The sequence below is a fragment of the Rana temporaria genome, chromosome 5, assembly GCF_905171775.1.
Source record: "Rana temporaria chromosome 5, aRanTem1.1, whole genome shotgun sequence".
Classification (NCBI taxonomy): domain Eukaryota; kingdom Metazoa; phylum Chordata; class Amphibia; order Anura; family Ranidae; genus Rana; species Rana temporaria.
Genome location: NC_053493.1, coordinates 383,929,205 through 384,073,383, shown reverse-complemented (window position 1 = coordinate 384,073,383; position 144,179 = coordinate 383,929,205). Strand labels below are relative to the sequence as shown.

At 44.7% G+C, this 144,179-nt stretch overlaps 1 protein-coding gene across 1 annotated transcript; it reads right to left on the bottom strand.

Moving 5' to 3' along the window:
- Nucleotides 1–34,148: 34,148 nt before the first annotated feature.
- Nucleotides 34,149–102,302, bottom strand: SLC30A8 (solute carrier family 30 member 8). The gene is made up of 8 exons (XM_040354878.1): nucleotides 101,944–102,302; nucleotides 67,478–67,668; nucleotides 63,059–63,205; nucleotides 54,090–54,243; nucleotides 48,773–49,010; nucleotides 45,383–45,488; nucleotides 42,581–42,715; nucleotides 34,149–34,639 (listed from the first exon to the last, which is right to left on the bottom strand). The coding sequence occupies exons 1-8, from the start codon at nucleotides 102,012–102,014 to the stop codon at nucleotides 34,494–34,496; spliced, it is 1,188 nt and encodes a 395-aa protein (XP_040210812.1). The 5' UTR covers nucleotides 102,015–102,302; the 3' UTR covers nucleotides 34,149–34,493.
- Nucleotides 102,303–144,179: the final 41,877 nt, after the last annotated feature.

Below are 144,179 nucleotides of genomic sequence, written 5' to 3'. Positions count from 1 at the left end.
GGAGGAGCTAAACTTTGCTGAAGTTTTTTTACAATTTCTCTTATGTTCAAAATCATCAAGTGGTTAAAAATGCTGCAGGTGCAGAAAAATGCTTGATTCTACCGGAAATCCAAAGAAGAGCTCCTAACTTCCTGTAGTGGGCTGATAAATCTGACACTGCTGCTCTGAAATCCCAAGCTGCGTTGTGAGTTTTCTTCTCCTCGACTACAGAACACATTCCCTCTCCTCATCTCTATAATATAAGAGATGTTTTGTAGACCAGAAGGCAGACAACACTTTTTGGGATTTTAGTGCAGCAGAGGCAGAGTTGTCAGCCCACTATATGTATTTATGAGCTCACTGAATTTCTATTAGAATCAACTTTTTCTGTATCAGCTTTTATTTATCAACCTTTATACCAAAAGGAACAGAAAACAGTTTGCTGTTACACATTATAAAGGGTAAGCTGGAGTGTGGCTTCAATTTGTTAGTGTATCTAAATTTCCTAATACATTTAACACCCCCCACCCCCCCGACTGACAATGCTGTTGACTGCTGGCCACCCTGTTCTCATTCCTCCAGAGTTGTGTCTCACTAATACTGAAGGTGTGTTGCTGGTCAGATCACCAGGTAAAAAGGGGAAAAAAAGAAAACGAATGCAGCCTCCCCATCTAATGGTTGGTAAGCTAAAATATATTACATTTTTGGTTTTGTGTTTAAAGTGGTTGTAAAGTCGCACTCTATGCAACCACCGCTGTCTCTCTCCTCATTGGACAGATTGATAGCAGCAGGAGCCATTGGCTCCTGCTGCTGTCAATCAAATCCAGTGACACTGAACCGGGGGCGGGGCTGAGTTTTGCTGTCTGTGTCAATGGACACAGCAGCAGGACTCAGGAGTGAGCCTGCATGAGTGCCCCCCATGAAAAAAGGCTGTGGAGAGGGATGGGTGGTGCTGGGCAAAGGTGGGGATATATTGTGGAGAGGGATGGATGGTGATGGGCGGAGGTGGGGATATATTGTGGAGAGGGATGGATGGTACTGGGTGGAGGTGGGGATATATTGTGGAGAGGGATGGATGATGCTGCGTGAATGTAGATAAGGAGAAGAAGAATCCTCCGCCTCCTATCATTTTCACTGAGAGGGATGGATGGTGCTGGGCAGAGGTGGTGATATATTATGGAGAGGGATGGATGGTGCTGGGCGGAGGTGGGGATATATTGTGGAGAGGGATGGATGATGCTGGGCGGAGGTGGGAATATATTGTGGAGAGGGATGAGGATGATGTTGGGAGCGGAGGTGGGTATATATTGTGGAGAGGGATGGATGATGCTGGGCGGAGGTGGGAATATATTGTGGAGAGGGATGAGGATGATGTTGGGAGCGGAGGTGGGGATATATTGTGGAGAGGGATGGATGATGCTGGGCGGAGGTGGGAATATATTGTGGAGAGGGATGAGGATGATGTTGGGAGCGGAGGTGGGGATATATTGTGAAGAGGTGGAAACTTCAAAAGGGATAGATAGCCGCACTCCAAAGGAACTTCAAAAGTTTGCGGTGACTCCCTTCCCCATATTGTGAAGAGGGATGGATGGTGCTGGGCGGAGGTGGGGATATGTTGTGGAGAGAGATGGATGGTGCTGGGCGGAGATGTGGATATGGTGTGGAGAGAGATGAGGATGATGCTGGGCGGAGGTGGGGATATACTGTGGAGAGGGATGGATGGTGCTGGGCGGAGGTGGGGATATATTGTGGAGGGCGATGGATGGTGCTGAGCGGAGGTGGGGATATATTTTGGAGAGGGATGGATGGTGCTGGGCAGAGGTGGGGATATATTGTGGAGAGGGATGAATGGTGCTAGGCGGAGGTGGGGATATATTGTGGAGAGCGATGAATGGTGCTGAGCGGAGAGGGGGATATATTTTGGAGAGGGATGGATTGTGCTGGGCAGAGGTGGGGATATGATTTGGAGAGGGATGGATGGTGCTGGGCAGAGGTGGGGATATATTTTGGAGAGGGATGGATGGTTCTGGGTGGAGGTGGGGATATATTGTGGAGAGGGATGAATGGTGCTGGGCAGAGGTCGGGATATATTGTGGAGAGGGATGAATAGTGCTGGGCGGAGGTGGCGATATATTGTGGAGAGGGATGGATGATGCTGGACGGAGGTGGGGATATATTTTGGAGAGGGATGGATGGTGCTGGGCAAAGGTGGGGATATATTGTGGAGAGGGATGGATGGTGCTAGGCGGAGGTAGGGATATATTGTGCAGAGAGATGGAATGTCCCGGGGCGGAGGTATGGATATATTGTGGAGAGCGATGGATGATGCTGGACGGAGGTGGGGATATATTGTGGAGAGGGATGGATGGTGCTGAGCGGAGGTGGGGATATATTTTGGAGAGGGATGGATGGTCCTGAGCGGAGGTGGGAATATATTTTGGAGAGGGATGGATGGTGCTGGGCAGAGGTGGGGATATATTGTGGAGAGGGATGGATAGTGCTGGGTGGAGGTGGGGATATATTGTGGAGAGGGATGGATGATGCTGGACGGAGGTGTGGATATATTTTGGAGATGGATGGATGGTGCTGGGCAGAGGTGGGGATATATTGTGGAGAGGGATGGATGGTGCTAGGCGGAGGTGGGGATATATTGTGGAGAGTGATGAATGGTGCTGAGCGGAGAGGGGGATATATTTTGGAGAGGGATGGATAGTGCTGGGCGGAGGTAGGGATATATTGTGGAGAGGGATGGATAGTGCTGGGCAGAGGTGGGGATATATTGTGGAGAGGGATGGATGGTGCTGGGCAGAGGTGGGGATATATTGTGGAGAGGGTTGGATGGTGCTAGGCGGAGGTAGGGATATATTGTGCAGAGGGATGGAATGTCCCGGGGCGGAGGTGTGGATATATTGTGGAGAGGGATGGATAGTGCTGGGCGGAGGTGGGGATATATTGTGGAGAGGGATGGATGATGCTGGGCGGAGGAGGGGATAGTGTTAAAATAAAAATGGTTTCACCGAAGGACTCAGTGGGGCGGCCAGTCGGCAAGCCTTGGGGAATGTTGGTGATCAGGTCCTGGCGGGGGCCAAGGCCTGAAGCTGTGTAAGGGGCCCCAACATTTCTGATGGCTGCCCTGACTGTGGGCAGCTGAAACTGCTGCCTGTTCACTTCCTGGATTTACACAGACACACAGAGGCACACCTCCAGCTCTCATTGGCCCTCTTATGACTGATCCCCCCTCCCTTCCTGAAAAACTCTCAGGCCTCGTACACACCAGCGGACGTAGACGACACCGACGTTCTCTCTCGCGCAAGTTCAATGCTTCCACGCATGCGTCAAATTAATTCGACGCATGCGCGGGATTTCGGTCCGCTGTTTAGACGTACTAACCAGCGGACATGTCTGCCGGACAGCTTTCCAGCGGACATGTTTCTTAGCATGCTAAGAAACATTTGTCCGCTGGAAATCTGTCCGCTAGCCTGTACACACGATCGGATCTGTCCGCTGAAACTGGTTGGCGGACCAGTTTCAGCGGACATGTCCGGTCGTGTGTATGAGGCCTCACAAGAGTGAGAGAGAGAGCTGTGCATAATGTCATTAGCCTAGACTTTTTTTCAGCCAAAGAAACAGGAAGTGGACTGTATAAGGTATTTACTGGCAGAAAAAAAATGTTTTACTATCCAAAGTTAAAACAACAAGGGCAGAAGATTTTATAGATGGAAAGTTGGAAAATGACTGAAGAGCTGCTTTAAGTCCAAAATCAAACCATTTTCAATCTTCATTGTGTGACATTAGCTGCAAGGGCCAACTGATGCTGAGGGACCCCCTAAGGACCTTTTGATTTTAATGGAAGTTTTTACACCTGGATTAGTCATTATAATCATGCCTAATCTCCCACGGTAATGAAAGATAAAGATTTAATCACTCATTACGCTACAGTAACGACGGCTATACAGTAGGAACTGCTGCTATGAAGCAGCGTAGGTGAATTAACCGTTACTGAACGACAATTGTTGCTCGGGGTCATGGAAGCTCGGCTATCTGTTCCTGTCTCAGTGCTCATTTACACAGAGATAATAACTAGGCACAAGGAAGCTCTCCGTCACACTGGATGGCCCCCTAATCAGTTCCCTTTTAAAGCGGTTGTATAGGGACATTTTTTACTTTTACCTACAGGTAAGCCTATAATAAGGCTTACCTGTAGGTAAAAAAATATATCTCCTAAACCTTTACGGAGATATTCCCCTCGCAATGAGCCGCTGACTGCAGATTGATTTATGTAATTTTTTTCTTTCTTTTTCTCTAGTAATGGCATCGCTAGGGGGTGGCTACTGGGGCTATAGCCCCGAATCTGTGGCGCATAGCCCTGAGTCTCTAGGGAAGGGGTCAGCAACCGTCCCGCGGACATTTTCGCCGCTGTCCTTTTCATTGGACAGTGGTGAGTAGCCAGTGGGAACTTGTGGAGTTAACTTTTTACATTATACAGCAGGTGATTGGTTGCCGGCCGATCCTAGCAACCATCAAGATCGATTGGTGCCTGCGGACATCGCGTCTGCAGTACCCGCTGATTGGCTCCTGCTGTGTATAACCACAGCGGGAGCAAGCCGCTGGAAGCGCACATTCGTACTCGTACCTGTTACCTGGAAGTGCAGGATCACTTATGCATACATGATTCTGCACTCAGTGGCCATTTAAATGCGCATGCGCCGTCCGCGAATTTCCCCTGCGTGCATTGCTCCCACTCACGTCGCTAGGACGTCAGTGATTTTGACGCTTACGTAAATGACGTCCATCCGTATTCGAGAACGACTTACGCAAACGGCGTAAAAAAATTCAACAACGACGGCTATACTTAACATTGGCTGCGCCTCATTGAAGCAGGGGTAAGTATACGCCGGGAAAACTGCTACGGAAACGTCGTAACAACACTGCGTCGGGTCCGCGTACGTTCGTGAATTGCCGTATCTCGCTGATTTACATATTTCTCAATGTAAATCAGCGAGAACGCCCCCCGCGGCCATTTTTAAATTGCAGTTAAGATCCGACGGTGTAACACAGTTACACCTGTCGGATCTTAGGCATATCTATGCGTAACTGATTCTATGAATCAGTCGCATAGATACGACGGGCCTTAGCCCCCGTTCACACCTAGGCGTATATATGCCTGTAGTGTGACGCCGCTGCAGCCCCGAGACTCCAGAGGGATGATTTAACATGCACCTCTATGGAGATGGTTCACATCTCCACGCCGAACGCCTTACGCCTGCAGCCTGAAAAAAAGTCCTGGACCCATTTTTTTCAGGCGGCTTTCGGCGTTCGGCATAGGAGATGTGAACCATCTCCATAGAGGGGGTGAAGGCTGCATTCACAATCGTGGTGTTTTGTCGCCGCAATTCGCGGGACAAAACGCCGCGATTTTGTACGCCGAGGTGTGAATGCAGCCTAAGTCAGAGATACGACGGTGTATCAGGAGATACACCGTCGTATCTCTTTGTGATTCTGGCCCTATTTGTTTGATAAGTGCAAAAAAGGACTGTTAAACTCCAACAAATAATATTTTACTTCTTAGGTTTAGAAAGCCTGTCCCCCCCCCCCCCACACACACACCAAATGACCCTTTTTCAGAAAGTAGACACCCCAAGGTTATTTTTTACCACCTTTTTTTATGGAAATTAATAAACATGCCAGTGCTGAGGGGGTTAAACACGTGGCTTGAGAATGGTGCACTAGATCAGTGTTTCTCAACTCCAGTCCTCAAAGGCGCCCCTACAGGTCATGTTTTCAGGCTTTCCATTATTTTGCACAGGTGATTCGCTGCCTTGGTAATTACCACAGCCGTTTCATCTGAGGGAAATCCTGAAAACATGACCTGTTGGTGCGCCTTGATAACTGGAGTTGAGAAACACTGCACAAGATATATTAATATACAGGTCATACACAGAGGAAGGAGGCAGTGAAGGGGTCAATGTACAGTGGCAGAGTGGAGCTGAAGGGGTTAATGCTCTGATTGGCAGGATTAGAGATTGTGAGGATTTCACCTAACCCATCCCCCGCTCTCAATCTTGAAGGATCCTATTTTGTGCTTGCAGCTGCTGGCAGGAAGGTGAGGAGGGAAGCCAGCAGCACCGCAGGGGTAGGCACAGGGTGGGTGATTAGTGTGATGTGGGGGAGGGGCAATTACTGAATCCGATCCTTTCTATGGCTCTTTCTGCAAGAACTGAAAGCGAATGGGAGGGAGAGTAGAAAAATTCAGCTTTTAGATGCTGCAGAGAGAGCCATACAGGGGATTGGTTCCAGAATTTCCCCCCTGTCACACTGATCACCCTCCCTGTCCACATCCGAATCACTCTGCTGTCCGGTTCCCCCTGCTGGCCCGGGGACCCCATGCAGGAGGACTGGTGCTACCCCCTTATCTACAGCCCTGCATGGAGATAGCATTGGATCTAGCATTGAGTATAGAAGAAAATCTCCCTGTGGCCGCACGTCGAACTGATCCTATCTGTAACGGTCACCACGTTTACGACCTTCCATCACATCCAAGACAGCTTATCGACACTCCAACCAACAGGACCCGATCCATCCCATTTCCCCAGAATCAAGACGAGACACGCAGCTCTGTACTTGTTCCAAATGTAATGACAACTTTTAATGGTAACTTTCAGTCTTATATACAGTACAAGGCATGAAAGGAACAATCAACTCCCCACCCACACATCACACCGTGGGGGGCTTCAATCACATTCTTTGAGCTAATTACTAAACATTCTAGACATGTCGGCGCTGGCCAATAATTATCATGATCTAATCACTGCACATTCCTTCATTAACAGAACTCAAACAAAACACCATCACACAATGATCTCTTCTCAATCCACATCCCTAGACAGACGTTCTGTCTCCGACAAGTGCATTCCACACATGAACAGTATTTAGCATACATAATTAGAGGTCTGGGAGCAGACCTGGATTAACACCTTTACACAATGGACAATGAAATGTCTAGGAGTAGATGCAATTAACACCTTTCAAAAGAATGTGTCCCCACATTGAATAAGCCAACAACTTGTGATATCTCAAGACATCCTGCAAACATGAATTATTATTAATGTCCCATCTCATGTAATACATGAATTATGATTCACTTTCCACCCCATCTCCTGGCTCAATCTGTGCCCAAAAGTCACTCCTGTTACACTATCAATCTGTAATGTGTGGCAACCTCAGCCTGGGCTCCAATAAGGCCACTCCCAATTAGCTCCACCCCTTGAAGCGTATTTATGATTAATTTCTTCTATCTCAGTGACGGTAGGAGCTGGAACGAGCTTCCTCCCAAGTCAGCACTCACAGCAGTGGATACCGAGGACTTGCTCCCCTGCTAAAGCCTTAAGGGCTCACATGCCGGGTATGTTTGGGTCACATTGGATCTAGCATGTGTAGAAGAGGAGCGGGCATGCAGGGGGTGGAAATAAAGATCTTTGAGTCACAGGAACAGAATAAATCGATCAGCAGCTGCATAATTTTGTGCCCATTTAAAAGTACTGAGATCTGGTCTTTTTTCTTCTTCTGTTGTAAGGGGAAGGGGAGGCGTCAATACTGTAAATAGAACAATGGGCCATATTCTCAAACAAGTTACGCCGGTGTATCTACTGATACACCGGCGTAAATCGAATTTCCCGCCGGCGTATCATTGTTTTGTATTCACAAAACAAGATACGCCGGATTTAGGCTAGGATCCGACTAGTGTAAGTCACTTACACTGTCGGACCCTAAATGTAATTCGCCGCCGGCCGCTAGATGGCGTTTACGTTCAGGTCTCATTTGTTTATGCAAATGAGCCTGATACGCCGATTCCCAAACGAAATCGCGTCCCGTAACCTTCGCTTACGTCGTTTGCGTAAGCGTAAGGTTACCCCTGCTATATGAGGGGTAACCTTACGCCAGTCCCACGTATGCCATGTTAAGTATGGCGTCGGGTCCGCGTCGTCTTTTCCCGTCGGGTACGTCGTTTTACTAAGTCGTTCTTGAATACGACTTTACGTCAATGACGGACACATTGACGTTGACGTTTTCCGTCAAGAACTGGAGCATGCGCACTGGGCTATTTTAAGCCCGGGGCATGCGCAGTTCGAACGGCACAGGGGCACGCTTAATTTAAATACAAGCCGCCCCCTTGGAATTACGCGGGGATACACCGGGCCAATTACACTACGCCGCCCCAAACTACGGAGCAAGTTGGGGCGGCGTAGTGTAAATGGCTTACGCGCCGCCGCCGCAGGATCTACGAGAATATGGCCCAATGTGATTACTGTGATGTCCAATCACAGTGATCACATGGTGCCAAGCCCCTTAGATCAGTGGTCATCAACCTGTGATGTATTTCAGTTATCTTGCAAACCTGGCCTGTTAGTGGGCCCTGTAGGGCAGGGTTGATGACCACTGCCTTAGATCATCTAGGTACAGCATGGATGTCAAACTCAATTTCATTGCATGCTGCATCAGCATTATTGTAGCCCTCGAAGGGTTGTAGCTGGGGTGTGCTATATACATATTGCAGGGTTCAGGAGTGTGTTATGTACAGAGTGTAGAGTTCAGGAGCGTGTTATGTATAGAGTACAGAGTTAAGGAGTGTGTTATGTACAGAGTGCAGAGTTCAGAAGTGTGTTATGTACATTGTGTAGAGTTCAGGACTCAGGAGTGTGTTATGTACAGAGTGTAGAGTTCAGGAGTGTGTTATGTACCAAATTGTAGAGTTCAGGAATGTGTTATGTACAACGTGTAGAGTTCAGGAGTGTGTTATGTACAGAGTGCAAAGTTCAGGAGTGTGTTATATACAACGTGTAGAGTTCAGGAGTGTGTTATGTACATTGTGTAGCGTTCAGGACTCAGGAGTGTGTTTTGTACAGAGTGCAGGGTGCAGAGTTCAGGAGTGTATTATGTACATTTTGTAGAGTTCAGGACTCAGGAGTGTGTTATGTACAGAGTGCAGAGTTCAGGAGTGTGTTATGTACATTGTGTAGAGTTCAGGACTCAGAAGTGTGTTTTGTACAGAGTGCAGAGTTCAGGAGTGTGTTATGTACAGAGTGCAGAGTCCCGGATAGGGATACATACAGAGTGCACATGGTAATTGTTTATAATACAAAGTGATTTAGCAAATAATTGTTATCCAGTTATGATTTATATCCTTTTTCAAAGACAAATTCATTTTTAAAGCCCCCCCACCCCCCCTGATAATTATGATTCCAGAATATTATAAGGCCTTAGATGCAGACACCTAGACCTGAGCCATTGATGGACATTCTTTTAAGCTACCAGCATTAATTGCTTTAGCTTTGGCTTAGCAGCCTGTGTTGTTGACAGCATGTCAAGAGGCTTAACTGAATTCTTTAAATTATTAATTTTCTCTTCCTATTAACAAACATTATCACAGGTACTTAAGCTTTTAGAGCAGGTGTTTCATTGCGTTAATGCTGCCATCAGGCATTTGCGTCTGTAATGTCATTTAAAGAACCGACACTGTTCTTATTTCCTTAAAGCTGAATTCCAGGCAAACAGCTCCATACGCAGATAGAATATAGAAAAAGTGGCTGTTTATCCTGCCAAAGGATTTCTATTTCTGTCTATCCAGTCCTAAGATTTACACAGCCTTAGCACAGAGCACAGCCAGGTGGATGATACTACCTAAAGTGACACAAACTCTACCCCAAGCAGCTGCCTGGATAGTGCAGACTGATGAGGTCATCCCTCTGCTCACTGTACTCTCTCTACCTATCAGAAACTTGTTTTGTAAGACATTTAGATGCAGCACACCTGATTTGCTTCCATTTCTGCCCCTCTGTCTTACTCTGAGAACAATTATCATGTTGAATTTGCATTAAACAATACACGTAATAATGTATTAAAGTGGTTGTAAACTCTTAAGCCGCGTACACACGGTCGATTTGTCTGCTGAAAACAGACCGATGGACTGTTTTCATCGGACAAACCGATCGTGTGTGTTTTCCATCGGTGTAAAAAAATAGAACATGTTTTAAATTTTTCCTATGGATAAAAAAAACGATAGAAAATTCCGATCGTCTGTATGGAATTCCATCGGAATGTGGCCCCAAAGCATGCTTTATTATTTTCATAACCACTATGTACTGGGTTCTCTACAGGAATATATTGCATATTGCTAGTAGAAATTGATATGACAATGATGACAGTATCAGCAAGAACCTGCTGTCATTCACTATATTTTATATGGGTTCTGATCTGCGGTGCTCAGTTGGTGCTCTGAAACAGATACATTGTTATGATAGTATGGAATAGCAAAAATTGTAATATGAAATGATAAAAAGGTCACATTAAGCTACATAATAAATTATATTGTGAAAAAGCATAACTCATGTAGAAGAGTAAATAGATCTCCTAGTTAAGGACGTTGAATGGGTTCATCAGATTGTGGGTGGGGCCTCCTCGCCCTGCACATTGAAATAACTTCCATGTCTATGCACTCATCAATATTCGGGACTGCGTTTGTGTAAAGGTCAAATATGGTGGTATACCATCTTAGAGATGAGCCATACACTGTGTGCACTAGTTAATTGTACAGAATTCCTCTGTTAGGCCTCGTACACACGACCGAACATGTCTGCTGAAACTGTTCCGCGGACCAGTTTCCGCAGACATGTTCGGTCGTGTGTAGGGCCGACCGGACAATTTTCCGGCCGACCGGACAGGTTTCCAGCGGACAAATGTTTCTTAGCATGCTAAGAAACATGTCCGCAGGAACCATGTCCGTCGGACATGTCCGATGGTCAGTACGACTCATCGGACATGTCCCCTCGGCCGAAACCCCTCGCATGCGTCAAAGTGATTAGACGCATGCGTGGAAGCATTGAACTTCCGGGGTCGCGTACGTCACCGCGTCATCGTCGCCGTCACGTTTTTTTAGGCTGTACATACCTTATTTTCGCTATTTTCAATCCGGCTTCCGGGTTCTCACTCCCGCGGGAGTAGACGTTTCTATCCTGAGCCGCAATGTAATCTGGGAGTTCGCCCAGAGGAGTGATGTCCTTCAGAAAAAGTTCCCCCCGGCGGATAATGCCCCCCCACCCCTTATTGCGTAGGCGCATCACTAGAGTCACAGAGTTTCCGAAAGTAGCCGAACATGTAGAGCTGTGAGTCAGCTCTATACGGCGCCTGTGCAGTCAGCTCTACGCGGCTCCTAGTCGGTGCGCAGGCGCCGCGTGGAGCTAAAAAAATATGAACCTGCCTACACACGTGTATCACAGATATAATAAAACAATGTCAATGGTATTTTCTAACAGTCCATAAAGTAGCAAAAAAGAGAGTTCACATACATTTTAACTATCAGGTAAATTAAACTGGAATGGCTAAAATTAGCAAAGCAATTGCCCTGATCTTGGATCTCTCCTGTCTACTTTTAATTGCTATTTACTTCTGTTACCGACCTCGGCCTAGACTTTTGACCAAGATTCTCTTTATTGACTTGGTACTTCACTACCTTCACCTTGCCAGTCTGTTTTTTCCTCTTTCTGTCTACAATCTGGTGCTTTGTGATCTGATTTCGCTCATATCTGAACTTGGTGTTTCCTCTGTGCATTACTAGCTGTACTTCTGCACATCGCCCCCGAGTTCCAGTTTCAGCGCCCAGGCACTTGTGCCCTTCCAACGCTCTTGTAGGCCCAGTCTTACCTTCTAGAAGTGTTCAGATGGGAAATGTACAAGAGGCCACCATTTTTCTCATACAGAAATAGAATAAACCCATCAAACATGCTCCTGAAAATGGTTCAAAGCAAATGGTTGCCCTAACAACTATGAGCTGGAAACCAGTGCCAGCACAAGCCAAAACATATCGCCAGCATATCATGGATTGCCCACAAGTTCAGTAAAGTGATCACATCACAGCAACGTTTCAGAGCCACGCAGGAACCCTTCATCAGGCATGTGATGTGATCATTTTAGAATGCGATAATGATGGTGCTGGTGATATTTGTTTAAATGAGGAAGGAAAAGAAGTCCCAGCAGCTGCACATGACACAAAACCCTTATGTAAAGAGTGGAAGCAGCCTCAGCCTAGATTCTGTCCAGGCCATTACCCCAACATGTTTCGCCTCCCCACCTCCCCCCACAGGAGCCTGCAGGGACAACCTTAATTTCTTTGTATAGCGATATATGTTTTGATTTGTCCTCATACAGTTACATGACACTTACTATTTTACCAAGTTGGTATTTATTTATTTTGTGTGCAGTTGACTATAAAGCAAAAAAAAAAATGACTTATGATCATCTCTGGAAATATAGAGTTAAAATAACAATTACCATCAATTTTTTACTAGGGCCAAGTATAGAACTTCAGTCCTCTGCACACTGCTAGTACAGCTATAAATGTTTACTTGCATTAAAATGCCAAGTCTCTGTGCATTAGGCAGTTGTATTGCTTCTGCACCGAAATCCACCAGGGACTCTCAGAATATGGTGAATTTAGGTTTATACAGAGTGTCCTTGCTTGATCTAAACCTGCAATGCCTGCACGGGTCAGATAGTGGAGTTTGACCTTGGAAAGTTTGGATTGCCTTGAAAAATAGTTATTTATATATGCATAGAGAGTGGATTGCATTACTTGCTGGGAACTATGGCTGCCCACAAACTGGAGGAACCCTTATCAAGGATGATTGCCAGTAAGAGATTAGCACTGCTGACAACTAATGTCAATCTTAAGGCTGGTACATACTTTGAGTTGTTTTGTTGAGCAAAAAAAAAACCTGTTAGCGCTGGTCGGAGCCACTGTACTAACTATGTGAGGTAAGTTCAGCGATTTCCCCTGCTCAACTGTTGTGTTCTGACAGGGGAGCGCCCCCCCCCCCCCCCCAGAACACTCCAATCAGCACTCTGTGCCATTGGCTGAGAGCGCTGATTCATTGGCTGAGAGCGCTGATTGGTAATTGGTCGGCTGGTGGTTTTCCAGCATGCTCGTCTGACAGACCGACTTACCAACGGGCGAATGTTGGACTTTTTTTTCTAACAGGCCAATGTCTCCCGACATTCGGCCTGTTTGTACCAGGCTTAAGCCTAGATGCACACATATGAATAGAGTGTTAACTTTTCTGTGGAGAAAAGGGAATGGTCATTGGCTTTTTGTTAGATTTTAGGCATACAAGATCCTTTCTTTCAACTCTTGTAGGTCTTTGTTCTCTCTTTGAGAGTTAAAAAGCGAATACAATTAAAATAGAATTAAAGGCAAAACGTTTTTCATTTTTGAAATAACAAGGGAGGGTGTAACAGGATGACCCGTGACACCCAGAGACTTTGTGAGGATGGGGGATACTCCTGTGTCAGCGTCACTGATAACTCTTGGGTCTGAGTCCACCCTGTGCCTTTTGGGCATGGGGTGGCAAGTGAATCATAATTCATGTATTACATGAGATGGGACATTAATAATAGTTCATATTGCAGGATCTTGAGAGATTGCAAGTTGTTGGTTAATTGTGACCCAACCAGTCAATAGTGACTCATCTCTCTGTGAAGACTGTTAACATGTTAAATAAGGCTGGCTCTTGAAAGGCCTTTAATTGTGTGATAACACTGTCTAAAGCCTATTGATGCTCAGAGGTGTGAATAGTTGTCAAGCTGTATGCGGAGACGGAACATCTGCCTAGGGAACTCAGTGTGTGATGGTGTTTTGTTTGTTATGCTGTTAATGAAGGAATGTGCAGTGATGAGATCATGATAATTATAGGCCGGGCGCCGACGCGTCTAGAATGTTTAGTAATTAGCCTTGGTGTGTGATTAGGGGGGTGGAGATCTCATTGTCCCTTTGAATACTGTCACATGATTGTAACTGCATAAAAAGCTGAGAAGAAACCATTAAAGTTGTCATTACATTTGAAACCAGAAGCACAGAGCTGTGTGTCTCGTGTCTGGGGGGAATTCTTATGGATCGGGTCCTGTTGGTTGGAATGTCGATAAGCTGTCTTGGATGGGATGGAAGGTCGTAAACGGTGGTGACCGTTACAGAGGGTTATGAACCTTGTCAGTTATTTTTTGCCATCTGTTTCCAATTTGGGAGATTTCCTTTCACTTCCTATCCCATAACAGGAAGTAAGAGAAAATCTCTCCAAAGTGAAGGAATTCCCCAGAACTAGAAGAGCCATTGGAAAATTTCCTCATTATTCCTCTTCGGATGACAATAAACATTTTTGATTTTTCTTCACTTCTCTCTTGGTGATAACAGTAACCAGGACAAATAAAGAGGGTGAATCTCCCTAATGGGGGCACAGAAGGGTATGGAAAAGTAAAAGGTGTTCTAATCCCTCTCTACTCTGTCCAAAACCTAAATAAAGTGTCGCCTTTAGTTATACTTAAAGCGGAGTTCCACCTAGGGTTGCCACCTCATCCCTTTAAAACCGAACACATATTATTTACACAGGTTCTGTGGCTAAGTAAGGTGGTAATAAAAACTCACTTGGTGCCTTATCTGCAATAAATTAGCCTCAAATCCTGTGTAATTCATATGTGTTCAGGTTTAAAGGGATGAGGTGGCAACCCTAGTTCCATCCGTTTTTTAGTTTATTAAAAGTCAGCAGCTACAAAATGTATAGCTGCTGACTTTTAATAAACAGACACTCACCTGTCGCATGGTCCAGTGATGTGGCCGCCCAGAGCCTCGCTTCTCTCCGCCGGCACCATCATAGCAACTGTGGGCATCCGGCTGTGACAATGGTGGGCGGAGTGAACCACAACTGCGGTTAGCAAGGATTTTAATGCGATTCTCTATGCGACAACTCAGTAATAGGCCCCAGGTGTCACTCCTCGCAACAGGAGTTTGGGGGATCTATACATCATCTCTGTGTCACATAAAGAAAGGCGTTGAGCTACTAAGCACGGGCGCATTACAACATTTTATAGTTCAAGGACAATATCCCAATACACCACTACATGCAGGTGATTATCAGTAAGGGAACCCAGGTGTCACTCCTAGCAACAGGAGTATGGGGGTTCTCTACATCATATCAACCTTAACATGTAGAGATGTATTTAGGCCACTAGGGGAGATGCTATGAAATTGCATCAACCCCTAGCCTAGAAAAGTTAGAGCGAACATGTTCAACAATTAGGACAAGGCCTATGAATATTTTATACTTCTGTCAAGCACGTAGTAAATTGTATTTGTAGCAACAAATATTAATTGCATATGAAAGGCAATATAGCTCAGTTACTTTGAGAGTACATATAGTATTTGTAGAAACAAGTATTAATTGCATATGAGAGGCAATATAGCACCGGTACTTTGAGAGTACATATAGTATTTGTAGTAATAAGTATTAATTGCATATGAGAGGCAATATAGCTCAGGTACTTTGAGAGTACATATAGTATTTGTAGTAACAAGCATTAATTGCATATGAGAGGCAATATAGTTCAGGTACTTTGAGAGTACATATAGTAACTAAGAGCTGTAGAATAACTATAGTTATATATGAGAGGCAATTGTAGCTCAGGTACTTTGAGAGAACATATGGTAATTAGGAGCTATAGTAATAACTATTATCTATACATGAGAGGTGAATATAGCTCAGGGTATTTGAGTACAGATATGCCTTTAACATATTCCTTAGCAGAGAGTCCTATACACAACAGTATCCTAGGTGTTGAGTAGTAGAAGTTATCATAGAGAACAGCAGTTGTATAGCTGGTATATATGTAGCAGGTATTGCTATAGCACTACAAGTAACAGAAATGTAACTTATCCGTTTTGCAGACTTCAGTATAGGTACTAGGGATCCTGTGGTGAAGGATGTTCATTAGGGCAGTCTGTGAAGTTGTCCCCAGCAATGGCTCCAAGTTGCAGCATCTGTAGATGGTGTTCAAAGTAGTAGTAGAGGCTGGAGCGTTGTTCTGGCATGGGGAGTAAAGGCATCCATGTCTGTAGCATAGGCCGAGCTACGGCTGACAATAATAGAACACCAGCTGTATCTCCATTGAATGCCTTTATAGGCAGGAGATCAGCTGCAGTGCATTGCACTGAATTCAAACAGGGTGCCGTGCGCGGCTCACTTCCGCATTCCATGCTGAAACGCAGAGCTGCGCCGGGCGATGACGTCATCGAAAGTGAAAGTGCCTGTATTAGTAAAGGGAACAGGCGCGCGGAGCGCCTGTTACAGACCCGGGGATGGGGGCCGAGTCCTGCTGTTTGTATCAATGGACACGGAAGTGCACCCACACGAGTGCCCCCATGGAAAGTGTCTCTCAGTGGGGGCTCTCGAGAAGAGGAGGAGCCAGGAGCGTTGCCGGGGGACTCCAGAAAAGGAGGATCGGGTCCACTCTGTGCAAAACCCTAAGTATAAAATGTTTTAAAAAACAAAAAACAAAAACAAAGCTTTATAATCATTTTAAAGTGAAACTTTAGAAAGAAAATTAAGTCCTACTAGATCACTTGAGGCTGGCCCATGTTGCAGATATATAGGGCCAGATCCACAAAAATGGGTGTATATTTAGGCGGGCGTAGCGCATCTCATATGCGCTACGCCACCGTAACTCAGAGTGGCTCGTAGGGTATCCACAAAGCACTTGCTCCCATATGTCAGCCGGCGTAGCGTAAATCGGCCGGCGTAAGCCCGCGTAATTCAAAGTAGGCTTGGAGTGGGCATGTTGTATGGTAATCTGGTATAACCCCACGTAATTGAAGGTTTTTACGAACGGCGCATGCGCCGTCCGTGGACGTATCCCAGTGCGCATGCACGAAATCTCATCGCAAATAGTCAATGCTTTTGACGTGAACGTAACTTACGCAAAGCCCTATTCGCGAACGATTTACGTAAACGACGGAAAATTTGACACTATCCCGACGTCCATACCTAACATTGCGTACACCTCATAGAGGCAGGGGTAACGTTACGCCGAAAAAAGCCTTACGTAAACGACGTAAAAAAATGCGCCGGGCGGACGTACGAGTTGGCGTATCTAGCTAATTTGCATACTCTATGCGGAAATCAACGGAAGCGCCACCTAGCGGCCAGCGTAAATATGTGCCTACGATCCAACGACATACTAAGACATACGTCATTCGGATCTAGCCCACATTCAGTCGTATCTTGTTTTGTGGATACAAAACAAAGATACGACGGGGCATCGTAGAACTTACGCGGCGTATCAATAGATAGCCATAATAGCCATAAGTTCTTTGTGGATCTGGCCCAGACGGTTTAAAATCCAATAAAAAACGGTCTCACCCTGCTCTGCACATGTTCAGTTGCTCTCTATTTTTAGGAATTTTTAGGCACTGTCGAGTTTGTAGAGGCCGATTTGCTGACAGCCTTAAAGCGTAATTAAACCCTCCTATCCTTTACAGCCAAGGAAGCTGCTTCTGTTTGATCTGCAACTGCTATGGTGCTGTAAATGTGAAGCACCGTACCTTTGAACATTAGCCGATATGTAAGTATTGCAGAGATGATTATTTTACTTCTTCTGTTTTATCCTCTCCCTCCAATTTGGGTTAAACTTTAGACTATATTGGTATACATTTCTGACATATATATATATTTTTTGCAGATTTGGTATGCAACCGCTCCTGAGGAAGTGGAGTGAATCCAGGAAATGTGTAGAGCTTATTTGGATGCCGTTTTACCCTAAAAATATGGCTTACTCCATTTATACTATATTGTGTAACATCCAATTTCTGCCATCCAATTTCTGCCATTTTTATTGATCCTTTTATACAGAGTATATATTGGTATATATAAAATATATATAAAAAGCAATCAAACATGTAGGGCCAGATTCTCAAAAGAGATACGACGGTGTATCTCAAGATACACAGTCGTATCTCTGTTTTTGGCCCCGGGTATCTATGCGTCTGATTCCTAGAATCATTTACGCATAGATACGGCGTAGATCCGACAGGTCTAAGTCACTTACACCGTCGGATTTTAGATGTAATTCTATGCTGGCCGCTAGGTGGCGTTTACGTTGATTTCTCATTTGACTATGCAAATGAGCCTGATACGCCGATTCCCGAACGATTTTACGCCGCCTCGTCGTCGTTTACGTAATTTCTGTAAGCGTAAGGTTACCCCTGCTATATGAGGGGTAACCTTACGTCAGTCCGCCGTATGCCATGTTAAGTATGGCGTCGGGTCAGCGTCGTCTTTTTGCGTCGTTTTACTAAGTTGTTCACGAATAGGACTTTACGTCAATGACGCTCACGTCGGCTTCATTGACATTTTCCGTCGTGAGCTGGAGCATGCGCACTGGGCTATTTTTACGGCCGGCGCATGCGCAGTTCAAACGGCGCGGGGGCGCGCTTAATTTAAATACAAGCCGCCCCCTTTGAATTACGCGGCCATAAGCCGGGCCATTTACACTACGCCGCCGCAAATTACGGAGCAAGTGCTTGGAGAATACGGCACTTGCTCCAGTAAGTTGTGGCGGCGTAGTGTATATGGCTTACACTACGCCGCCGCGGATTCTATGTGAATCTGCCCCGTAGTGTGTACACTTTGGTATGTGCTACGTTATTTTAAAATAAATATGAAACTATGGTTTGACCATTTACCTAGTCGTTTGTCACTTTCCTCATATAAAGTCCCAAATCCCCTTTTGCTTTCATCTCCAAATTTAGGGATGGAGGCGTATAGTTACATGCGCTTCATTTAAAGTCCCCCCCCAAAAAAATCTTTCATTCATATGGTGCTGTATATGTGATCATTCATAACATCAGCCTTTTGATGGTTTGACAGTTTAGTTGAAGACACAAGCAAAATTGAAAGTTATCATTCCTGGCATTCCAGGAATGTAACTGTTTTTTGGAACTGTTAAATCAATGAGTTTAGTTCTGCTTTATAATTGGCTGATGTTCAGGGGCCCCAATTTACAGCACACACTAATTTTGGTAGCATAATTATTAATGTGGAATGTACAGTATGTTCCCTGCTAAAGATTTTTTTTTATCAAGTTGTTATGGGTACAGTTCCATTTTAAAGTGGAACTAAACCCATTGATTTAACCGTTTCCCAAAACAGCTTCATTCGAGGCATGCCGTGAAGGATAACTGTCACAGATGCTTTTGCTATCAACCAAACTGTGAAACAATCAAATGGCTGGTATCGTAAACTAATTACATGTACATCACCATGGCAACTGCAGATCAAACATAGGCTAAGATGGCAGCTTCCTTTGCTATAAGAGGAGGGTTTAGTTCCGCTTTAGGAAGCATATTCTGTTAGTGAACTAATGGTTGTCAGGAAGTTTACCTATTTAACTTTGATCTAAACCCAACATAAGTGATGGCGTTTTTCCTTCTTCAAGATCTAGTGATGCTGCACTATGTAACCTCATTTCTTTTAGCATTGGAGAAGCTGCAAACTTCTGCAATGGGCAAGAATGAGAGTATCTAATATACATATTCATCTGGATTAGTAGTTTGTGTTTCCAGAACACCAGATTATGGTGGAATTAGAGCAGAGTCCCAGCTAATGATAAAAAAAAAGAAAAAAAAAAGATGTTTTGAAATACAGTGCCTTGAAAAAGTATTCATACCCCTTGAAATTTTCCACATGTTGTCATGTTACAACCAAAAACCTAAATGTATTTTATTGGGATTTTATGTGATAGACTTTAATGATAATATTTTTTAGAGTTATCGTCTTTAATTTTCACTCATTAGTTTATTTACTCACATATTATGTGGGTATTGACCATTTATAGATGTGGTTTATTTGCTCAATCTTTTTTCTATATATAAGCTTTGAAATTCAGTATTCAATTCTTTCAGAAATCTTTGATTCATTTGTGTATATGTTTTTGTCTGATTATATTTATACACATCATTTTGTATTTTGATCACATTTGTTCACGAGAGCAGAATAACTCAATTATATATATTGAAGGTAAATATTGCAAAAAACATTTTTTTATTTTTTTTATTTAAACTTTTAGGGCCAGATTCACGTAGATCAGCGGATCTTTAGATCCGCTCGATCTACCTGATTTAAGATCCGCTCCCGCAAGTTTGAGAGGCAAGTGGGTAATTCACAAACCACTTAACTCCAAACTTGCGGCGGCGGATCGTAAATCCCCCAACGGAATTCAAATTCCGCGGCTAGGGGGAGTGTATTATTTAAATCAGGTGCGTTCCCGCGCCGATTTAAATGAGCATGCGCCGTCCGCGGAATTTCCCGACGTGCATTGCTCCTACTGACGTCGCTAGGACGTCAGTGGTTTCGACGCTTACGTAAACGACGTCCATCCGTATTCGAGAACGACTTACGCAAACGACGTAAAAAAAATTAAATTCGACGCGGGAACGACGGCTATACATAACATTGGCTGCGCCTCATAGAAGCAGGGGTAAGTATATGCCGGGAAAGCCGCTACGGAAACGTCGTAAGAACACTGCGTCGGGTCCGCGTACGTTCGTGAATTTGCGTATCTCGCTGATTTACATATCATTCAACGTAAATCAGCGGGAACGCCCCCGGCGCCATTTTCAAATTGAAAATAAGATCCGACAGTGTAACACAGTGTAACACTGTCGGATCTTAGCCATATCTATGCGTAACTGATTCTATGAATCAGGCGCATAGATAGGACCAGTGTAAGTCAGAGATACGATGGTGTATCTGTAGATCGTATCTCTTTGTGAATCTGGCCCCTAGTGTGCAATTTTTTTTTTATCTTGTTATTGTTGGATGAAGTTCTGCTTCCGAGTCAAACTGCCGATAAAACTTTTTTATTTTGTTTTGGATAGAAACAAGAAGAGTTAGAGCAGGGGTGCCCAAGCTTTGGAAGAGCGAGGGCCACTTAAGCGAGTTGGTAAACGGTCGCGGGCCACAATGAGCGGAGCGGGTGGATGGCATGTCCGTGTCTGCTCTGCATGCAGAGCGGACACTGACACAGCCCACTCTACTTTTTAGCAGATCATATTGAAGGTAGGACACAAGTTGGTTTATGTCTGCCACTACTTAGAGGTGAATGGAGGGTACAATTGGTCGGACTGAGTGTGTGAAAGGGGCCCATGACTGCTTTCACACTGATGTGCTGCGGTTTACCCTCACCACGGGTGCAACGCAGTGTACCTTTGGCTTTCCTGCACTTTGCAATAGACTTCTATTATATTCTGCATGTTTGGTGCACTTTCAGAAAGCTCAACAAACTCGCAGGTAATGATAGAAGTCTATCAAACTCGCAGGTAACCCGCAGGTGCACTGCTCTGCATCTGCGGATCAGTTTTAAAGCAGCCCAGTAACCACTGCAGAAAATATATGCCATTGCCTATATATACACACTGGGGGCTAGATTCAGATAGATTTGTCTATCTTTATGCCCGGTGTAACTTATCTCAGATAAGTTACGCCGCCGTAATTTAGGGCGCAAGTTCTGTATTCAGAAAGAACTTGCGCCCTTAGTTACGGCGGCGTAACGTATCTGTGTCGGCGTAAGCCCGCTTAATTCAAATGTGGATGATGTGGGCGTGTTTTATGTATTATAACTGTGACCCCGCGCATTTGACGTTTTTTATGAACGGCGCATGCGCCGTTCAGGAAAAAATCCCAGTGCGCATGCTCGAAAATCCGCCGCAAAACATCATTGCTTTCGACGTGAACGTAAATTACGTACATCCCTATTCGCGAACGACTTACGGAAACGACGTAAAATTTTCAAAACTCGACGCGGGAACGACGGCCATACTTAACATAGGATACGCCTCATATAGCAGGGGTAACTATACGCCGAAAAAAGCCTAACGTAAACAACATAAAAAAATGCGCCGGCCGGACGTACGTTTCTGAATGGGCGTATCTAGCTCATTTGCATATTCCTCGCTTAACTATACGGACGCGCCACCTAGTGGCCAGCGTAAATATGCAGCCTAAAATACGAAGGTGTAAAACACTTACGCCGGTCGTATCTTAGGGAAATCTATGCGTAACTGATTCTATGAATCAGGCGCATAGATACGACCGGCTGGACTCAGAGATACGACGGCGTATTTGGAGATACGCCGGCGTATCTTCTCTCTGAATCTAGCCCTGGGATTTTAGTAATAAACAGACCTTTAATAACAGTATTCTATTCTATCCCATCCCAGAGCAGGAGGTCACGGGCCACATGAGAGGGCTCCGCGTGCCACATGTGGCCCCCTGGGCTACTGGTTTGGCACCCCTGGGTTAGAGCCTTGAAAAGACTGAGTAGATCACTAGTACATTGGTATTGATTTACTGAAGCTGGAGAGTGTAAAATCTGGTGCATCTCTGCATAGAAACCAATCAGCTTCCAGTTTATATATCAAAGCTTAATTGAACAAGCAGAAGTTAGAATCTGATTGGCTACCATGCACAACTGCGCCAGATTTTGCACTCTCCAGCTTTAGTAAATCAACCCTATTGTATTCTTCTCTTAAGGTTTTTTATTAGTCACGTGAGTGAAGGTACATTTTGGAGCTCTTTCATCACCCCCTTCATCAAGCATGTCACTATTGCCTGATGAGCTGATGAAAGAGCACTAAAACATTGCTTTACTCATGGGACTCTCGGTAATAAAAGAAACTTAAAGCGGGGTTCCAACCACAATTAGCATTTTTTAAATGTATGTCCTTTCATCATGTGTTTTTATAATATAAATCCGGTCTCTAACTATTTTACAATCCGCCGCCGCTCCACATAGTTATTCAAAAAAGATAGGGCCAGATTCACATACATTTACATCGGCGCAGCGTATCAGAGATACACTACGCTGCCGTACCTTACCTGGCGTATATTCAAATCCTCAGCGAGTTCGCGCTGTAAGTTACGGCGGCGTAGTGTATTTCTGGCGGCGGATTTCATCTCTGGGCGGGTTGGGGGCGGGTTTCATTTAAATGAAGCGCGTCCCTGCGCCGAATGAACCGCGCATGCATCGTCCCGAAATTTCCCGACGTGCATTGCGCTAAATGACGCCGCTAGGACGTCATTTTTTTAACTTAGACGTGAGTTACGTCCATCCCTAATCACGGACGACTTGCGCAAAAAATAAAAAAAAATTAAATTTCGATGCGGGAACGACGGCCATACTTAACATGGCAAGTCTATCTATACGCCGCAAAATACCAGCTTTAGCTATACGCCGGAAAAAGCTGACTACAGACGACGTTAGAAAATGCGACGGCCGCACGTACGTTCGTGGATCTTCGTAAATTGCTAATTTGCATACCCGACGAGGAAAACGTCGCAAACTCCACCCAGCGGGCGCCGAAGTATTGCATCTAAGATCCCAAGGCGTACGAAGCCGCACGCCTGTCGGATCTTACCCAGATGCCGTCGTACCTTGGTTTGAGGATTCAAACTAAAGATAACACGCGGGAAATTTGAAAGTACGCCGGCGTATCAGTAGATACGCCGGCATACTCTCTCTCTGAATCTGGCCCATAGTTTATAAAACTATGTCCACACTATTGTCATTTTGCTTGTGGGCATTGTGAAGCCCACAAGCACTTACTTCCTGGAAGTGATGACACACATTTCCCAGGAGCATTAGAGGGGGATGATGTCAGTATCCTAGGTGATTCCAAAGGCAGATTTTGTGGGACTGCATAGCAACAGGCATTTCCAGGTGAGTATAAAAAAAAAAGTATTTTTTAGGTCTAATGAGCACAATAATGGAAAAAAAAATTGGGATGGAAACTCCACTTTAATAGGAGCCTACGATGTGCTGGTGGTCTACACATTGTAGTGCACCACATTCCTTTATTCATGGGTTACAAAATGACCAAAAAGGTTGGAATTTCTTAAAATGTTTTTAATGTTTTTGCTACCTTCCTGTCCCAGTGACACACATACTTCCTCTTTCTTGTACTGGTGTCCCAGTAAGTTATGGGGATTTTTCCCTTAACTGAGTCACAAACAGAAACAAAACCCAGCCAGAAGTACTGACTTTTACTCACTCTATTAAGAACTAAAAATAAAGTTTGAACTAGAGTTGGGCTACTCATATCTGGTGGTCCTGTCTACGTCTAGCAGGGTTTTGGTCCAGGGTCTTTGTGCTCCTACACACCCTATTCTACAGGGGTATGTACCGATCTGTAAAGACACCAAACTCACCCTACTGCATTGTCCAATTCAGGGCCTATTCTTGTATCAGCAGAAGCTTGCAGCTTACCTGTTCATTGCTGCCACATGTGTTTTTGCTAAAGCCTGGAAGACACCTTCTTTATTAATGAAAAAAAAGTCCGGATGGCTGCACACCAAACTGAGATCCAAATGCCTTTATTCACATAAAACCATTAAGAACACGAGGAGCACTACATGTACAAGCAAGGGAGTCACAGCTTACATGTTTCGCACACAAATTGTGCTTTATCGAAGCCCCGTTAGACACCTTCTTTATTGTTTGCAGATGTGAAGAGCAACCTGACCACCATAATGATAAACAAAAAAATGCCCGGTATTTTACATGATCCCCACGCTAAATTTCTGAAAGTGTGGGCTCCCTGGTGATCATATACTCTCCCCTCCCTGCATCTGACCAGTCTGGGCATCACATAATTGATGATATTACCACCAGGCCTGCAGGAACCCTTCTCCCTACCCTTCCCTCTATTTCCCATCTTCTCATTTTTGGGAATCACTCCCACCTTTCCCCCTCAGTTGTTTGTTTCCTTTTTTTCACTCTCCTTTCCCCCTCCTATTCTTCCAGTTTGCCCCTCTTGTTTCCTCATGGTACTCGACGCCCCTAGGCCTTTGGACTTAGGCAACTTATGTGGACCTACGGCCCCTACCACTAGGTCGTTTCATTGATGTTTTGCTTTATTAAATTGTTTAGTTGTACAGAATATCACCCATGCCTATATGCCTTGTTTCCAGTTCCTTGTTGTATGCCCCCTGTGGGGATGATCTGCTGTGTTGTTATTCAAGTGCAACAATAAAAATGATTGTACCAGAACTAGAGTTGGGCTACCACTTACTATGTGCCAATGTTATTGCATGTCAAACACATTCAGGATGTAGGCAGGTTGAAATGTGTCTGTTCTAGCCCAGGTTGGGGAAAGAATAACTGTTTTATACTCAGTTCCTGGTCTTTTTAGTCCTAGCCATCCCGCCTGTGCTATAAAAAGGGGGGAATGCTGAGGTCGGGGGGGGGGGGGGGTCTAGCTAAACTGGTTGGCTCAGTTCTGCTTGTGGCATCAGAAGTGCTGCACCTTTTAGTCCGCTGCAGACCCTGTGTCTTTTGGAGACACCCAAACCATGGTCAATGCCATAATGGACTCTCGCCTCAAAGAGGTATGCCTGGGCAGCCACACTACTTTAGTTAGGGTTGTGGAAAGGACATTGTTCATAATGAACTATTATGCCACACTTGTTCAGTAAAGGTATATTAACAGTTCTAATCCTGGTCTGAAGCTGAAGGCCTGGTCTGAAGCTGAAGGGGGTGCATGCTGGTTCTGGCGTATCTGAAAAAAAACAGGGTCAGTAAAGCACTAAGGGGTATGAGGTAACACTGCTACAAAAGGGTTAACACCGTACTTTATTACTGCACACAGTAAAAGCTAATTTCTATGTTGGGGGAACTACCTTAATTTCAGATTTTTCACGTGACCACAGTCTTCACCTGGTCCCAGGCATTAATGAGCATACTCCGTGCAAAGATGACCCCACCCACAAGGAGTTTAGAGACAGTGAAGTTTATTTACTAAAGCTGAAGAATGCAAAATCAGACCAATTTCTGCATAGAAATCAATCAGCTTCTAGGTTTTATTGGCAAAGCTTAATTGAACAAGCTGCGGTTAGAAACTGATTGGTTTCTATGCAAAATTGAGTTTGATTTTTCACTCTCCAGCTTTAGTAAATAAATCCCAGTGTGTGTTACCAGCATAAGGTCATGCAGTTGCCGGGGCATAAACCAAGTTGCATAAGTTCAGTTTTGACTGGTTTTCTTTAATATTTAAAGTAGCACTAAACTCTCTCAGTCAACATTAAAGGAGTTGTAAAGGAAAACATATTTTTTTGCTGAAATTACTGTTTACAGGGTATAGAGGGTATAATAGTTAACTGATTCCTTTAAAAATTAATAAAAATAGATAAAAATCAATCATACAATGTACCTGCAGTTTCAGTTTCGTTTTTGCATGCTTTTTCCTGCTTATGTAATGTACAGAGACTCAGAGCCAATACAGGGCAGTGATGGTTTGTAAAACGAAACTGATTGGTGTTGAGGGTTTTTTGACACACAGTAATCACACCTCCTTGATTAGTGACCACAGAGAGAAAGCTCCCATGACTTTTTTTTATCAGGAAACAGACAACCAGGAAGTGTTCAGAACAGAGAAGGATTACAGCAACATCAGAGCAAAAACAAACAATGAGGACATGAAACCAGGACTGCAGTAAGGTAAAAAAAAATCCCTTAGTGACTCTTTAACTATTTTTAATCCTTATGCTGGAATTAGTAAATAGATAGGAAGGACTATTATATTTTTCTTGTTTTAACTTTTTTTTTACATTTGTTCAGTTGCTTCCTGGTTTCTGGCCTTGGCCAAAATGATGTAGTACTTTCAAGCGGTCTAAGGGCCCTCTTCACACGGTTTGTGTCCGTGTGCAGGCAACGCTTTGCTCAGCGGGGATCGCTCCGTCATTTGCTCTTACTCAAGATGGCAGGGGTTAGAAATGCTAGGGGGTGTTTTTCAAAGTGATTTCTCAACAAAATAAAGACATGGAGACATGACTGGATGGGGTAGTTTGCTTTTGATATAAAAAATGTATTCAATAGCATTTTTGGTTTGTAGTGCTCAGATTCAGTTTAGTTCTGCTTTAAGCATTGATGGCCTGTGACACATATGTAGGAATGTGCTGTCACACTGGGTGGTGATACCGTTCAGGTGGATAGGTTTGCTTATTGACCTGCTTGGATGGAGTTCTCTGTTTTCTGATTGGAAAGGAACACTGAACTCAGACAGGCTTTATGTAGCCCCTGTTGGTTCGGTATAGTGTTCCCGCACTGTGGGGAGTACAGATGTAGCACCCTTCTAGAATAATTATAGTTCCTGGTTCTTAGTTCTTTGGCTCCGTTGTAAACATTGAAGCAGTGTGTGATTATTTTTGGCTGTTCTGGGTCTCACTGACTGCAGGCTCAACTACTTCTCCTGCCTTCTAGTAGATTTTAGAATGTAGTGGGTTGAAAGAGGCACCCCTTGTTCTGAATATTTATGTGGTCTCAGCCAATCCCTGGGTGAGTATGTCCAGTAGGTGGCTGATGAGTGCACAAACAATGTATACGCATGCACATTATCACGTGCACATTGGCACGTGCGCATGCACAAATTTGTGTGCTTGGCATGTGCTCATGCGCACATTCGTGTGCTTGGCACAAAGGGGCCCTTGCGAGATCGTGCCTGCGCATTTGCATCCACCCTTGAGCATTAATAGCGCTATGGTCAGCACATCCCTGAAATTGCCCCCTCCTTACGGGCAACCTTTGGATGCCCAATTGGCTCTCTTTTTGTGGATGACTGAGGGAGAAGGCATGGATTAGTTCCTTGGTATTGTTCAGATTCCCAGTAATTTTCTTCTGGACCATAGCCCTTCCATTTAATCCAGTACTGTACTTGGTTTCTTCTTTTCCGACACTCCACATTGACTTCAACCACAAATTCCTTGTCTCCGTTAATGATCACAAGTTCAAGAATTAGGTACTGCAGGTTTCAAAATAATATACAGGATGAATTTTAAATGACTCTGGCAAGGACAATTCATATGCGACTTCATTAAGTCTCTTTGACTCTTCTTGACTGGAAATGGCCACACAAATTTAGGTGCAAGTTTTTTGGAAGCACATGCTAACCTGAGATTCGCTGTAGACAGCCATACCTGATCTCCTGATTGAAGAATCAGTTCTCCCCTTCTCTTCTTGTCGAAGGCCTTCTTGTTAGCTGCCTGTGCCTTAGTAAGTGTTTCCTGCAGTAATTTACTGTGCTTTGGACAGCAGGAACCATGGCCCCAGGAACAAAGTCAGGTAAGAAGTATTGCTAGAAACTGTAATTGGCAAAAAATTAAGACTGACCTGTTGCAGAGTGGCTAGCATTATTGTAGGAGAACCCCGCCAATGGCAGTAACGATACCCAATCATCCTGAATGAAGGTAGTGAAACATTGTATGTATTATTCGAGTGTCTGAGTGGTCCTCTCTATTTGCCCGTTGGTTTGGGGGTGATAGGCAGATGACAAGGATCATTTAATCTTAAAAACTTCACATTTCAGTTTTTCAGAATCATGAAGTAAATTGGACATGGGGACCCCATGAAGTCTTACAATTTCTCTCATAAATACCCGAGCCGTCTCCATGGCCAAGGGGCTTGTTCTTCAGAGGCGGAAAATTAGCCATTTTGGACAGGCAGTCTACTACTACAAATATAGCTGTGCAACCTTCAGATGAAGGGAGTTCTACAATAAAGTCCACAGCTATCATTCTCCATGGCCTGTCAGGAACTGATAGTGGTCGGAGTAGGCCCCAGGCTTGGTTCTTAGTACTCTTACTCTGGGTACAGATTGCACATGAACTCACGTACTTCTTCCAACTTTCTTCAAGGTCTGGCCACCAGAACATTCATTGCAGAAGATTGAGCATCTTGTGGACTCTGAAATGACCTGCTTAAAGATGATCATGACACAGACCCAAAATAGTTACACGTATGCTTTCTGGTACAAATATCTTGTCTTCCTTCCATAGTAACCCTTCCCGAAACATCAATGTGACCCCCTTATACAGAAGCCTGCTTCATTCGGGTAACGATCATTCTGTAAAAGTAAGTTACCTTCAGATAGGATGGTATCTGGCATAGGTGGTTCCTTGGGGTCATCAAACATGCGGGAACGTACATCTGGTTTGACATTCTTCTAGCCCGGTCGATAGGTAATATGGAACATAAATGTTGAAAAGAACAGGGCCCAACGTACTTTATCCAGCTTTATGTGCTTGGCAGTCCTCAGATTTTCAAGATTCTTGTGATCGGTATAGATTAATATGGGATGTACTGCCACTTCCAGAAAATACCTACCTTTCAGAGCTGCCTTTATAGCAAGTAATTCTCGATCCCCAACTTCATAATTTCTCTCTGCTGGAGAAAGTTTATGAAAGAAAAATGCTACAGGATGCATTAAGTCTTTAAGGCTCTGGCGTTGTAAGACGACTGTTCCCACTGCGACTTCGGATGCATACACTTCTAGTACATATGGTACAGATGGGTCTGGATGACATAGGACAGGTGCTGAGATAAAAAGTCTTTCTAAAGCGTCAAATGTGGCCTCAAGAGTCCAGTGGAAACTAATACTCTGTTTGGTCAGCTGTGTGACAAGGGTGATGATTGCGGAAAATCCCATAATAAACCTTCTGTAAAAGTTTGCAAATCCTACGAAGCACTGTACCCCTTTTTTTTATGGTCGGTGCAGGCCAGTTCAGGATGGCAGAAACCTTTTGGGAATCCATTTTAAATCCTTCAGGTGAGATTATTAATCCTATAAATTGAATGCTCTGCTGTTCAAACTCACTTTTTTCACTTTTGGGTATAGTCCATGTTGGCGGAGACGGCACAGCACACTCCTGACATGCCACCCAATGTAGATGAAGTGATATGGAGAAAATTAAAATGTCATCCAGGTAATCGATCATGAAACTGTATAGGAAGTCCCTGAAAACATTGTTGACGAAGTGCTGAAAGGTAGCAGGGGCATTGCACAGATTGAATGGCATTACAAAATACTCAAAGTGACCGCATCTGGTGCGGAAGGCCGTCTTCCATTCATCTCCTTCACACATTCAGACCAAATTGTAGGCCCCTTGTAGATCCAGTTTAGTAAAAATAGTTGTAGATCTCAGCCTCTGGAATAGTTCAGGTACAAGATGAAGAGGATTTTGGTTCTTAACGTAACTTTATTAAGCTCCCGGTAATCCACACATGGCCGTGAAAAATATTCCTGTCATTCTCATTAGAAAAAGTCCTGCAAGCATCTCCTCCATCGCCCCTACCTATTGAAATGAATGGGCAGTGATGACGAAGCACCTCCAAAGCAATTCGGCAGCGACGCTTTTGACTCTTTCTTCGCCCGCTATCGAGGGTTAAAAGCCTCCGAAAATCGCAGCTAAAACGACGGTAAAGCGCCACTAAAACTGGCGGCGCTTTACAGCTAATGTGGCCCACTGTCAGTGTGAAAGGGGTCTAGCAGGAGATGGCTGGGCATGTGCATATATAATGACCTGCTTCTCTGTAGTATATACAGAGGGTGTTTTGCCGGCGATGAAAACGTTCCTCAGGAGACTGTGAAGGATGCATTAGTCCGAGCTGCATAGGTTCTGGTGCATTGGCTGCAGTTTTACCAGGAGGGGAATGGACTGGAAAAGGGCTGGCAAAAGCAGAGTGGGCAGGAACTGGAATCCCGGGCATCATCCAGACCGGACGAGGCTGCTGGGAAGACCTTTCTGACAATCACTCATGGAGCCGTCGGACAATTTGAATGGCCAGTGTGATTAGGGCCTCCAGGGTGTTTTGTACTCCGACCTGTGCCAATTCATCTTTCAAACCTTCTGACAGGCCTTAGTGGAACTGGTGTCTTAGGGCTGCATCATTCCACTATGTATCTGCACTCCATGTCCGTGACATAGTCCTCAGGCTTGCTGGAGTGCATAGAGGGCAGCCTCTGTCATGGTAGTCCGTTGCAGGTCATCATACAACATCATACAACTGATCCATTGCATCAAAGAAGGTAGACATGGTTTATAGCTGTACGTTACTTTCTTCCAGCATCTGTTGGGCCCAAGACTGTGGCTTGCCTTGAAGTAATAGTCAAGGTACAGGCAGAGATTGGCAATGTGAGTTCAGGCAGATGCGCAAGAGACAAGAAGCAAAGCCCAGATACAGGCCGGGATCAAGGTAGGAGAGGTTCAATGTCAGAGGCAAGCCGGGTCAAATATAGGAATAACAGGATCAGGTTCAGGAACACAGGTACAGCTGCAGATCAGACAACAAAGTATTAGTGCAACTACTGCACTTATATATGGTATTTGGCGCCAACGTTTATTGGTGCGTGCGTGTGAATATTCATGTGTGTGCGCACATTCGTGTGCCTGACACTATGGGCACTTGTGGGATCGCACCTGCACATTTGCGTCCGCCCTTGAGCATTAGTAGCGATATGGCCAGCACATCCCTGACACTCGCAGAAGAAGTGTCTGGCCGATACTGGATAGCGGTTTCCAAATATAGGGACATTGTGAGTATAGGCCTGGATAAAGGATTCTAGTGACTGTTGATTTAAACCCTTGGGTATCTGTTCCAGTGCTGTTGGATTGGGACCTTTCCAAGGGTTGTTGTGTCCCCTATTGTTTGCCAGAGAAGGTAGAGAGTGTCCTCTGCTTTCTTTGTGCACTAAATCCAGAGTATCCCAAAGCTCACCCTGCACCCCAACCAAGTTGAACAAGCATTGAAGCATAAAAAGACATTTCTGGTACAGAGCTAGCATGGACTCACATGAAAAGAAATAGTAATTGGGAACCTGCCATTGTGGTACAGCACATTCTGCAAATTCAAAGAAGGAGACAGAATCCACCAGACCAAAAGGCAGAAGCTGTAAAGGTCATGAGATATAGTGGCGGTAGACTGAGGTGAGTAACAGAATTGCGTCCCTTTTGTGTGGCTTTCAGGTGCCCTTGCCAACGGGCTGAGTGGTGGGAGGTTAAATGCCTTGTCAAGCATTCAGTACCCAAATGGCTGGTGTTTTTGCCATGCTTGATGTGCTTGAGACAAAATTTTCCAATTGCAACAGTGTGGTCAGCTGTACATGTGCTAAAAATGGCCCAGACAGCTGAGCTGTGGGAAGTGGGCTGGGAGATAACAGCTCCACAATGTGATGGAATAGGATGGCTGCTCTTTACTCTTGCATGATGGCTGCCTTGTTGGGGTTGTGCCTCACCCTCACTTTCCTCCTTTGCTCTATCTGGCACCAAAGTCACGTCAGTGACCTCATCATCATCATCTCCTCCATCCTCATTATCACTGGCGACAACTTGGCAATACGTTGCAGCTGGGGGAACATGACTGTCAATTTGTGTACCAGTGTTCTCCCCTCTCTGTAGGCTCATGTTCCTACCTTCCTCAACCTCAGAGCCAAGATCTGAATCAAGTAATGGCTGTGCATCGTCAAGGAGCAAGTGGCTGATGTTGTGTTCAAATAACTCAGCAGATCCCTCCATGCCTGATACTGGGGCTATGAGAAGAAGAAATGTGGAGAAGGAGGCAGAATAAGCCACTCTGGCAGCTGCAGTGGACTGTGCCCTGGTCTCTGGTGATGAGGATAGTTTAGTAAGCCAGTCCATCACCACCTCTGCATGCTGTGGCAACATCATTATACAGAGCCCTGCCTGAGGACTGACCACGTCCACCTTTGCCTGTGGACACATACGCTACTAGCCACCTCACAATGCCATGGGAATGTCTGCCTCTCCTTGTTGGACTCCCAGACAAGATAGAGGGTGCTTATTAACAAAATGTAATAAAGATGTGCAAATGTGTACATGGAGATGCACTTTAATCAATGGAAAGTGGTGTTTGGTGCACTTTAACCTGAGTACTCACTACACAAACACTCCACTGACACACCACAATATACTGCAGTAAAACTGCACTGTCGCACTGCAATATACTGCGTTAAACATGCACCAACGTACTGCAATATACTGCATTAAACGTGGACCAACGCAATGAAACATACTGCGTTAAATATGCAGTAAAGAACTGAAATATACTGCATTAGACGTGCACTAATGCACTAAAATATACTGCACTAAACATGCAGTAACGCACAGAAATATACTGCGTTAAACTGCAGTAACGCACTGAAATATACTGCATTAAACGTGCACCAACCACGTGCGTTAAACATGCAGTAATGCGCAGAAATATTTTACGCTAAACACGCAGTAACGCACTGAAATATACTGCATTGAACGTGCACTAATGCACTGAAATATACTGTGGTAAACAGCACATAGTGTACTGAAATATACTGCGTTAAACGTGCAGTAACATACTGAAATATACGCCATTAAATGTGCACTAATGCATTGAAATATACTGTGTTAAATATGCAGTAATGTACAAAAATATACTGTGCTAAGCGTACACTAATGCACTGAAATGTACTGCATTAAACAACACACTAAAATATACTGCCTTAAACGTGCAGTAATGCACAGAAATATACTGCGTTAAACATGCAGTATCGCACTGAAATATACTGCATTAAACATACACTAAAGCACTGAAATATACTGCATTAAACAGCATGTAACCCACTGAAATATACTAGGTTCAACGTGCAGTAACGCACAGAAATATATTGCATTAAACATACACTAAAGCACTGAAATATACTGCGTTAAAGGTGCACTAACGCACTAAAATATATTGCATTAAACGCCATGTAACGCGCTGAAATATACTGTGTTAAACGTGCACGAATGCACTGAAATATACTGCGCTAAACGGCACCTAACACACTGAAATATATGGCGTTAAACGTGCAGTAAGACACTAAACTATACTGCAGTAAACCTACCCTGACAAAATAAACTGACACTAATGTAAAAATAAATCATTACTACACTCACACTGACTGAACTATCACTAGATTTACACTAAAGTGACACTAAATAAAAATTGAATGGTCGCACTACACTAACACTGACTGAACTATCCCTACATTCACATTAATGTAAAGCTAAATGGTCGCACTACACTCACACTGAACTATCACTAGATTTACGCTAAATTAATATTCTACAATGACAATAAAATCAGAATAGCACACTATCTAGTAGCACTGAACAAAGCCCTGTTCTATCTCTCTCCACGCCAACATCACACTGCAAAGGGCCGATATTGAAAGAATACTTTTATAGTGTGGGGTGTGACTAAGAGCAATGAGCCATGATTGGATAGAGTCATCATGACAGTGCGCATATCATGGCTCTGACAGTGCTATGTGCTCTGATTGGGCAAAGCTTTCATTGCTTCAGCCAATCAGGGCACTGAACGGGCGCCCATCCCTATTCACTACAAAAACTAGAGAATTGCCAGAAGATGTGGTCTCGCCTGGTCCTATCACCATCACACGGTTAGACCTGTTCACACATTAAAAATAAAGGAGCTTTACAAATAACCAGAATCTTTAATATGTGTAAATATAACTAAATCTGGAACCATTCCTCATTGTAAATACACCAAATACAATCATCTGAAATGTCCAGAAGTAACCCAAGACCTTATAGGTCATCCATCTGGAGAAGGTAGGTCAATGCACATAATTTCTATATGTCACCAAGGGTGTCCGTTTTATCTTTACCAGGTAATATTCTGTGCTGCCAGATGATATAGATGGACCAGTTAACAAAGGATTACTAGGCATTAGTTGATTGTCTGTATTCTCCTATTGTAGGTAGGATGTAGAGCAGATGCAGGACAGTCCCATTTCTAATGGTAGGAGGACTTTTGTCTCAGTCATTGGGCTCATAGCAGAATATACACTCAGAATTTTGTTCCTCTGCCGGTTCAACTTGTATTGTGACCGAATGGAAGGGGAAATTGTCAAAAACATTTTGTGTGACTTCATTCAAAATTCTTTTGGAGTCATCTGAAGATTCTGTGAAAAAAAAGAATGCCTTGTTACATACTGCATATAAACATAAAAATGTACTAGTTCCTAATAAAAGTCAAAACTTTTGTAGGTTTTTTGTTTTTGTTTTGATCCAATGGGGAATTGGTTTGCTTTTTGTGGCCCGTTGGGAAGATATTCAAGATATAACATGAAGTGAAATAAAATATCTTCTGTAAGGGCGATCTTATGCCGCGTACACACAGTTGGAATTTCCATGGAAAAAGTCCAATGGGAGCTTTTCATCGGATATTCCGACCGTGTGTATGCCCATCTGACTTTTTCAATCGGAATTTCCGACGGACTTAGATAGAGAGCAGGTTCTCAATTTTTTTGAGGGAAAAATTCCTATCAGAAAAAACATTCGTCTTTATGGAATTCCGACTGGAAAAAAAAACATGCATGCTCAGAAACAATTCGACACATGCTCGGAAGCATTGAACTTCATTTTTCTCGGCTCATCATAGTGTTGTCCATCACCACGTTCTTGACGGTCGGAATATGGTGCGACCGTGTGTATGCAAGCCAAGCTTGAGCAGAATTCCATCGGAAAAACCATCCGTTTTTTTTACAACGGAAAATCCATTTGTGTGTATGCGGCATAAGGCTGACCATAGATGGATCAAAATCTAGCCAGTTCAGTATGGACTGGCCAAATTTTGATTCCGCTATGGCAGTTCCTGCTAGACAGAAGTTAAACTAAAGATCAATCCTAATGCCGCGTACACGCGATCATTTTTCGGGTTATAAAAAACGACGTTTTTTTTAAAATTTCATTTAAAATGATCGTGTGTGGGCTTCAGAGCATTTTTCGCTTCACTTCCTGGTTCCCTCACCGAGGATGGCGGTCATTTCAGCGAGAAGAGGCGTCGTGTCAACATCGGAAGAAGGCAGAAGAAGAGAAGAGAAGAAGAAGACGTCACAGAAGAGCGGGCTGGCCACCTGCTAGTAATTGAGCTAACACACGAAGATAGCGGCGGCCAGCCCAGAGGGAGAAGAACCGGGGAGTGGAGAGGATAGAAGAAGACCCCCGGAGAGCGGAGAAGACCCCCCGGAGAGCGGAAGAGAACCAGACGGCGGCGAAGAAGAAGCCCCCCCCAGAGAGCGGAAGAGAACCAGACGGCGGTGAAGAAGAAGCCCCCCCTGCTAAAAGAGCTAAAGGGGACAGGGGGGGACACCGGAGCAGACTAATAAATTATTTTAAAAACCCTGTGTCGTGTGTTTATTTACTTTTACACTTTGCCTCCAGGTGAATGGGTAGGGGTACGATGTACCCCATATTCATTCACTTAGGGTGGGGGGCCGGTATCTGGGGGCCCCCTTATTTAAGGGGGCTCCCAGATTCCGATAAGCCCCCAGCCCGCAGACCCCGACAACCAACGGCCAGGGTTGTCGGGAAGAGGCCCTGTCCTTATCAACATGGGCGCCCCCCTGCCCCAGAGCACCCAACCCCCCCATGTTGAGGGCATGCAGCCTGGTACGGCTCAGGATGGGGGGCTGCTCGCTCGTCCCCACCCCCAATCCTGACCGGCCGGGCAGCGTGCTTTGGATACGGGTCTAGTATAGATTGTGGGGGGACCCCCCCACATTGGTTTTTCGGGTGTAGGGGGGGTCTCCTTACAACCCATACCACACCTAAGGGCCTGGTATGCTCCTGGGGGGGAACCCATGCCGTTTTTTAATTTAAAATTTGGCGTGGAGTTCCTTCTCAGGATGCATACCAAACGCCGCAGCTAGAATTGGCGGGAATCCAAGTCGTCTCTCCCGTCGCTTCTATGACGGCTTTGTCTCCATCGTGGCAAGCCAGCTCGGCGCTGGCTCCCGCGATGGGGCTCGTAGGTGGTCAATCTCGCCGAGAAAGGGAGCGAGATTGACACAATATCGCGGTCACCCACTGTACAAGGTTTGCTGCTTCTTGCATCTAGGCTTCTCGTGTAAGGGAAATTCGACACCTGAGCATGATTTCTTACTGTAACAATGCCCATCCGTCACACTGCTCCCCCCCAGCTGTCACACCACTGCCCCCACCACCATCACCTGTCACACTACCCCCCCACCTGTCACCTCTCGCACTGCCCCCTACCTGTCAATTTGCCCCCCACCTGTCACACTGGCCCCCCACCTGTCCTACTGCCCCCATCTGCCACACTGCCCCTTATCTGTCACCTTTCACACTTCCCCACTTGTCACACTGCCCCCCCCATTTGCCACCTGTCACACTGCCCCCCCCCCACCAGCCACCTGTCACACTGCCCCCCAACTGCCACACTGCTCCCCCACCTGTCAAACTGCCCCCCATATGCCACCAGACCCTCTTTTTTTCACACTGCCCATGTCATACTATATCCCCATCACACTGCCCCCCACCTGTCATACTGCCCCCCACCTGTCATACTGCCCCCCCACCTGGCACACAGTCCCCATCACACTGCCCCCTTGCCACAATACCCCCCTGTAACACTGTCCCTCCATCATTCTGCCCCCTGGTCACACTGACCCCTTCTGTCATATTTACACCCCTACTGTCACACTACTCCATCATACTACCCCCTCTTGTTACACAGCTTCCCTCTTATCACACTTCCCACCTCCCATCATACTTCTCAGATATCCTTTTCCTGTCACACTGCCCCCCTCTTGTCACAATATACCCCTGTCATACTGCCCCTTCTTGTCACACTGCCCCCTCTTCTCACACTCCCTCTTCTGGTCACACTTCCCAGATACCCTTCATCAGTCATACTGCGTCCCCACCTGTCACACTGCCCCCCCCCCCCCACCTATCACACTGCTTCCCTCCTATCAAAATACCCTGTCACACTGCCCCCTTGTCACAATACCCCCCACCATACTACAGGTTAGGAGCCCTTCATAGTTTCTTGCGCCAGGGCCCTGAAAGTTCTAGTTACACCTCTGACAGTGCCATATCACAAAACAGGCTTGGTCATGAAGGGGGGTAAAAAAAAAGCTTAACTTTAGCTTACTAGTACACAGAGAAGAACTAGAAAACTCCACACAGATAAAGTCTATTGTGGGAATTGAGCCTCCAGAGCAAGAGTGATAACTACTGTACTGGGCCCACAGAGTTTACTGGTAAGACACGGCCTTCTTTAAGGAAAACAAACTGAGTACATAAACCCCTTCACAGGCCAAATAAAGAAACAAGAATATTTAGCCTCTAATTTCCATGTGAATTTATGCTGGGGTTTAGTACTCTGGTTGAGGTAATACATACAATTTATATTTACTCTCTTGGGTCTGACATATTTTATCAGAATTTATTTCCACCTGACTGATTAGTATGCGCACAGAAATGAGGAGAAACATAACATGCTGATTATGCACCAAAGTTGTTCCCAGTTGACCAAGGACTGATTTTCCTGCAACAGAGTAAAACTGTCCTAATTTCCAAAAATATGTGCTTTGATTTCTTTTTGCTACCGTTTTATTTTAATAAAGTCTATCACTTTTTTGAACTACCAGTTTCTGCCTGTTAACCACTTGCTTACTGGGCACATATACCCCCTTCCTGCCCAGGTGAAATTTCAGCTTTCAGCACTGACAATTACACGGTCGTGCGACTTGGCTCCCAAACAAAATGGACGTCCTTTTTTCCCCCACAAATAGAGCTTTCTTTTGGTGGTATTTGACCACCTCTGCGGTTTATTTTTTGCGCTATACAGTGGGGATCGAAAGTTTGGGCACCCCAGGTAAAAATTTGTATTAATGTGCATAACAAAGCCAAGGAAAGATGGAAAAATCTCCAAAAGGCATCAAATTACAGATTAGACATTCTTATAATATGTCAAAAAAAGTTTGATTTTATTTCCATCATTTACACTTTCAAAATGGCAGAAAACAAAAAAAATGGCATCTGCAAAAGTTTGGGCACCCTGCAGAATTTATAGCATGCACTGCCCCTTCGCAAAGCTGAGACCTGCCAGTGCAGAGGCGTTGCTAGGGGGGTGCGGTCCGCACTGGGTGACACCCACTAGAGGGGTGACACCATCCCGATTTAAAAAAAAATAAAAACATTTTTTAGCTGACATGTGGGGGGTGCACCGCAGCACCACCCATCCCCTCCTCTCACAGCCACGGGCTGTTAGCGGTGCTCGGCAGTCGGCACACAGGCACAGCCCCCTCCTCTTTGTTTGTGTGTACAGAGGGGGAGGGGCCGAGGGGACCTTCTGTCCATGTGCCGTGGCGCTGCCTGCGATGATCTGAGGTGCTGAATGGGAAGGGGGGGTGTTTGCACCTGGGGGGATTTCACTGAAGGGGGGTGTTTGCACTGAGGGGGGGTTGTACTAAGGGGGTGTTTGCACTGGGGGGTTGTACTAAGGGGGGTGTTTGCACTGGGGGGGTTGCACCGAGAGGGTTTGCACTGAGGGGGGGTTGCACTAAGGGGGGTGTCTGCACTGAGGGGGTGTCTGCACTGAAGGGGGTCTGTGTAACATGCAGGGGTCCAGAGGTGCAGGTGGCTGTGTAATGTAAATGGGGTGCAGTGATGCAAGGTGCTGTGTAATGTAAAAGGGTCCAGAGGTGCAGGGGGCTATGAGATGTAAAGGGGGCCAGTGATGCAGGGTGCTGTGTAATGTAAATGGGTCCAGTGATGCAGGGTGCTGTGTAATGTAAAGGGGTCCAGAGGTGCAGGGTGATGTGTAATGTAAAAGGGTCCAGAGGTGCAGGGTGCTGTGTAATGTAAAGGGGTGCAGAGGGCTGTGTAGTGTAAAAGGGTCCAGAGGTGCAGGGGGCTATGTGATGTAAAGGGGTGCAGAGGTGCAGGCGGATGTGTAATGTAAAAGGGGTGCAGTGATGCAGGGTGCTGTGTAATGTAAAATGGTCCAGAGATGCAGGGTGCTATGAGATGTAAAGGGGTCCAGAGGTGCAGGGTGCTGTGTAATGTAAAGGGGTCCAGTGGTGCTGTGTAATGTAAAGGGGTCCAGAGGTGCAGGGTGCTGTGTAATGTAAAAGGGTCCAGAGGTGAAGGGGGCTGTGAGATGTAAAGGGGGCCAGTGATACAGGGTGCTGTGTAATTTTAAAGGGGTCCAGTGATACAGGGTACTGTGTAATTTTAAAGGGGTCCAGTGATGCAGGGGGCTGTGTAATGTAAAGGGGTCCAGTGATGCAGGGGGCTGTGTAATGTAAAGAGGTCCAGTGATGCAGGGGGCAGTGTAATTTAAAGGGGTCCAGTGATGCAGGGGGCTGTGTAATGTAAAGGGGTCCAGTGATGCAGGGTGCTGTGCAATGTAAAGGGGTCCAGTGGTGCAGTTGTGGAGAGGGGTACACAGTATTAACAAAAAGATATTGAAGGATGCAGAGGTATGCAGGGGGCGCAGTGGGGTGTTTTTACATTTTAACGTGTGGGGGGTGTGCCAGATATTGGATCCGCCCTGGGTGCCAAATGCTCTAGGTACGCCCCTGGCCAGGGATGGACTGGCCATAGGGACTACAGGGAGTTTCCCGGTGGGCCGATGGCTCGGTGGGCCATTTTTTAAAACAGAGACGCTGCTTGGAGGACTTTTTTTAACGCCCTGGCATCGCCCCAGTGTGAAAGCACTCAGGCTTTTACACTGGGACTGCAGCGGAAGCGTTTTTCAGTCGCTTTACAGGCGCCCAAAAAACGCCTCAGTGTAAAAAGGGGTCTCTCTCTCTCTCTCTCTCTCTCTCTCTCTCGATATACAATAATGGATGTAGGGGCCTTTTGGTGGGCGTGATTTTTCGGGGGGGTGGGGGCAGCATTTTATTGAATTAAAGTGGGCCGGTCTGGATGAAGTCCAGGGCTGAATTTTTGTCCCAGTCCAGCCCTGCCCCTGGCCTATAGGCTCCTGAGATGTGAATTCCGGTTCTGGAGAAAGAGAGGTGGGGGAAGGGGACAAAGAAAAATGGAGAGAAAGAAGAAGGGATAGAACGAACAAGAAAGATGGATAGGGAGAGAGAGAAAAGGGGAAGAAAGGAGAACAGAGAGCAAACAGTAGGGTAAAAAATATTTGAAAAATGTTATTGGGGGGGGGGGGGGGTGACACCATATTTTACCGCACCAGGTGACACCAACCCTAGTGACGCCACTGTGCCAGTGTCATGGATTGTTCTCAATCATCGTCTTGGAAGATCAGGTGATGTCAATCTCAAAGGTTTTAAATGCCCAGACTCATCTGACCTTGCCCCAACAATCAGCACCATGGGTTCTTCTAAGCAGGTGTGTAGAAAACCGAAACTGAAAATAGTTGACGCTCACAAAGCTGGAGAAGGCTTTAAGAAGATAGCAAAGCGTTTTCAGATGTCAATATCCTCTGTTCGGAATGTAATTAAGAAATGGCAGTCATCAGGAACAGTGGAAGTTAAAGCAAGAAAAATATCAGACAGAACAGCTCGCAGGATTGTGAGAAAAGCAATTCAAAACTCACGTTTGACTGCACGATCCCTCCAGAAAGATCTGGCAGACACTGGAGTTGTGGTACACTATTCCACTATAAAGAGATACTTGTACAAATATGGTCTTCATGGAAGAGTCATCAGAAGAAAACCTCTTCTACGTCCTCACCACAAAAATCAGCGTTTGAACTTTGCAAATGAACATATAGACAAGCCTCTTCCTTTATATTGGCGTTTGGAATTTACAAATGCAGCAATTTAGAAATCAGATGAAAGCTTTAGCACTGGGAAACACTTTTAGATGGATAAAAAGTGCATTTTATATACAGCTATACAGAGCAAGCCAAAATGAGGGACAAATGAGGAGGAATGAGGGACAGAGGGACATTTCTCCAAATCAGGGACAGTCCCTTGAAATCAGGGACAGTTGGGAGTTATGTCACCTACAATGTAACTATGTAACAGGTATCTTCTGTATTTGCGCAAAATGTTCTAATGCCGCGTACACGCGACCGTTTTTCGGGTTGTAAAAAATGTCATTTTTAATGGTCTAGATCTAGAAAAAACTACGTTTTTTTTTAACCCGATCGTTAAAACGGCCTTGCGCACACACGATCGTGAAAAAAAATGCTCTAGCAAAGCGCGGTGACGTACAACATGGCACTACAAAGGGGAAGTTCCATGCGGATGGCGCCACCCTTGGGGCTGCTTTTGCTGATTTTGTGATAGTAAAAGATGATTTGCGCTTTTCAGTCTGTTACAGCGTGATGAATGTGCTATCTCCATTACGAACGCTAGTTTTACCAGAACGAGTGCTCCCGTCTCAACTTGCTTCTGAGCATGCACGTTTTTTTTCATGTCGTTAAAGCCCACAAACGGCCATTTTTTACGACGTTAAAAACGACAACGTTAAAAACTTCATGAAAAATTAGAGCATGTTCTAAATTTTTAATGCTCTGGAGCCCACACACGATCGTTTTTAATGACATAAAAAAATACGTAATTTTTTTACAACCCGAAAAACGGTCGTGTGTGTGCAGTAGTAGTCTTAAAAATGAAAGCTAACACATCTAAGGACTTGAAATCAGCAATATTATAAAACAAACATTGTATATGGGTTTTGTTACAACAAATCTAAACCCCAAACCAAAAATTGTATGCATTGAAGCTTATCAGTCTTTAGATGTGGTGGCTGCAATTTAATACATTTTTGTTCTTGGGTTTAGTTGTGCTTTAAGCAACGTTTATTGGTGTTCATTGCCATAGTTTGTCCGGTTCCCATCAGACACTATAAAGCCTCAGGTTCCCAGTCTATATGAGTGATGGTTTGCTGTGTTCCAGGCAGCAGCAGACAGGTCACTCAGAACCCGAGGCATTGTTATTCCCTGATGGAGAGCTCCCGGGGCTGAGCGGCTGGTGGCAGCGGAGGAGCGCGTTCTGATGAAAGCTGCTGAAGGATTGAATGACAGGTAAAGATTTCAAATAAAAGAACATTAAAAAATTGCTTTATTGCGCAACAATTGAACTTTTGTTCCCGGAACACATACAGTTACTGACCTGTGGCAATGTGGGCGGAGAGGATCACTTGATTCATTGTTAAAGCCAAGAGATGAAGGCTGTGGACTGATTTAACCCCATTCACAGTAAGAATACTCTGCTTCACGGCGCTGTAATTAATCCCGCGAGGGACCCCTGTAAAGCAGAATGATTTCCTGTTAGATGGGCGGTCGCCCTAAAGTCATCAATGAAACACAGGAGATAGCAATCTCCAACCTCTCATTAGAGTTCTTAGAAATGAAGATTAAAGCCAGCTTTCAATCTATAGACTGTTCATTTGATGCAAACAACAAGCACCCTTTCATGCGTTGTGGAGACCTCTGGGAGATAAACACACAGTACTATACTTGTGATCCCCATGCCCATTTCAGTTTCAGCAGGACCATTAAAGTGGAACTAAACCCACCGATTTAACCGTTTCCCAAAACAGTTACATTCAAGGCATGCCGTGATTGATAACGGTTACAGTTGCTTGTGCTCTCAACTGACCTGTCAGGCCATCAAATAGCTGGTGTCATAAATGATCACATTGGCAGCACCATGGTAACTGCAGTTTAGGCAGAGGCAAAGATGGCAGCTTCCTTGGCTATAAAATATAGGAGGGTTTAGTTCATATTTAAAGAGGACTTGGGCTCCATTCACACTGGTACAACTCCAAAGTTACATAGTTACATAGTTAGTCAGGTTGAAAAAATACACAAGTCCATCCAGTTCAACCACAAAAAAAATAAACAAACAAAATAAAAAACATAGTACAATCCCATACATCCAACTCCATACCCACAGTTGATCCAGAGGAAGGCAAAACACCCCAGCAGAACATTATCCAATTTGCTACAGCAGGGGAAAAAATTCCTTCCTGATCAGGCAATCGGATTTTCCCCGGATCAACTTTACCTTCAAATCTCAGTACCCAGTTATATTATGTACATTTAGGAAAGTTTCCAGGCCTTTCTTAAAGCAATCTACTGAGCTGGCCAGAACCACCTCTGGAGGGAGTCTGTTCCACATTTTCACAGCTCTTACTGTGAAAAAACCTTTCCGTATTTGGAGATGAAATCTCTTTTCCTCTAGACGTAAAGAGTGCCCCCTTGTCCTCAGTGTTGACCGTAAAGTGAATAACTCAACACCAAGTTCACTATATGGACCTCTTATATATTTGTACATGTTGATCATATCCCCCTTATTCTCCTCATCTCCAGAGTGAATAAATTCAGTTCCTCTAATCTTTCCTCATAGCTGAGCTCCTCCATGCCTCTTATCAGTTTGGTTGCTCTTCTCTGCACTTTCTCTAGTTCCCCGATATCCTTTTTGAGAACTGGAGCCCAAAACTGAACTGCATATTCCAGATGAGGTCTTACTAATGATTTGTACAGGGGCAAAATGATATCTCTCTCTCAGGAGTCCATACCTCTCTTCATACAAGAAAGGACTTTGCTCGCTTTGGAAACCGCAGATTGGCATTGCATGCCATTATTGAGCTTATGATCTACCAAAACCCCCAGATCCTTCTCCACAACGGATCCCTCCAGTTGTACTCCTCCTAGTATGTGTGATGCATGCATATTCTTAGCCCCCAAGTGCATAACTTTACATTTATCAACATTAAATGTAAATGGCCATTCTTCTTGCCAAAATAGCTCAAGCTCTGTCAGATTGGATGGAGAGTGTATCGCGGGGGTGGCAATTCTCTTCACCGGAGGTCACAATGACCGCCGGCCACGAGCGATCGCTGGCACAAGAGGCAGAACAGGGAGAGACAGATCGTGAGTCCCTAATAGCTAAGAATCATGATCTGTCATTTCCTCTAGTCAGTCGCCTCCCCCCACAGTTAGAACACACAGTCAGGGAACACAGTTAACCCCTTGATCGCCCCCTAGTGTTAACCCCTTCCCTGTCAGTGACATTTTTACAGTAATCAGTGCATTTTTATACCACTGATCACTGTATCAATGACAATGGTCTCAAAATAGTGTCAAAAGTGTCCGGTGTGTCTGCCATAATGTCGCAGTCCCGATAAAAATCGCAGATCACCGCCATTACTAGTAGAAAAAAAAATGCCATAAATCTATCCCCTATTTTGTAGACGCTATAACTTTTGCGCAAACCAATCAATATACGCTTATTGCGATTTTTTTACCACAAATATGTAGAAGAATACATATCGGCCTAAACTGAGAAAAAATTGGGGGATATTTATTGTAGCAAAAAGTACAAAATATTGTGTTGTTTTTTTTTAAATTGTCGCATTTTTTTGTTTATAGAGCAAAAAATTAAAATTGCAGAGATGATCAAATGCCACCAAAAGAAAGCTCTATTTGTGGGAAAAAAGGACGTCAATTTTGACTGTTTTCTTCACATATTCAATTGACACATGTATTCACAGATATATGTATATATAGTTTAACTCAGTGTTTCCATCATTGGTTACACTTTAGCGCTACATTTATGTGTTTTGTTTGTTTTTCCACTTGTCAATTGGTTTTGTAGCTGCTCACCATTTACAGACAGCGCGGAATTATTTTGCTTTTTGTTTACGTTAAAGATTTGGTTGACAAGGGTCCCAATTCAGTTGACTTGGCAGTAGTGGATCAGAGCCCAAAATGTAGCATGCTGAACTTTTTTCCAAAACAGCACAATCGGAGAGCAGGGAACTCGGTCTTGGATTGCCACCCAGAAGAACAAAACATGTCTACAGTCTATGACCTTTCCAATGCCTTTGACTCCTTTCAGTTGGGTGTACAGTATTTTGGTTTACTCCATGTGCATGTGTTTGTGAGGGGATTGTGTAATATTTCTTACCTTCCATTAGAACGATGAGAATATCTCGTAGAACGGTGATTGTTGTGGCCAAGACAAAAATGGAGAATATAAAAGTACAGATGGGATCAGCTATCTTATACTGAGGCTACAAAAAAAGGAAAAGACATAAAAAAATGAGATTCCTGTTCCTAACCTGTGTCTTTCGTTTCATTCCCAACATTCCTAACCCCTTGCCTTGTACACATGATCGGTTTTCCCAGGTGGTAAAAAGTCCGCAGAGAAAACAGCGGGGAAGACAGAGAACCTGCTCGGTAGCTTTTTCCCCCTAGACATGGACGGTTTTCCCGACAGGAAAACTGCTATGAGAGCTTTGGTCGGGAAACCCGGCCGTGTGTATGCTCCACCGCAGGCTTTCCCCATAGAAAAACTGACGGCTTAAAAACCGGCCCGGGAATCCCGGCGGGTAAAAAAATAAAACATTTCTCATTTTCTCATTTTTCCCGTTGGGATTCCAGGCGGTTTTCCTGTCGGGAAAACTGCCATGGAGCATACACACGGCCGGTTTTCCCGGCCAAAAGCTGTCATGGCAGTTTTCCCGACGGGAAAACTGGTCGTGTGTACGAGGCTTAACACCTTTTTGCAACCTACATGAACCTAATCCACCTTCAAGTCCTACAGTATAAAACCATATTCACAGTAGGTCCCATCTCCTCCAGGACAAGTGACTTAGCTGCTCATTTTCTCAGGAAGACGATGACAAAGTAGGTTCTTAGCTATAGCTAGGAAGGCCCTATATGACCCCAACTGTACCACAGCCTCTACTACCCTTGTTTCTGTTCCCCTGCTGATATTTACATCGGCTGACAAACACTGGTAGATCATGAATGCATACTACAAACTAACTCATAGAGATCAATACAGTGTATTGACTTAGTTACTGACTTAGTTACAGATCTTGGTGGTCTCTACACGGTACATGAAGCTCTATCCACTAAAAAGAAAAAAAACTCCCAAATGGGCCTGCTTTTGGTTAGGTTGTGGGTGAAGACTTGGTTAAAGGGTTAAAGGGTCAGACTTATATTACAGTTTCTGGCAAGTGCTGGACAGTTGTCATATTTTATTATATAGAGAATGCAATAGAAGACAAAAAATAAATAAATAAGGGGAGCATCCAAAACTGACAGGTAGACAGGATCAGAGTTGGTTATTATTGCACGTTAAAATGATTGTAAATGATCACCTTGTAAAACAACCCATTCAGTTAAAAATAGAAATAAAAGGCATAGTATGTACAGACATAAAAACGCATTATAAATACTTTTTTTCTACATTTTTTTTAAGTGATCACATTCCCTCTGTTCTCAGCTGCATAAGAGGCAGCTGTATCTTCCCAATGAATGGCTGTGCCGTGGGGCGTGTCAGGACAAGTCTGATTATTGGAGGAGAGCACAATGAGTTCCCAGCACAGCTAAAGAACTGACCTTGCTGTGCTCTTATATGAAAATAATTAAAATGTCATTCCTTGCTAAAAGCATGAAAGTTTATTGGATGAACAAGGGCATACAGAGGCAAGGGATGGCGCCAACCAGGGGTCAAGTCCTGGGGAAAAAAGTGTGGGAACTCCCACCCAAGATCCACTCACCCACCAAAAAAAAAAAATGATACGCTCATATGCATAATTACTAAACCGCAAGTTCTTTCTAAAACCCGTGATAACTCGCAGGAGACCTCCACAATGTCACCTGGGAACAATGACAAAAGATCCCAGAAGACATTGCGGCATCGGGGATGTGACAGAATACCCGCACACTACCCGATGAATCCATATACAGGAAGCGGCCAGTAACATAAAGGATTACTAAGGTTCGCCTGCCCCTGTCAGTGACTCGAGCTGGGCATCGCCGCTTAGTGAAGGATTGGCTCGGGCGGCTCAGGCTGCTCTAGTTCTGCAAAGGGAACTGCATTCCTGCTGTGAAAAAAGTGCAGGGACGCCATTCCCACACGTTCCCGCAGGACTTGAGCCCTGGCGCCAACCAAATGGAAATACCTGGAGGTGGAAGCTGCAAGAGTGACAGGGTGGCTCCTGGTAATCCGATCAGTCAGCTTGGGCTGTAAGGCCTCGTACACACGACCGGACATGTCTGCTGAAACTGGTCCGCCGACCAGTGTCAGCGGACAGATCCGATCGTGTGTACAGGCTAGCGGACAGATTTCCAGCGGACAAATGTTTCTTAGCATGCTAAGAAACATGTCCGCTGGGAAGCTGTCCGGTGGACATGTCCGCTGGTTAGTACGTCTAACCAGCAGACAGAAATCCCGCGCATGCGTCGAATTGATTCGATGCATGCGTGGAAGCATTGAACTCGCGCGATAGAGAACGTCGGTGTAGTCTACGTCACCGCGTTCTCTGTCCGCGCGGATTTCGGTTTGATGGTGTGTACAGCCATCAGACCGAAATCTCCCAGCGGACATGTCCGATGAAAACGGTCCGGCGGGCCTTAGCTGAAGGGTGGGCACAGCCAAACTCCCGGGGATGGAAGGGAGGTCCATGCCCCAGGACGATGGCCCACTGGGGGGCTGTTGGTGATGTCAGCTCCTGGGTGTATGGATCGGCCACCTGGGGATACCAAGGCAGGTAGAACTGGCCGGGCCCCCAGGTCTGGCAGTCCTGTAGCGTGATTCGTCACTCCGGGATGACGTTACAAACCAGGGGGAAGTGGAGCCTGACAGCCACAAGCTGTGGGCAATGCTGGGAATTAGAGTCAAGTTGAGACAACTGTGCCCAAGAAACGTGAAGAGCCAGCTTCAAAGACTACATGTTTCGGGGGGGAAAAGCCCCTTCTTCAGGTCATAGAGAGCTGGCTGACAAACAATAAGAGATGATTTAAATAGTGAATGGAAAAATGAGGGGAGGACCAAAGGGGGGGGGGGGGGCGGGGGGGCGGAGGACCGTGTTACTCATCCTCACCAGCCCTTCCTAGGTGAAATGAAAGATTTAAAGAGATACTACCAAACAATTAAAATATGTAACATCTCTTCTCAAGGTCACACACAACAACCAACCAAACAAACAAAAATGGAAAAAATTTCACACAACAGAAGAAATACAAAGAGAACAGGATACTACATGGTGTTGGGGTAACAAACGCTTTAAGTTCATTGTTGTAGAACCCAAGACCTAAGAATCCAGGATATAACTAAATATCACTTCTGGGTGGAATTACCATTTATGTAACTGGAGCAAAACTAACTTGTAGTCTTCTATATGTTTAATTAGTACAAATTGATATTTTAATGTACGGTTTGGAAATGTGAATTAGACACTGATTAAAGCAAACCTCTCATATCCTAGTGAAAGTACACAATTGTCTTTACTCTGAAGGACAGGTTGATGACTTATTTTAACTTTCAGCCCTGATGGTATCTGACCTTGAAGTATATGATGAGTGCACTGATTAGCACACTGATGCTCTGGAAGAGATCTCCGATGACATGGATGAAGGCTGCACGTATACTAGCATTAGTCTGAGGCTTGTAATCTGGTGCGTTATGTTGATGCTGACCTCCGGTGTGGTTATGACCATGTGCAGTGTCGGCGTGGCTGTGACCATGTCCAATGTCGGTGTGGCCATGACCATGTCCAGTGTTGTGGAGGACCACAGCCAAACTGTTCAGATATAGAAACATAAGAACAGTCACCATGTAACAAAGCTGAGATCTTCATGACAATCTTTGTTTTCCAAACTTTTTTTTCAACATCTTTAGCCTTGAAAACACATTTTGCATGAAAGAAGAGGTACAACTTGACAATTTATATTAATCAGGCAAATACTTGTCTAGGAACTTGTGCAGTAGAACACAGAAAGCCAAAGTAAACATCTTAGGCCGCGTACACACGATCGGTCAAACCTATGAGAACGGTCTGATGGACCGTTTTCATCGGACCAAACCGATCGTGTGTGGACCCCATCAGTTAATTATCCATAGGTTAAAAAAAAGCAATCTTGCTTTAAATTTAACCGATACCTAACCGATAGAACAAAACCGATCGTTAGTAGGCACGCCCATCGGTTAAAAATCCACGCATGCTCAGAATCAAGTCGACGCATGCTTGGAAGCATTGAACTTCGTTTTTTTCAGCACGTCGTTGTGTTTTACGTCACCGCATTCTGACACAATTGTTTTTTTAACCGATGGTGTGTAGGCACGACTGACCATCAGTCAGCTTCATCGGTTAACTGATGAAAACGGTCCATCAGACCGTTCTCAATGGATGGACCGATCGTGTGTACAGGGCTTAAAGCGGTTGTAAACCTTAAATTTGCACTTTTACCTACAGGTAAGCCTATAACAAGGCTTACCTGTAGGTAAAAAGAATATCTCCTAAACCTGTACGGTTTAGGAGATATTCCCCTCGCAATGCGGGCGGCGCATGCGCAGGGGGGATCCACGGCGGAAGATCCGGCAGCCGCCGGACCTTGCCGATTTTAAATCTCCCGCGCATGCGCGGGAGTGACGTCATCGCCGCTCCAGCCAATCACAGCGCTGGAGCGGCGCCGCTCCAGCCAATCACAGCGCTGGAGCGGCGATACCCGGAAGACACGCCGGAGCAAGATGACATCTCGCTCGGCGTGAACCAGGTAAGTGTTGTTCACCTCGTTTTGAGGTAAGTATTTCATAATCAGCTATTATGCGGTGCATACTAGCTGATTATGCATTTTGCCTTGCAGGTAAAAAAAAAAAAAAAAATTATATATGCGGTTTACAACCGCTTTAAGTAGAATAATCAATGTGCCTGGTGAATCCTTCCTATTCAGCCACCCATTCGGTCTTGTCTCAGAGGAGGATGGGTAAAAGAGTGTAAAAACAGGCAGAGGCGGGACAACAGGAAGGTGGGGGAGGAGAGGAAAAGGTGAAGAAGAAAAGAGACTAGAGGGCAGGATAGAAGAGAAGGTTAAGCCTAGTACACATTGCTAAAGGATTCTTCAACCTTTGGTCCTTAGGCCCCTTTCACACTGGTGTGTTTTTGCCGCGTTTTCGCGGTAAAAATAGCGCTATTAAAACGCTCATAAAATGCTCCCCATGCCCCTCTCCATTGAAATGAATTAAAAACGCGGTAAAATGTGGTAAAAACGGAGCGATTTTACCGCGATTTTACAGCGTTTTACCGAGTTTTTACATCGTTTTTACCGCGTTTTTAATTCATTTCAATGGAGAGGGGCATAGGAGCGTTTTAATAGCGCTATTTTTACCGCGAAAATGCGGCAAAAACACGGGAAAAACGCACCAGTGTGAAAGGGCCCTTAGACTTATAATAAAGACACAAAACTGCATGATGTGGTTTAAATAGCCACAGCAGCCATTTTATTAACAGATGAATAAAAAAACAGAACAATTTTAACAATGCAACCAGGAGAGGCTCTTCGGGTGTCCTTAAGGCCCCTTTCACATTGAGGTGTTTTTTATGCGGTACAGCGCTAAAAATAGCGCTGCTATACCGCATGAAAAATCATGCCCTGTAGTGTTCAATGTGAAAGCCCGAAGGCTTTCACACTGAAGCGGTGCGCTAGCAGGAGCGCTCCAAAAGTCCTGCTAGCCACATCTTTACTGCGGTATAGGAGAGGTGTGTTCACCGCTCCTATACCGCACCTTCCCATTGAAATCAATGGGAAACCACGGTAATACCGCGGTATTAACCCTTTTTCGGCCACTAGCGGGGTTAAAACCTCACCGCTAGCGCCCGAATATCACGGTAAATACGACGGTATAGCGCCGCTACAAATAGCGCGGCTATACCGTCACCGCGGCTCCACGCCTCAATGTGAAAGAGGTCTAAGGCACACTTTATAACTATATGACTTTGTCCTCAGTCCTCAGCCGTGCCCCATCCGGCTCGAAGACATCGCGACTCACATTTTAGACTTTCCCCCAGAGGACCTAGCTCCTGGGAGAACCACCAACAACCAACCAGGTGGTAGCGCCATACCCTAGATGGGCCCCCGATTCTTTAAAAAAAAGGTAAATCGCTGACCCTCCAAAGACCCCCCTGACTCGCAAACTGTTGCGACAAAATTGTGACAAAATTTCAAATGTTCCAATTTTTTTTTATTATTATTATTAATAGAAAAATTTGTAGCACAAAAAAACTGACCCCCTGGACCCACCTTAAGTACTACAAGTTGGCCACAACCTCCATCTTCTCCTCTCATCTGACACTGATTATCGGCCACCCAGACTTTGTTCCAGGTTTTACTCATAAGGCTTTCCAATTTCAACCCGACCAGAAGTTAGTGAGAGCCTCCACCTTCTTTGGTCCGGTTGGATGGATTCGCCCTTCAGCCTTGTTTGGCCCTCTCACCACCTCAGATGGGCTATCATTTTCTGTTGTGTTTATTTGCTGGAGAAGAACCCCTGCATGGGAAACCTTTTATGTTATGGACATTTAATTTAATGATAGATACTTGCAGATAGATAGATCGATAGACTGGTTTGGGAAACTGAGTTCTAGAAGAGAGATGCAGCAACCTATGCTTTTTCACAAAATAAAGCCTGATCATATGTGAGCCGGATGAAAAATAAACACAATCACTAATCAATGTCATTTGTCACAATACCACCACACAGAATAAAGTTGGCTACACACATAACAATCTGGTAGCACAATCTCCATTAAGCCTCATACACACGATCGGACTTCAAACAAACTTTTTCCGTGGATTTTTATCTGAAGGGCGTTGGCCGTGAACTTGGTATGCATACACACGGCAAGACTTTTTCAGCAAACTTTCCCCAAATCACATGTTTTTTCAGCTCTTTTCTTCTCTTTACCGCCACCCGTTGGTCAACTTCTGCTATTGTTGGTTGATTTTAACATTAACATTGGTTCTGTACTTTGGAGAAAAGTCCGATGGACTTTGCACCGTAGGACTTTTGGTGCCAAAGTTTGTCCGTTTGCAGAGCGAACTTTTATCCGATGAAAACTGAAAAAGTTTGTCCGATGGAGCGTACACACAGTCAGATTTTTTTGAAAACCTGCTCATTTTGAAGTTTGTTGTCAAAAAGTCAGACCGTGTGTATGGGCCTTTAGATTTACCAACAGCCATGTACTGCAAGGACCTGCTTGTCTAAATTCAATTTAATAGATTTTCTCCTTTTCTCCAGTGCCCTGTATTGTCAGAGCTGAGCAGTGGCGGTTCGTCCATAGAGGGCGCTGGAGCGCCGCCCCCTCTGGCTCTCACCGCCACTGAGTCTAATAACATAGATTCATGCATTGCATGAATCTATGTTATTATCGCCGCTGCCGCTGTTCTATTCAGATGGTCGGCGCTCAATGTCTGGCCATCTGAATAACGGCAGCTGGTTGGCTGTACGGAAGTGCCTATCAGAGCCAACGGCTCTGATAGGCTTTTCCGAGTACAGCCCTCGGGTCCCGGAAGCTTATACAAGGAACGCACTAGGGATGCGCTCCTTGTATAAGACTGACAGGCGTCTCAGCCAATCAGGTTTACCGGTTCTGGTAACCTGGTAACCTGATTGGCTGAAGTATCATTGAGGGCGGGAGAAGACATCGAGGGACGGTGGAAGCAGGATGGCTGACCCCAAAAAGGTAAGTGCCGGGCTGAAATGGGGAGGGGGCGTTTTACAGGGCACAGTGGCAGAATTTAACAGGGCACAGTGGCGAGTACAATTGATGGGCACAGTGGCGAGTACAATTGATGGGCACAGTGGCGAGTACAATTGATGGGCACAGTGGTGACAACAATTGATGGGCACAGTGGTGACAACAATTGATGGGCACAGTGGTGACAACAATTGATGGGCACAGTGGTGACAATTCATGGGCACAATGGTGACAACAATTGATGGGCACAGTGGTGACAACAATTGATGGGCACAGTGGTGACAACAATTAATGGGCACAATGGTGACAACAATTGATGGGCACAGTGGTGACAACAATTGATGGGCACAGTGGTAACGTTTTATTGGAATGGCACAGTGGCTGCGTTTGGCATGGCACAGTGGTGACAACAATTGATGGGCACAGTGGTGACAATTGATGGGCACAGTGGTGACAATTGATAGCACAGTGGCTGCGTTTAATGGCATGGCACAGTGGTGACAGTTGATTGGCACAGTGGCTGCGTTTGATGGCATGGCACAGTGGCGACAATTGATGGCACAGTGGCGACAATTGGTGGCATGGCACAGTGGCTGCAATTGATGGGCACAGTAGCTGTGTATGATGGGCACAGTGGCTGCCTTTGATGGACACAGTGACTGCAATTGATGGGCACAGTAGCTGTGTATGATGGGCACTGTGAGGCTGCAATTGTTTTTTTTTTTTGTTTGTTTGCGCTCCCCAAAAAATTTGGAGCACCAGCCGCCACTGGAGCTGAGTAACAGACACACCCTTCAGCACAAGTGTATTCATAAAAACTAGTAATGCAGAGGAACAGAGGCGGCATGTCTAACCAGGTCTGTTACTGAGTTCTGATTACTGGCAGCACTAATCTGACTCCGGTGCCTGGACTGCTCAGTCATATTAAGACACCCTGCGCAACTGCTGTAACATGACAGAGTAGGTAGGATTATGAAAATGGAGGATGTTATTATGAGGTTTGATAAAAAGTGACTGCATATAGAATTACACATTGTTTAACATTCCAAAATGATTAATTATCGTTTGGTGTATGTACTTACAAACATGGGATGATGTATACTACAGAAAAGTAACTGAACTTACATAATATTTGCTCCAAGGGCACACGCTGATGTGATGAGCATCACTACCCCATCTATGTTGTAATCGGGATGAAGAATTCTTTCACACGCCAGGTAAACCAGCACGCCTGTTACCACCCAAATGGCAATCATGGACATTAAGGCACCAACTATTTCTAAAATAAATAAAGACAAGTATTTGTAAAAAGCAGGTTATAGAAGCAGATTGACTTGGCAGAAAATGTCAAAATGGGTGAGCACTGGATGAATAAGGCCTTAGTGAGTTGGACTGTAGGGGGGTTTGGGTCTAATGCCGCGTACACACGATCGTTTTTCGGGTTCTAAAAAATTAAGTTTTTTTTTTTTAATGTCATTAAAAACGATCGTGTGTGGACTTCAGGGCAAAAAAAATTCCAACATGCTGTATTTTTTCACGACGTTTTTACCGTTGTCGTTTTTCGGGTTGTAAAAAATGGTTGTGTGTGGGCTTTAACGACGTGAAAAATCCACGCATGCTCAGAAGCAAGTTATGAGACGGGAGTGCTTGTTCTGGTAAAACTAGCGTTCGTAATGGAGTAAGCACATTCATCACGCTGTAACAGACAGAAAAGCATGAATCGTCTTTTACTAACACAAAATCAGCTAAAGCAGCCCAAAAGGTGGCGTAATCCGAATGGAACTTCCCCTTTATAGTGCCATCGTACGTGTTGTACGTCACCGCGCTTTGCTAGAGCATTTTTGCTTTCACGATCATGTGTAGGCAAGATCGTTTTAATAATTGGGTTGAAAAAAACTTTGGTTTTTTTAGACTCTTAAAAACGTAATTTTTTAAAACCCGAAAAACGATCATGTGTACGTGGCATAACACAGCAAAACCACTTAAATTGTAATTCCAGCCAAGGCACACATTTTAAATATATTTGAGAAGGGTTAGAACCTCTGGTTTTGTTGATTTCTGTGTTCTGTCTCGCAGGCTCCCCCTGATTTCTGTGTTCTGTCTCGCAGGCTCCCCCTGTTTCCTGATTACTCAGGTATAGGGATGAGCTCAGGCAGGTTCAGATCCTAGTCCAAACCCATTTTTACTATCCCGTCAAGAAGCTTCAACTGTGGACTGCCAACCATAGGCAGCTTAGGAAGTCCCCGCACTGCAGACAAATGTATACAAGGAGTGTGTATACGCATGGCTGCTCCTGGCGGGCGAATGCCTTGGTGGTCCGCAGTGACAGCTTCCTGGTGGGATAGCTCAGGCAGGTTTGGACTAGGATTTGAACTTGCCTGGGCTTATCTCTACTTAAGAAGTGGTATCCACCGTACAACACATGGGGCTTGGGGTTCCGTCCATTATTGCATTGGACTCTGGACCATTGGCAGCTGACAGAGGTTTGCCCTAGGACTGTATTTTACATTGTTTTTCTTTTTAAATTTATGAGATATTTTCACTTATTTATGGAGGCTAATTAAGTCTTTCACTATATTAAATCTGTGATATGTACAGTATTTAGGAATACGGCTATAGAGAAGTCTTGTATTTCAGTCACATAAAAAAAAAAAAAATTGGACTTATTTATTCATTTTTGTTGTTTCATTATTTATGTAGCTATAGACACTTAAAGCGGTGGTTCACCCTCCTTAACAACAGTCTAGCATTAAATTCGGCATAGTAGCGCGAGCTACAGTATGCCTGTCTGTATTTTTTTATCCCCGTACTCACAGTGCTATTGTACATTGAAGATTCCGTCTGCCGCGGGGAATGGGCGTTCCTATGGAGAGGGAGGATGATTGACGGCCGGCTCTGGCGCGTCACGCTCCCCGAAGACAGCCGGAGTAGGTCTCGGCTCTTCACGGCGCCTGCGCACAGGCTATGCGCAGGCGCCGTGAAGAGCCAAGCCTATTTCGGCTATTTCCGGAGAAGCGTGACGTGCCAGGGCCGGCCGTCAATCACCTTCTCTCTCCATAGGAACGCCCATTCCCCGGAATCTTCAATGAACAATAGCACAGTGAGTACGGGGATAAAAAAATACAGACAGGCATACTGTAGCTCGCGCTACTATGCCGAATTTAATGCTAGAGGAAAAAAAAAAAAAAAATTTTTATATAGGGTGAACCCCCGCTTTAAGCCTCGTACACACGATCAGTCCATCCGATGAGAACGGTCTGAAGGACCGTTGTCATAGGTTAACCGATGAAGCTGACTGATGGTCCGTCGCGCCTACACACCATTGGTTAAAAAAAGGGTCGTGTCAGAACGCGGTGACGTAAAACACAACGACGTGCTGAAAAAAACAAAGTTCAATGCTTCCAAGCATGCGTCGACTTGATTCTGAGCATGCGTGGATTTTTAACTGATGGTTGTGCGTACTAACGATCGGTTTTGACCTATCGGTTAGCAATCCATTGGTTAAACTTAAAGCAAGTTGACTTTTTTTTAACCGATGGTTAAATAACCTATGGGGCCCACACACGATCGGTTTTGACCGATGAAAACGGTCCATCAGACCGTTGTCCTCTGGTTAACCTATCGTGTGTACGAGGCCTAACTCATTTGGATTCAATGATTTCTAGTATGAACACTGGCTGGGGTACCATAAATATTCATTGTATGTGTTCAATACATAATACATTCTGGAGGGCAAACTAATGTTAGTTGGGGGTCATTTTAATTGATTTTTGGGGGATAGGGTTTGATTTTTTTTTTGGATTACAAACTTTTTTATTGAGTGCAAAAAAAAAGGTACAATATAAGATATCATGGAACAATAGAAATACAATATCTTTAAGTTATCATGGTTGGAGTTTATGACAAAATAAAACAATGAATGAACTGAATCTTTCTTATAGTTAAAGTGGGGGTTCACCCGAAAAACAAATTTTTAACATTAGATTGAGGCTAATTGTGGGAAGCACAATCAGGTGTTTTTTTTTAAATCAATGCAGTACATACCGTTTTAGAGATAGATGTTCTCCGCCGCTTCCGGGTATGGTCTGCGGGACTGGGCGTTCCTATTTGATTGACAGCCTTCCGACCGTCGCATACAGCGCGTCACGAGTTGCCGAAAGTAGCCGAACGTCGGTGCGCAGGCGCCGTATAGAGCCGCACTGACGTTCTGCTTCTTTCGGCAACTTGTGACGCGATGTATGCGACGGTCAGAAGGCTGTCAATCAAATAGGAACTCCCCGTCCCGCAGACCATACCCGGAAGCGGCGGAGAACATCTATCTCTAAAACGGTAAGTACTGCATTGATTTAAAAAAAAACACCCAATTGTGCTTCACACAATTAGCCTCAATCTAATGTTAAATTTTTTTTTTCGGGTGAACCCCCACTTTAATGCCAGTGTTAAACATGTAATCAGGAGTAAGATCTTGTTTTGTTTTCGTTTTTTTTTATTTTGGTAGGGATATGGATGCTTGGATTTCTAAAGTGTAAATTTTTTTTTAGTTTTGGTTAGAATAGTTTTAAATCCTTGGTCAGGTTTTTTTTTTTTTTTGCTGTGTGCATTTTATTTGGGAGATTTCCCTTCACATCCTGTTCTGTGGATGCAATAGAAAGAATGGGAAAATCTCTGCATTCCACAAAATAAAGGGATACAGGAGGACCCTGTGGGAGCTTACAATATCAAATCAATTCATCCAAAGAAAAAAAAAAGAATAAAAAAGAACGGAAGATAGTAGAATATATGCAGGTATATGTTGTAGAAAATGTTGTTTTAAAAAGAAATGTGATTTATGGATATTGATCAAGATTCTGTATATTGAATAATGAATGGGAACAGATACATAATGTGATAGAATCTTGTTTATATGAAAACTTTTTGTACTTAAAGGGGTTGTAAAGATTTTTTTTAAAATAACAAACATGTTATACTTGCCTCCACTGTGCAGCTCATTTTGCACAGAGTGGCCCCGATCCATGTCTCCTGGGGTCCCTCAGCGGCTGTCTCTGGTCCTCCCCGTAGGAACTCCACACATTTATGCAAGCAAGCTCGCATGGTGTGGAGTCCTTGCAGGCACGCTCCCTCGGCGTGCCGCGTCATTGGCTGCGATGCTTTCAATCCATCCACTCTAGCCAATCAACGGCCAGGCTGAGGGGCGAAGAGGATGTCGGGGACGAGCGCGGGACCTTCGAGGGGCCAGGTAAGTATAACTGGGGGCCCGGGAGGGGGGGGGGTATTGTCGGAAGTTTTATCACCTTAATGCATAGGATGCATTAAGGTGAAAAAACTTTTACCTTTACAACCCCTTTAAGAAAAAGACCAATAAAAATAAATTGAAAACAACAATATAAAATCAAAAAGTGATGGTCAAGCGATACAAAAAGTAATAAAACTGAAGGATAAGCTGAGGGAGAAAGTAAAAGTACAGGTTATGGCGAGATACACATCTTGGAGATATGAGTTTTAATTTTTTTTTACATTTTGTTTCACTTTCAGTCCCAGTATGGCTCCTCATCGGCATGCAGACAGTATGTGATTGGGGTTCTAAATCTTCAAAAAGTTGATAATGAGCAGACCAGTCCTGTTTTTTATGAGCTCTGGATTGTATCTTAGCTTAGTCACAGCTGTGATTTATTAAACTTCTGTATACAGTGAGCTTCATTCTGCAAAGCTGAAAGTTGACGTGGCTTAATGTGGAAAGGAGACTACAGCTCCACCTGCTGGCTATATAGAAGGTTATAGAATAGTAGTATGCAATATAATATACTTACATACTTACACTTACATAACTATAAAAAGAGAATTATTTTAAAAATGTCAAAAAAATTCAAAACATGATAAACAAAGAAGCAATATGTACCAGCCCACTAAAGATTCCCGTTACTATGAATTCCGTGATATCCACTACACTTCTACTGCAAGATCCCTACATTTTCCACTAGATAGGATTAAGCATATTGTCACACAAGACAATGTTGTGGATTGGTATCTCTCATGGGAGCAATCAGCTTTCAATGGGAGAACTAAGAATACCTGAAATATCAGTTTACATGACATTAACTGGTGTTCCCAGAGCACCAAATTGATTGCCCCAAGGCAATTTTAAGTAGTAGAGCAGCTGAAACTGTATGATAAGTTTTGTGTCTCCCTTTATACACTTCAACCTTTAACCAGGTTTGATCTCTAAAGGTGTCTTGAAAAAAATGTAATTTGGCTTTAGGTTAAAATGTACCTCATTGCTGTTTAGAGTGTACTATCCCTTTACTAAAATATCTAAAATAGCTAACATAGTAGTTCAATAAATATTTACCGTATTTATCGGCGTATACCGCGCACTATTTTGCCCTGAAAATCAGGGCAAAATCGTGGGTGCGCGATATACGCCGATACCCGCTTTCCCGCCACGAGTTTTGAATACTGCGCCGGCATATACCGAGCGCAGTACACTCGTGTAACTTCGGGCAGTCTCGGCGCCTCTCGCACTGACGTCCTGAGCATACAGGACGTCAGCGCGACAGTTGCCGAGCCTGCCCGACGTTACACGAGTGTACTGTGCTCGGTATATGCCGGCGCAGTATTCAAAACTCGTGGCGGGAAACGAGCGGGGAGGACGCCGGCCCCGCCGAAGAGGACACCCGATCCGCCGAAGAGGACACCCGATCCGCCGAAGAGGACACCCGACCTGCCGAAGAGGACACCCGACCCGCCGAAGACAGACGCCTGACCCGCCGAAAACGGACGCCCGACCCGCCGAAGAGGACACCCGAAGCCGCAGAAGGACGCCGGACCTGACGAGGTCGCCGATGAACGCTGCGCAAGACACCAAAACCGTAAGTACAAAAAAACAAAAAAACATTTTTTCCACAGGAATTCGGGCCACTTTCGGGGTGCACGGTATACGCGGGAGCGCGTTATACCGTGATAAATACGGTATATAAATTAGGCCACGAGGAGGATGTAAACCAATTCAAGTGGAACTAAACCCTCCAAGGAAGCTGCCATCTTTGCCTCTGTTTGATCTGCAGTTGCCACAGTGCATCACATGCATACCTCCCTCCCAAATTTCTGAGATGGGAATGAGGGACACCTATCAGCAAAAGTATGTAGGCATAGGACACACCCCTTGCCACGCCCCTTAAAGGAGAATTGTACAAAAAAAAAAGATTGGTTAAATCCACAAGTGCTTTTTTTCCCACTACTATTCCTTTATATTGGCTTTTGGAATTTACAAATGCAGCAATTTAGAAATCAGATTAAAGTTTAGCACTGGGAAGCACTTTTTGATAGATAAAAAGTGCATTTTATATACAACTATATAGATCAGACCAAAATGAGGGACAAATGAGGAGAATGAGGGACAGAGGGACATTGCTCCAAATCAGGGAGAGTCCCTCGAAATCAGGGACGGTTGGGAGGTATGCACATGTGATCAGTTAGGACACTAGCCATTTGATGGCTTGACAGCTTGACTGAGAGCACAAGCAACTGTGACAGTTATCATTCATTCCATGCTTTGAATGTATCTGTTTTAGGGACACAGTTCAATGGGTTCACTTCTACTTTAATAAGGAATTCTAATTGTTAGATTTTTTTTATATTTTCCCAGGCACAATGGAACATCTTTTTACAATGTACAGAAGATTGCTCCATTTTGGTCACACCTGCGCTTTTGCCACTGGCAAAACGTTCTCACGTCAGGATTGTTATGCGGGAGAGATATATCATGGGATCCTGCAAGCGACAGGATCACATATGGGATTTGGGATTCTCAGAAAAAGTAAAGAGCATTTCAGTGACTATATGCTCCACTCATGCATCTGGGGAGTCAGGGAGAAGGACTGCGGTGGAGCTCAGGGAGAAGGACTGCGGTGGAGCTCAGGGAGAAGGACTGTGGTGGAGGTCAGGGAGAAGGAATGTGATGGATCTCAGGGAGAAGGACTGTGGTGGAGCTCAGGGAGAAGGACTGCGGTGGAGCTCAGGGAGAAGGACTGCGGTGGAGCTCAGGGAGAAGGACTGCGGTGGAGCTCAGGGAGATGGACTGCGGTGGAGCTCAGGGAGAAGGACTGCGGTGGAGCTCAGGGAGAAGGACTGCGGTGGAGCTCAGGGAGAAGGACTGCGGTGGAGCTCAGGGAGAAGGACTGCGGTGGAGCGCAGGGAGAAGGAATGTGGTGGAGCTCAGGGAGAAGGACTGCGGTGGAGCTCAGGGAGAAGGACTGCGGTGGAGCTCAGGGAGAAGGACTGCGGTGGAGCTCAGGGAGAAGGACTGCGGTGGAGGTCAGGGAGAAGGAATGCGGTGGAGCTCAGGGAGAAGGACTGCGGTGGAGCTCAGGGAGAAGGACTGCGGTGGAGGTCAGGCAGAAGGAATGCGGTGGAGCTCAGGGAGAAGGACTGCGGTGGAGCTCAGGGAGAAGGACTGCGGTGGAGGTCAGGGAGAAGGAATGAGGTGGAGCTCAGGGAGATGGACTGCGGTGGAGCTCAGGGAGAAGAACTGCGGTGGAGCTCAGGGAGAAGAACTGCGGTGGAGCTCAGGGAGAAGGACTGCGGTGGAGCTCAGGGAGAAGGACTGCGGTGGAGCTCAGGGAGACGGACTGCGGTGGAGCTCAGGGAGAAAGACTGCGGTGGAGCTCAGGGAGAAGGACTGCGGTGGAGGTCAGGCAGAAGGAATGCGGTGGAGCTCAGGGAGAAGGACTGCGGTGGAGCTCAGGGAGAAGGACTGCGGTGGAGGTCAGGGAGAAGGAATGAGGTGGAGCTCAGGGAGATGGACTGCGGTGGAGCTCAGGGAGAAGAACTGCGGTGGAGCTCAGGGAGAAGAACTGTGGTGGACCTCAGGGAGAAGGACTGCGGTGGAGCTCAGGGAGAAGGACTGCGGTGGAGCTCAGGGAGAAGGACTGCGGTGGAGCTCAGGGAGACGGACTGCGGTGGAGCTCAGGGAGAAGGACTGCGGTGGAGCTCAGGGAGAAGGACTGCGGTGGAGCTCAGGGAGAAGGACTGCGGTGGAGCTCAGGGAGAAGGACTGTGGTGGGGCTCAGGGAGATGGACTGCGGTGGAGCTCAGGGAGAAGGACTGCGGTGGAGCTCAGACAGAAGGACTGTGGTGGAGCTCAGGGAGAAGGACTGCGGTGGAGCTCAGGGAGAAGGACTGCGGTGGAGCTCAGGGAGAAGGACTGCGGTGGAGCTCAGACAGAAGGACTGTGGTGGAGCTCAGGGAGAAGGACTGCGGTGGAGCTCAGGGAGAAGGACTGTGGTGGAGCTTAAGGATCAGGGGCCAGATTCACAAAGAAGCGCCTATCTTTAGGCGGGCATAGCGTATCTCAGATACACTACGCCGCCGTAACTTAGAGCGGCAGGTCCCGTATTCAGAAAGAACTTGCGCTCTAAGTTACGGCGGCGTAGTGTAAATGGGCCGGCGTAAGCCCGCCTAATTCAAACTAGGCTGGTAGGGGGCGTGTTGTATGTAAATGATTCGTAAATGATGACACGCTTAACGAACGGCGCATGCGCGTGCATGCTTAGTATCACGTTGAATTTTCAAAGTAAATTACGCCCGCTCAATGCTTAGTCGACGTGAACGTAACCTACGCCCAGCCTCATTCACGGACGACTTACGCAAACAACGTATAATACGACGCTGTTCGGACGTTTCTGACGTCCATACCTAACATGACTTACCCCTGCTTTATGAGGGGTAACTTTACGCCGGTCAGACGCCTTATGTAAACGACGTATCTTGATACGCCGGGCGCACGTACGTTCGTGAATCGGCGTATCTAGCTCATTTGCATATTCAACGCGGAAATCAACGGAAGCGCCACCTAGCTGCCAGCGTAAATATGCACCCCAAGATACGACGGCGTAGAAGACTTACGCCGCTCGTATCTTGGCCAAATCTATGCGTAACTGATTCTAAGAATCAGCTGCATAGATACGACGGCGCACATTCGAACTTACGACGCCGTACGTGGAGATACGCCGTCGTAAGTCCTTTGTGAATCCGGGCCCAGATCTGTAAGCACCTTCAGGTCTTGGAAAGAGGTTAATCCTATCCAAGCCCATGCTTACCTGCTCTGTACCAGCCATAAGTGAGTCTTTTTGTTGCTGGCTTTGAGGACAACCACAGAGAACAGATGCTGATCAGGAAACTGGACAGATCCACGAAGAGATGGGCTGCATCCGCCACCACTGCCAGGCTTCCCGCCATATAGCCCCCTAGAAATAAGGAGACAGAATCAGTAGCTTGTTGAATCTGTTCTAGATCCATCAACAACTTTGTAGTTAGAGCCTACCTGATTGGATTCAAATGGAATTGATTGTTTTGTAATATATTCAACATTTTCCAAGACCCATAACATTTTCTATGGTGTGCCACAAGCACCATGCTGTCTCTGCCTTCTTTTATATATATAAAAGGCCCCTATGGACCTGGGCAAATTTTACATTTCCACTATGGATCTGTATATTAGGCAATAACTGTCGCTGTGTAGGATGATAAAGTTATACATACAGGGGGCTAGATTCAGATAGGTGAGCGGATCGTTAGATCCGCGTAATCTATCTCATTTACGTTACGCCGCTGCAAGTTTTTCAGGCAAGTGCTTTATTCACAAAGCACTTGCCTGTAAAGTTGCGGCGGCGTATCGTAAATCCCCCGGCGGAATTCAAATTCGGCGGGTAGGGGGCGTGTATCATTTAAATGAAGCGCGCCCCCGCGCCGACCAAACTGCGCATGCGCCATCCCAAAAAAATCCCAGAGTGCATTGCTCTAAATGACGTCGCAAGGACGTCATTGGTTTCGAAGTGAACGTAAATTGCGTCCAGCCGTATTCGTGAACGACTTACGCAAACGACGTAAAAAATTAAACTTAACATAGGATACGCCGCACATACCCCTCATATAGCAGGGGTAACTATACGCCGGAAAAAGCAGAACGCAAACGACGTAAAAAAAAAGCGCCGGGCGGTCGTTCGTTTCTGAATCGGCGTAACTCCTCATTTGCATATTCCTCGCGTAATAATACGGAAGCACCACCTAGCGGTCGGCCTGGAATTGCAGCCTAAGATCCGACGGTGTAAGACACTTACACCTGTCGGATCTTAGGGATATCTATGCGTAACCTGATTCTATGAATCAGGCACATAGATACGACGGGCGGACTCCTTTCTGAATCCGGCCCACGTTTTTTTGGGGACAATCTAAGCATTAGTTTTATTTTAAATAAATTTAAAAAAAAATTATTTTATAATTTCTCCAGTTTAAAATTACACTAACATTTTGTTTATGGTACAAACAAAGTAAGACAAAGTTATTTATTTTTTTGCAAATTTCTACACTAATAAATAACAAACAAAAATTAAAAATTAATTATAAAAAAAGGGAAGAATTAATGGGAAAAATAATAAAGGGAGAAAGGAGTCAATTGAGGTGGATTAGGATTTACTAAGTTATAATAAGAATACATTTTATTAAAAAAAATATATATATTTTTATATATTCTGTAAAGTGGTATTAATCCCCAAAAATGTTATAATGTATATTGCAGTTTACCAATCCTTAGATGTGGTGGCTGCAATAGTTTCCTTTTTTTTCCCTTTATTTCAACGGGTATCCTGCCAGGAACACACTTCCTGTATTATAGTGTTTATACTCTGGATGGAGGAGCAACAGGGGCACCTTTGGAAAGCAGCATTGTTAGTCTGAGGGGGGAGGTACTGTTATGCCTTGTACACACGATAGGATTTCTGACGGACTAAAATCTGATGGAATTTTTCGTCAAAATTCCGATCAAGCTGTCTTCCATCAGTATTGCATACACACTGGCCCAGATTCAAGAAGCAATTGCGCCCGTGTAACCATAGGTTACACAGCGCAATTGCTTACTTGCTCCGGTGTAACGAGTGCTCCTGATTCAGGAACCTCGTTACACCGACTGCAGCCTAAAATCTGCGCGGCATAAGGCTCTTATGCCACGCAGATTTTAGGCTGCATTCTTGTGTGGGCCGCTAGGGGGCGCTCCCATTGTGATCAGCGTGTAGTATGCAAATTGCATACTACCACTGATTCACAAACTTGCGCGGGCCCTGCGCAAGCCAGGTACGGAGTTTCTGTACGGCAACTTTAGCGCAAGGCTGCCACTTCTAATAGTAGGGGCAGCCAATGCTAAAGTATAGCCGCCGCTCCCGCGACGTGAAATTTGAATTTCACGTCGTTTGCGTAAGTGATTCGTGAATGGCCCTTGCGACGCCATTTGCCGCAATGCACGTCGGGAAAGTTTCCCGACGGAGCATGCGCTGTACGCTCGGCGCGGGAGCGCGCCTAATTTAAATGATTCCCGCCCCGGCGGGATCATTTACATTGCGCGCGCTTAAGCCGGGCAATTTTGCCGGCGCGCCCTCGCAATTTACGGAGCTACTGCTCCGTGAATCGAGGGCAGCGCAAAATATTTGCGGGGGCGCAGGGCAAAATCATTGCCCTGCTCCCCCGCAAATATCGCGCAAATGTACCTGAATCTGTCCGACAAAATTCCCACCGCACAAAACGCGGTGACGTAAAACACTACGACGAGAAAAAGAAAAGAAGTTCGATGCTTCCGAGCATGCGTCGACTTGATTCTGAACATGCGTAGGAATTTTCTCCGACGGAGTTCCACACAGACTATCAGAATTTCCCATAGGATTTTATTCCATCAGAAAAATGTAAAACATGTTCTATTTTCTTACTCTGATAGAAAACAATCCTATGGGGCCCACACACAATAGGAATTTCTGATGAAAAAATTCCATCAGACTGTTTTCATCAGAAATTCCTATTGTGTGTACAAGGTATTAGCAGAATTAGATGGGCTTGACTATAACAAATTAAAGTCGAACTTCAGCCAACACTTTATAAGCAGGTACAAATGGAACCTTGGATTACGAGCATAATCCGTTCCAGGAGAATGCTCGTAATCCAAAGCACTCGCATATCAAAGCGAGTTTCCCCATAGAAGTCAATGAAAACGAAAATAATTTGTTACGCATTGACTTCAATGGCATGTAATACCGCATGTGGCCAGAGGTGGGGGGGAGCCTCGGAAATACTTCAAGGCTCGGGGACAGCTCGGCTGAACTCAGAAGACCTCAGAAAGGAAACAGAGTATTTCTGATTTTTTTTCGAGTATTTCCGAATGACTGCGACATTATGGCGGACACATCGGACACTTTTGACCAATTTTTGGGACCATTGTCATTTTTACAGCGATCAGTGCTATAAAAATGCACTGGTTACTGTGAAAATGACAATGGCAGTGAAGGGGTTAACCTGTAGGGGGCGCTGTAGGGGTTAAGTGTGTCCTAGTGTGTGATTCTTACTGTAGGGGGGCGTGGCTGTAGGTGTGACATCACTGATCGTCGTTCCCTATGACAGGGAACAGATGATCAGTGACAAGCCACGGAGAAGAACAGGGAAAGGCTTGTTTACACTTACCTCTCTCCGTTCTTCAGCTCTGTGACCCGATCGCGGGACACCGGAGGCGATCGGGACCCATGGCTGGGTTCTTAAAGGGGACATGTGCGCCCTTGTGCCCAGCCGTGCCATTCTGTCTACGTATATCGTCGTGCGGAGGTCCACAAGCGGTTAATATATTTTTTAAAATTTCTTTAGGCAGATGGTGACATCTGGGGATTTATTAACCACTTAAGGACCGCCTCCTGCATATTTACGTCGGCAGAATGGCACGGCTGGGCACATGCACGTACAGGTACGTCCTGTGCTAGTACCCAGCCGTGGGTCCCGGGCACGCGCCCGTGACCCGGTCCGAAGCCCCGTGACCGGGACCGCGGGACCCGCGGACCCGATCGCCTCTGGAGTCCCGCAATTGGTCCCCGGAGCTGAAGAACGGGGAGAGCTGTATGTAAACACAGCTTCCCCGTTCTTCACTGTGGCGGCGGCATCGATCGTGTGTTCCATTTTATAGAGATTCACAATCGATGACGTCACACCTACAGCCACACCCCCCTACAGTTGTAAACACACATGAGGTCACACATAACCCCTTCAGCGCCCCCCTGTGGTTAACTCCCAAACTGCAACTGTCATTTCCACAGTAAACAATGCATTTTAAATGCATTTTTTGCTGTGAAAATGACAATGGTCCCAAAAATGTGCAAAATTGCCTGACGTGTCTGCCATAATGTCGCGGCAGACCTCCGCAATGTCTCTATACAGGAAGCGGCCAGTAACATAAAGGATTACTAAGGTTCGCCTGCCCCTGACAGTGACTCGAGCTGGGCATCGCCTCTTAGTGAAGGATTAGCTCGGGCGGCTCGGCTGCTCTAGTCCTGCAAAGGGAACTGCGTTCCTGCTGTGAAAAAAGTGCAGGAACTCCGTTCCCATGCGTTCCCGCAGGACTTGAGCCCTGAGTCCATGGTACAGCAGGCACACATCAGGAATATGAAGTGTTGGGTTTATATACTCGGTAAGATAGAAATGCATTTTGTACTTACCAGCAATTTCTGCCACAATAAATCCCAAGCAAATTACTGCTGCAATGTAAAGCTTCTTCCTGGCTATTATGTGTTCCTTCTGCCTGGCTTCGTGGGCTTTTGTATTATTGCTGTGACAATGGTATGTGATGACTGATTGGCGACAGTCCTCATCCTGATTTTTTTCTTTAGTAAACGTCCCCGGGTCTCCACTGTATAAAATAAGAGGAGATTTCAGCAGTTAAAATGGAAACACACCCATCGCACTGACATCAAACATTGTAAAAGCGGGAGCCTCCAGCCCTAATAGTTTTGGTGACTGAACCTAAAAGTAAGGGTTTATGTAAGAGATGAGGATAGGAATAGGGTTAGTGTCTGAATTATTCCTTTTGGGTTTAAAGTAGAACTATAGAAAAAAAATTATTTTTATTTTGGATGGAGAAAGGGAGGGTCATAACCCCAGTCAGATCAAAAACCTGTCTGACACTGACAGTTTCTCCCCACCCCTCTGTAAACTGACCACGGTGTATCATGGCTGCTGAGACCAGACACCGTGGTCAGTTTACGTGCCCCTGTCATCAGCAGCCTGCTATCTGCTCTCCTCTCTGCTCTGGTGTCCTTCTCCCCTGCCCCCCCCCTACAAACCTTTATACACCATCAGCACTGCCTTCTATTGCAGTGTCCCCTCTGTGAATGATTTATGTATATAAATGCTGTAAATACCTAATTTAAGAGCCGAGATTGCGATCACTTGACCAGCCAGCTCTCTCCCCCTCTCCTCCTCCCCTCAAGACTGACATCAGCAAAGCAATCTCAGCCCCACCCACTGCATCTCTCAAAGGAGGAAAGGAGAGAGCTGGCCAGTCATGTGATCGCAATCTTGGCTGTGAAATTAGGTATTTGCAGCATTTATATTTATAAATCACACACAGAGGAATACTGCAACAAGAGGCAGTGCTGATGGTTTTCAGGTTACAGTGGCTTAACAACCACTTTAACAGCTTAAGACCCGGACCAACTGCTTCGCTTTACCTGACAATTGCCCATAATTCCATAATTCACTGTTACCAATTATGGCTCAGGGGGTTTAGTACACACCACACGCAGGTCGGCCTTGTGTAGTGTGTTGTGGTGGTTAAGAGACAGAAGACAGAGAGAGAGAGAGAGAGTGTGTCATTTTTTGTAGGTAGATAGAGCAGGCAGGCTAGTCAGTTAAAGTTACAGGGCCAGATTCAGAAAGAGATACAACGGCGTATCTCCTGATACACCGTCGTATCTCTGAGTGCGCTCGTTCGTATCTATGCGACTGATTCAGAGAATCAGTTACGCATAGATACCCCTAAGATCCGACAGGTATAAGTGTCTTAGGCCCCGTATACACGACCGAGTTTCTCGGCAGAATTCAGCCAGAAACTCGGTCAGAGCTGAATTCTGCCGAGAAACCCGGCCGTGTGTACACTTTCGGCCGAGGAAGCTGACGAGGACCTCGACGAGGAAATAGAGAACATATTCTCTATTTCCTCGTTGTTCAATGGCAAATTCCGGCTCGCCGAGATCCTCGGCGGCTTCACAAGGAACTCGACGGGCAAAACGATGTGTTTTACCCGTCGAGTTCCTCGGACGTGTGTACGGGGGCCTTACACCATCGTATCTTAGGCTGCATTATCAGGCTGGCCGCTAGATGGCGCTTCCGTTTGTTTACGCGAGGAATATGCAAATTACTATTTTTTTTTACGTCATTTGCTTTCGGCTTTTTCCGGCGTAAAGTTACCCCTGCTATATGAGGGGTATGTGCGCCGTATCCTATGTTAAGTATGGCCGTCATTCCCGCGCCGAGTTTTGAAATATTTACGTCGTTTGCGTAAGTCGTTCGCGAATACGGCTGGATGTAATTTACGTCGAAAGCAATGACGTTTTGCAGCGGATTTTCGAGCATGCGCACTGGGATATTTTCACGAACGGCGCATGCGCCGTTAAAAAAAAAAGTAAAAAAACGTAAAATACGCGGGGTCAAGCCAAATTTAAATAAAACACGCCCCCAACATCCCCATTTGAATTAGGCGGGCTTACGCCGGCCCACATACGTTACGCCGCCGTAACTTAGGGCGCAAGTTCTTTCTGAATACGGAACTTGCGCCCAAAGTTACCTGAGCGTATCTGTCTGCAAAAAATAAGGTGAGAAAATACCAAGGGAAAGCTATATTTGTGGGGAAAAAAGGACGTCAATTTTGTTTGGAAACCACATTGCACGTCCGCGCAATTGTCAGGTAAAGCGACTTGCAATAAGTGGCCCGGTCATTTGGCAGCCAAATGGTCCGGGGCTGAAGTGGTTAAAGCCACAAAATACATTTTATTCAGTGAAATAAAGTAATTGGATGTTTTACTAAAGCAGACAACTCATGCCTGGTTGGTGGTATTTGATCACCATTGGGTGTCTCTGCCAAATCGAAACTACCAACTGTTTTTTTTTCGCTGAATCTCCTTACCATGCAGTTCAGCCACAGAGGATTTTTTTTGAATTCTCAACAAAAGCAGAGTTACACTTTAAGATTTATATGTATTTTACTGACAGAAAAGCTTTTCCAACCCAGACAGGTAAATAAACTCTCTTTGTGATAACTACAATGAGAATCCTGTTAATATCTTTTGTTGGAGACACTATAAAGCTCCTCTTTACTGCCGGTGCATTGTGTGATTGTAGCATCCATTGCACTCACCCTCCTAATAAGTATCCAAAACTCTCTACAAAGGTAGGATTAGGAATATCAGTCTGACAATAGAACAATAGCGCTTTTCTCCTTTGAAGCTGCAACACCTGGGCCGCTTTCCAAAAGGGAAATTTTCTGATTTACAGTACCGTGAATAAATCACAATCAGGAAACAATGCAGAAGCAATCAGCTTTCATAATTAACATCCCCGATAGTTCTCCGCAGTGTTGCAGGCTCACTCATTAAGAAATACAGATATGTAAAAAAAAAGAGTGATGCGTACTATTATGCTCTGGAAAACGAGAAGACAAACATATTTCCTTTCAATTAGGGTGGCAAAAAAGACCGTAATGACGCCATTAATTTATTACACCTGGTTGCCAGGCAGGCCGTTGAGCTCCGGTACTTCAATTTAAAGCCAAGCTTAATGAGAACATTAATACGATTGCACAGCTTGGCTTCAGCTCTTTTACAGTCTGATCAATTAAAAGCCTACAAAAAGTAAAAAATAATATGACAGGGTCATCATTTTCACCTTCAAACGTCACCTCTGTATTATTAACTGGGTAACCCAGGGAAGTACCAGGAGCCTAGAATGGCCACCATTATATATGAACCATGCCAAGATCTTAGTGATTAAATGGGCTATTTGAATAGTTACTTCCAAACTAGTTCGTTGTCAACCAGTTAATACTGAATAAATGTAATAAATAATAAAGTGTTATAAATGGGGTATATATACCGTATTTATCGGGGTATTGCGCGCTCCGGCGTATAGCGCGCACCCCTAAAGTGGACCCGCATTCCTGTGGAAAAAAGATTTTTGTACTTACAGTTTTGGTGTCTTGCACGGCGTCCATCGGCGGCCTCGTCGGGTCCGGCGTCCTCTTCGTCAGGTCCAGCGCCCTCCCCGATCGATCCCCGCTTTCCCGCGCCGAGTTTGAATACTGCGCCGGCATATACCGAGCGCAGTACACTCGTGTATAGTCGGGCAGGCTCGGCTACTCTCGTGCTCACGTCCTGTACGTCCAGGACGTGAGCGCGAGAGGAGCCGAGCCTGCCCGACTATACACGAGTGTACTGCGCTCGGTATATGCCGGCGCAGTATTCAAACTCGGCGCGGGAAAGCGGTATCGATTTTGCCCTGATTTTTAGGGCAAAAAAGTGCGCGGTATACGCCAATAAATACGGTATATATTACACACACACACACAGTGGAACCTCGGATTACGAGAATAATCCGTTCCAGGAGAATGCTCGTAATTCAAAGTACTCGCTTATCAAAGCAAGGTTCCTGATTGAAGTCAATGGAAACTAAAATAATTAGTTCCGCATTGACTTCAATGGCATGCAATACCGCATGTGACCAGAGGTCGGGGGGCGCCGAAGAGCCTCAAAATCACTCGGAAAGGCCAGAGGACACCTCGGCTGAACTCGGAAAACCTTGGAAAGGCTTGGGAACGGAGTATTTACAAGTATTTCCAAGCATTTCCGAACTGCGCCGTTCGGCTCTGCTCGACTCCGGCGCCCCCCACCTCAGGCCAAACACGGAATTGCACACTGCATTGGCTTGAATCCTGCTCATTTTGTGAGACAACACTCGCAAACAGTCAGGATTTTTAAAAATACAGTGCTCCTATTGCGAAATGCTCATTAACTGCGTTACTCGCAATCCGAGGTTCCACTGTGTATATATATATATATATATATATATATATATATATATAGTAAGGAGTTTGCTCGGTAGCGGGGTGTGTGACCCCTTGGATGGGTTCACTACACACTGAATTTATACGGCAACTTCAATAGGAGTCATTCACTATTCATATATTTTCGTTCCAGATGGTTGTATTGTGATTGTATTTATTCACATTCCATTATACCATTGTTAGTGTACATTTTGTATATTTGTGTAATAAATTATATTTTTTACTTCCACGTGCCTCAAAGTCCGATTTTGCCCACTCTTTGGATTGGGTATTTCTCTTCTATATTCATACAGACAGGCAGTCGAAGACGGTTGAAAACAAAGATTTTGGTTTATTCTTCCATCTTGCTGGAAACAAGTGCAAGCATCCAAACAGCATAAACAAAATCAAACATAAAATAAACCCTGGCCACTTAGGGCATCTATCTTCACCACACAGGAACCTATCTATGGAGTCTGGCACAGCCTAGTGCTGGGCAGACACTGCTGGTCATACAAACAAGCAGAAAAACAATAGTCTTTTGATTTTTATCACACAGAAAAATCAATCACCTCCTCAGAAGACTTTCAGTATACTGCTCTCCTTTCTCACAAAGCATCAGGAGGCAGCAAATCAGTGGTAAACCTCTGGATTACTTATAGAGGCCTTAATTGCCTCATTCTGAACAGCTGAAGTTTTCCAACACCCTTAGACCTTTTCTGGCTACATTTGCAGCCGACGCATAATAACAATTGGTGTAATGTCTAAACAAGGCAGACATGTATGTCCCGTCTGTGACATCACCCACAGATTTACCTGACTTCCTGTCACATAATATATATATATAGATATATAAATAATTATTTTACATATACTGTACACTATATTGTCAAAAGTATTGGGACACTTTAGTGGCATCCCAGTCTTAGTCCGTAGGGTTCAATGTTGCATTGGCCCACCCTTTGCAGCTATAGTAACTTCAACTCTTCTGGCAAGGTTGTCCATCACAAGGTTTAGGAGGGTTTGACCATTCTTCCAAAAGCACATTTGTAAGGTCAGGCACTGATGTGGAAAAGAAGGCCTGACTCACAGACTCCGGTCATATTCATCCCAAAGGTGCTCTATTGTGTTGAGGTCAGGACTCTTCAAGTTCCTCCACAGCAAACTTGCTCATCCATGAATATATGGACCTTGCTTTGTGCACTGGTCCAAATCATTTGATGGAGGAGGGTTATGGTGTGGGGTTGTTTTTCAGGGGTTGGGCTTGGCCCCCTTAGTTCCAGTGAAGGGAACTCTTAAGGCGTCAGAGGACAGGATTCGGTTGATCCAAAAACATTGGTACCTGTCCTGTTCGGTCACAAGCAAAGAGAAGACGCTCCTTCTTCCGGGTCAAAATGGCTATTTTGACCCGGAAGAAAGAGCGTCTTCTCTTCGCTTGTGACCAAACAGGATAGGACAGCGCCCCAGGTTGAATCATCCGAGGACTACAACCACAGCGACTTCCCTAACCTATGGAAGAGACAGTTTAATGCCCTGTTGATGACTGCACTACAATCCATCCGTTTATGTGAGTTCTGATGATCTTCTGGTACCGATGTTTTTGGATCAACCGAATCCTGTATTCCAAGTTTAGAAGTGTTTCCATCCACCATTGAACCTCTGCACTACATGATTACATGCCTGTTTTTCATATTCATCTGGTAAGCAGATTGATTGCACTGGGTGTTGGTGTGCTTTTGTCTTTGTTCACCCTGAAGCTTGGTGGAAGTTTTTCATCTTCACTTGTCATTGGAATCCGTTATCATTTGGACTGTTATTTATTTCTCACTTTTTTCAAGCGCTGCACTTTGGCCTATAAGGCCTCGTACACATGACCGAGGAACTCGTTGTAAATTAAACATCGTTTTCCTTGACGAGTTCCTTGTCAGGCTTGTCGAGAATCTTGACAAGCTTTCTTTGCATACACACTGTCAAGACAAAATCTTGTTGTTATCAAACGCGGTGACGTACAACACGTACGATGGCACTATAAAGGGGAAGTTTGATTCCACTGGCGCCACCCTTGGGGCTGCTTTTGCTAATATCATGTTACTGCGTGTTAAGTAAAAGTTTGGTGAGAGACGATTCGCGCTTTTCAGTCTGTTACAGCGTGACGAATGTGCTATCTCCATTACGGACGCTACTTTTACCGAAGGTGCACTCCCGTCTCATACTTTATTCTGAGCATGCGCGGGTTTCTAAGCATACACACAAACGTGTTTCTCGTCGTAAACCCGCCCGACGAGAAACACGACGAGGAAATTGAAACTCCCGACGAGGAAAAAGAGAACTTGTTCTCTTTTTTTCTCGTCGAGTTCCACGACAGTTTTCTCGACGAAAAACACACACGACCGTTTTCCTCGGCAAAAAAGCTCTGCCACCAAGTTTCTTAATGGATTCTGTTGAGGAAAACGGCCGTGTGTACAAGGCCTGGGAGTATACAGAAGAAGAACATTTTCAAACAAGCTCAATAGCCCTGTCAAGGTGGCTTCCAGACAGCAAGGCTTCCCTCTATGGGCACTCAACAGTAGCTCAAACCACAGAAATGCAGAAAGGAGCGCCAGACTAACACCAAATAGATAAAAGAGTCCAACATAATTTTAATTGTTGATACAAAAAGTCATATAAAAACAGCCAATGCGTTTCTGGGGCAATAGCGCTACCCCTTATCAATGTGTCATGTTTATTTTCAAAAAAGTTCATAATTCAGCAACCAAATTGTAAGACTGAACAGTTCAGCTTCAGACACAAGCAATCACAATACATTTTCTGAACAGAATATCATGAAATCCTAGCAGTATTATCAATTCTATTGAGCTTGAGAAAGGCACTGGGTTATCTAAATGTGGTCTAACAGGTCTGCACAGCCTGGTTATGAGCCATTTTAAATTGCTAATGGCTATTATGAGCAGTACTTAGCAAAGTGTGGCAAAGCAGAACATTGATAAGCACAGGCCCTTTAATGAGACTGTCACAAAACTAGCCATTAAAACATTCAGTTCACAGCATCTATGTCATGGCCCAGGCCAAGGTAAATAAACCTATTAGCAAAATACAGTATCTCTTACACCAACAGCCTATATATAGCATCATAAATCTCCATTAGCAGAGGCTTTACAGCAAATCTTAATAACAGAAAATTACATTAATAATGAGCATCCACCCAAATGTATAAGAATTATTATCATTTTAAAGCGAAGTTCCATCCTAAAAATGTACTTTCTATTAACAGCTTGCCTTTAATGTAAAAAAAAAAATGTATAAAAAAAAACTTTTTTTACTCACTTCTATCTGGCTGTTACTAGGCAGATTTCATAATCTTCCTAGTTCCTGGTCCTAGGTGGTTTAACTTCCTGTCCTAAGACCCCATTGCCCCCTGGGAAATGATGACACTCATTTCCCAGGAGTCTCTGGGCATTACTGTGCCTAAAAATCGCCCAGCATGCACCTCTCACTGAAAACCAGGAAGTAAAAGGAGCTGGGCTTCACATGCCCACACATATGATGGATACGGCCACCACATGAGCTGAAGGATATAAGGCAAGTGTTTGCAACGATTTCTGGAATGATTGGGGAGCTATTAATATGTTTTAGGGACTATTTAATGTGATTCATTTTAACTTGGAAAAAAAAAAATTATGCCCGTAACCCCGCTTTATAAGTAAGTGAGAAACTTATATAGCGCAACACATGCAAACTGAATTGCCTCTGGGTCTATGACCAAATATTCCTATAAAACGAGGTGCAGGAGGAAGATAATTCATATCATATTTGATGTCTATCAAATCTTAATAGTCAATAATGTATTGTCTATCAGACTCTAATGCCGCGTACACACGGTCGTTTTTTGTCTTGTAAAAAAACTTAATTTTTTCTCATGAAAAAAAACGACGTTTTTCAAACTTCATTTTAAAAAACGACGTTTGCCTACACACCATCGTTTTTTCAAAATGCTCTAGCAAAACGCGGTTACATACAACACGTACGACGGCACTCTGTTCCATTCAAGCTTGTGTCATAACTTGCTTCTGAGCATTGCGCGGGTTTAAAAACGTTGTTTTAAACGTCGTTTTAGCCCACACACGATCATTTTTTATGACACAAAAAACAACATTTTGAAAAACAACATAAAAAATTGAAGCATGTTCGAATTTTTTTTTGGTTGTTTTTTAGAAGACAAAAAACGACATAAAGCCCACACACGATCATTTTAAATGACGTTTTTTAAAACGTCGTTTTATTTCATCACAAAAAACGACCGTGTGTACGTGGCATAACACATGGTCAAATGAAAATATTTATTCAGGTAGAAAACCTGACATTATTAGAGGGTCCATAGCTCCCAGCTGTCCCTGATTTGGAGGGACTGTCCCTGATTTAAAGCAATGTCCCTCAGTCCCTTTTTACCCCTCATGTGTCCCTCATTTTGGTCTGATCTATATAGTTGTATATAAAATACACTTTTTATCTTTCAAAAAGTGTTTCCCAGTTCTAAACCTTTCATCCAAATTATAAATTGCTGTATTTATACATTTTAAAAGCCAATATAAAGGAATAGTAGTGGTAAAAAAAAGTCCCTTGTGGATTCAATTAACCTTTTTTTTTGGTTAATTCTTTTTTAAGGGGGTGTGTCCTATGCATACCTACATTTGCTAGTAGCTGTCCCTTATACCCATCTCAAAATGTTGGGAGGTATAGAGGGTCCCCTAAAAATATAAACACTTCAGCACTCCTATCTCACACAGCTAAGCTCTTCTGATTAGGTGGAGGCAAGTTCAGTGTCCCCCTTTAGAAAGTCCACACGAGGCTGGTGGAATTGGCAGCTAGAGCTCTGTTTTCAGTTAACTATGCACAAATACTAAGGCCTCGTACACACGACCGAGTTTCTCGGCAAAAACCAGCAAGAAACTTGCTGGGAGATATTTTTTTGCAGAGGAAACCGGTCGTGTGTACATTTTCGTCAAGGAAACTGTCAAGAAACTCAACGAGCCAAAAAGAGAGCATGTTCTCTATTTCCTTGACGGGAATGGAGAAAATTGGCTTGTCGAGTTTCTCGACAGCCTAACAAGGAACTCGACGAGGAAAACGATGTGTTTCGCCCGTCGAGTTTCTCGGTCGTGTGTACGAGGTCTAAGAGTGATCTTTGAGGGCCAGTGTCTCTAATATACCAGATCGGACTTATGTTGCTTTGAACTGGAACCACAGTAAATTCTGTTTTACATATTTCTCACTTCTATTCTCATTAAGTCGGAGTAAACTCCCTTGGTTAACTTTTACCTATAGTTAAGCATATAATAAGGCTAACCTGTAGGTACAGTAAATATCTCTTAAATGTTCACCATTTAGGAGATGTTTACTTGTGAAGCCACCAGTGATGTCACCGTTGCATGCGGTCTGTAGAAACGGCATACCCGTGCTGTTCCTTCAGAGCACTGTAACATGAACAGCAACTCCTTTGCATCCTTTTAAAAGACTGGAGCCCACAAACCTAGAAGGAAGACCGGGTGAAGATGGAAGTCCTGTCAGACTCAGCAGTGACAGTGCGGCACTGGGGGGGGGGGGGCTTAATTGTAACCATTTGTCGACCAGCTGCCGTCATTATACTGCGACAGGTCGGCACGATCCCGCGAGCCGTTGTAGCTGCACGTTGGCTCCCTTAAGCGGGATAGCAGGCGCGCGCATGCCCGCTGCACTGCAGGGGGTCGAATGCTGGTGGCCAGCCACGTGCGATCGCGGGCAAGAGGGGCAGAACAAGGACATGTGTACAGCTGCAAGTGTTTTTGTGGATGTCTTTACCAGCTTTACACATCTAGAGAGTGTATTTTTGCCCATTCTTCTTTGCAAAATACAGCGGGGATCGAAAGTTTGGGCACCCCAGGTAAAAATTTGTATTAATGTGCATAACGAAGCCAAGGAAAGATGGAAAAATCTCCAAAAGGCATCAAATTACAGATTAGACATTCTTATAATATGTAAAAAAGTTAGATTTTATTTTCATAATTACAGAAAACAAAAAAATGGCGTCTGCAAAAGTTTGGGCACCCTGCAGAATTTATAGCATGCACTGCCCCCTTTGCAAAGCTGAGACCTGCCAGTGTCATGGATTGTTCTCAATCATTGTCTGGGAAGACCAGGTGATGTCAATCTCAAAGGTTTTAAATGCCCAGACTCATCTGACCTTGCCCCAACAATCAGCACCATGGGTTCTTCTAAGCAGTTGTCTAGAAAACTGAAACTGAAAATAGTTGACGCTCACAAAGCTGGAGAAGGCTATAAGAAGATAGCAAAGTGTTTTCAGATGTCAATATCCTCTGTTCGGAATGTAATGAATGTAAGAAATGGCAGTCATCAGGAACAGTGGAATTTAAAGCAAGATCTGGAAGACCAAGAAAAATATCAGACAGAACAGCTCGCAGGATTGTGAGAAAAGCAATTCAAAACCCACGTTTGACTGCACGATCCCTCCAGAAAGATCTGGCAGACACTGGAGTTGTGGTACACTATTCCACTATAAAGAGATACTTGTATAAATATGGTCTTCATGGAAGAGTCATCAGAAGAAAACCTCTTCTACGTCCTCACCACAAAAATCAGCGTTTGAACTTTGCAAATGAACATATAGACAAGCCTGATGCATTTTGGAAACAAGTTCTGTGGACCGATGAGGTTAAAATAGAACTTTTTGGCCGGAATGAGCAAAGGTACATTTGGAGAAGAAAGGGCACAGAATTTAATGAAAAGAACCTCTGTCCAACTGTTAAGCATGGGGGTGGATCAATCATGCTTTGGGGTTGTATTGCAGTCAGTGGCACAGGGAACATTTTACAAGTAGAAGGAAAAATGGATTCAATAAAATTTCAGCAAATTTTGGATGGTAACTTGATGCCATCTGTGAAAATGCTGAAGTTAAAGAGAGGATGGCTTCTACAAATGGATAATGATCCTAAACACACCTCAAAATCCACGGGGGATTACATCAAGAGGCGTAGACTGAAGGTTTTGCCATGGCCTTCACAATCTCCTGACCTCAACATAATTGAAAATCTATGGATAGACCTTAAAAGAGCAGTGCGTGACAGACAGCCCAGAAATCTCAAAGAACTGGAAGACTTTTGTAAGGAACAATGGGCAAAGATACCTCAAACAAGAATTGAAAGACTCTTGGCTGGCTACAAAAAGAGTTTACAAGCTGTGATACTTGCCAAAGGGGGCAGTACAAGATATTAACTCTGCAGGGTACCCAAACTTTTGCAGACGCCATTTTTTGTTTTCTGTAATTTTGAAAGTGTAAATGATGGAATTAAAATCTAACTTTTTTGACATATTATAAGAATGTCTAATCTGTAATTTGATGCCTTTTGGAGATTTTTCCATCTTTCCTTGGCTTCGTTATGCACATTAATACAAATTTTTACCTGGGGTGCCCAAACTTTCGATCCCCACTGTAGCTCAAGCTCTGTCAGATTGGATGTAGAGTGCCTGTTAACAGCAATTGTCAAGTTTTGCCACAGATTCTCAATTGGATTTAGGTCTGGACTTTGACTGGGCCATTCTAACACATGAATATGCTTTTATCTAAACCAGGGATCTCCAAACTATGGCCCTCCAGGTGTTGCAGAACTACACGTCCCATGAGTCATTGTAAACTATGACATACCTACACATGACTAGGCATGATGGTAATTGTAGTTCCTAAACAACTGGAGGGCCATAGTTTGGAGACTTCTGATCTTTTTTTTTTTTTTTTTTCACCTCAGAGAACTCTATCAGGAGACCTAATCAATGTTGCGTTCATTCGCTGTCTCCATCCTAGTTCACATCATTGTAGGAAATTGCTTCGTAGCATTTGTTTATTACGTGCATGTGTATAAATATAAGAAGCCGATTCCGGGCCTCAGAATAAGAGTACAAAAATAGAAAAAGTGCTAAAATTACCAAGTTATAAAGAGTTGGTATAAAGGTGATAGACATTTGAAATTCATTTCTATCAGCCCACAATTGGTTGATGTAATATGCGCCAGCTTTAATATTTTCCCGAAATCTCTCTCAGTATCACCTGTTGCCAACTCCTCATCCCATTTTTTAATATACGGGGGTGGCCCCAGATTTTTTAGTCCCATTAGTATTTTATAGATCGGGGAGATCCCGCCCCTTCTGTTCGGCACTGAACACAAACGCTCAAATGGGAGCAAATTTCCTTCTGGCCTAATCGGATGAGGGAGGGATTCCGCGAAATGTTTCAGCTGTAAATATCGCCACCTATTCAGCTCAAACATTGCTTTATTTTTCCCTAGTTCCTGATAAGTACAAATTTTCCTGTCTTTTAGTATGTCCCTTAGTTTTGCATCTTTATTTTTTATCCATCTACCAAACAAACTTACTTTCCCCGGTACAAAATAATTTGTGTCATATAGTGGGATTAAAGAGGAATTATATCCCCATTTTTCCTTTTTGTGTACCCGATCCCATATTAACATTGAAGTCCGTGTAATCATGTGCATGTGCTCTTTTTACTGTCTTACTGTTTTACTTGTGCCGGAATCCAAATCTCCTTCCCTAACCTTGACTTATTTAAACTACTTTCCAGTTTAACCCACGTTTTCTCTTTGTTTTCTTTAACCCAATCAACCACCCGTGCCATGTGAATAGCCCTATAATATGTATTGATGTCTGGTACCCCCAGACCACCGTGTACCTTATCTCTAGTTAATATTGCCATGCTTATACGTGTTTTTTTATTCCGCCATATAAACCTACTTAATAACTTTTTTAGTGTTTTAAAGTAAGCTTCCGGTAGTGAAATCGGTAACATTTGTATTTTATATAGAATCTTGGGAAGAGTTAAAACTATTTATTCTCCCTAACATAGATCTCTGTCTGGATGCGATTTTGTTAAGATCCGTTTTGATATCATTCAGTAATGGAATGAAATTGTGTTGGTAAATTAACTCAAGTGCTGGTGTTATATTGACTTGAAATATTTTAACTCAGTGTCTCTCCAAATAAATGGGATGTCTTGTTTATATCTGCGTTCATCCTGTACTTTCACACTTATATTAAGAATTTCAGATTTTAAGGGATTAATTTTAAAATTTGATACCTCCCCATACAATTTAAGAGTTTTTAATAGGTCAGGGAGAGTTACAGTTGGGTTCATTATGTACAGCAAAATGTCATCGGCATACGCCGCAAGTTTGTGTTCCCTGTCATCTGTCTGTATCCCCTTAATGTCGGAATAATTTCTAATCTTGGCCAATGAAGGTTCTAGGGACAGGATAAACAATAGGGGGGACAAGGGGCAACCCTGTCGGGTCCCATTAAACATCTCAAATGGCCCTGATACCATCCCGTTTACCTTAACTCTAGCGGTTGGGTGATTGTAAAGGGCATTTATCCATCCCATCATCTTAGGTCCCACCCCATATGGAGACTCCTGATCTAATCCATTTAATTGTAGCTCTGACCGTATGTTTAGAGTCGTTGTCCTGCTGGAAGGTGAACCTCCACCCCAGCCTCAAGCCTTTTGTAGACTCTAACAGGTTTTATTCTAAGATTGCCCTGTATTTGGCTTCATCCATCTTCCTCAACTCTGAGCACAACATGATGCTACCACCACCATGTTTCATAGTGGGGACGGTGTGTTCAGGGTGATGTGCAATGTTAGTTTTCCGCCACACATAGCGTTTTGCTTTTAGGCCAAAAAGTTAAACTTCGGTCTCATCCACATGTTTGCTGTGTCCCCCACATGGCTTCTCACAAACTGCAATTAAGACGTCTTATGGTTTTCTTTCAACAGTGGCTTTCTTCTTGCCACTCTTCCATTAAAGCCAGATTTGTGGAGTATACAACTAATAGTTGTTCTGTGGACAGATTTTCCCACCTGAGCTGTGGATCTCTGCAGCTCCTACAGAGTTACCATGGGCCTCTTGGCTGCTTCCCTGATGAATGCTCTCCTTTCCCGACCTGTCAGTTTAGGTGGACGGCCATGTCTTGGTAGGTTTGCAGTTGTGCCATACTCTTGTCTGGTGTGTTCCTTGGCCTTCATGATGCTGTTTGTTTACTAAGGTTCTCTAACAAACCTCCGAAGGCTTCACAGAACAGCTGTATTTATACTGAGGTTACATTACACACAGGTGGACTCTATTTACTAATTAGGTGACTTCTGAAGGCAATTGGTTCCACTAGATTTTAGTTAGGGGTATCAGAGTAAATGGGGCTGAATACAAATGCACGCCACACTTTTCACATTATTATTTGTAAAAAAACTTGTAAAACCATTTATCATTTTCCTTCCACTTTACAATGATGTGCCACTTTGTGTTGGTCTATCACATAAAATCCCAATAAAATACATTTACGCTTTTGGTTGTAACATGACAAAATGTGGAAAGTTTCAAGGGGTGTGAATACTTTTTCAAGGCACTGTATATGGATAAACAACTGAAATTCCTTATTGATACACCACCAGTAGAGCCTAACCAATTAGGGGTCTATGACGGCAGGCCCGAAAAAGGTAAGAGAGACTACTCCCTTTAACCTCCCACTGCCACAGCCCCAATAATAACACAAACACTAAATGCAATTCAATTAAGTAACTTTTGAGACTGACCCTGATCTGTAAAAGCGAAATTTTATAATTGTTAAGGCCTGGTTAGGCACCAAAAGTACCTGTTCCTTGTGAGGTGGGGAGGATATGTAGTAGTCCTTTGAAGTAGAAGACTTGTGTATTCAGCTAGCATCCAGGTTCGACGGTACCATGGATTCAAAGCAAATTTTGCGGGTCACAAGCCTGGGAAGTTTATTTGCAGATTTGCCCAGGAGAATTTAAATTTTTTTAAGTTCTTGGGACTCGGCTGATCACAAAGCAGGGTAAAGGGCCAACCACAGCGGGCCCTTTACCACGTGATCAGCTGTCACCCAATGACAGCTGATCATGGAAGACAACCAGGGCTGTGGAGTCGGTAGATAAATGTTCCGACTCCGACTCCTCAGTTTTATGTACTTCCGACTCCGACTCTGACTCCCCGACTCCGACTCCTCTGTATTAATATGCAAATGTATTTTATACATTCCTTGAGGGAAAGAAACGCAACCTACCACAGGACTACTGGCTGGGAAGCCAACAGTCTACTGTATTGCACAGTTTAAGCAAAAGACAAACACAATAAAAACAAAGTTTTATTCATTTTTTTTTTTATTAATCAATCAAGTGGCTGGATAGTAGCAGCAGGCATAAACATCAGGAACAGGATCTTTACCAGTTCAAAAATACAAACCACATTATTTGGTTGTTTTAGAACAAAAACAAAGCTTATCTATAATGAACCAAAAACAAAATCTGTAAAACCTAGAAATGGTTTATATTAATCTTGAAATGTAGTTATAGGCTTAGCAAATGCAAATCAATTCAATGTAGAGTTCAAAGGAAGAGAATTGCCTCTGCCAGATCCTCTTTCATAGAGGCTCTTAAAGCGGATGTGCAATGAGGAAAAAATATTAAAAGCCAGCAGCTACAAATACTGCAGCTGCTGACTTTTAATATTAGGACACTTACCTGTCCTGGTGTCCAGCGCTGATCGCAACAGAGCACGAGCGATCGCTCGTCTCTCTGCTGCTCCCCCCGCCATCCACGCTGAGGGAACCAGGAAGTGAAGCGCTGCGGCTTCACTGCCCGGTTCCCTACGGCGCATTCGCGAGTCGCGCCGCGCCCGCCGATTGGCTCCCGCTGTGTGCTGGGAGCCGAGTGTTCCCAGCACACAACGGGCGACAGACGGGAAGTCCGAAAAACCCGTCTTTTGCCCGTAGCGTGTGGCCGGAAGTGGGTGCAAATACCTGTCTTTAGACAGGTATCTGCACCCCCCTCCCCCCTGAAAGGTGTCAAATGTGACACCGGAGGGGGGGAGGGTTCCGATCAGCGGGACTCCACTTTAGGGTGGAGAACCGCTTTAAGTCAGAATTATTTTTAGGGCTGAAAATAATCTTAGAGAGGTAGTTGGGCTGCTGCTTTCTCCTTTGTGTGCATGATTTTCCTAGGAGAATCCCATAGTCATGTTTAAAGTTTAAGCTAACAATCGGAGTTTACAAGTTTTTATAGCCTTAGCTAAATGACAGCAGTTTTTCCAATGGTTTACAGCTTCAGTCTTGAACTATTGGCCTTCCATTCCCTTCACTTATACAAGTGTCTCACTCTCTAGTCCTGCAAAAAACATATTTATTTAATCCCTTATCAGTGAGAGGCTAGGTTACACATGGACGCTGCGTTCCCTGTAAAAGCAGAACACAACACTATGGAAAGTATAAGTATTGCAGCTCCTAATTGTGCGTTGCGTGCCATATAGTGAAGCACATGAAAAGCATGCTTCTTCACGGTCACTTAACGTGTTCGTTTTGCGGTTACGTGAGGCACTGCATGCATTGGTCTTTATTCTTACAGTAGAGAAATCATTAATTATAACTTTTTGTGAATTGGGACATTTAAACTTGCTTTTTTTTTTTATTCCAATCTAAATTTAGTAGGAGTCGGAGTCGGTGCATTGTTTGCCGACTCCGACTCCAGGTACCCAAAATTTCCCCCGACTCTGACTCCTCGACTCCGACTCCACAACCCTGACGACAACAGAAGTCAGTTACTGGCTTTTTTTTCTTCATGCTGTCAGCTGAAGAATGGAATAAAGCCAGACCCTCAAGTGCCCACCACTGCTGCTAATAGGTGCCCTCCCGTGCTGCAAATCCATGCCCACCAGTGCTGCCTATTAGTGCCCACCAGTGCCACCTATCAGTGTCTATCAGTGCACCCATCAGAGCCTATTAGTGCCACCCATAAGTGCCCACCAGTGCGGCCTCATCAGTGCCACCTATCAATGCCCATCAGTGCAGCCTATCAGTGCCCATCAGTGAAAGAGAGGAAATATGAAAAACTTTTTTGGTAGTTTTTCAAAATTGTTTTGTTTGTTTAGCAAAAAATAAAAAACACAGTGGTAATTAAATACCACCAAAAGAAAGCTCTATTTGTGTGGACAAAAAAAAATATTAAAATGTTATTTGGGTACAGTGTTGCATGACCGCGCAATTGTCATTCAAACAGTGACAGTGATGAAAGCTGGAAATTGGCCTGGGCATGAAGGGGGTATAAGTGCCCAGTAAGCAAATGGTTAAAGGATTTGTGTATTTCCAATGTTGCTCTCAAAGCCACATGAAAAGACTTCCTCTGCATTGTATGGTATTTGTTTTACATTTTTTTTTCTTTTGCATTGGTACATGTCCTACATTCCAGTGCCCAGCACCCCATGCCCATTAGCCCAAAAAAGGACAAAAATTGGGTTCACCCCTAATAGACTTCAATAGGATTCACTGCTGGGTTTGGGTTTGACAAAATTCAAACAGGATTTGCTGAACCCCTGGCTGATTGAGCCTGGGGAGATTCACTTATTCCTAACCAGGTCCTGTGTCTCCCCATAAAGAGGGTGGGTCCTTCTTTAAGTGCCCATGTTGCTACTTGGTGAAGTTGGAACTTCCTATTGGCTGTCCATTGGCTTTGTCTTCACAGTGACCTCAGAAGCATGATGATGTAAGGGGGAGACAACAAGATCAGCCAGTGGCAGACCCAGCTTGCAGCACTCAATACCCAGCCCCCAGAAACAGAGGAGGTGTCGCAGAGGGTCATGTGATGCCAGATTCAGGTGAGTTTAAAGGAGCTTTAAGAAAAATGGTGAATGGGTATAAGGGCAATGAGTTGTTTTTTTATTTTTGCCTAGGGACGGGCTTTAAATGAAACTAGGCATGATTTAATAAGATAAAGCAAAGCAAACGGAACCCGCATTAACTTCAATGAACCAATCATGCATATTGAAATTTGAAAAAAAGAGCTTCGGTCTCACATGAATGGATGTTTTAATTGAGCACAGCTTCAATTCACACATAAATAAATCAGGTCTGTAGACTAGTTAAAGCTGAACGCCAGGCAGCTATAAAAGACACACATTAATGCGGCTCTATAATGATTAATGCACCATAAATGTATTTTTTAAGCAGCATGAAACCTTCAGTGCAATTGAGGTTTTGCCTTTAGCTCTTGATAACTATCTGTTTAAAGCGGTAGTTCACCCTCTCGTACTTGATTTTACCATCGAGACAGGCATTGTAGCGCGAGCTACAGTATGCCTGTCCCGATTTTTTTAACCCCGTACTCACCTCGTAGTCGTCCATCGTAGATTTCGGCTCCCGCGGGGAATGGGCGTGCCTATGGAGAGGGAGGATGATTGACGGCCGGCCCTGGCACGTCACTCTCCCCGAAGACAGCCGGAGTAGGTCTCGGCTCTTCACGGCGCGTGCGCACAGGCTATGCGCACGCGTCGTGAAGACCAAGCCTATTTCGGCTATTTCCGGAGAAGCGTGACGCGCCAGAGCCGGCCGTCAATCATCCTCCGTCTCCAGAGGCACGCCCATTCCCCGGTATCTTCGATGGACGACTACAAGGTGAGTATGGGGGGAAAAAATTCGGGACAGGCATACTGTAGCTCGCGCTACAATGCCTGATTTAAAGGTAAAAGAAAAAAAATTATTTTTTTTCCCGTCGATAGGGTGAACCCCCGCTTTAACAGAAATGTTTCCCTTCAATTTGCCACCAAAAAACATATTTGCATTTTGAAAAATCTCTAGGCTGTGCTCCCTCTCTGCTGCGCTTCATCCGATCTGGTTGGGGAGTATGCACTTTGCAATTGTTATATGATGGTTTGGAACTACATATCCCATGATTCCTTGCCCACGTTGCTCATGTGCACCCTAGGCATAGTAGGGATCCTGGACCCATTGTACATGTGAGCCCCTAGCACAGCTCCTGAGCACACATAGAATAGTGTAACCACATTTCCAAACTGCCATTCAGGGACACACCCCCTCTCTCACCTTCCCCCCCAAAAAGATGAGGGGGGGCAGGGGGAAATGTAGTCTCAGGGTTAATGGGGAATTTGGCGGCAGGTTATTTGTCAGGTGAATGTGCCACTTGTTACCAGATACAGTGCCGCTTGCCACCAGATGCAGTCCTGCTGTCACTCCCTCTGCATGAGCCACGTGGATTGAAGGAAAGGAGTGGAGTCACTATCTGGAGAGTGAAGATCACACCAGTCCCTGCTGCTTGTCGCTGGATGTTGGAGAAGGAGGAGGTGCCGAGGTGGGTGGGGATAGCAGTGCTGCACTAGGCACAGGCCTCGGTCCCAGCCTCACTGTCTGAGAGTAAATTAACACTGGTTGCAAGACGCCAGGCAGCGCTGGCCCTAGCAACCAGTTCCGGAAATGTAGTTACTAGTTAGTAGGGGGTGGCTGTGTCCTCTACTTCATTCTGGGACGCTGTATTGTCTCGGAATGAAGGTGCCCAGGACAGACATGTCAATTGCGGGACAATCCCGGGCAATCCCGGACACGTGGGTACCCTAACATAGAATGAGAAAAAGCTGTCAGAATCAGAAAACGCATGTCAGGGTGGCACCAGGGAGACCCTACGGGGCAACAGAGCCACCCTACGGCTGCATTCACACCTGAGCGTAGCGTTTTGGGTAGTTTTTTCCATTGTTTTGTTGCGCGTTTTGTCGCGCGTATTCACACGTATTCGCGCGTTTGCATACAGCGTTGTCCGACGTTTTTGAACTTCAACGTTTTTTATTTTAGCCAATAGGAAAAATGATCACCTCTTTCATCACTTGTTGCTATGTTTGTATATTTTTTTATCTTCTGCCTGGGTGAAATGTTCTATTTCACAGAACAGATTAAAGCAACAAAACGTCCGTAGAAACGCTCATTGTCGCGCTAGATGCTTGAATCTAGCATTTCCATTACTTTCTATGGGAATACAAACGTTCTAAAACGCCCAAATCCACCCAATTCGCGCGACAAAAAAGGGTCCGGAACTTGTTTGAGCTTCAGGTGTTCGGCTACAGGCGTTTTGGAGTGGAGATGTGAACCATCTCCATAGAGAATAATGGATTTTTTCCCCTCTAGCGTTTTGGAGCTTCAGGCTTCAGGCGACAAAACGCTCAGGTGTGAATGCAGCCTACTAGGCAGAGTTAGGTGGCCATACATGGATCCAAATTCAGCAGGTTATGAAACCTCTGAACCAGATGAATTTTAATCCATGTATGGGCAGGCTTGTGTACACTCCAAAGACGATACCAGTGTATGGCACCCTTAAAATATGGATAGATGTGGCTGCCCCTTTATAAGTGAAAATCAACATCTCTAAATATGTAAATAATAATATAAGGATGGTGCGAACATGTATACAACATAAACTAGTGAATAGCATAAATACAAAAGTTAAAGTGATTATGCAATGATAAATATGATAAAGAATTGGATAAAGTTCAGTGTGACAGTTCCCAACACCAATAATTGCTTCAGTGATTAGATTCTCTTAATCTTCATTGCTAGTGCTCAATGGTGGTGTCATGAATTGGTAAGACTAGACTGTGTGGACTGCAAAGAGAGAACCAAAAACGCATGTAAAGTGAATACAGTATGAAGCCTCGTACACACGACCGAGGAACTCGACGGGCGAAACACATCGTTTTCCTTGTCGAGTTCCTTGTTAGGCTGTCGAGGAACTCGACAAGGCAATTTTCTCCATTCCCGTCGAGGAAATAGAGAACTTGCTCTCTTTTTGGCTCGTCGAGTTTCTCGACAGTTTCCTCAACGAAAATGTACACACGACCGGTTTCCTCGGCAAAAAAATATCTCCCAGCAAGTTTCTTGCTGGTTTTTGCCGAGAAACTCGGTCGTGTGTACGAGGTTTGATCGTTTATTAGGATTAGTGATATACAAATACACAAACACCTCCAAAACCAAACAGTGACCAACTCAGTGACCCACAAATAATGAATAACTATATAAAGAAGATGGGGAATACCGTAATCAAGAACGTAAGCCAGGCCAGTTTCATACACAGAGGATCAGCAGATAAACAAGGGCAGTTCCAGAATCACAAACGTAAGGCAGGCCAGGGTCATACACAGGGACTCAGCAGATGGGGAAAGGTGAAAAGGGATCAGGCTACAGGGCAAGGATGAAAGGGACAGGAACACAGGAGGGACAGGATCAGGATCTGCTCGGGATCAGGATCGGATGCAGGCTCGGGATCAGGTAACAGGCCAGCAAGGTCAGGGGGCAAGGAACGATATCACGGCAACTTGAGTGTGTGAGTTTCCGGGTATTTATACATATCTCCTGCAATCAGGCTCAGGTGACACCTAACCACAGGAGGTTTCCGGCTCCACACTGCCGGAAAGCACCGGTACTACGACCCACGGATCCAACAGTGCCACCAGCAGGTGAAACCCTTTACTGCAGGTCCTTTACTGCAGGTCCTGGCTCATAGAACCGACAGCGCCACCAACGGGTGAACCCTTTCCTGACAGCTGGATGTACACCAGAGATGTGTGATCCCTTGTTACGGGTAGGTCAAAATACACTTGTGATATCAAAAAGGCTGGGTTCCCTCTGATGAGAATCTCTACTTCATTCCTCCATTAGAGTAAATAGCTCATAGAGAAAGTGACTTCGCAGGAGACAAGATAGTTTTGACAGGTACCCACTCCCCCCCCCCCCCCCAAAAAAAATGACATGTCAAAAGTGGCAGGGGAGGGGGAAGGAGTACTTAAAGCAGAACTTTCCCATTTGAGTGGAGATCTGCTTTAAGGTGCAACTTCATTGAGTGGCCACATGCCTTCATGAGTGACCTGAGACTGAATAGTTTTCTCCCTATGCTGGAATCGCCATTAAGATATTTGTATATTGCTATCATATCCCCTCTTCTCCAGGGAGAATACGTTTTAATGCTTGTCGTCGTTCCTCATAACTGAGATCCTCCAGCCCTCTTATTAGCTTTGTTGCCCTTCTCTGGACTCTTTCCTATTCTAGTACATCAGGGGTCTCCAGACTTTCTGCACAAAGGGCCAGGTTATTGTCCTTTAAACTTTAGGGGGGCTGGATTGAGGCCATTGGAAATGGAAAAGGTTCCAACGTCAGTGGGGAAAAAATTATGTTAAATTGTTTCTTTTCTGTTAAAAAATTGTTTGTTTCAGTGGGGGTAATTGTGCCCCATCATTGGGGTCAGTGGGAGGTATACTGCCCCATCATTGGTGTCAGTGGGAGGAATAATGCCCCATCATTGATGTCAGTGGGCCACATCATTGGTGTCAGTGGGGGAAATGATGCCCCACTGTTAGCATCAGTGGGTGAAATAGCACCCCGATGGCCGGATAAAAGCCAGCTAAGGGCGTTACATCAGAGGGGGGGTGGGGTCCCTTGCGCGTCACTGGGAAAGCCTGTTTTTTCCCTTGCGTCAGAGGGGGACAGGGTCACGTGACGGGTGGCCCCACCCTCACCTACTGTACATAAGGGATGTCACTGGCTGAAGCCACGTCATTCCCAGGCTGCCTCCAGTGGAGACAGGATGCGCTGCGATGGATGGACATCTCATCGCTGGATCCTGGACCTGGATGAAGAGGAGATCTTCTCATTGCTGGACCCCGGAGAGGAGATCACCCATTGCAGGATACCTACAGCATTGGAGCGGAGACCGAGAGTGGATTACCACCGCTGGAATCTTTTTTTTTATTTTTATATATTTTTTTATAAAGGACTATTCCAACGGTGTCTGTGTTCTTTTTTTTTTTTTTTTTTTTACAATTGTTACACTTTCTTTGTGAAATGGTGGGGTTACAATGTATGCCATTACTAATTAACATAGGGGACGGGATCTGGGGGTCCCCTTTGTTAAAGGGGTCTTCCAGATTCCGATAAGCCCCCCACCCGCAGACCCCCACAACCACCGGGCAAGGATTGTGGGGATGAGGCCCTTGTCCCCATCAACATGGGGACATGGTGCTTTGAGGGGTTACACACCCCCAAAGCATCCTCCCAATGTTGAGGGCATGTGGCCTGGTACGGTTCAGGAGGGGGGGCGCTCTCTCGTCCCCCCTTTTTTCCTGCCGCCTGCCAGGTAGCGTCCTCGGATAAAGGGTCTGGTATGGATTTTTGGGGGGAACTCCACGCCATTTTTTTCTTTCAAATTTGGGGTGGAGTTCCCCTTAAAATCCATACCAGACCTGAAGGGTCTGGAATGGATATTTGGGGGGAACCCCACGTAATTTTTTTTTTAATTGACATGGGGTTCCCCTTAATATTCATACCAGACCTGAAGGGCCTGGTAATTGAATTTGGGGGGACCCCACACATTTTTTTTTTTTATGAATGACTTTTCCTTTGTATTGCCGGGAGCCGACAATTCATTATAGCCGCGAGTGGTTTTAAATGACTTTTTTTACTTCAGAAATGACACTTTGTGCAGGGACGGTTCTAATCATGGGAAACAAGCGCTGCTTTACAGGCATACTATACACCTCCCTTAGGTATGAAATTTAAAGGAATATGGCAGTTTTTAAAACTTTTTTTTGCATTGATACATGTCCCCTGGGGCAGGACCCAGGTCCCCAAACACTTTTTATGACAATAACTTACATTTAAGCCTTTAAAGTTAGCACTTTAGATTTCTCCCATAGACTTTTACAGGGTGTTCTGTGGCTTTTCAAATTTTCCGTGAACACCCCAAATTGTGTTCGAGTTGAACATGAGTTCGACTCAAACTCGAAGCTCATCCCTATACAGGGAACTTCCCTCCAAACTGCTGCCATGGGGAGAACAGGCAGCAACTGCAGCACTGGGAACATGCTACATGTTCTACCCTAAAATCTGGTGGAACATGTAAGATGTTCTCATAGGTGAACTTTTCTTTTAGGGCAGGTGACTCATGCCTATCCTTAGAACAACCACTTCGGGGACCTCTGGCGATCAGACCACCGATGACCTTTTTTGTGACTCCTCTTATCAATGGCCTACTACTGCTATCCTGTTCTAAAATAATCACCTCCTTCCTGTTGAATTGCTGCCTACTACACAGCAGGATGAACCATAAAAATGTCATTACTTTACCAATATTTTGTCAGGTAAAGAAGCTGCTTCATATATTTGTTTTCAGCTATTTGACCTAAAATCCAATTATGATCTAAAGCCTCATACACATGATTGGACTTCCATCGGACATTTCCATGTATTTTTGTCCGAATGGGCGTTGGCCCGTGAACTTGTTCTGCATACACACGGCAGAAAATTTTCAGCTAACATTCACCAAATCACGTGGTTTTTCAGCTCTTTACCGCCATCCTTTGGGCAACTTCTGCTATTGTTGGCTGATGTTTAGCATTGGGTTGGAACATGCGTGTTTGTACTTTGGACTTTAGTCCGATGTATTTGTGTACACACGATCGGATTCTCCGACAGAACAAATGTTTTGTCTGAAAATTTGAGAGCATGCACAGCCAACATTTGTTGTCGGAAATTCCAACAACAATTGTCCGATGGAGCATACAGACGGTCGCATTGTCTGATAAAACACGTCCGTCGGACCGTTGTTGTCGGAAAATCTGATCTTGTGTATGGGCCTTTAGTGGAATCAACAGCGTTTGCTCATAGCTGAGGCAAAAGGTGGAACAAGTCATATGATTGTATCTTCTTATCATACAAGAGAGGAATGTTCTACAACATGCCATTACTCGAGAGCATTACTTAGGGAACTTATAAAAACTCTTTGTTATCCTAGCTCGGGGCCCACAGAAATGCATACACCAAGAGCACATACTCTGCATTTATTATTTGTTGAATATCATTTGCAGAAAATACCCAGAGGTCACAATTTGGATTTTTTTTTTTAAACAGCCTATTTCCAATCTTTAAAGGTACACATAAGGGGTGAATGTAGTAATACAATTAGTACATTTGCTTTTAGCATACAACTGCTTATTCGAACATACCCATTATATGAGATCTGCAGGGATTACAGAAACCAACAGTGAACATATATCGTCCAAACTGCAAGATGGAGTGAGTATTAGGACGGACAGCTACTGAATATTATTTATAGTATTAGTTTATAACCTGTGCTGATCCTAAATAAAATTCCTATGCGTTTCTGTAGCATGCATGATACTGCAACACACAGCAATACATCATACACATGTTAGTGCATTGCAGTGCAATTGTTTGGGTTATTTTCTAAAGGCAAATCCACTTTGCACTACAAGTGAAAACTACACTTGAAATTGCACTGAAAGTGCACTTGGAAGTACAGTCGCTGTAAATCTGAGGGGTAGATCTGAAATGAGGGGAAGCTCTGCTGATTTTATCATCCAATCATGTGCAAGCTAAAATGCTTTTTTTTATTTTCCTTGCATGTCCCCCTCGGATCTACAGCGACTGCACTTCCAAGTGTAGTGCAAAGTAGATTTGCTTTTAGTAAATAACCCCCATTGTATTTGTTGTGTTACATCAGTGCATGTCCAATGTTCTCTTCATAGTGGTGTGTTAACACAATACAAGTTAACATGCAACATAATGAGGGGGAAAAAAAAAAGGGAAAAAAAAACATGCAACATAATGCCCTTTAACACACCACAACAAATTGGAAAGGTGTGACTGGGAGGCATGAAATAAACAAATGGGCGTCTCAAAAATGCAGTCCGACCACTAATGGGGACAGCCCTGTAACTGATTGGAATTAAAATTAATTAATAAACTGTAAGTGTAGCGCCTGTGTACTTTCAGCCCAGGTGCTATCTTAAATTTAGAGGGGGATGAGAGAGTTAGTTTACTCTCATCCGGCTAATTCAGTTAAATTAGGCCTCTACTCTAGCTGGGCTGTACTGCCAGTTCATTCTGTGTTCCAGAGATACCTTTCCATCTCTGAGCGACAGGTGGCAGCAGTGGAGTTCAGTTTTGAGGCGCCTCTTGCCAGCAGCCAATCAGAGGAGTTTCTACCTCGCGGGGCATGCTGGGGGAGGGTACTTCTAGAGCGGACGCCATCTTGTGGGGTGTTCTGTTCCTGGTTCCGGGTGCGGCACCCACCTCCAGGGACAAGCTAAGTAAACCATGCCTGTGGATGCTGCAAGGCGATCCCGAGTCTGGCTTGGGGTTACCGCTCTTGGTTCTAAAATTCCACCCCGAGCCAGACTCAGGAATAGCGCCAGGGGGGTTAACCTCCCTAGCCGTATGATTATTTCAGATTTTAGGTGCTGAAAGTGGTACCATTATTTGCAAGGAAATTTGGCGTTTTATACTGTAGGTCTGTAATTCTTAGGGATAACTCACTTAAATCTGACCAAACAAGAGTCTAGTAGGCATCCCGGGTATGAATTTTTTTTTAAAACAAAATTATAAATTATAATATAATAAATAATTATAAATAATTATAACAAATAATAATATAATTATAATAAAAATTATTCAATAATATAATCAACTCAAAATCACTGAAATTTTCTCAGTTGCAGAATTGTCGCTGTCATTACTTTTATTTTTGTTATGACGAATTTCCCCACAAATCGCTATCGCACAATTCTGCAAGTGATTATAATTTATTATCGCTGTTTTCTAGCTGGTCTAAAACCATTTTTGACATAAAGGGACACTTTTGGTTGCTATGGACAATCTACAGTTTGCAGGCAGAAAGAACAGTTTTTATTTTATAAAAGTACATGTAGGGCACTGGGCAGACCACTAGGGACAAGGGGGGTGTGTATTTTTTACATACAGTACTGTAATCTATAAGATTACAGTATACTGTATGTATAGTGTTTGTTTACCTTTTTGAATTTGGCGCCGTTCTCCGCCCCCGTGCGTCGTAACGTTGCAGGAAACGGAGATCGGCGGCACACAGAGGCACTGTGTGAATCGAGCGAGGTCCCGCTCGCTCACACAGTGCGATGGCATCGCTGGATCCAGGGACAAGGTAAGTAAACCAAGCCTGTGGATTCAGCGAGGCGAGCCCTAGTCTGACTCGGGGTTACCGATCGCAGCACAGAAATTTAACCCAGAGTCAGACTCGGGAATACCGCCAGGGGGGTTAATAGAGTTGTAAAGGTACAATTTTTTTCCTAAATGGCTTCCTTTACCTTAGTTTGCTTTTAAATGTCCTTATTTTTTCTGAGAAATCCTCACTTCCTGTTCTTCTGTCTGTAACTCCACACAGTAATGCAAGGCTTTCTCCCTGGTGTGGAGTGTCGTGCTCGACACCTCCCTTGGACTACAGGAGAATCAGGATGCCCACTAACACACAGCTCCTTTCTCTATCTGCAACGCAGAGAACGTCCTGACTCTCCTGTAGACCAAGGGGGCGAGCATGACACTCCACACCAGGGAGAAAGCTTTGCATTACTGTGTGGAGTTACAGACAGAAGAACAGGAAGTGAGGATTTCTCAGAAGAAATAAGGACATTTAAAAGCAAAATCGAAGCATGAGGTAAGTGAAGGAGGACTGCATTGTACCTTTACAACCTAGGGTTGCCACCTGTTCTGGATTCACCCGGGTTTTGAATCATGTGTCCGGGTTTCAGGCGGACCAAAATCCAGACACATTATTCAGACCAGACTGTGGATCCCCAAGTAACCAAAATAGTCACACACAAATCTGTTGCAGTCCGGGAGCTGCAGGTAGCTGTCTGGGGGCAGGTTCGACTTTACTGGGGGACAGGGCGATAACGTCAACTTGGGGCACCCAAAGGGGTCCCAGGCCGCTAAAGTGTTCAGGTTTGGCTTGACAAAAAGGTGGCAACCCTATTACAACTCCTTTAATAGCAGCAAGTTAACAAATAAGCACAAATAAATGCCAAGTCATCTATACAGTGTTGTGGCTGCCTACATTTCAGCAACAATGGGGACACCCAGGCCAGGAACTTTCTCCTAAGTTATAGGAGAAGGTTTATTGTAGTGTAGCTATTTTTTGTATAGCTTCAGACGGGCTCTCTCTGACAACACAATGCCTACAGGGCAGGCCAGAAGTTTTAGCACATACTATGTGTAGCACTACCCCCGAAGGAGCTGCTGGTTTGTTTTGGGTGAAATGTTACCTCATGGCTCCTCCGCCGTCTAAGGGTGTATGGTGAATGTAGCATTAACGGAATGTCCACGGCAGGTGTCTTTTGCTGTGCTCTTTATTACCCAGCCAGGTAAAAACAATAAAACTTTGTGGTGATAAAAGCGTTGAAGTAAAAGGAGAAATAGCAGATTCAGGCGCAGCAATAGGGAAACAGTCCTGCTTCCAATAACACTTAGGGGGTTATTTACACAAGGCAAATCCACTTTGCACTACAAGTGCAAACTACAAGTGCAAAGTGCACTTGAAATTGCACTGAAAGTGCACTTGGAAGTGCAGTCGCTGTAGATCCGAGGGGGACATTTAAGGAAAATAAAAAACAGCATTTTAGCTTGCACATGATTAGATAATAAAATCAGCAGAGATTCCCCTCATTTCAGATCTACCCCTTAGCTTTACAGAGACTGCACTTCCCAGTACACTTTCAGTGCAATTTCAAGTGCACTTTGCACTTGTAGTTTGCACTTGTAGTGCAAAGTGGATTTGCCTTTCGTAAATAACCCCCTTAGTCTTCTTCGCCACACCAGCCTGAGTGAGAATGGCGTACCTGGACAGGCCTCTTTCACTGACCTGGCAGCCAGAGTATCACTCGGAACTTCGAGGAAAAGTCTCTGCCACAGACCCTCCTTAGGATTGAGGTAGCGGAGGTGATCCTCCTTGATAGACTTTGGCCTAGATCTCCTTCAGGTAGTTTGCAGGTTACCGACTGACAGGTGACCAACTTACATCCTTTCAGTAATCAGTTCCCTTGATCCCCGGTGGATTGTTGAGACCCTATTGGATTGCCAGCCTCTCTTGGCTCTCCTCAGATAGACTCCCCACCGAACAGTTATCTCGCTTGGGATCTTCTTAGGATTGGGCACCAGTCGGTTACTGGGGCCCCGCCACAGCTTTGAATGTCCTGGACCAACATGGTGCCGGAACCAGGAACACCACGTGGCACGCGCACCCCGGCCTGGAAGGCCATTTCGCCGGGGCGCCCTGATGCAGTCACCCTAAAGGTGGGTGCCGCACTGGAACAAGAACCCAGACCAATGGTGTCTGTCTCATAAATACCCTCCCCCAGCATGCACAGCGAGGAGAAACCCTCCTGATAGGCTGCTGGGAAAAAGCACCCAAACCTCAACTCCACTGCTGCCACATTATCGTCCTGGGGTGGGAACAGCACCCCAGGAACAACAGAATAAGCCCACAGCACAGCCAAGCTGAGACAGAGACCCAATTTGAACAGATTAACTGGATCAGAGCCAACTAACTCTCTGATCCCCCTCTAAATGTAACAAAGCACCAGTACTTGGAAGTAACCAGGCGCTACACATGCAAGCTCCAGCCATTTGTCTAGCCTGAACATAGAATCCTAACTTCTCAAAAAGTGTCCCCATCAGCCCTGGACCCAATGTAGTCAGCAATTATGTGGTTCGGGAGCTGCCTGTGAGTGCTTTGGTGAGTCAGCATGCCGCTCGTGCCCCAGGACAAAGTCAATTGTGACTAAACGGCGTAGGGTAGCGGCGTGCTGAAGTCATCACTACATACAGTGTCCCGGAGTGAACGGGCTGTGTTAGCCTGCCGGCTACATATTTTCACATGCAAATTTGTATCTACTTATTGTAAGTGCGATTTTAAACTATTTTAAACTTTCTTTTGTATTAAAATGTTTTACTGGGTTACGCTATGTCAGCCTTCTTTCCTTCCTCACCTTGGCTAATCACTATTGATCATCTGTGAGCGGTGGGAGATCATTCGGATACCGGATATCTTGCTGCATAGACTCCCAGGCTGGGTAGAAAGCCACACGCCAACAGAAGATCTCTGGTTGGGATCTTCCCTTTCGGTAAGAGGCAGTGTGTTTGGAAGGTGGAGGACTTTCTTTCTATCATTTCACTGTTCTATGGTTCCCTTTGGTTTGATGTCACCATTTTATCTGAAGGAGAGCAGTGTGTTTTAACCACCGAACTATCATCTGATGCGTCCTTTGCTTCAAAATAAGACATTGATGTTTTTTTTTTTTTATTGTTTGACTTTTTTCACCTTTTTCACTGGGACTCACTGAAACATATTGCGAACAGGGTCACCTGTTCGTTTCAAGTGATTTCAATTTATCAATAGCCTAATGTTCACAATTACGTATGCTAGTTGAAATTTTTTTATTTGCGCGTCTTATTTTTGTTTTATATTGGTCTTATTTGTGTGTGTCTCACATTTAAAGCTGCATGCATACTCATTATCTGCTTATATGCTTGACAGCGCAGTATTACCACATTTTTCACATTGCCTGTTAGTGCTGCCTGCAGTGGGCCTGAGTCCTGTGGCTTAAAAACCCCTTTCAGGGATAAGAGGATTGAAGGCATGTTGCTCATCAGAGGGGATACTATTGTCAGGTTCATATGCAGCACCTACTCAAACTGATGCATTTTGGCTCCCTCTGGGATGTTGGCAGTAGATTGGACATTTTACCCTTTTATCAGAGATCTAAAAGTGTGAGCACACAATAGTGATCTTTGATATTCCAAATCCAGAAGCCCTTGCATAGGCATTTCAGCTTAAAAGACCTCATCTGCCATAGTCTGCCTGCAGAAAAGGACCATGGGCCAGATTCACACAGAACTGCGGCCGCGTAACGTATCGTAGATACGTTACTCCGCCGCAAGTTTTCATAGCAAGTGCCTGATTCACTTGCAATGAAAACCTACGCTGGCGGCCTCCGGCGTAAGCCCGCGTAATTCAAATGGGCGTGTGCCATTTAAATTAGGAGCGCTCCGTCGCCGGACCTACTGCACATGCTCCGTTTCGAAATTCCGGTTGTGCTTTTGCACGAAGTGACGTCATTTTTTCGAACGGCGACGTGCGTAGCGTACTCCCGTATTCCCGGACGTCTTACGCAAACGACGTGAATTTTTAAATTTCGACGCGGGAACGACGGCCATACTTTAAACAGCACATATGTGTGCTGTCTAAAGTTAGGGCAGGTCAAACGACGACTAAAATTGCGACGGGAAACTAGAGTAGTGGCGACGTAGCGAACGCGAAAAACTGTCGTGGATCGCCGTAACTGCTAATTTGCATACCCGACGCTGGAATACGACGCGAACTCCACCCAGCGGCGGCCGCGGTATTGCATCCTAAGATCCGACAGTGTAAAACAATTACACCTGTCGGATCTAAGGGCTATCTATGCGTAACTGATTCTATGAATCAGTCGCATAGATACTCTGAGAGATACGACGGAGTATCTGAGATACTCCGTCGTATCTCCGCTGTGAATCTGGCCCCATGAGTCTAAAGTTGAAGGAAAGTCAAAACTAAATTTAAATATACTTCCACCCCCATTCTAATCCTATTCTATCTACCCTGTAGAGGGAAAGATGCCTATACTTACCTATTCTGAAGTTGCTCCGGTCACATGATTGGGGCCGCAGCACCAACTTCAGTGTAGATGAAGGGCAGTGGACAATGGATGTCCCATAGTAAACCTCTGGGTGACGTCATCGCCCAGACAATGACACCTTATCAAAATCTGTCTCTGTACACCAAAAAATGCTGGTCTTCATCCGCTCCACTTTCATAAGCTCCAAACTGTTGGTATTTTATTTAGAATTTTGCGCAGCTGTTGCGCTAAATGTAGAAGTGGAGCAAATAAGAACTATCTGAATTTGGCACACAAGTCATGGTCAGAACCAAAACTGTTGCAGATGTTTTATGAATTAAGCACAAGATATTAACAAGAACAATTAACACCAGAAAAGTGTCGGAGGAGCTTAAATCCCCTCCAATATCTATTCCTTCCCCGCTCCCCACAGATAATATTGGTGCACAATAATGACATGTACATATAAAGCCACCCTAAAGGGATACAGGGTCAGAATATTGTACAAAGAATATTGCTTTTGAAGCGATCATGCGATAATCTAGACATTGGTACAAAGCTTTTGTCCCGAATTATCCAAAGGGACAAACACAAAGATTTTATTCACATGATACCGGATCGTACCATTTTCGTTTCATCAGGACGGTTTTTGTTCGAAAATACAATACAAATGCAATACAACACATTGGGGGTTATTTATGAAAGGCAAAGCCACTTTGCACTACAAGTGCAAACTACAAATGCAAAGTGCACTTGGAAGTGCAGTCACTGTAGATCCGATGGGAATATGCAAGGAAAATAAAAAAGAGCATTTTAGCTTGCACATGATTGGATGATAAAATCAGCAGAGCTTCCCCTCATTTCAGATCTACCCCTCAGATCTACAGCGACTGCACTTCAGTACAATTTCAAGTGCACTTTGCACTTGTAGTTTGCACTTGTAGTGCAAAGTGGATTTGCCTTTCATAAATAACCCCCAATATATGACTTTCAATTTATATTCTGTCATACGAGAATTTACGTACTTTAGTAGCCTCTTCAATATGGAAACTAACATGCAAAAGAAAAACAAAATACAAACGATCGTTCGTCTGATAATCTTTTAAACCAAACACAATGGAAATCTCTTAGATTGTAAGCTCTAAGGCTCTAAGGAGCAGGGCCTTCTGATTCCTACTGTATACAATGGGGGGTATTTACGAAAGGCAAATCCACTTTGCACTGAAAGTGCACTTGGAAGTGCAGTCGCTGTAAATCTGAGGGGTAGATCTAAAATGAGGAGAAGCTCTGCTGATTTTATCGTCCAATCATGTGCAAGCTAAAATGCTGTCCCCCTCAGATCTACAGCGACTGCACTTCCAAGTGCACTTGGCAGTGCACTTGGCAGTGCACTTGTAGTGCAAAGTGTATTTTCCTTTAGTAAATAACCCCCTATGTGTATTTCTTTTGTACTGTCTACTCTCAAGTTGTAAAGCGCTGTGTTAACTGTAGGCGCTATATAAATCCTGTATAATAATAATAATAATATATTTGCAAATTATTGTAAGAAATACTTTTTGTTCTACATTTCCCGCACAATTTCCCTTTTTTTCGTTTTTACATTTTCTACTATTTAAGTCATTTTCTACAATAATTTTTCAAAGATTAGCTTTGCATGTAGCTAACTTTAAAATAGACATTAATCATTAATCTATTTTGTCTGCAATATATAAACTAAAAAAAAAAAAGTTTCTTGGCTAACAATTCCACTATTGGAATGTACTATCTGCACCCAAACAGATGTTAATATCTTACTTTGTTTGCAGCAAGCTTTGCTATGAATGTATTTAAAATCATCCAAAAGTGACAAATATATAACACAACATCAGTTGTAGCTTAAAAAAAGGATTTGTAAAACCAAAATAAAATCTTTCTTTCTTTCTTTCTGAAAAATTGGCTACAAACTAACAAAAAAAAAATGTATATATATTTACTAAATTGTCTATCATTCTTGCTTTCTATTTGCCTCTATCTATTGTATATATTTTTAGCTATATGTAGTTTTTATATATATATATATATATATATATATATATATATATATATATATATATATATATATATATATAAAACATAATGTGCATTTAAAAAAAAAATACATATTGCTAAAAATATACACAATAGAGAGAGGCAAATAGAAAGCAAGATTGATAGACAATTTAGTAAATATATATTTGTTAGTTTGTAGCCAATATATATATATATATATATATATATATATATATATATATATATATATATATATATATATATATATATAACTATATATATATATATATATTTTTATATATATATATATATATAAATAAAACTATATATATATAACTATATATATATATATATATATATATATATATATATATAACTATATATATATATAGTTATATATATATATATATATATATTTTTTTTTTATATATATATATATATATATATATATATATATATATATATGTATTTAAAAAACTACATAGCTAAAAATATATACAATAGAGAGAGGGAAATAGAAAGCAAGATTGATAGACAATTTTGTAAATATCTGAAGACGATTAACTATGCCCGCGACTACAAAACATTAGTTTTTAGAACTTTTTTTTTTATTTCATAAATGCAAAATATAAAAAATACAAACAATTAACAAAAATAGCAGAAACAGCAAGTACGGTTTTGTTACCTGTGGCTAGTCAGCGAGTACATTTTGGTGGCTTTGTCGCTCACCAGGCAGGTTTTCTCCAAACCGTTCATCTTTATTGTGAAATCGGTGAATCTTGGCTCCGGTATTATTCAGGATAAAAATGGCAAATTGATGAAATGCACCATGTTTGGTTAATGTGTTCCTTCCTCTTGTGCACTTCTTCTCAAACCATAGAGAGGAGTGTAAGTAAGATCAGACCTGCCTACTTCATACATTCTTCTCATACACAAGTAGCAGGTGTTTTCAGATTCCGTTCAGAACAGGAATGATGGGATGTGAGGATCAGGCTCAGAGCCCGGGAAGGGAGTTCAATTAGAGCAGGCTTTGTTTGACCAGTGCAGTAGATTATTAGAAGTTCTTCTGCCTCATCGCACAAAAAAACCCTTAGCCATGGAAAAATTAGCTTCATCTTAGGTAAATTTGTTAGCTAATGTGTAACATGACTTAGTGGAGATGGATTAGAACACCTGTCAGTTTTTTTTTGCTGTCTATTACCCCGTTAAGGTGATTTTGTCTTGTTTATCTACAGTATATCATTGAAAGTAAAGAAAATCCCAACGACGGCCCCTGGTGGCCGTGGCCCATGGGCCGCATGTCACGTCTCCCCCCAGTGTAACATGCAGGGGGTCCAGAACTGTTAGGGGGGTGTATGTGTAACAAACTGTGGGGGGCTGTGTAATGTAAAGGGGTCCAGAGGTGCAGGGTGCTGTGTTATGTAAAGGGACCCAGAGGTGCAGGGTGCTGTGTAATATAAAGGGAGCCAGAGGTGCAGGGTGCTGTGTTATGTAAAGGGGTCCAGAGGTGCAGGGTGCTGTGTAATTTAAAAGGGTCCAGAGGTGCAGGGTGCTGTGTAATGTAAAGTGACCTAGAGGTGCAGGGTGCTGTGTAATGTAAAGGGACCCAGAGGTGCAGAATCCTGTGTAATGTAAAAGGGTCCAGAGGTGCGGCGCTATATATTGTAAAGGGACCCAAAGGTGCAGGGTGCTGTGTAATGTAAAGGGGTCCAGAGGTGCAGGGTGCTGGAACCCCACATCCTATCAGTAACCGCCGCGGCCCCCCCCCCCCTCCCCGGACTGCTCAGTCTAAAGTTCCCGGGCCTATTTTTGTCCTAGTCCGGCCCTAAATACAGGGGAAATCTTCCAATGGTGATCTGGGAATCCCCCAGAGATTCCCTTAATGTGCAGGGATATCCTCTCACTTACTGTTTGGCTATAGGACAGGAAGTGAAGGGAAATCTCCGCAATGGGACGCAAATTTAAAAAAATAAAAATCTTACAGCATTTATAACCCCCGCCCCGTACACATGATCTGAAAATCGGACGACAGATCGTCCGACTTTTTTCGCTGACTAGTCGCAAGTAGAAATCAGATTGGTTACTAAAGTCACGGAAATGCTAATTTCCCTAGAAGTCTGCCTAAAGCCTCGTACACACAACCAAGGAACTTGACGGGCGAAACACATCGTTTTCCTCGTCGAGTTTCTTGTTAGGCTGTCGAGGAACTCGACAAGGCAAGTTTCTCCATTCCGGTCGAGGAAAAAGAAGACATGCTCTCTTTTTGGCTCGACGGGATCCTCGACAGTTTCCTCGTCGGAAAATGTACACACGAACGGTTTCCTCGGCAAAAAAAAATCCCAGCAAGTTTCTTGCTGGTTTTTGCCGAGAGTACGAGGCTTCAGATACAAGTCAGATTTCAGGCATTCCCTGCAACAAAAATTTCATTTTTGAAGAGATACTTTTAATAGGAGCACATCTAAAGGATGCAGGCCCATCAGATTTCCTCATTAATATCCACAGACATCTCCCCCACTGTAATATCCACAGACATCTCCCTCACTGTAATATCCACAGACATCTCCCCCACTGTAATATCCACAGACATCTCCCCCACTGTAATATCCACAGACATCTCCCCCACTGTAATATCCACAGACATCTCCCCCACTGTAATATCCACAGACATCTCCCCACTGTAATATCCACAGACATCTCCCCCACTGTAATATCCACAGACATCTCCTCACTGTAATATCCACAGACATCTCCCCCACTGTAATATCCACAGACATCTCCCCACTGTAATATCCACAGACATCTTCCCACTGTTTTTCACAGACATCTCCCCCACTGTAATATCCACAGACATCTCCCCACTGTAATATCCACAGACATCTCCCCACTGTAATATCCACAGACATCTCCCCACTGTAATATCCACAGACATCTCCCCCCACTGTAATCCACAGACATCTCCCCCCACTGTAATATCCACAGACATCTCCCCACTGTAATATCCACAGACATCTCCCCCACTGTAATCCACAGACATCTTCCCCACTGTAATATCCACAGACATCTCCCCACTGTAATCCACAGACATCTTCCCACTGTAATATGGTCCACATCTCCCCCACTGTATAGGAAGATTAGTGCTTGCTTAGTCTTACCAGAGAAGCCAGCCGAACACGAGCAGTTGAGGCCAGGTGATGACGTCAGTGCGCCGCTCTAGGCTCACCTAGGCCGCCACCGGCGTGTTCTGGTATTGCTCATACTTGGAATGTGGTTTTAGCTGTTTTGGTTGTTTTTTTTCCAGCCTTTGGCTCTTCTGAAAAATCATACGTCATTTATCATGTTTGTCTTCTCAAAAAGACGTTTCCTGCACAAATTAACTAGAGCAGCTCTCTTCCTGCTCTTAAAGTGGCATTTTACCCTGAGCAACCTAAAGTACATAAGATATTTACAAACTAATTTTGAACTGTAAATTGCACATCAGTGGCGGCTGGTGCTCCAATTTTTTGGGGGGGAGCGGCAAACAAACCACCTGCCACCCGTTCCCCCGCTCGGTCGGTTGGTTGGTCGATCAAACCCTCCCCCCCACCCCCGTTCAGTCGGCCGATTGGCAAATTCCGCATTCACCCCATCTTTGTCGCGGGCCTGCATTTCCTCCTCTGTCTCTCAGCCAATCGGGTCTCAGGACAACATTGAAATCCATGCGTTCAGCGCCCTGCATGTAGATTAGGGGCTGGGCACATTAATTAACGGGGGGGGGGGGGGGCAGCGCCAATACACCCAATATGGACAGGCCACCACTGTTCCACAAACTTGTGACAATATTGAGTGCCAGTTTACACCAGAATCGCACAGGAAAGCACCCCATGTTCCTGTGCTACTCAGTTCAATGCAATTTTCAGCCTATTCATTTGAATACACTGAAATCGACTGGATCTCACCAACTGTACTGCATACACTACTTTTAAAATGGACTGCAACTGGATTGCATGGTACTGTGGTACCATGTGATCCAGTGCAGGCAACACACTGCATTTGCAATCTGCCTTTGAGGTGTCGTTAGAAATCTATTGATACCTGCAGCAGGTCACACACCCATAGTTCGGGAAACGTGCACAGAATGCGGGTTTCCCGCACTGCATTCTGGTGTGAATGAGTACTGAATATTATGTTTCAGCTGTCATAAAAGAAAATGTTTACTTTGTTTGTACAAATAGGACACTCCGTGTTCATGACTTTAAGTGAATTCAGTGTTTTAGAGAGGGCATCACAATTATTGTGTGCTCAAATATACATCCATCCCAGAGTTCTTAGTTTCACATCTCTGTGCTATGAATATCGCCTGTGTAGTGATCTGCTGCTCTCTACTGTCTGAATTTGTAAATAGCTGTCTATTGTTAATTACCACAGAGTTAATCAGTTATAGACAGGTACTCAGCCAAATTACTTTATACACAAAGGAGCTGCTGTATCTAACCCAGACCAGAAGCAGAGACTATTATGTTCTAACTGCAGCTGCCCATAGCTTCTTGAGTTTGTATCTGAATGCTTGTGACAGACGTATTTCTGTCCAAATCTAAAATATATGTTTAATAAAATTAACCATTTAAAAGGAGTGTGAGGGTTGCAAACAAATTAAGTAATAAAACATTAAAGTGTTACTAAATCCACAACAGTAAAATCTGTTTGTATATGCAGTAAAGCATGCTTGTTATACTCACTGTGGAACCTAAGGTGTTAATCCTTTGCATTGTATAAAAAAGGCTGTTTGATCCTGTCTTCTCTGACCCTCTTCTTCATTTACTGTCCCCCAATTCACCTGCTGATGGAACAGAGCCATGGGGGCACTCTGCACATGCTCAGCTTGTGTATTGCTAGATAGTGTTTTTTTTTTTTGTTTGTTTTTTTGGGAGGGTGCATGTGATCAACACAGGGCCAATCAGCACTTTCCAGACAGATGGTCAGGGGTCCAGCAGGCTTATAGGACAGTCAGAGTACAATTAAAACTCCTCCTGCAAGCAACCAGACACTGATAGACATCACAAGACTGCTATATACTGTAGGGGACCAGATATAGTGAATGCAGGGTCCTGGGTTTAGTAACTCTTTAAAGTGGAAGTCCACCCTAATTCTAAAATCACAAAATCTACAGACATCCACAATCTAAGACTAACCTATTTAGCCCTATAAAAAAGAAATAGCTATACATATCTTTTTTGAAGCCGCTCTGGTCCAGTCCTATGCTGAGCTGTCAGCCGCGGCTTCGCTTAGGAGGCGAGTTCAGAGGACACATCTGACAACGGAAGCCCCATAGTAAGCCTATGGGTGACGTCACTCCTCAGGCATTTCCCAGCCATTGTCAGCTGTGTCCTCTGCAGAGCTTCTGCCGCTGGAAGTCCACCCTAATACTAAAATCACTAAATCTACAGGCATCCACGATCTAATCCCCCGTACACACGATCGGTTTTATTGTTGGAAAAAGTCTGATGAGAGCTTTTGTTCGGGAATCCCGACCGTGTGTATGCTCCATCAGACTTTTTCCGCAATGGAAAAATTGCTGGAAAAAGATAGAGAGCAGGGTCTCTTTTTTCCCATCAGGAAAAAAAATAATCTGAATTTCCGATCGTAGCTTTTTTGAAGCCACTCCGGTCCGATCTCCAGCGGCAGAAGCTCTACAGAGGACACACCTGGTGGGAAATGCCTGTGAAATAACCCATAGACTTACTATGGGGCTTCCGTTGTCGGCTGTGTCCTCTGCACCCCCTCAACAGCAAAGCCGCGGCTGAAAGCTCATGTAGGACCGGACCAGACTTCAAAAAAGGCATGTATAGCGATTTCTTCTTTACATGGCTAGATAGGTTAGTGTTATGCCGCATACACACAATCATTTTTCGGGTTGTAAAAAGCAATGTTTTTAATGGTCTAGAAAAAACGATTTTTTTTTCAACCCGATCATTAAAACGGCCTTGCCTACACACGTTCGTGAAAAAAAAAAATGCTCTAGCAAAGCGCGGTGACGTACAACACGTACAACGGCACTATAAAGGGGAAGTTCCATGCGGATGACGCCACCCTTGGGGCTGCTTTTGCGTTAGTAAAAGACGATTCGCGATTTTCTGTCTGTTACAGCGTGATGAATGTGCTTACTCCATTACGAACGTTAGTTTTACCAGAACGAGCGCTCCCGTCTCATAACTTGCTTCTGAGCATGCACGGATTTTTCACGTCATTAAAGCCCACACACGACCATTTTTTACAAGCCGAAAAACGACAACGTTAAAAACGTTGTGAAAAAATAGAGCATGTTCGAATTTTTTTTTCAGAACCCGAAAAATGCTCTGAAGCCCACACACAATTGTTTTTAATGACATAAAAAAAAAACGTAATTTTTTAATTAAAAAAAAAAAAAAATTATCGTGTGTACGCGGTATTAGATCGTGGATGCTTGTAGAAGGAGAGATTTTAGTGTTAGGGTGGACTTATACTTTAAGGTTTCAGCTACTTTGTGTTTGCATTTGAGATCTGTTTTACATTTCTGGGATTATTCAAAGTTCAAACAGGTGCATTTGGCCTGCTGTTGACCCCTTTTACACTGGAGGTGTTTTTCAGGCTCTTTAGCGCTAAAAATAGCACCTGTAAAGGGCCTGAAAAAAGCCTCAAATGCAATCCCAGTGTGAAAGCCACAGTGGGGCGCTGCGCTTTCAGGGCGTTCAAAAAATTCCTGCCAACAGCTTCTTTACAGCTCTTTAGGAGCTCCTAAATCCCCCCTGCCCATTGAAATCAATGGGCAGCGCCGCCGAACTGCAGCAGCGCTTTGAACCTTTTTTGAGGGCGCTTTTAACCCTAGCAGCCGGAAAGTGCCGCAAAAACTATGGTAAATCGCTGCTAAAAATAGCGTCGCTTTACCGCCGACGCCCAGGCGCTTTCAGTGTAAAAGCGCTTTTAGCTGCTTCAGCCTGCTACAAGCTGCTTTTATATTCCCATTAGTGTGCGGGGAGACTTAAGCCTCATACACACGATTGGATTTTCTGAGTACAAAGCGCTGGACTTTTGTCCGAACAGCGTTGGCTAGGAACTTGTCTTTCATACAAACGGAAAAGAATTGTTGGCAGACAGTTTTAAAGTATGCTATCCTATATTTGTCCGTGGAAAAACCGACAACAATTGTCCGATGGAGCATACAAACGTATTTTAAAAGAAATGTGTTTTGTACGATCTGAAAATCGCAAATCAACTCTCACCAAACTTCTACTAACACGAAATTAGCAGAAGGGGTCCAAAGGGTGGCGCTTGAGAAATGAACTTCCTCTTTATACTCTAATGCCGCGTACACACGATCGGACATTCCAACAACAAAACCGTGGATTTTTTTCCAACAGAATGTTGGCTCAAACTTGTCTTTCATACACACGGTCACACAAATGTTGCTGGAAATTCCGATCGGCAAGAACGCGGTCACATACAACACTACGACGAGCCGAGAAAAATGAAGTTCAATGATTCCAAGCATGTGTAGGATTTTTGTGCGTCGGAATTGCATACAGACGATTGTCGGAAAAATTGAGAACCAGTTCACACGGAAATTCCGACAGCAAATGTCCGATGGAGCCTACACACGGTCGGAATATCCGACCAAAAGCTCACATCGAACATTTGTCGAAAATTCCGATCGTGTGTACGCGGCATCATAATACGTCACTACGTTCGTGTTTGTGAATAGTTAGTATGCTGGACAAAATCCTGCGCACGCGCATTTGACAAAAATCAGACGCTCGGTCGTCCAACAATCAAACCGTGTGTACAAGGCCTAAGTCCAAACACAGAGATGCAGTCCTAACTCAAACAGAAAACAGTCCAGACAGTCCCATAGGTAATACAGTAATACAGTTGTGAAAAAAAAAAAAAAAACAGAAACCTTTTTATCCTATACATGCACCCGTGAGGAACCAGGCCTTTGCAAAATACAATTACCGTATTTATTCGAGTATAACGCGCACCCGTGTATAACGCGCACCCCTAATTTTCAATTAAAAATCGGTATAAAATCATTGTAATTGCCAAAAATCATTTATGTCCAGCCATGCCCCCTGTATGTCCAGCCGTGCCCCCTGTATGTCCAGCCGTGCCCCCTGTATGTCCAGCCGTGCCCCCTGTATGTCCAGCCGTGCCCCCTGTATGTCCAGCCGTGCCCCCTGTATGTCCAGCCGTGCCCCCGTATGTCCAGCCATGCCCCCTTACCTTTAATCACGCGGCGCGCGGGAACATTACAGACAGCGTTCGTTTGAACAGCTGTTTTCCCTGCCACGCATAGACACTCCCCCTCGTTCGCGATTGGACAAATCCGTCCAAGGGGGAGTGTCTACGCGCGGCAGGGAAAACAGCTATTCAAACGAAAGCTGTCTAATGTTCCCCCGCGCCGCGTGATTAACGTTGTAGCGGCGTTGGTGGCTTCGGTGGCGGCGGCGGTAGCAGCGGCGTGTGCGGCGGCGGTAGCAGCGGCGTGTGCGGCGGCGATAGCGGCGGGGGGGACAAAGTCCTCGAGTATAACGCGCACCCAAACTTTGATCTTTTTTTTGGGTATAAAATTTTGCGCGTTATACTCGAATAAATACGGTATATCTCCTGGAACTGGTTTATAGTTCCTGCTTGCACACGTCAAATCCATTTGGCTATAGGGCTGTTATAGAGGAAAACTGGCAAGCGATCTGGGTCCTAACAGTGATTAGGAATTATTATAGGTCTGCCATGTAGACTTCTTTATCTGAACGTCATGTAGCATAGGCGCTGAAAGCTGGGTAATTACTGCTGACTACAGAGGGAGATCCTGTCCTTTGAAGAAACATATCATATAATCATGTCCCTGTGCCAGGTTAGTCCAAGACTGAGGCCCTTTGTTATATAGTACATGCTTAACTATCTGCTAATCAACATTGGTTACTCAAACAAGAGGCTCAGTGCTTTTTTCTTTCTTTCTTTCTTTCTTTCTTTCTTTCGTGAAGATCATAAAAAAAAAAGTCAATTTGCAGTGACATAAAGATAGGATAACAACAAATAAAAATATATATTTTTAAAAAAAAGTCAGCAGCTACAAATACCGTAGCTGCTGACTTTTAAAATAAGGACACTTACCTGTCCAGGGCACCCACGATGTCGGCACCCAAAGCCGATCTCTCTCTCGACTCACTGACGCCATCTTCGGTAAGGGAATCAGGAAGTGAAGCCTTGTGGCTTTACTTCCTGGTTCCCTACTGTGCATGCACGAGTCGCGCTGCACGATCTCACTGGTCCCTGCTGTCCTCTGTCCTCAAAATCAAGTTCACCAAGGAGGGTCTGTGGCAGAGACTCTATCCTACAAATGTTCGAGTGATACTCCGGCTGCCAGGTCAGTGAGAGAGGCCTGTCTGGGTACACTAGACCCACTCAGACAGGAGTGGCACAAAGAAGTGTTACGCTTGGGAACAGGACTGTGTGTCTCCCAGAAGACAGCGGGGGCACAAAGGAAGGGGCGTAGATACCTGTGGGTGGCTCGGGTATCTATGCCCGGAAATGGGAGCAGAATACCTGTATTACACAGGTATCTGCTCCCCCCCTCCCCCCTGAAAGGTGCCAAATGTGACACCAGAGAGGGGGGAGCAGTTACATTTTTGGGTGGAACTCCGCTTTAAGTTTCACTGCCGTTTCCTACTGCATGCGCAAGTCGCACATTGTTTTCTGAATGGGCGGCTGTTCTCTGGGATACACACAGTTCCCAGAAGACACCGCACTCCATTCCCCAGCAGACAACGCAAGGAGGACGAGGAAGAAGACCTGCCGCGGACTAGGAAAAGGCAGATTAAGAAGATCTGCCTAGCAACCACAATTTCTGGTAAGTAAAAACATATTTATTTATTTTTGGAGCATTTTTATGTAATTTTTTTGTTAGGGTGGACCTCCGCTTTAATCACACCATGGCTGAGTCTTACTGTACTTACCGTTGTAGAGAGCGATCTTCTCCGCCGCTTCCGGGTATGGTCTTCGGGACTGGACGTTCCTATTTTGATTGACAGTCTTCCGACAGGCTTCCGACGGTCGCATCCATCGCGTCACGAGTAGCCGAAAGAAGCCGAACGTCGGTGCGGCTCTATACTGCGCCTGCGCACTGACGTTCGGCTACTTTCGGAAAATCGTGACGCGATGGATGCGACCGTCAGAAGCCTGTCAATCAAAATAGGAACGCCCAGTCCCGCAGCCCATACCCGGAAGCGGCGGAGAAGATCGCTCTCTACAACGGTAAGTACAGCTTCGATTTTAAAACAACTAGCCGATTCCCCTAGACAAAATGAGCAGGAATCTAAGGTTAAAAAATGTTATTTCCGGGTGAACCTCCACTTTAAGCCTAGTACACACTGTGGCCCGGATTCACATACATCGGCGCATATTTATGCGGGCGTAGCGTATCTAATATACGCTACGCCGACGCAGCGCACAGAGGCAAGCACTGGATTCACCAAGCACTTGCTCCCACTCGCTCTTAAAGATAGGCTGGGTTTCCTCTGTGTAAGCCAGCGTAGGTGGAAGTTCGTGTGAGCCATGCTAATGAGGAGTGACCCCATGCAAATGATGGGGCAAGCGCCATAGAAGTACTTAAAATGAACGGCGCATGCGCCGTCCTATGGCCGCATCCCTGTGCGCATGCTCAGAATCACGTCGGAACTACTCCCTAAGATACGACGGATCACTGCCTACGACATGAACATAACCTACGCCCAGCCCTATTCACGTACTACGTAAACAACGTAAAATACGACGGCTGTGTTCCCTGGTCCATACCTTTGCATGAGTTGCGCCTCATATATGGTGAATAACTTTATGCCGGACGTACGACTTACGCAAACCGCGTATATTATGCGCCAGGCGCAAGTACGTTTGTGAATCGGCGTATCTCCCTCATTTGCATAGAAAAACAATGGGAACGGCAAACGCGCCCAGCGTAAATATGCGCCCACGATACGACGGCGTAGGCAAGTTACGTCGGTCGTAGGAAGCCTATTTTTAGGCGTATTTCATATTGCGGGCACGGCGCACAGATACGACGGCGCATATTTACACTTACGTAGCGTATCTTTGAGATACGTCGGCGTAAGTGCTTTGTGAATCCGGGCCTGTGAGTTTTTATTCGTTCAACCCAGCACGCTGAAAACTGAGCCCAGGAGGAGCCGTTGTACTATCAGATGTTAGTACAGCGATCTCCCATGCTATTGTGTTCTGACAGGTGGAGGCCCCCCTCAGCCATTGGCTGAAAGCGCTAATCGGCAAACCCCGGTTTTTAACGCATACTGTTAAACAGGTTATTTGGTTGTCTGTGAGCTGGTCGGTAAGTAGGCTTGGTTTTTCCTGGGCATTCCCCAGGCCTTTGTTGTTTTCTGTTTCAGCTTTCCAATGCTGCTTACTGCGATGGCCAGCTATAGACGAGGGCAGTGGACAAATTTGTTTTTTATATCACATTGGTGTTTGTATTGGTCCAGCAGCGCACCAACAGCCATTGAGCTACATGCTGGGTGTTTGGTGTGCTCCTGTACCTTTAAGAATGGGTGGCTCCCTTTCAGTCCACCTGTTCCTATCTATCCATTCAGAATGCATGTGCCTCCCCTGTGGGGACACTCAGGCCCAGCTTCTCGTAGAATGGAGTAAATTTGGGCGGGCGTAACGTATCTCATTTACGTTACGCCGCCACAAGTTTTTCATGCAAGTGCTTTATTCACAAAGCACTTGTGTGTAAAGTTGCGGCGGCGTAGCGTAAATCACCCGGCGTAAGCCCGCCTAATTCAAATTAGGCGGGTAGGGGGCGTGTAGAATTTAAATGAGGCGCGTTCCCGCGCCGAACGTACTACGCATGCGCCGTCCGTAAAATATCCCAGGGTGCATTGCTCCAAATGATGTCGCAAGGACGTCATTGGTTTTGACGTGAACGTAAATGGCGTCCAGCCCCATTCACGGACGACTTACGCAAACGGCGTAAATTTATAAATTTTGACGCGGGAACGACGCCCATACTTAACATTGGTTGCCCCTCATATAGCAGGGGCAACTTTACGCCGGGAAAACCTAACGTAAACGTCGTAAATTTACTGCGTCGGCCGCGCGTATGTTCGGGAATTCGCATATCTAGCTAATTTGCATACTCGACGGGGAAAATGACGGAAACGCCACCTAGCGACCAAAAAAAAAATTGCAGTTAAGATCCGACGGCGTAAGAGCCTTACGCCTGTCGGATCCAATGGATATCTATGCGTAACTGATTCTAAGAATCAGTCGCATAGATACGACGGCCCAGATTAGGACTTACGACGGCGTACATGGCGCTGCGCCGTCGTAAGCCCTTTGAGAATCTGGGCCTCATAGTTTAGTGTTAGGACCACAGATTCCAGGGTGCCGTGACGTGGCTCTGTAGCTCACGCATGCGTTTGCAAATGCGTGTGGACAAAACCCCTGTTTTTAAGGCATACTGTTAGACAGGTTAATTGGTTGTCTGCGAGCTGGTCGGTAAGTAGGCTTGGTTTTTCCCTGGGCATTCCCCGGGCCTTTGTTGTTATTAGTACAGCGATCTCCCATGCTATTGTGTTCTGACAGGTGGAGGTCCCCCTCAGCCATTGGCTGAAAGCGCTGATCGGCAAACTTTTTTCGGCCGCCTTCTGTTGGACCAGCTGCCGTACACAAGGGCCGAACGTCAGCTGGTTTCTATTGAAATGGCCGATGCCGTCCGACATTTGGCCCTTGTGTACTAGACTTTAGAATAGAGTTCTTTCTTTTTTTCTCTTAATATTACTGAACCAAACTTGATCATGCAGTTCTCTAGCTAAAAGTGTTTTGGAACATTCTGACACCAGATCAGCAGTTGGCCGTCACAATAAACAATATGGAATAGTTGCTGACTAATGCCTTCCGCGCACTTCTAATTGAATGACGAGGGAAGCACTTGTGCGTACAGGAGCATAGCACACAGGCTGGGAGACTTCCAGCTCTCACAATCTGTCTCTGGGGCGATGAACTTTATTCTTCTGGAACTGGTAACCCCATCACATCTGCACGCTAGAAAGAAAGCATTTTATATCCATGCAATGCCAGGAGATTTGAAATTCCACTCATAAAAATATGTTTACATGTGCAGCAAATAATATAAGAAATTACATTTGGACAAAATTATTATTTTTTACTTACGCTTTAATCCCTGTTGCTATGTGGTCCCATCTAATCTGTGGGCTGGATTCAGATACCTGAGCGTATCTGTCCGGCCGGCGTAACGTATCCTAGATACGATACGCCGCTGTAACTTTGGGCGCAAGTTCTGTATTCAGAAAGAACTTGCGCCCTAAGTTACGGAGGCGTAACGTATGTGGGCCGGCGTAAGCCCGCCTAATTCAAATGGGGATGTTGGGGGCGTGTTTTATCTAAATTTGGCTTGACCCCACGTATTTTCCGTTTTTTTTAACGGCGGATGCTCGAAAATCCGCCGCAAAACGTCATTGCTTACGACGTGAACGTAAATTACGTCCAGCCGTATTCGCGAACGACTTACGCAAACGATGTAAAAATTTCAAAACTCGGCGCGGGAACGACAGCCATACTTAACATAGGATACGCCGCACATACCCCTCATATAGCAGGGGTAACTTTACGCCGGAAAAAGCAGAACGTAAAAAAAAAGCGTCGGGCGGTCGTTCGTTTCTGAATCAACGTAAATAGTAATTTGCATATTCCTTGCGTAAACAAACGGAAGCGCCACCTAGCGGCCAGCCTGATAATGCAGCCTAAGATACGACGGTGTAAGACACTTTCACCTGTCGGATCTTAGGGATATCTATGCGTAACTGATTCTATGAATCAGGCGCATAGATACGACCGAGCGCACTCAGAGATATGACGGCGTATCAGGAGATACGCCGTCGTATCTCTTTCTGAATCCGGCCCTGTGTGTCAAATGTGTGTCATAATTTCCTATCAGGCGTCCAATCATAGCAGAGGGCGGGAAGAAAGGACAGGAGAAGACATGGAGGAGCATAAAGGACATCGCCGGCGTGACCCGCTGCCCCACCGAGACAGGTAAGTGCCGGGCAGGCGAGGGATGCACACTGGCAACATTTGATGGGCACAGTAGCGGAAATTGATGGGCACACTGGCAGCAATTGATGGGTACTCTGGCAGCAATTGATGGGCACAGTAGTGGCAATTGATGAGCACACTGGCAGCAATTGATGGGCACAGTAGCGGCAATTGATGGGCACACTGGCAACAATTGATTAGCACAGTGGAAGCAATTGATGGGCACAGTGGCTGCGTTTCATGAGCACAGTGGCTGCGTTTGATAGCACAGTGGCGGCAATTGATGGGCACAGTAGCTGCGTTTAATGGGCACAATGGCTGCCTTTGATTTTTTTTTTTTCAGTTTGTTTGCACCCCCCCCCCAAAAAAAAATTGAGCACCAGCCGCCACTGCAACTCCCCCTCTACCTTCCCCTCCAGAGTTTTTCTCTCTCTCTCTTACGGTGCCTGGCAGGGGTTAAGGAAGAACCCATAGGTGGAGCATCTTATTACTGCTGCTGCTTGTGTGGGCTGGATGTGTACTGCACCAATCAAATGCGATGAATAGAGGAGGAGTAGGGATTGGTGCAGTACACATCCCACCCACACAAGCAGCAGTAATAAGATGCTCCACCTCGGGGGACTTCCATAGCCCTTGAAAAAAATGTGGAGGGGGGGTGGAGATGGGAACCATGGGGTAGGGAAGAAGGAGGAAGAGAGAAAAATGCAAGTGGGTAGGATATATGGGATGGGTAGAGGAGGACTGGAGTCAGACTGGGGGAATCCTGGTCTTTATAGGGTTAAAAAAAGGCTGACGATTTGTGCTGGCATTAGGGAAGGGGGAGGAGAGGCATATAGATGGGTGTCTGGCGAGGGATGGTCAGTGATGGGCATGGGGAACACTGTCAGCTGGTGAGGAATAGCCACAGTATAATAAAAGCAAATAGGCAGGGCCGGTGCAAGGATTTTTGCCAACTCAGGCGAAGGTGCATTTTGAGGCCTGGATGAAATAGTGTCAGGCCCAACCATGTGGTGCTAGCTGGTTTGGGAATCTGCAGCAAGTGAAGTACTAAAGAAGTACGGGAAAGAGGTTTTATGCAAGAGTTGTGCTGGGGAGAAGACTGGAGTGTATATGTATATCCGCAATAAAAAACAAAGCTTATCCACTTCCTGACATTTACGATGGCAGATTGTCTCCCCTGTGTGAATCGTCGTACCTGTAAGTCGGCTCCTTTAAGAGCCATAGCAGGGCACGCACAAGGGGGACCCGATGCGTGTAGCTGGCAGGCGAGGGGTCCCGATGTGGGGGGCCAGCGGGCGCGACGTCCGTAAATACACAAATCCCCGTTCTGACAGGAGAGAAGAGACAGATCTGCTGTTCCCAGTAATTAGGAACATTGATATGTCTCCTCCTCCACATCAGTACATTGCCCCCACAGTAAAAACTGTTTAACCCCTTCCCTGCCAGTGTCATTTACACAGTAATCAGTGCATTTTTATAGCACTGATTGCTGTATAAGTGTCAATGGTCCCACAAAAGTGTCAAAAGTGTCCGATCTGTCCACCCGCAATGTTGCAGTCCCGCAAAAAATCCGCCATTACTAGTAAAACATAAATAATAATAAAAATGCCATGAATCTATCCCCTATTTTGTAGACGCTATAACTTTTGCCAAACCAATCAATATACGCTTATTGCAATTTTTTTTTACCAAAAATATGTAGAAGGATACATATTGGCCTAAACTTATGAATGTGTTTTTTATTATTATTATTGGATATGTATAATAGCAAAAAGTAAAAAATATATTATTTTTTTAAAAATTTACGCTCTTTTTTTGTTTTTAGCGCAAAAAATTTAAACTGCAGAGGTGATCAAATACCACCAAAAAAAAAAGCTCTATTTGTGGGGAAAAAAGGACATAAATTTTGTTTGGGTACAATGTCGCATGACTGCGCAATTGTCAGTTAAGTTCAGTTGGCGTATCGCAAAAAATGGCCTGGTCAGGAAGGGGGTAAATCCTTCCGGGGCTGAAGCGGTTATGAACTGTTCATTTGTCTCTGAGTGCCTGAGAGATGAATGCTGGGCTGGGCAGGGTGACAGGTGAACCACAATATTCAGCAACCCCTACGGGGGGCATGGCTACACCTTGTTGAATCTAAAGCCATGAAGAACAAAGGCAGTTCTGAAGGCAAAAGGGGGTCCAGAGCGGTACTAGCAGGGCCGGCCTTAGGTGTTCAGGCGCTCTGTACAAGCTAATCCTGTGGCGCCCCCCCCCCCCATCTTCACCCCTCGCCCCCAAGACATTGTGTTGCCTGGTACCAAGAGTGAAATGCTGCCCCCCCCCCAAAAAAAAAAATCACGCCCACCAAAATGCCCCAACATCCAGACAGAGGCTGCGGATACGATAGTGTCCCCTTACAGTGGCCTCCTACTCTGTCCACCATCAGGGCAGCTCTGACCTGTGAAGAGGTGAAAGGGGAACAGAAGGAGGACACAGCATGCTGATGATGTGGAGGAGAAGTTATATGATGGTGGACTGTGGACAGAGCACATCAGTCTCTGTCCATCCCCTGCATGCCATGGCCGCTTCACCCTCCAGGCTCCCAGTCCCAGCGCAGTCCTCCTCTCACTTCATACCCCCCAGTTTTACTCCCTTCCTCCTCCTCCTCACCCCTGCTTGGCAGAGTCCTCCTATGGCGAGTGCACTACACAAGACACTGTCCCGATCGTCTATTCAAAAATGGCGCCGGGCGGAGCCATTACGTTACTGTGCATGCCTCGCCCGGCCGAGCGCATACAAGCTTTCCTAAAACAAAGCCGGCTTCGGAACGGTGCATGGTCGGCTCGCGGCCATCTTTTTACGAAATTTCACGGATGGTTGGCAACACTGGCGGCACTTTGCCGGCTCAGTGGAGCGGACGGAACGGGATGGCGGGTGGGCGGGCGGCAATTTGCGTGTGAGTAACTGACTGCGACTCACATTCTGCGAGCTGTGATGGCCGCACGGCGCCCCTGTTGCCCATGGCGCCCTGTGCGGCCGCACAGCTCGCACACCCCAAAGGCCGGCCCTGGGTACTAGCAAGGTGTACCTAATAAAGTGGCCAGTATTACACATTTTTTCATACAGCTGCAACCCTGTATTTAATTATTTTATACTATATAATGCTAGTAGTACATTTGTATTAACAATGATTGTATTCATCATCACTGAGCCATCCATAGAGTCATTAAGCACTGCCGGGGATTGTCTTTATTCTCTGATTCATACAAGGTTTGCAAGATAGACCTAATACAGGCCCTGCCCTGCGATTCCTCTCTTTTGAACACTTGATGGCAGTAGCTTTCCATCAGAGGAATCGCAGGATTCAACGCATGTTCAGGCTGCTTATATTGGTTCATCTGTTGCTTTTATCTCACATTCATGGACCTTGATTTATTTTATATTAAAACGTAAAGAGATGTAGCCATAGCATACTGTTCATGGTGCTCTCTGTCTGACAGGGAATGAAGAAAAAAGGCATAGAATATTAATTAACTGTAAAATGAAACGGTGTAGTTAATGTATGGAAATTTCCATCACGACAGAACGGCTGAAACTTCACTGGCACAGAATTCAGAAGCAATGCTCATATGTAGCTTATAATCTAAAAACACAGGTTTATAATAGAGCTGCACGATGCTGGGCCAAAATGAGAATCACAATTTTTTTGCTTAGAATAAAGATCACGATTCTCGCAGCGTAAAATCTTTCACATTATACAAAAATAATTTGGGCTGACTTTACTGTTTTTTTTTTTTTTTTCGTTAACCACTTGCTTACTGGGCACATATACCCCCCTCCTGCCCAGGTGAAATTTCAGCTTCCGGCACTGCTTTGCTTTAACTGACAATTGCGCGGTCGTGCGACGTGGCTCCCAAACAAAATTGACGTCCTTTTTTCCCCACAAGTAGAGCTTTCATTTGGTGGTATTTGATCACTTCTGCGGTTTTTATTGTTTGCGCTATAAACAAAAAAGAACGACAATTTTGAAAAAAAATACAATATTTTCTACTTGTTGCTATAATAAATAGCCCAATTAAAAAAAAAAATATATATATATATATATTTCAGTCTAGGCCGATTCTTCTACATATTTTTGGTAAAAAAAAAAAATCGCAATAAGTGACTGGTTTGCGCAAAGGTTATAGTGCCTACAAAATAAGGGACAGAATTATTATTTTTAATTTTTTTTTTACTAGTAATGGCGGCGATCTGCGATTTTTATTGCGACTGCGACATTATGGCGGACACATCGGACACTTTTGACACATTTTTGGCACCATTCACATTTATACTGCGATCAGTGCTATAAATATGCACTAATTACTGTATAAATGTGACTGGCAGGGAAGGGGTTAACACTAGGGGGTGAGGAAGGGGTTAAATGTGTACCCTAATATTAGTGTTCTAACTGTGGGGGAAGGGGGTGACTGGGGGAGGTGACCGATCTGTGTCCCTATGTACAAGAGACACAGATCGGTCTCCTCTCTCCCTGACAGGACGCTATCATTGTGAGAGCCGGCAATGAGAAATGATCTCATATGTTTACATATGAGATCATCTCTCATTGGCCGCACAGATCGCCTACCAAACTGCCACTCCGATTGGCCATTCACAGCAATCTATGATTGGCTGTGTCCAAGGGACACGGCCAGCACAGAAGTTCCCCGCTGCGCGCTCGGGAGGGCGCGCGGGGAACGAGGAAAGGGGCGGCCGTAAAAAGACGGCGTCCCAGAGAAGTAGAACCACCCTGCGGCCGTATATAGTCGTACGGCCGTCGGGAAGTGGTTAAAGTAATTTTTTCCCAAAAAAATTGCATTTGAAAAAGCGCTGCGCAAATACACAGCGGCATAAAATATTGCAACAACCACCATTTTATTGTAGCGCTCACCCCCGAAGGAGCCGCTGGTTGAATTTGGGATCGGCCTATTAAGTTACCCTGGCGTTGTCTAGGGGTGTAGTTGTGAGAACAGAGTTAGTGAGCGAAGGTCCAGACAGTGAATAAAGGTTTTCCAATGCTTTATTTTCCAGGCCAAACACGGCCAACATCAACATCAATAGGAAGAACAAGGTTGATGAAGGAAGAGAGGGAGAAACCTTGCAGTATCAGGCCTGAATATTAAATGGAGCAGTACTGCTCTGTATAGTACCAATTTGTAACACGTCGCCACTCTGCTTGGAGTGGGTGAAGTGCCCCCGGACAGACCCCTGCCACAAGCCTGGCAGCCGAGGTGTCACTTTAGATTTCTGGGAGGAACAGGCCTCTCTCACAAGCCTGGCTCTAGGGCCTCTGCCACAGGCCAATTACAATAAATGAATTAGGTGGATAAAGAGAGAGCGAATCCTCCCAGTAGACTTTTCTATATAGGTCCCCGGATGACAGCAAGCATACCTGTCAGCGGTCCGGTCACCCGATCCCAGCCTGGGATTTTCTCAATAGGTCCGGGAACCCAGTGAAACACTGGGGTCCCCTCTTACCTCTGGATGAGGTTCAATGCAGTCTGCAGCTTTGGCCAGGTAGGCCGTGCCGGCGGGGTCCATGGATGCGCGCACCCTGGAGGTGGATGCCGCACCTGGAACGGGGACCCGTGAAGATTTTAGAACACATGACACCTGTCACAGATATACCCTTCCCCAGCATGCACCGCGAGGGAAAAGCTCCTCTAATTGTCTGCTGGGAAGAACTTGCTCTGCCAGAACCCCTCTGGCGCCAACTGCTGGCCAGGGATGGTATCACATTCCCGGAGTACAGACTGACCCAGTGGACATTTCTGAAATGACAGAAGTCGCAATTTAAACAAATTGTGAATGGGAGCAAAGTAACTCTCCCATTCCCCACTAACTTTAGCGTAGTGTCCACGCTGAAAGCAAGGGGGCGCTACATTATTCTCTAAATATATATCTTTAGCCGGATTCATAAAGACTTACGCCAACGTATCTTTTTATAGGGATGGTATCACATCCCTGGAGTACAGACTGACCCAGTGGACATTTCTGAAATGACAGAAGTCACAATTTAAACAAATTGTGAATGGGAGTAAAGTAACTCTCCCATTCCCCACTAACTTTAGCGTAGTGTCCACGCTGAAAGCAAGGGGGCGCTACATTATTCTCTAAATATATATCTTTAGCCGGATTCATAAAGACTTAAGCCGACGAATCATTATATACGCCGTGTAAGTCCATGGATGCACCGTCGTATCTATGCGTTTGATTCTGCAAAGGAGATACGCCTGAATTTCGGCTCCATCCGACCGACGTAAGTCTCCTGCGCTGTCGCATCTTGGGTGCATATTTACGCTGGCCGCAAGTGGCGCTTCCATTGATTTACGCGTCGAATATGTAAATGAGCGAGATACGCTGATTCACGAACGTACTGACGACTGTCGCAGTAATCTACGCCGTTTACATAAGGCGTACGTCCGGCGTAAAGTTAAACCACCAAATAGCTGGTCTAAGTCATGTTAGGGTATGGACGTCGGAACTGTCGTCGGATTTTACGTTGTTTACGTAAGTCGTACGTGAATGGGGCTGGGCGTAGGTTACGTTCACGTCGTATGAATTGAGCCGGCGTATCTTAGGGAGTAAATTTGACGTGATTCTAAGCATGCGGGCGCATGCGCCGTTCATTCGGCCCTTCATTTACATGGGGTTACGGTTAATTAAAATGTATCACGCCCACTACCTGCCTACTTTGAATTAGGCGGGCTTACGCCGGCCCATTTACGCTACGCCGCCGTAACTTAGGGAGAAAGTGCTTTGTGAACACTGGTCTTGCCTCTCTATGTTACGTCGGCGTAGCACATATGAACTGCGCTACGCCCGCTCAAATATACACCCCTCTACCTGAATACGGCTAAATATATATATATACAGTATGTATATATGTATAAATGTATGTCCTTTTCCCACAAATAGAGCTTTCTTTTGGTGGTATTTGATCACCTCTGCGGTTTTAATTTTTTGCGCTATAAACATAAATAGAGCGTCAATTTTGAAAAAAAAGCTATATTTTTTTACTTTTTGCTATAATAAATATCCCCCAAAATATATTAAAAAAACATTGTTTTTCCTCAGTTTAGGCCGATACGTATTCTTCTACATATTTTTGGTAAAAAAACGCCATACGTGTTTGATTGGTTTGCGCAAAAGTTATAGCATCTACAAAATAGGGGATCGTTTTATGCCATTTTTATTAATATATTTTTTACTAGTAATGGCGACGTTCAGCGATTTTTTTATCGTGACTTAGACATTATGGCAGACATAGTGGATACTTTTGACGCTATTTTGGGACAATTCACATTTATACAGCAATCAAAGCTATAAAAATTCACTGATTACTGTATAAATGTGACTGGCAGTGAAGGGGTTAACCACTAGGGGGCTAGGAAGGGGTTAGGTGTGTTTTAGGGAGTGATTCTAACTGTTAGGGGGTGTGGCTACATGTGACACGTCACTGATCGCTGCTCATGATGAGAGGGAGCATACGATCAGTGTCGGTGTCACTAGGCAGAACGGGGAGATGCCTTGTTTACACTTGCCTCTCCCCGTTCTGCAGCTCTGTGACACGATCGCGGGACACCGGCGGACATCAAATCTGCAGTCCTGCGGGCACGGTCACGGAGCTTGCGGCAGGGGCGCGCCCGCGCGGCGGACAATTTAACCACTACCCGACAGCCGTACGACGTTATACGGCCGCAGGGTGGTTCTAATTCTCTAACTGGCCGTGTTTTTACGGCCTGCGCGCACAGTCAGCGGTGCGCGCGTACATAGGGACATAGATCGGTCACATCCCCCAGTCACCCCCCTCCACACACAGTTAGAACACAATTCAGGGTACACATTTAGCCCCTTCCTCACCCCCTAGTGTTAACCCCTTCAATGCCAGTCACATTTATACAGTAATTAGTGCATATTTATAGCACTGATCGCTGTATAAATGTGAATGGCACCAAAAATGTGTCAAAATTGTCCGATGTGTCCGCCATAATGTCGCAGTCACGAAAGAAATGCTGATCGCCACCATTAGTAGTAAAAAAAAATAATAAAAAATAATAATAATTCTGTCCCCTATTTTGTAAGCGCAATAACTTTTGCGCAAACCAGACGCTTCTTGCGATTTTTTTTTTTACCAAAAATATGTAGAAGAATACGTATCGCCTAGACTGAGAAAAAAATTTTTTTTTTAAAAAAATTGGGCTATTTATTACAGCAACAAGAAAAAAATATTGTTTTTTTTTCATAATTGTCGCTCTATTTTTGTTTATAGCGCAAAAAATAAAAACCGCAGAGGCGATCAAATACCACCAAAAGAAAGCTATATTTGTGGGGAAAAAAGGACGTCAATTTTGTTTGGGAGCCACGTCGCACGACCGTGCAATTGTCAGTTAAAGTGACGCAGTGCCACAAGCTGAAATTTCACCTGGTCAGGAAGGGGTATATGTGCCCAGTAAGCAAGTGGTTAAAGGGATGTACAGGTATGTCCCTTTGCGCAGCCATGCCATTCTACTGACGTGGTCAGAAAGCGGTTAAAATTATTCATACATATTTCTTTTTTAACACGTGATGTTTGTATAGATACTATACTATTGTTCTGAGAAACATTAGCTTGTTTGTGATATGTATTTAGCTATGATAGTTATTATGTATTTATATTAGAAGTTATGAAATTTAGACCCGAGTATTACCTTAGGTGGCCGTTTTGCCATAAAACTCTGAGAACCGCTGGTGTATAGGAAAATCCGCTTCTGACAGCAGCTGTCAGATTACAATATATCTTTCTCTCTGCTGTCATGCTGAGCTATAAAAGCAGCCATGAAAATCTGCGAGCAATCTAAAGAAGAATGCTGGTTGAAACAAAAAAACTTTTCTATAGTTTCTAATGGCAGAGACATTTACGGCTCTAAATATAGGTCTATTAACATTTTATTCTCAGTTTCTGAAGCTGGGAGAGCAGCTAACATGCAAATCGGATCGTCTGCTAAACCAAACACCCAGAATAATATTGGCTTTGGGCTCTTTACTTTAAAGTGGAAACCCAAAAAAAAAACATGTTTATGGATCCGTCAGACAAAAATGGAGGCTGCCGTTTCTGAGCTCTGCTTTTGAAAATGAAAAACATGTGAGTAGGTAAGGGCTTTTGACATTTCTGATCAGCATATTGTTCCAAGTCAACGACTCAAATAGCCAGATTCAGAGAGACTTAGGCTGGCGTATCAGTAGATACGCCAGCCTAAGTCAGAATTTACGTTGGCGCTAATTTAAGCGTATTCTGGAAACCAGATACGCTTAAATTAGGCTCAGATATGAGTGGCGTAAGTGTCTTACACCCTCGTATCCTAAAGTGTCATTTTTAGGCTGACCGCTAGGTGGCGCTTCCATTGTGGTTGGCGTAGAATATGTAAATCGGTAGATACGCCTATTCACGAACGTACGCCCGGCCGACGCAGTACAGGTACGCCGTTTACGTAACGCATTAGCGGCCTAAAGTTATTCCATCAAATAGATGTTAAGTATGGCCGCCGTTCCCGCTTTAAAATTCGAAAATTTTACGTTGTTTGCGTAAGTCGTCCATGAATAGGGATTTACGTCGTTTACGTCCACGTCGAAATCAATAGGCCCGTGCGGCGAACTTAGCCGCAATGCACACTGGGAAATGTAGGTGCCCGGCGCATGCACAGTTAAAAAAAAAAGTCAATCACGTCGGGTCAAGCCTCATTATCATACAACACGCCCCCTCAGACAAATTTGAATTAGGCGCCCTTACGCCCGCCCGCTTTAGGCTACGCCGCCGTAACTTAGCAGGCAAGTACATTGTGAATCATGTACTTGCCTCGCTAACTCACGGCGGCGTAGCTTAAATGCCATAAGCTACGCCGCCTTAAAGTTGCGGCCATCTCTGTGGATCTAGCTGAAAGTATTTAAGAAAATGGGTCAGCATAACGGCCAGTCAATTAGATCTTTCAATCCTCGTACACAAGCTCGGTGTACTCGGCAAGAACCAGCAAGGAAACTGCTATATACCATGCGTGTGTATGATGCTGCGTACACACGACCGTTTTTCGTGTTGTAAAAAATTATGTTTTTTTTAATGTCATTGTAAACGATCGTGTGTGGGCTCCAGAGCATTTTTCACGATGTAAAAAATGGGCATTAAAAATTTCGAACATGCTCTAATTTTTCACAACGTTTTTAACGTTGTCATTTTTAACGTCGTAAAAAATGGTCGTGTGTGGGCTTTAACGACGTAAAAAAAACGTGCATGCTCAGAAGCAAGTTATGAGACGGGAGCGCTCGTTCTGGTAAAACTAGCTTTCGTAATGGAGATAGCACATTCATCACGCTGTAACAAACTGAAAAGCGCAAATCGTCTCTCACCAAACTTTTACTAACACGAAATTAGAAAAAGCAGCCCCAAGGGTGGCGCCATCCGCATGGAACTTCGCCTTTATAGTGCCGTCGTACGTGTTGTACGTCACCACACTTTGCTAGAGCATTTTTTTTTCACGATCGTGTGTAGGCAAGGCCGTTTTCATGATCGGGTTGAAAAAAACATTGTTTTTTCTAGACCATTAAAATTTTAATTCTTTACAACCCGAAAAACGGTCGCGTGTACGCGGCATGAGGCTTTTAGGTTTCTCGTCAAGAAAACTGCCAAAAATATCGACAAGAAAAATAGAGAACCTGCTCTCTATTTTCTCATTGTGATTCTCGGCAGTGTTTTCCTACTGAGAAACCCGAGAGTGTGTATACATAACTGCCGCCGCGGAAAGCCACGCATGCTCGAAATGACTTTGAAGCATGCGTGGTAGCTTCCTAGGCATAGGTAGGGTGCAGCAAGATGGCGGCGATGGCATCGAATGTGACGAGCGCATGCTCGTCATATGCGATGACGTCACTGCGTTCTTGCCATTCAAAGAATGTCAAAGGTTACCTGGATTGACTCCTTCTGAAGGACTTCTCTGCCAGGACCTTGTCAATACCAATACCCAAAGGACCATCCAGGTCCCTCAAACCATTGGCTGGATAATCTAATTAGGAGGAGATAAGGGTGCTCTGGTGGAGGTGGATAACTGGTCAGATGGATGATAGTGATGATGAGATGGCACCTCTGGCAGCACTTTGGTTAGAGGACAAGCAACTCTGAAGATATAAAAAAGGAAAAGAAAGGCGCCTCTAAGTGCAGTATGCAAAATGTAATAAAGTGCACAAAGGGTTAAAAGCACTTACAAGATCGTTGAGTGTTAAAAGACATGATAAAATCAGGAGTCCTCATCTGTGGCATGTGTCCATCCTCAGCATGGTGGTAGAGAGCAGTGTAGAGCCGTCCAGCAGCTGTAAAGCATTCTCATACGTGTTGGAGAGAGGAGGCAGCAGGGAAGCCTGTATTCCGGGTTCACTGCGGGACACACGAGGCTGATGGTGTCAGTAGGGAGAAGGGGCGGTAACGCGTTTCAGAGCATGTGCGGCTCCTTTGTCAGACCTCAAGGTCCCGCAGTGAACCCGGAATACTGACATCCCTCTATTTGCTTCTGCATGAGGATTCTGGTCCTCATGATGGCCTACTTTGAGCAGCTAATGGGCAAACATTTACATTCTAGTTCTCTCTGTGCTCTACATTCCAGAATGGATTTTCTAAGCTGTCAATGCCAAGCTGTTAAAACCTGTCAAGAGCTGTCAGCCAAAGCTGTCAAAAGGTCTATACAGACTGGTGTGGCACTACCATCCTTTCAAAACTTCAATAAACTCCTCTGGTGGTCCAGCAAGACCCCACAGTTGCTGGTGAGCAGTCGCTAGGACCGTAAATTACCCATTGTGTTATAACACATCTAGATAAGGTTCAGGGCTTCTACATCACAAAGAAAGACTAGACCCAAAGAAGTGGACTTTGCGCCCTGAGATCTTTCAAAATCCCACTTCTCTTAGAGCAAGGATATTCAACTTTCACAAGATTTACCATTGCACATGGAAGGCTTTCTTTGCACGGTGCAAGGACAGAAGGCTTAACCCTGGGGAATACTCTATCACTAGTATGTTGGCCTTTGGAAGACCTTACCTTTAAGGCTGCCTTTTTGGTTGCCATATATTGTAAAATCTTGGATGAGAACCTTCTTCCCTCAGCCATAACACTAAAGATGGGTCATGGATGGGTCTTCTAGTACGACAATGAACCAAAACATACCGCCAAGGCAACAAAGGAGTGGCTCAAGAAGCACATTAAGGTCATGGAGTGGCCTAGACAGTCTCCAGACCTCAATCCTATAGAAAATTTATAGAGGGAGCTGAAACTTCGAGTTGCCAAGAGACAGCCAAGAAACCTTAATAATTTGGAAAAGATCTGTAATGAAGAGTGGACCCAAATCCCTTCTGAGATGTGTGCAAAACTGGTCACCAACTACAAGAAACGTCCTACCTCTCTTCTTGCCAACAAGGGTTTCTCCACCAAGTACTAAAGCTGGATACACACTATACAATTTTTGTTGTTCAATTTCTTTTAGATTTACCTTCAACTATGTAGTGCAAGGGCCTGTCTGATTGCATGCAAATTGAAAGTGTTTAGGTTTGACCTCATATTTTATAGTTTTGGTAAATCTAAAGGAAAAAAATCTAAAGAAAATTGTATAGTGTGTATCCAGCTTTAGTCATGTTTTGCTTGGGGATCAAATACTTATTTTACTGAACTGCAAGTTAATTTCTAACATTTGTTTTATGTGGGGTTTTTTCTGGATTTTTGGTTAATATTCTGTCTCTATCATTTAAAATACACCTATGATGAAACATGATAGACCCTTCATTTCTTTGTAAGTGGACAAACTTACAAAATCTGCAGGGTTACAAATAATTATTTTCCCCACTGTATATGCAAATCAGATGCGTTTTTAACCACATCCGATTCTTATAACATGTGAATCAGACCGGCTTTTAATAGAGCACGTTCACACATGTCCAGGGTGGCCGCGGTCAGTTCTGAAAAGGGTCCTGTGCGATTTTGGGTACGAATTTAAGTAAAAAATTTGCACCTAATTCACACCTGAACAAGTGAACAAAACTACACTGGATTCCGGACTACAAACTACAGGCAGACATGTGTGAACTTAGCCTTAACGCGGAGGTCCACATAAAAAGTGAACCAGTGAAGATGCGCAGCGCGACTCACGCATACGCAGTAAGGAACCGGGCAGTGAAGCCACAAGGCTTTACCTCCTGAATCCCTCACCGAGGATGGCGGCGGCCGAGAGACAAGCGATTGCTCGTCTTCTGCTTCTGACATCGCGGGCACCCTGGATAGGTAAGTGTCCATTTATTAAAAGTCAGCAGCTGCAGTATTTGTAGCTGCTGACTTTTAATATTTTTTGTTTAGGTGGACCTCCGCTTTAATGTTCAGACCTCAGCTGATGTTAGCTTTGGCTACATGGTGCATCAATCTGTTATTTATCCTTAAACCCTTGTGTTTTTTTTATCAGCCTGCTGGCATTTCTAAGTTGCTGTGTTGCTGCTCATACCTTTTTTAATTTTTTTGGTACATCCAATGATCTGTGACAATGAGTCCTGTGTCCTGTACTGTACAATTAGGAAAATTATGACCTTAAATTCCTTAAATTGGAGTACAGGACACGTCTTTCCCCACTGTGTCTTGATCACTCCTTATTGCTTGATAATAAAAAAAATGGCACCTTCTTGAGAGGGTGGTTTTTTATAGGTACACTCTAGGGGCACCTGAAGGTAGCAGCATATAATCCATGGTCTATAAATACAAGTTTTATGTACTGTACTGTACTCCAAGATAAGGCAAGTCAAATATCCTATTACCGTATTTTCCGGCGTATAAGACGACCTTTTGGATGCAAAAAATGCATCAAAAGTCGGGGGTCGTCTTATACGCCGGTACCTGTCTCCGTCAGGCTGCGGGCATCCATGATTTAAAAGCCGCGCCTCCTCCTCAGACTGTTCCGAGATTGGCAGAACACTCATTTTCCCAGCAGGGCCTCTGTTCAGCGTTCCGCCAATCACGGATGCCTTCTCATCCTCCGACGAGAGGACATCCGTGATAGGCGGAACACTGAACAGAGGCCCTGCTGGGAAAATTAGTGTTCCGCCTATCACGGAACAGCCTGAGGAGGAGGCGCGGCTTTTGAATCATGGATGCCCGCAGCCTGGAAGCCAAAATCTGAAAAGAAAGTAAGGTAGGGAGATCGTCTTGGCCGGCACAGTGGAGGCATGTGGTGGCACAGTGGAGGCATGTGGTGGCACAGTGGAGGCATGTGATGGCACAGTGGAGGCATGTGGTGGCACAGTGGAGGCATGTGATGGCACAGTGGAGGCATGTGATGGCACAGTGGAGGCATGTGATGGCGCAGTGGAGGTATGTAATGTAATGGCACAGTGAGGCATGTAATGTAATGTAATGGCACAGTGAGATCTGAAAAAAGCCTGTTTCTTTCAGCGGTTGTTACTGTCAGCGGTTGTTCTGGCTACCCCTTAGCTTCCAGAAAGACTAGTAGGAAGGGGGTAGTCTTATACGGCGAGTATATCCCAAAACCAACATTTTTCCTGGAAAATTAGGATGTCGTCTTATGCGCCCAGTCGTCTTATACGCCGGCAAATACGGTAATTATCTTGTTTGTATCAATACCTGATGATTTCTGATTGGTTGCAGCACATTTCTGCATGCAGCGCATTGCTTAGGCCCTATTGAATACTGTATGTCTGGATATTTTTTTATAAGAAGGAAAAACAAAGGGTCTCCGAAATTCTATGATAGTATTACATAGCTGTAACTCCAGTGATCCTGCTTACATTATTCTTATGCTTGGTACAGCAAGACAATAGGCAACTTTCTGCTTGAATTGGTAACACAGGAGCAAAGCTGGGTCTTGTTTACACAGGAATCTGATTGCATAGAGAATTTATACAAGAGTACATGCATTTCCCCCATGTTTAATTATCCATGTCAGAATCAATAATTAGCTATTGTTTTCTTAGTAATACTTAACATACCCTTGTCACCAGACCATTTATTTCAACAACCATCTACCCTTAAGATTACATGTATATTAAACATATTTTAGGTGTGTTATTTATCTGTTAAAGCCTAGTATAGACATGCAAAAGCCCAGAGACTGCTGTTGGCTGTCGCCATCTTGTATGTGTTGTTAACAGCCCCAGACGATTCAGAGCTGTCAATCAAATGACACTCTATGATAGTTGTATAAAAGGTTATATAGGGGGTAAAGGGAGGGGCAGAAGAGCTGGACCAACACAGAGAGATATTAGACACTACGAAAGAGGGGACTGACATGGAAGCAGGTAATTGACTTTCCCTGGATTATGCCCCGTACACATGATCGGAAATTCTGATAGCAAAAGTCCGATGTGAGCTTTTGAACGGAAATTCCGACCATGTGTATGCTGTGTATGCTCGGTAAATCGGCTTTTGCTGTCGGAAGTTCCGCCAACAAAAGATTGAGAGCTGGTTCTTAAATTTTCTGACAGAAAAAAAATCCTATCGGAAAATCTGATCGTCTGTAGCAATTTCTAGCGCATGCTCGGAAACAATTCGATGCATGCTCGGAAGCATTAAACTTAATTTTCTCGGCTTGCCGTAGTGTTGTACGTCACCGCATTCTTTACGGTCAAAAGTTCAGAGAACTGTGTGACCGTGTGTATGCAAGCCAAGCTTGAGCGGAATTCTGTCGGAAAAACCATCCAAGGTTTTTCCGACGGAAAATCCGATTGTGTGTTCGTGCCGTTAGTCTAAATTAGACTAACGGCACGTACACACAAGTTCAGAGAAACATTGCAAAGTAAATAAAATATTATTTTTTTGGAAAGAAAAATTGATGCAAGTTAGAATGAATTTTTTTTTTCTGTGTTGGTGACATGGTCTCTTAAAAGTGAACGTACTCAATTGAAATTGAAGTAAACATTCTACCTAAGAGAAGATTTTACATGATGCCCACTGTTACCTTTATAAGTTATGCTTATTTAGACTTTTTTGTGCCCTTCTCTGATTAAGTTTCAGTTCTTTTTTCTGACATGATGACTAAGCTGTACCAGCTACCTGGTCAATCAGGACATCATAACAGGCACAAGATGCAAGCATAGATGGGGAAAGAGAACAAAGCTTTAACGAGGGGGTATGTATTCTCTCTCCCGGATGACTTAAAGTGGAAATCCAGGCTATTACTCGCTGTAAAGATATGTTCTGATATTCCTCCATAAAAGTAAAGCTGGAATATGTCAAAGGCAAATTAATTGATAAATAGAAGGAAAGAAAATACTCACCATGATGACAAAGCTCTTGAGATGTGCAAAGGCACAAAGCACAACATAAAAAGCCTGTTTTTGCTGTAAAAGGACCTGTCACTTTAAAAAGGACTGTTCTATCTGGAAAGCCAAGCAGTGAAAGCTAGAGTTATCCACAAAAAAATTGTGAAATCAGCCACAAAGGAAACTGAAGACACATCATGGCGTGGCACCTTTAAAGTGACACAGAGTGGCAAGCCACATGGCTGGTGCAAAGACTCAGAAGCGACAAGTCACATGACTAGCGATGAGACCTTTTTCACAAACATAAGATTGTACATTATATAATTGGGTACTAACCTTTTATAGGTAAAGTTGATCCAGGGAAAATCTGATTGCCTCTCAGGAGATCAGGACGGATTTTTTTTCTTCTGCTGTAGCAAATTGGATCATGCTTTGCTGGGGTTTTTCGCCTTCCTCTGGATCAACTGTGGGTGAAGAATTGTGTATATGGGATTGCATTTCTTTTTTTTTTTATTGAACTACATGGACTTGTGTCTTTTTTTTAACCTGACTGACTATGTAACTATCAAATAAACAGAAAGCAGGGAAAGGGGGGGAGAACTCGCAATTGCCACATCCGTAAATTTAGAAGACAAAAAAAGGGGGCAATTACTCAGAAAAAACGGCAATTGATGGTCGGATTTTGGAGGCAAGACGGGAATCTATAAAAAATATAAATTTTATTACAAAGTAGAAATTTAACAAAAAACAATAAAGATAATAAAACCATATAGAATATATAGTATATATGGACAGTATCCTCTGTATATCGTTTACGCGTTTCGCCGTTGGGCTTCCTCAGGACGATTAGAATAGATTTAACAATGTAAAAATATATTTCATTGTCTCAGAGCATTCCAAAAATAGTTATCATAGTGTGTCCAAAACCCACATGTTTTATGACAGAGAGGTCTTCTAATGTAGTCGATCCTAATGCATTGAATAATTTAATCATAAATTGGCCGAGGGAGGGTAGTAAAGTCTTGTAATATTGGAGTGTGAAGCCATCAGTCCCTGACGCTTTCCCCGGTTTAGTGGCTCCTATAGCTGTTTGGAGTTCAGTTAGAGTGATGGGGTCTTCTAATGTCTTGTTTACCTCTGCAGATAGTTTGGGCATTTGGGAAGATGTGGTACATAAGATGCTAGTTTCTGTGTGCGTAAGGATTGGGCTAGTAATTTACCTAATTTATTCCCCAACTCATACGAGAATTTACGACAAATTTGGATCACGGCTTTGGGACATGAGTTCTTTTTCCAAAGGTTGTGATGGAGCATGTTTGTGACGGCATTCTACAGCTTGCAAGTCACGTAGGAGGGATGTCAGTTGTGTTGTATGTTGCTTTTTAAGCCCAGAGCCATGATGAGTACTCCACGGATGTCCCCTTTGTGGGTCCCCCAGTCAGCGTTGTCGTTATTTTGGAATTTAGTTTATTGGTGAGATCTGTCAGCACCTCTGTTTTTGTAAAAGACTCTCATTTAGACCCCACATTCTGCTCTTGGATGTAAAGACAGATCTGACCATGTAAAGGAGCCTATTGACGTGGCTCGGATCACATGCAGTTGAGTGTGGGGGATCAAAAAGTTATCTATACGCGAGTATAGTTTGTGCGGTGGAGAATAAAATGTGTAGTCTCTTTCGCCAGAATGGAGGAGGCACCAGACATCTACTAATTGTGCTTTATGAAGAGATTTCGTAATACGTTTACGGGAGCCAGGAATGACCGAGGAAGACCCTGATGAGGTATCTTCAGAGGGAATTAAGGGAACATTAACAGTCTGATTTTTTTAAATAAAAAGGCCACAGGTAGACAACATCAGTGATAAGTCTTCTTCTGTGTTTTGTTTTTTTTTTAAGTATAGGTACTCCACAGAGATGTGTGTTAAGACTAGTGTTGCTCACGAATATTCGCATTGCGAATATTCGACTCGAATATAGCATATTCGAGAAATCGCGCTATATTTCGAAATTCGCGGTGAATATTCGCAATTCCGAATATTCGATTTTTTACAATTTTTTTTTTGAATCAGATCACATCCTAGATATCTCCATCGACGTCTAAAAGCATTGCTGGTATCATTAGAGACCCTGGGCCGAGTAGCTGAAGCGTTCATTGAATTTTCCAGAAAGATCGCAATGCGATTATTCGGCAAACGCAATATCGCGCGATTATTTTCCTCGCCCCGATCTTCCGCATCAGAGCGATTTTTACAGTTTCATTTTTAAAACAGATCACATCCTAGTGATCTCCATAGACGTCTGAAAGCATTGCTGGTATGATTAGAGCCATTGGGCCGAGTAGCTGAAGCGATCATTTTATATTGCCGAATATTCGCAATGCGAATATTCGGCAATAGGAATATTGCGCGATTATTTGCTCCGCCCTTTTGCATCAGAGCCAATCAGAGTTCTCCTTCCACACTCGTCACAGGTTAGCAACCAATAGGAACCTGCCTGCATGGACATTATATAAGCTCACTCCCAGCACCATTTCATTGCAGATTCAGAAGCTTGCTATAGAGTGTGGAGGCTGTTTCTGTGTTCCTGGTTTCCTGGTTTCCTGTGTCTTTGTTCTTGATTGATTTAGATCATCACCAGCATTGCTATTTAGTGATTCCAGTGGATCTTTTCCAGTATATCAACTGCTTTTTTCAAAGCAATAGACCCAAGAGCTTTTTTCAAAGCTACGTTTTGTGCTGTTTTGTGCTGTTTTTTTCATTTGTGTTACTGTTTGATCCTGCAATCCTCCCTGTTCAGTTATATTTGCAAGAGATTTCAGAACACATATTGATCTGAGCTTTATAAAAGAGCTTTTCTAAAAGCTAAGTTTTGTTCATCTTGTGTTACTGTCAGATCTTGCAGGTTCACTGTTCAGTGATATTTGATAGGCATCTCAGTTCAAATTTTGTTTAGTTTTCCCTAAAGAGCTTTTATAAAAGCTAAGTTTTGTGTTCAGTTTAGTTAAATTTTGTGTAGTAAGTGTACACACTGTTAGTGTACATTTATTTCATCTAGCTTAGCTTAGTGTGTGTTTAGTGTCTGTGTTTTGTGTTTAAAAAAAAAAAAAAAAAAAAAAGTTAGTGTTTGTTTAGTGCTTTTTTTTTTTTTCTTTAATTTTGTAGTCCTTGTCTGGTGTACTACTTTTCTTATAGTTTAGTAGCTGTCTGTGTACGTCTTTGTCTGCGTGCCTGTCTTGTAAAAAAAACACAAAAACACATTTTGTTCACATTTTCCCCCCCAATAAAGTTTAACCCCCCCACACACATATCAGCAATTATGAGCGGCATCCGTGGCCGTGGCAGTAGGGGTAGGGGAGTTACTCCCAGTGCTGGATCGCTGCCAGCACGGGGTACCTCTCGTGCCCCTACTAGTGGTAGAGGATCGGGTGCAAGGGGAGTACGCCTGATCCGGGAGTTCTTCCCATCGGGCAGCCGCCCGATATTGCCATCTCAGGCTCAAGTAGTGGTGGACTACATGGGGCACAGCAGTGCCACTGAGTCGTCGGTCCCGACTCACAGTAGTACCACCATTACACCGTTGCCTGTACTACCCCCCCCCAGCCCCCAAGAGTCCAGCATCTTACTGTTCGACAGCGACAGTGATAGGGATCTCTTGGGGGAGGCCATGCATCAGGCAGACCTCCAGCTCTGTCCTGATGGTCAGGACCTTTTTGAAGGGATGGATGAGGAGGATGGGATACCTGCTGGCAGTATCCCAGAGACATCCCTTCAAACTGGTGCTGCTGTTTTGGTGCAGGAAACAGCAGCACCTAGTCAGACCCAGGCGTGGGTGAGGGGACAGCGGAGCCAGGCTAGAGGCTCCATGTCACGTGGTTCCCTCAGACCAACACATCTCAGCCCTTGGTCTGACATCTCTGGGGGCGAAGAGGGTGACCCATCATGGTTGCCATCTGACGCGTCGGCTCACTACGTCAGTGACGACGGGGAAGGTAGGCACCCTGGTGAAACGGTGCGCCAGGTCACCACCAGGGAGACCATCGTCAGGGTCTCCACTGGTGATGGCAGCAGGAGGTGTCAGGAGGAGGAGCAGCAGCAGCAGCAGCAGCAGCAGGCAGCTCCACCTGTGCGCACCGAATCCCAGCAGGTGCAAGTAAGCGTCACCCCATCTGACAGGAGGGCGGTGCTGAAGTCACCTGTCTGGAATTTCTTTACCCTGGTGGCAGACAACCCTACCGTGGCCATCTGCCGGATTTGTAAAGTGAGGGTGAAGAGAGGGAAGTGTTTGGCTCGGGTGGGTACCACAGCCCTGAACCAGCACCTCAGGATAAACCACTGGGCGTTGTATGAGGAGATGAAGCGTGGTGGTGGTAGCAGCGCCACCACCACAAGTGAGCAGGGTACAGCAGCCCCTGCCACATCTTCATCTGTTTCCAGCAGGTCATGCCCCCCCGCTCCCTCTAGTAGAGGTACTGGTACCGGCAGCCAGACCTCTACTTCCACAGCACCCTCCACGTCTGTGTCCCGCACTGCCGTCCGGCGCCAGGCGTCGATTTCAGACGCCTTTGACCGCACCACTCCCTTCCCCCCTGGAGACCGACGTGTGCGTTCCCTCAATGGGCTCCTGGCAAGGGTTATTGCCCAACATCTGCTGCCCTTCAACATAGTTGACAGCAACCCCTTCAGGCAGATGTTGGAGCAGGCCCAACCCCAATGGCGTGTCCCCAGCCGCCATTTCTTTGCCAGGACTGGTGTCCCTGCCCTACACCAGCACATTGTTCAGAATGTAACCCTGTCGCTGGATCACGCTGTCAGCGACAGGGTTCATCTGACAATGGATGGCTGGACCAGCAGGCATGGGCAGGGACGCTACATCAGCTTCACGGCCCATTGGGTTTCCCTCCGAGGCGTCGGTGAGGGATCGTCGGCAACCGATCTTGTGGTGCCGCCCCGGGGTGTCCAGGGGAGAACTGCTGGTCTCCCTCAAGCCACTGTCTCCGCAGCTGCTGAGCCTCCCAGCAAGCGCCCCCGTAGCTACTCAAGTGTGGGGCACGTGCGCTGTCAGGCCGTGCTCCAGCTTGTTAGTTTAGGGGACCGGAGACACACTGCAGAAGAAGTGCTGAAAGCACTTCAAGCTCAGGTCCAGAAGTGGCTGACACCCCGAAGGCTCCAGCCAGGTATGGTTGTCTGCGATAACGGCAGCAACCTACTCGCCGCCCTCCATGCTGGCAGTCTGACGCACGTGCCCTGTCTGGCACATGTCCTCAACCTGGTGGTGCAGAAGTTCCTGCGCACTTATCCAGGGTTGAGTGACATTGTGGCAAAGGCGCGTAGGATTGCCAGCCACTTCAGGCGCTCCCCAACCGCTACCGCGTCCCTGTCCAAATTGCAGCGGAAGTACAATCTGCCCCTTCACAGGCTGATTGTGGACAGTGTGACGCGGTGGAACTCCACCCTCCACATGCTGAAGAGGTTGTGGGAGCAGCAAAGGGCGGTGAGGGAGTACCTGATGGAACTAGGCACTCAGAGGGCTTCACCACAACTCCCTTTCATCGCCTGTGCGGAGTGGGGGCAGATAAACCAGGTCTGCCAAGTGTTGTCCTCCTTCGAGCAGGCGACCAAGATGGTCAGCAGTGAGCAAATTGGCCTCAATAGCGTGCTGCCAATACTGTTCATGCTGGAGAGGACACTAGATCGCCTGCTCGAGGCTGGGGAGAGTGCCTTGGTGGAGCAGGAGGAGTCAGCAATGCTCCACCGAGACCAGGGCCAGGACCAGGAGGAGGAGGAGGAGGAGGAGGATGATGATGAAGAGGAGGAGGAGGTGGTTGCTGGTGTCGTCCCGGAGTCAGGGCCTGGTCAGGAGGGAGAGCCGGTGTTGGGGGCACCGATAGTCCGGGGGTTGGGCATGTCTGAGTTTGACCAGCAGCGCCTCAGGGAAGAAGAGTCGCACCTCATTCACCTGGCCAGCATTGAGGAGTCACAGCGGGCTGTGCTCTTCCCCATGGCTGCCCACATGCTCAGATGCCTCAGGAGGGACCCCCGGGTTAAGACCATCAAGACGAGGGATGATTTCTGGATGGCCACCCTTTTGGATCCCAGGTGCAAGGGGAAACTGGAGCAGTTCATCCCAGCCAGCCGGAGGCAGCACCGGATGGAGGAACTGCAGGCAGCCATTGTCAGACGGTTGGAGCAGGCAACTCCCCGGCCTCCAGTTGTCCCCCCTCATCTCACCCAGCAGGTGGCTGCACCCAGCTGCAGCCGAGCAGGGGACCTAATGGAAGAGATGAGGATGTTCTTCCAAACCGAGCGACCCAGTACCACCACCAGCAGCAGCAGCAGCAGTCACCACCAGCGGCTGGCCCACATGGTGGCAGACTACATGGCGTCCGTCGGTGCTTCTGACAGTATGAGCACCGACGACCCCATGGAGTACTGGGTTGCCAGATTGGACACCTGCCGCGAGCTCGCTCAGTATGCGCTGGAGTTATTGTCTTGCCCCCCCTCCAGCGTACTATCTGAGCGGACATTCAGCGCGGCAGGTGGGGTGGTCACGGACAAGAGGACCCGTCTGTCCACAGACTCCGTGGACAGACTCACATTCATAAAGATGAATGAGTCCTGGATCGGCGGTGACTTTCTGGCACCCGTCGTCGGTTCAGGGCGCTGAAGGGTCCCTTGCCATGCATTCCCTGATGAAGCCCCGGACCTGATGTATTTACAGTGCTGAATATAACTATTTCAACATCAGAGAAAATCAATGTTAATATTTGGTACAGTAGGCTTTCTTTGCAATTACAGCGGTCAAAAATTTCTTGTAGTTTTACACCAGCTTTGCACACACTGGAGGAGGGATTTTGGCCCACTCCTCCACACAGATCTTCTCTACATCAGTCATGTTTCTGGGCTATCGCTGAGAAACACGGAGTTTGAGCTCCCTCCAAAGATTCTCTATTGGGTTTAGGTCTGGAGACTGGCTAGGCCACGCCAGAACCTTGATATGCTCCTTACAGAGCCAATCCTTGGTTATCCTGGCTGTGTGCTTTGGGTCATTCTCATGTTGGAAGACCCAGCCTCGACCCATCTTCAAAGCTCTAACTCAGGGAAGGAGGTTGTTGCCCAAAATCTTGCAATACATGGCCCCGGTCATCCTCTCCTTAATACAGTGCAGTCACCCTGTCCCATGTGCAGAAAAACACCACCAAAGCATGATGCTACCACCCCCATGCTTCACATTAGGGATGGCGTTCTTGGCATGGTACTCATCATTATTCTTCCTCCGAACACGGTTAGTGAAATTATGATCAAAAAATTATATTATAGTCTCATCTGACCACATGATTTTCTCCCATGACTCCTTTGGATCAGTCAAGACAATTATGTCAGCAGTTATTTCACACCCTATATACTCTTATTAAGACTGCTGTACATCATGGCAACTCCTGCCCATGTGATATGACTCTGTATCAACTACTACTGTTAATACTACTACTGATGCTTCTGCTGCTGCTGCCGCCCAGTCAATACACCTATGTCAGCAGTTATTTCACACTCTATATACTCTTATTAAGACTGCTGTACATCATGGCAACTCCTGCCCATGTGATATGACTCTGTATCAACTACTACTGTTAATACTACTACTGCTGCTTCTGCTGCTGCTGCCGCCCAGTCAATACACCTATGTCAGCAGTTATTTCACACTCTATATACTCTTATTAAGACTGCTGTACATCATGGCAACTCCTGCCCATGTGATATGACTCTGTATCAACTACTACTGTTAATACTACTACTGCTGCTTCTGCTGCTGCTGCTGCCGCCCAGTCAATACACCTATGTCAGCAGTTATTTCACACTCTATATACTCTTATTAAGACTGCTGTACATCATGGCAACTCCTGCCCATGTGATATGACTCTGTATCAACTACTACTGTTAATACTACTACTGATGCTTCTGCTGCTGCTGCCGCCCAGTCAATACACCTATGTCAGCAGTTATTTCACACTCTATATACTCTTATTAAGACTGCTGTACATCATGGCAACTCCTGCCCATGTGATATGACTCTGTATCAACTACTACTGTTAATACTACTACTGCTGCTTCTGCTGCTGCTGCCGCCCAGTCAATACACCTATGTCAGCAGTTATTTCACACTCTATATACTCTTATTAAGACTGCTGTACATCATGGCAACTCCTGCCCATGTGATATGACTCTGTATCAACTACTACTGTTAATACTACTACTGCTGCTTCTGCTGCTGCTGCTGCCGCCCAGTCAATACACCTATGTCAGCAGTTATTTCACACTCTATATACTCTTATTAAGACTGCTGTACATCATGGCAACTCCTGCCCATGTGATATGACTCTGTATCAACTACTACTGTTAATACTACTACTGATGCTTCTGCTGCTGCTGCCGCCCAGTCAATACACCTATGTCAGCAGTTATTTCACACTCTATATACTCTTATTAAGACTGCTGTACATCATGGCAACTCCTGCCCATGTGATATGACTCTGTATCAACTACTACTGTTAATACTACTACTGCTGCTTCTGCTGTTGCTGCTGCCGCCCAGTCAATACACCTATGTCAGCAGTTGTTTCACACTCTATATACTCTTATTCCTACTGCTGTTCATCATGGCAACTCCTGCCCAAGTGATATGACTCTGTATCAACTACTACTGCTAATACTACTACTGCTGCTGCTGCTGCTGCTGCTGCTCAGTCAAGACAACTATGTCAAAAGTAATTTCCCACTCTATATACTCCTATTACCACTGCTGTTCATCATGGCACCTCCTGCCCATGTGATATGACTCTGTATCAACTACTACTGTTAATACTACTACTGCTGCTTCTGCTGCTGCTGCTGCCGCCCAGTCAATACACCTATGTCAGCAGTTATTTCACACTCTATATACTCTTATTAAGACTGCTGTACATCATGGCAACTCCTGCCCATGTGATATGACTCTGTATCAACTACTACTGTTAATACTACTACTGATGCTTCTGCTGCTGCTGCCGCCCAGTCAATACACCTATGTCAGCAGTTATTTCACACTCTATATACTCTTATTAAGACTGCTGTACATCATGGCAACTCCTGCCCATGTGATATGACTCTGTATCAACTACTACTGTTAATACTACTACTGCTGCTTCTGCTGTTGCTGCTGCCGCCCAGTCAATACACCTATGTCAGCAGTTGTTTCACACTCTATATACTCTTATTCCTACTGCTGTTCATCATGGCAACTCCTGCCCAAGTGATATGACTCTGTATCAACTACTACTGCTAATACTACTACTGCTGCTGCTGCTGCTGCTGCTGCTCAGTCAAGACAACTATGTCAAAAGTAATTTCCCACTCTATATACTCCTATTACCACTGCTGTTCATCATGGCACCTCCTGCCCAAGTGATATGACTCTGTATCTACTACTACTACTACTACTGCTGCTGCTGCTGCTCTGTCAAGACACCTATGTAAAAAGTTAATTCCCACTCTATATATACTCCTATTACCACTGCTGTTCACTGATACCACTGATAGTTAATTTATCCCTTAACTACCCCCATTTGTGAGGGTCGGGGTTTTCCTTTAAAGTCCCATGCAAATCAATGGAAAATGTATGTTCCCACATAACTTCTGTACGCCTGGAGATATTTCAATAATACCCGCTATACATATTACTTATATGCCAAATAAAAATATATAACAGTTAAATTAACCCTTACCAACACCCTAATATAAAAGATGGGTATATTTATATTACTATGATTTTCCTCCCCAAAAGGTTAAGATAGGAAGACCGGGCAACGCCGGGTATTCAGCTAGTAATAGTATAAAATGTTTTCGGTTATTATTAAGCTAGATGTGTTGATGTTGATGTTGATGTGTTAGATGTGAAGTTAGATGTGAAGTTAGATGTGTTTAAAAAACTAACAATTTCAATAAGAAATGAAACCTTTGCAAAATATAACATTTTTTATTAAAAAAAAAAAAAAAAAATTAGGACATTAACTTCTGAAGCTCTGTCACCTCATCCATGTTTTTCGCCAGTTGTTGCACCAGTTGTTGATTTTGGCGCATCAAAAACAGTATCTGCTGCTCATTTGCCATTACTCTCTTCGTGAGGTTTTTCATGGCAGCTTGCTTCACCTCTAGCTTTTTTAGAACTGTTAGGATATAAGAAAAAAACATTTGGATTTCAAAGACCGTTACGAAAGATTATTTTCAGCCATAAAAATAATAAAGTCTGACTTAAGAGACTCTATGAAAGAGGATCTGGCAGAGGCAATTCTCTTCCTTAGAACTCTACATTGCATTTATTTGCATTTGCTAAGCCTAGAACTACATTTCAAGATTAATATAAACCATTTCTAGGTTTTTCATATTTTTTTTTTTGGGTTCATTATAGATAAGCTTTGTTTTGGTTCTAAAACAGCCAAATAATGTGGTCTGTATTTTTGAACTGTTAAAGATCATGTTCCTGATGTTTAAGCCTGCTGCTACTATCCAGTCACTTGATTGTTTTCATTGTGTTTGTCTTTTGCTTAAACTGTGCAATACAGTAGACTGTTGGCTTCCCAGCCAGTAGTCCTGTGGTAGTTTGCGTTTCTTTCCCTCAAGGAATCTATAAAATACATTTGCATATTAATACAGAGGAGTCGGAGTCGGGGAGTCGGGGAGTCGGAGTCTGAAGTACATAAAACTGAGGAGTCGGAGTCGAAAAATTTATCTACCGACTCCACAGCCCTGCTTTAAATGCTGTCCATTTTTAGAGCTACATTTTATTGTTGAAATTTTATTAATATATGTGCACATATTTACCCTCCTGATTGACGGTATAATTAACCGTCTCATCCTGCTCCTCTTCCTCGTCACCCACTACTCCACCAGAAGTTTCGGGGGGGGGGTGCAGCTCCTCCTCTTGCTCCTCCACAGGAACTGGGGGTGGTGATGTGGATGGCCCTGGCTGCTCCTCCTCATCCCTCTCCTCCTCTTCCACATCCTCCTCCTGCTCCTCCTCTGCGGCCTGTCGCCTTGTGCGCTTGGGGCGCACAGTTGGTAGCGGAGCTCCTATAATAACACAATGTTCATATATTATAAAAATGTTTTCTAATGACGTATGCAAATTCTGTGTACTCTACTGTATTGTATATGAATACAAATTAATTTATATAGACAGTTAACCAATGGGACAATGTTATATTAAAGGGTCTTGTGGGCACTACAGGGGACTGAGCGTGAGCTGGGCTGCCACCATGGTAAAATGAGCTGTTTTTGTCTCCTTTGTTTTGTTCAGACGATCTCATGTTAAAAAAAAGTACTTGATGGAGTACACAGGATTACTATAACAACCCCACGCCTAACACAGGAATTTAGTGGGAATCTATATATATAAAACTCAACGTGTGTGTGCATGTATGTATGTATGTTCCACCATCACGTCCAAACGGCTAAAGATATTTACATGAAACTTGGCACACAGGTTACTTATATGTCAGCCACAAATATAGGATTGGTGGTTTAACCCATACCCACCCCCATTTGCCTTGGTCAGGGTTTTTCTTTAAAGTCCCATTCAACTCTATGGGAAATACATGTTATTTCATAACAGCTGTAGATATTTCGATAACACTTGGTCACATGTTATCTATACGTCCACTTAAAGTATAGGATCGTTAATTTATCCCTTAACTAACCCCATTGTTGAGGGTCGGGCTTTTTGTTTAAAGTCCCATGCAAAGCAATGGGAAAAGTATGTTCCCACATAACTTCTGTGTTCCTGTCTGCTGTCCCATGTTTTTTTCCAACAGTACTATGAATACCTTGGCTGGTGGTGATATATGTTACAACAACATGGCGTCTTGGTTAACAACATCTGACCTTACATTAATTACATATGACCTTCCATAACTGTCCCCAAGGGACCCGGGCTGGCTCAACGCGATTGCCACTGCGCTGACAAGCCATTCACCTCTGCAGCTAGGGGTTCGGATCCCGCTCTCGGCTACATGTGAATTGAGTTTGGTGGTCTCAGCTCGGCCCCCGGTGGGTGTGCTATGCGAGGTAAGCCTGCGCTTAGTATGCCCACCTCCCTCCCACAAAAACCACCACACTTACACACGCACTCGCAATTGGGTTAACATGCACGCACTCTGACCATGCGGTCTCTAAAAAGAGAGGCGAAGGACTAACGGGGCTGGTTGAGCGGGCAAATCCTCTCACTCCCTTATAGGGAGTCCCTCTGCCCCGTGGGGCTTCGAAGCGGAGCAGGTAGGACGGTCTGTGTGGGAGGACCCCCTCACACCCGCCATTGCCACCCGGGGCATGGAGAAAGGTGGCAGATTACCTCTGGGGGAGGCCTGCCTACTCCCAACTCCTGCAGTCCGGCTCCTCTCTCGAGTACACGCACAAAATACACTTTAGGGAAAAAAAAACATAACTGTGACCAATAACTTACCAGGATGATATTTATTCCGGATACGCCTGACCCGGTTCATCTGGCGCCTCTTCAGGTCGGACCACTTTTTG

What these genes read in the sequence shown, in the direction of transcription:
- SLC30A8 (XM_040354878.1), bottom strand. Translation starts at nt 102,014, where the DNA reads ATGAACGGTTTGGAGAAAACCTGCCTGGTGAGCGACAAAGCCACCAAA. An exon ending in TACTCGCTGACTAGCCACAG is followed by an intron (nt 67,669 to 101,943) that starts GTAACAAAACCG and finishes TATTTTATACAG; the next exon opens with TGGAGACCCGGGGACGTTTA. An exon ending in CACTCATCATATACTTCAAG is followed by an intron (nt 45,489 to 48,772) that starts GTCAGATACCAT and finishes CTTTTTTTGTAG; the next exon opens with CCTCAGTATAAGATAGCTGA.